General features: G+C 41.1%; 5 protein-coding genes across 6 annotated transcripts; 1 reads left to right on the top strand and 4 right to left on the bottom strand.

Moving 5' to 3' along the window:
• The first annotated feature begins 7,322 nt into the window (after positions 1-7,322).
• On the top strand, positions 7,323-11,859 carry LOC134001237 (synapse differentiation-inducing gene protein 1-like). The gene is made up of 3 exons (XM_062440804.1): positions 7,323-7,739; positions 10,682-10,819; positions 11,513-11,859. Exons 1-3 carry the CDS (start codon positions 7,323-7,325, stop codon positions 11,669-11,671), a joined length of 714 nt encoding a protein of 237 aa, XP_062296788.1. The 3' UTR covers positions 11,672-11,859.
• An 11,618-nt stretch (positions 11,860-23,477) lies between these two features.
• On the bottom strand, positions 23,478-28,732 carry vsx2 (visual system homeobox 2). The gene is made up of 5 exons (XM_062440712.1): positions 28,315-28,732; positions 27,857-27,941; positions 27,207-27,330; positions 24,246-24,426; positions 23,478-23,857 (listed from the first exon to the last, which is right to left on the bottom strand). The coding sequence occupies exons 1-5, from the start codon at positions 28,730-28,732 to the stop codon at positions 23,478-23,480; spliced, it is 1,188 nt and encodes a 395-aa protein (XP_062296696.1).
• Positions 28,733-33,112: 4,380 nt separating this feature from the next.
• lin52 (lin-52 DREAM MuvB core complex component) lies at positions 33,113-43,826 on the bottom strand. The gene is made up of 6 exons (XM_062440827.1): positions 43,798-43,826; positions 42,288-42,362; positions 42,165-42,202; positions 41,979-42,045; positions 41,699-41,782; positions 33,113-33,583 (listed from the first exon to the last, which is right to left on the bottom strand). Exons 1-6 carry the CDS (start codon positions 43,814-43,816, stop codon positions 33,528-33,530), a joined length of 339 nt encoding a protein of 112 aa, XP_062296811.1. The 5' UTR covers positions 43,817-43,826; the 3' UTR covers positions 33,113-33,527.
• An 809-nt stretch (positions 43,827-44,635) lies between these two features.
• pomt2 (protein-O-mannosyltransferase 2) lies at positions 44,636-51,344 on the bottom strand. 2 transcript variants are annotated; one of them, XM_062440195.1, is made up of 21 exons: positions 50,643-51,344; positions 50,467-50,551; positions 50,282-50,386; positions 50,059-50,167; positions 49,703-49,811; positions 48,881-49,040; positions 48,682-48,788; positions 48,492-48,574; positions 48,059-48,168; positions 47,890-47,956; positions 47,725-47,785; positions 47,525-47,603; positions 47,208-47,359; positions 47,014-47,105; positions 46,841-46,917; positions 46,681-46,752; positions 46,524-46,583; positions 46,329-46,434; positions 46,110-46,250; positions 45,910-46,021; positions 44,636-45,256 (listed from the first exon to the last, which is right to left on the bottom strand). In XM_062440195.1, exons 1-21 carry the CDS (start codon positions 50,945-50,947, stop codon positions 45,151-45,153), a joined length of 2,298 nt encoding a protein of 765 aa, XP_062296179.1. In that variant the 5' UTR covers positions 50,948-51,344; the 3' UTR covers positions 44,636-45,150. The 2 variants fall into 2 exon arrangements, with proteins under 2 accessions (XP_062296179.1, XP_062296180.1); XM_062440196.1 differs by having other exon boundaries at positions 50,699-50,814.
• A 1,688-nt stretch (positions 51,345-53,032) lies between these two features.
• On the bottom strand, positions 53,033-135,073 carry LOC134000590 (latent-transforming growth factor beta-binding protein 2-like). Its single transcript, XM_062439977.1, has 41 exons — positions 134,616-135,073; positions 131,983-132,056; positions 121,110-121,380; positions 102,759-103,024; positions 101,548-101,760; positions 98,389-98,586; positions 96,445-96,728; positions 95,142-95,244; positions 87,348-87,422; positions 83,338-83,460; positions 83,074-83,238; positions 81,268-81,597; positions 80,397-80,416; positions 80,108-80,144; positions 79,542-79,628; positions 78,551-78,676; positions 77,936-78,064; positions 77,599-77,718; positions 77,190-77,309; positions 74,689-74,808; positions 74,379-74,501; positions 74,142-74,267; positions 73,909-74,034; positions 73,616-73,741; positions 73,344-73,469; positions 72,681-72,806; positions 71,623-71,748; positions 71,262-71,381; positions 71,008-71,133; positions 69,152-69,274; positions 68,337-68,465; positions 62,283-62,411; positions 61,363-61,497; positions 60,177-60,383; positions 59,939-60,025; positions 59,410-59,538; positions 58,906-59,046; positions 58,516-58,689; positions 58,145-58,423; positions 56,977-57,126; positions 53,033-55,392 (listed from the first exon to the last, which is right to left on the bottom strand). Exons 1-41 carry the CDS (start codon positions 135,071-135,073, stop codon positions 55,217-55,219), a joined length of 6,303 nt encoding a protein of 2,100 aa, XP_062295961.1. The 3' UTR covers positions 53,033-55,216.
• Positions 135,074-144,179: the final 9,106 nt, after the last annotated feature.

Raw genomic sequence — 144,179 nt, 5'->3', positions numbered from 1 at the left:
TCAATGACCCACCATAACAAAATTAATCAGGGCGAAGTGCACCGCTAACGTCAGTTTGCAGGATAGTTAATTAGTGCACTTTGCAGCACATTAAACAGCATGTCAATCGGTCCAGTTACATGCTGGTTTGGTTAACTCTTCAAAATCTCTGGTAAGAACACTGGCCATGACTTGAAGCTAGTAGTCTGTTTACTTTGTCTCAGTGTAACACTGATAGCTTGCCAGCTAAAATCAGTCAAACAAGGCTCCAACTCACCAGACCAGCCGTTGTAGACATAAAGGAGTATTTCTGATATTTCCCCAAAGACCATGACATTATTGAAATTGACATTACTTTTGACTGCAAGGAGAGATGATTAAATGTGATTTCAGTTGGACTTCAAAACTGTGAACAGAACATTGACATATTACCACTACAGGTTGATATTCATACATCAAGCCAGGAGCAACATCAATATTTATTTAGAGTCTTGTTCATGTCCACTCAATAAGTCTATGTACAATATTCACCTCACTTATAGCCTTACTAAGAACTCCACTAATTCCTTAGGGAAATGCAGTATCAGTTTCTTTAGTAATTACTCTATTAAGCTCACCAACTGACTGCTAACTCGCTTTTTCACTGAAAACAGCAGCCTGCTGCTGGTAGAAACAATGCCATGAGAGTCACAGTGAAGTTGGGGGCCATAAAACTAAAACAATGAGCTGAAAGATGTAGAGATGCTCTGCTAAAAAGCTAACAGTTAAATGATAATTCTCTGTGGGTTCATCATTATCACAGCCTTATTAGATTGGGGAAAATGTTACTATAGTACATTACAGTGATGCACTCTCTCCAATGTGTTCTTGTTTGTGCGTGCAAGTCAGAGGTTCTGAGGTGGTGGTAGGGGGTACAGTGACAGGTGCAGACATCAGGTAACTGACATGATGCAAAGAGACAGGCCGATGAGTCACCCCGAGCTCTCGGTGAGCTCCGTTGCTTAACCTGCAGCGGCTCCTAAATGATTACCTATTTATAACTCTTCCACAGCAGTCCCACCAAAATCCAGCTTCGTCTGAGCTCTGTTTTGCTCAGAAGCATATTTAATACATACTGCTAAATCCTCTGCTGTTTAATAGGTGTTATAATAGGTTTAATGGGAACTCTTAAAGCAGGAACTCTGACATATGCAGGCTGTTCCTGTGAAACACCAGGGACAGCAGCTCTTGCAGGGTTGAGCACATTTAATTGTTAATTCTTCTTATTGGACTTATGGGACTCACTGTGAATAAAACCATATCCCTGCAAGTCACACGGCAGACTGTCATGCCCGGCTGACTCATCATCTGGTATACCGGCACACACATTTAGGATTGTCTGATTAACTGGATCAAAAGCATATTGTTCATTAACACTAATAATGTACTTCTTTCAAATCCTTTGAGGTATTATTTCTTTAATAATCTTTAATCTCCTTAGAAAAGGAGTAGCCTCAGTATCAAATTATGACTGTTTTCATTCTACAAATCAATAATGTAAACAATGTACACAGCTGTTATATTTTTCTTTTTTACAGCTATGACTTCTGGCACAGCATCTCTACATTAGAGGGAATCCATCATATTAATGATCCTGAGGCCACTTCATTATTCACAGAGAAGCAGCTCGGCTGTCCAAATAAATTATCATTGGTGTTCCATTAATGAAAGTTTTCAAATCTCACCACAGAGGATGCCATTAATCTGCACACAGTGTCTCTCTGGAGTGGAATGGTTGGCTACTGTACCACTGCCAGCGATCTGTGAAGATGAGAAACTCCCCACTGTCCTCGTTCACTTTCCTTCTGTGGGAGGAAGTCCAATTATGATTGACGTTAACTACTGCAGCTCCAGACTGGATTTCTCCCAAGTTGCACACTTTGCATTTTTTATGCACTGCTAAGGGGACGTGTGCTTACAGGTGAAGGGTAGAGATACAAAGTGCTGCTTCTTCGTGAAATTGTGGATGAAAAATTCTGACCTTTCCCCTCCTGATGGAGTGCCTGTAACTAATTCGACACATATTGCATTTGTGTGTTAGATAATTGCAAAGCCAAAAGCCTTTGCAGGTCCCTCGGGACTCCCTGCATATCCATTCTCTTTGCACTGGCACACAGACTAGGGCCAACTTCCACACACCTACTGTTAATATTCTGATTGAACATTTGTAGAAGGACCTTGAAAAGTCACATACTGTGCAACTTTCTAACACTTTAATGAAATTGCTTCTCATAATGTTGGCATTCACAGACTATTATGTTTTTCATTATGACAACCTACTGTAGGAGTCAAACTCATTTTCATTTTCTCTGGACATAAGAGGGCAATAAATCCATTTCCTTTAATGCCCTACAGACTGCCAGGCTTTGCTATCAGACCTTAACAAATAACTAAAGTAAAGTTGTGTAATACAGCTCTCAGAAATTACTTCTGTGGGAGCCTGATAGCAGCATTTTATGGTAAACAAACTGAGCTTTATAAGAGCTTTTGATGTGCTTGTCGGCTCTTAAGCTCAATTTGCTACTTTGGAAGTAGTAGCATCTGAAGGTGAACAGCAGGACCTGTTATTTATTTCCCCACCTACCTACTACCTTATTCATCACCACCTCTGATTTATATACTCTGCTCACCCGCTTCCCGTCCATAACAGGACATGACGCTGTCATCTGCTTCCTGGCCAATTCATTGTACACTGAGTCAGGTGGTGAATATGAGGCAGTATTTGGCTGCAGCTCTCTGTTTTCAGTTTGAGGTTTGCAGCATGCCTCCAAGTCTGGCAGGTCTGGAAGGAGCTCCAGCTTCTGTTCCTGCCAAATCCTTCCCATATGCCTGAACCTCCTCCTGCTCTGCACCTGAACCTGGCGCCGCAGGGATTGAAGTCTCGCTGTTTTCTGCAAAATGACCTCTCTGGCCAAATGGACGGGCTCCTCACGTAACACCTGATGTCTGCAATGAACACCAGCAGCAGAAAATAACCACAAATATAAGAATTGGTTGACTTTGATATAAAAGGGTGGGAAAGAAATAATGTTGGTTTGACTATGCTGCCTACATTCAGATTGATTTAATAGTGGATTTTAGCTCTTTTTCATCAGTCCCAAGGATTGTTTAAGGGGTCAAAGGTGCTCTATTGGCATACGCTTTCTTAAAGTGTTTTTAATCAAACAGGAAATAATGCACAGAATGGCCTTGTGGGAAAAGCTGCTTAAATCCCCCCTTCTTTGCAAAAGCTGCCTACGGCAGATCAAATTAAGTGGTTTGATACTTTCTCTGCCAATCGGATTAGGCTGATTAATTCCCAAAAGTGTTTAAATGATTAAAGCTGTTTAATGGGCCTTAGGAAAGTTCATGGTGTCAGAGTTGGCTGCGATATCAAACAGGGTGGCAAAGTCAATACAAATGGGTAACTATAGAAACATTTTCTGCCTCAGTATTGCTTTTTGTCAATTGACAGTTCATGAATACCACGCAGCTCTAATAGTCTATTTGTTTGTGAAATTACTTTGAGAGGAAAAAAACTGCTTGATGAATAGTGCATCTGCTATGTAGTGACACAGTGCCTAAATATAGAGTGGAAAATGGAGCAGAAGAAAGGGGCACAGTGAGGACCATAAATATTCACAGTCCAGCTACAGAAGGGTGGCAACAGACTGGTCCAAAGAGAAACCTCGTCTGCTTATAAACCTAATATGGCACCACTGAGCCATACTGTTTTTTCCTCTGTGCTGATATACTTTAGATCTGGATGTTTCAGGCGCTGGATGTTCTGTGCCAATTTGACGTTGATCTTCATCAGAAAATGCTACCCTGAAGTCTGCTATGAAGGCTGACAGAGAGAGGGAGGGAAAGCAAAGGGAGAGATGGGATAAATGGTTACAGGTTCTGGTCCACATCTCGCCTCGTCCTCTAATATACTCATCTCCTGAGGGAGTGGGATCCATCACAGAGACGGCAGGGCTGTTATTCCACGTTGCCTCATACATGCGAACACAAGGTGACTCTGGGAGAGACGCAGCTCACGTTTGCCCAGTCTTATAAATGCAGCCCCATGTTTCCCCCATAAAGTGCCCATCAGCACCTTAATGCATCTCACAGTGAAAGTGACAGAGCCTGGGCTTGCACATTATTAACTCCAGACATTTTTATGAGCCTGTGGAACAGAGTGCTCCTTCTGAATAAGATATGTGTCCAGTGTTCAGAGGCTGTATATCAGTCTTTTACTTTTTGGCATAGCATTACAACCTGTGATAGACAGTGGTTTTACTGTGTGTTTAAATGAGTCCAAATCACAGACTGTGTCTCTTTAAATGCTGTCATTCTGTCATGATTATTCTCCACTGAGATCAAAATAAATTAGGCTTAATTTTGTTGTGTGTAATCTGTTATGCCACACATTTGCTTGCATAGGAAATACATCTATATTAATGTTATGTAAACTGTGTTTACAATGATAAATTGTGACATGAAAGCATAAGCAGCTTAGCAGAGTGGAGTTAAAGGCACAACCAAATTGGCAGGCTCATGATAAATGCATGGGATTTGTCTAAAATATTAATCAAATATAAATGTGCAATGAATTTAATAGTGGCTTATTCCTGAGCTATATTTTTGGAGCCAGCTCATAGGAATGCACATTGTAGGGGCTGACCATTTGTTAGAGGAAAAAAAAATAGAGGTGGGAATTATGTGATGAAGGGAAATCTTAAAAATCATGTAGCAGAAGGACAGCTTTATAAAGAAAAGCAATAAAAAGCAAAAAAAAAAGTTGTTTTTGTGTTGTGTGTTTTCCACATTTAGTGTGTGTCCTTGGTGAGGAAGAATACACTTAAACTGCCTACAGTAAAACTGTGTATGTACAAATATGAGTCTGCAAAGTGAGAATGCTGCCTCATGTTGATCTAAAACAAATTTGGTGGCATCCTCAGGAGGCACTCAACCTGTCCTCTCAAAGGACTCTCTGCTTATGCAACGAGGCAAAATAGCACCACTGAAGGGGGAGGCGTAAAAACCCAGTCAGAAGCAGCCAACACCAGGATGGAGGTATGGGATGGAGGAAGACGCCCAAGCAAGGCAAGCAGATTTTGGAAATGTCAAATCCGTGATCGGCAATAGAGTTTACAGCGCGCCTCACACAGCCAATCAGTTGGCTGGAGTCAGCTCAGCCTCTGCCGGAGTTGTTTGGAGTCTGAGCTCAATGTGATACTGTGCGTAAAATCTACCTGTCAGACGCAGCGGTGGCATGGCAGGCAGAGCTCAGCGAGCAAAGTCCATTCTTACACACACACGGAATAACTTCCTTTAATCGGATGTCGTGCGTTGTACTAGGATGGCAGTTTCCCAAAACTGATAATAGGAAGTAGAAAGGTTGGTCCGTCTCCGTCCGTCTCCATCGAGTCAGTTGCACCAAGGAACGATGCTGAACAAACCTACGGAAGGATTGTCCACTACAGGTAAGATTCAATACTGATTATTTATGTTCCGCTAATAGTATCCAAGAATTTTACCCTAGATTGTCATTCTTGGGTATATGTGGCATTTCTCTACAAAACTAAATAATCAAAAAATCTGAAAATTATACTCATGGCGAAGCAATTCAAATTTGTAAATGTAGGCAATTTGTAAATGTAGGCTATTATTTCCTATTTTAATGTGAAAGGAGAATCAAATAGTGTGTTTGTGCTTGTGTGTATGAGAGAGGGAGAGAGAGAAAGAGAAAAGCAGAGGAGGAGAAAGAGTTGTACATTTTGTATCCTGTAAATAAACAGGAGAGAGAAGGTAGAGAGTCCTCATGGTAATTAATAATTGTGGAGTCCGAGTACGCACACACACACACACACACACACACACACACACACACACACACACACACACACACACACACACACACACACACACACACACACACACAAACACACACACACACACACACACACACACACACATATGCATATGATAAATGCACACTGTCTTGTGTCATATTAATTATTTGTGGATGTGGCATGTGGTTTCTGTTGTCTAATGTGGTGTATAATGGAATTCCCTGTTATCTGGGAGAGTGGCTCAGACTGAGATACATGTGAGAATGGAAACCGCAGAACACCATGTAGAAGACACTGAGCCTGTCTTATGTGTGGGATCAGATTCAGTCACTGGTCCACATTATTCAGACTGAACTGTATGCATACTGTGCCTGCACTTTGGTTCTCGAGGGTCACTGAGGCGAAAGGTCTTCTGTAGATCTACATATCTTCGGGACAGGGGGACTATTACACATGCATGATATATGATATGTCCAACACTATACTAGCTTCGCAAGCCTTTCTATATGTTAGTCTTTGTTAAATTTGTGTCAGAGGAATTTATTGAACTGTTTAGGCTGCAGTTTATAATGTGCTTGCACTATATGGCATTACATTTTAAGGTCGCTCTGCTATTTTGCCCAGCCTCCCTGTGTCTATATTTCACTCTGTGCCACTCAGTACCCTCCCAAACCACATAAATCAAGCCCTGCCACACTCATGTGACTCTGCTAATTCCAAAATTCGATGCAGCTGCTTCAGAGACTATTATGTTATTTCAACATTAGACAAGGGATAAAAGATTAATTTAATGAATAAAGTCTGTTGGCCAAGAGGGACTAACCACTGGTGCCGGATGACTAATTTGCTAAACAAAACATAATGTATTTGCTTACTCAAATCTGGACATGCTCAGATCACATCCTGTAAATGGAGGAACTGTTTTCTCCTGATAGTGTCTTTTAAATGTATTCTTAATTTAATCTTCAACTCAACTGTCCCACTCTTCAGTAACTTTGCCTGTTTGTGATGTGTGCATTTGAAAACATTAAGGAGGCGTGGGGGAGGCCAGTCCACAGACTAGGAATCAGTATGCACTGCAGGATACAGCAGCACCTGCCACACTTTTGCTGCTTTTTAATATAGGAAGCTTTGGCATGTGGAAGATATTTTTCCCTACATTTTTATGTGAATCTGGAGGTGTGAGATGCAACAGTTGAACATACAGCAGATGGTGATTTTATGGCACAGACTGAAGAGAGCTTGTGAGAGGAATGCTGATTGCTCAGCAAGATTAAATAATCCCCTAAATAAATGTGTATCCTAGAAAGCACATTATTGCTTAAACCCCATGTTGAATCTGACTGCACACAATTTTACTCTTTTAAAGGTAGTATTAATCAAGCTTTATTGTAATTGTACTGTACATGTTTTTCCAGCTGCCAGACTGCTAAATCTTTCCAGGACTCCATCCTCTGATCCACTAGACATCTGAATCCGACAATCATGGAGAGTCTCAGTGAGCTCCAGAACCCTTTGCTAGATAAAACCAGCAGACACGTGGTGCACAACGACTACCAGGGTTACCAGTGTGACTACCCAAGCCAGCCTTACCAGGACAGCCTCATCGGTTACTACTACACCGGGACTAACGGCAAGAATAAGACTCAGCAGTTCCTAGATGCCACTTCTCTTCATCTAGCGGTCGAGGCCTTCTACAGGCCGAACATCATCCTGTACAAGGATGACAGCAGCCTCCACAGCAAGGACTCAAAGAGCGAGAGCTATGAGACCACTTTCACAGAGAGTAAGGACACTGTGTTGGATGGAGTTTCCACAGAGAACCCTCTGGACAGCATACAAGGAGACAAGATCCAGACGGTGTCATACGAGGTGGAGGAGGAGCAGGGTCCTGAATATGAGGTCAGAGGTCATACCAGAGCAAAGCATGATATTTTTGAGTTTGTTGATATACTGGGTACCCAAGACCCTGCAGTATATATTTCAATTGCAGCCTGATATATGGTTATAAGTGCACAGGAGCAGAAAGTGTTGCAGTTATTTCAAATGTCTCACTCCTGCTCCAAGCTATAAGGGGATAATTACCCTAACCAACACATGTTAAACAGAAAAATCATATAAGTAAGAGCCATTTGGCAGTGTTTGACAGTGTAATTATAATATCAAGCTGCTATATGAAATTAAAGACATTTGAACATTTACTCATAACTGTCAAGGCTGTCTTTCGGTGGATTCTGAGTCATGGTGATGCTTATTATTTCATATACTGTCTAATAGACTGCTAGTGTGATTCATGCCCATTTCTCACACTGTTCTCTAAATGGTCAATTTGCTTGAGTCTTTCAAATCTATTGCGGGGTAGCTGTACACTTTTGTTTTATAATTGCATTTTAAGAATATGACACATCTGATTTTATCTATCCAGGCAATTGTTCTTTTAGGACTATAACTACGCTTTCCAAAAGAAACTATGACAGCAAAAGAGCAAAGTCCTTTCAGAAGTGGTAAAAATCTAATTTTACCCAGGGAGGGCTTGTGAAATACCCAGATCTCTGAGCTGGCAGAAGAAGAATAGTACCCTAACTGGGCTGATGATCGCGCTAGCTCTTGTCACTCGGAGGCCCAGCAGATAGATAAAGACATGGCAGCGACTGCTATTAATGCAATAAGTAATGCCGTGCTTTGAGCGTATTAGGAGGGACTCTGCTGATGCATGGCTGTCAGAGCAGGTGAGCTGGGAGCTTAAGTTATTGCATGTCAATTCAAAAGAGCAAATGAATATGATGAACAGTGCTGATATGAAAGTCGGTTTTCCAGCTAGACTATAAGACATACTGCTCAGCACCTGCATTTCTTTAATTCCCCTTCCTGTGTGTCTGTGTGTGTGTTAGTGTGTGCATGGACCTGTGTGTTCTGTGTACATGAAAACACATACACCCTGCACATTATCGGTGTATTTAGGGATAAACATGTCAGTACTGTATGTGTCAAATGTGTTTTATACAGCAACATTCAAACATTTAAAGGGCTTTTACAGTTATTGGCTTTACATGAGACCAAAAGAGCAGAGTTTCATAAAAGTCCAGGATATAGTCTGTAGCATTTTGCATTTACACAATTTTCCTTAACAATACTGCAGTACTGCTGTTTTTTCCCTTCTCCTTACTGCGACCCATATGAGTACTGAACATTTCCACAGCGGATTATCCACTCTGTAGACCCAGAAAAAAGCAAGTAGTGTTACTTAATAATAATAATTCTATGCTTAGTGTTTGTTAGCAGATGGTAGACATAAATCCCAAGAACCTGTGAATCATGCCACTGTGATTGCCCTCAACGAACAGGATGTCAGGGTCTGCGTGTGTCTGCACCTAGGTGTTGAGTCGATTGTCACCTCTAGACTCTAACGAGACCTTGGAGAGAGCTGTGACAGGGTTGTTAAAGGCACTGCACCGTGATGGAGACCCATCAGTTATACTGGCAGCCAACCAGACTGAGACTGTGTACTAAGCCGGCCAGACTCAGTGTCAGGCAGGATGTCAGTAGGACTGAATGCACCAGTCACTCAGAACTGTTATCAGGTCTTGCTACAAAGATAAAAGGAGATTACTGCTGTTTGTGCTCACCGGTTTATTCATGTGATGTCAGATTATGTGGTTATGACCAGCTGCTGTTTTGATCACACCCAGCTGTCCAGGTGGACAGTGTTCATAAACGGATAACAGGGAACTTCATAATCTTTTCTTGGCAAAGGTAGCTGTTGGGAGACAATTTGGATAGTATAGCGCTTCCGTTCTCCACTTCCCTCTTATACCTATATAACAGAAACGCTCCCAAAATAGCAAAAGATAATTACATTAGATTCTGTGGTTGGATAAATGTAGATAAGAAGGAAAAAGAAGGAATTGTGCACAACATGCTTGAAAATTAGTTTTTAGTGCACAAATATGGTTCCTTTTTACTTTGCCCGTCTCCCTGACTGTTCTTTAATTACCTCTAACATGGTTGGCTCAGTTCCTGCCTTACATATCGATTTCGATTTTGCGCCTTCTTTTTCCCTGCTTTGATTGATCCCTGCAGGCAGCAAGACTAACAAATGAAACCTGCTCCTTAAGGGAGCTATTTATTTAGAAAAACATCAACTCCGTCTCTGGGACAGCAAAGAGAGGGAAGGCCATGTCCTCTTAAAGGTCACCCATGCAGTCACATTGCTATCCTCGCTGCAGGCACGATGTGCCAATGTAGTCTGAGTGGCATTCGAATCCATCATTCATTAGCCGGTTCAGCCCCTGTGGCTCTGAGTTTGAGTGTTGAGGCACAGTGTTGTGGAGCCTGTTGAACACTCACTGACTCACAGGATGCCTGGTGTACTGAGGACAGCGACAGGAGAGATGGTGAACGTCTCTTATGCTGTAGAAGCAATTTAGCACATAAATGACACTGTCTTCTTGCTGTTTCCCCTGTCACCTCGCAATGATGGAACAATCCGTTAATCCAGTGTTATCTGTCAGGCCGCTCATGGGTGTTGACAGAGGCACCAAATCCTCTCTGGCTGGGTAAGCACGTCCTGTCCTGGGTGGTAGTGGAACAAGGGCAGATAGGCTGGCCTGTGTTGTCAAGCTGCACCACCGTGAAGATGTCCAAAATACACCTATCTACATGTCTCCCTGACTCTATTATTATTTAGGTGTCAATCTCACTCATCTGCATTCACCTTTCTCTCATTCTGAGGATAAGTCATTGGCTCACAAAATGTACTTCCACTGTAAAAAACATACACTAAGTACATTCATCCTTTCCTTTTTGTACATTTAATTAATCTTAATCAACCTACTGTCTTCCAGAGTGACAGCTCCAGTGACAGTGAGAGTGAGGACAACTTCATTGTGCTGCCCCCTCGGGACTACCTGGGCCTAGCCATCTTCTCCATGCTCTGCTGCTTCTGGCCCTTGGGCATCATTGCCTTTTACTATTCTCACAAGGTAAAAGCCCAGAAACATCAAGCCTGTCATTACCTCTGATTATACTGCATTCTACTTAAGGTCAGTGAGCACAAGCACTAAGACAAGAAGAGCTACTGCAGCCCATTTTCCACCCTGTGACCCTCCTTGCAGTTGTTTCAGATGATTGACTGTGTAAATTCAGCAGGTTCGACCCACTTATGAGTGCACTATATTCTCTTTAACAGCCCATTAACATTGATATTTTTCTCTGTATAAGCAGTAGACTGCAATCGCATTCTTCTGCTAATACACAATGACAGTATTTTGTTGTATTTGTTGTTATAGCTTCATCTCAGGTGTGTCTAATGTTAGTATCTTTCTGATCTGAGGAAAAACAAGGCTCAGGTCCTGCAGTCACAAACAAAGCACAGCATACATCTTAGTGGTTTTGCAACATCACCTAGAATAATTGCTGAGACAATTATACTGAAACAGAAAATAATGTGTCAGAAGAATGAATAAAGGCCAGTCTCATTTTTGATAGGAAACCAAAACACCCAAACAACACATTTGTCACTGTCAGAGGGATAATGACCTAATTGCCATGGTAACTAATGGTTCCCTGAGAGCATTTCTTGTTTTCTCTCTTTTAACTGTGGCTTAACACCTACTCATTCACTCTGTACTGATGAGTAACACCGCTTCATTTCACTCTCTGCTTTGTTTTGTCAGACTGGCAAGGCCATCGCTAAGGGAGACTTCTCCAGAGCAGGAATGAGCTCCAGAAGAACCCTATTCCTGGCTGCTCTTTCCATTACCGTTGGAACAGGGATGTATGTGGGGGTGGTTGTGGCCCTCATAGCCTACCTGTCCAAACCTGGACACGTATAGCACTGGGACCGGTTTGCTTGGGGGAAGGTGGTAAGAAAGAGAAGGTAAGATTGGATGAAGGGAAAAGAAGAGCTTGGACTGATCTGTTCACCTCTCCTGAAGGCCTGTTCCACTGCTGCCTGGCTGTCTGGGAAATGAAGAAGCTACACAGTATGGGCAGGAAAGACTAATCAGAAAGAGAAAAAGAAAAAAAGATGTGTGGATGGAGTATTAGTTACTTGGACTGTGTATTGATCTGGACTGAATCTTTATTTCTGGGATGCAACACTCCCACCAGAGTATTCCACCTTCAAGGGAAGAAAAGACAGTAAGAAGAATAAAAGACAGTGCTGAGAGAGATGACTACTCTTCCACAAAGACTGTGCTGTACCTATATGTTAGAAAAAAACTGAGCTCATAGCAGTAAAATAACTACCTACCTTCTGCCACATTAGACGTTTACAGCATTTTTAATTTCATCTTTACATTAGATGTATTCTCTGTCAATACTGTTGCAGATTGTGTATTGTCCACTTTGTAAATTAATGTGACCGAAAATTAACCCAGTTGGTAAACAGTGAAAGGTGGACCCATAATACAGGGTTATTGTCAGAGTGTACACAAAACTGCTGAGCAGTGGTGAAGAGGGTTATTTGTGTTTATTGTGTTATGTAAATTGAGTAAATAAATACATTTGGCATGAATAAATGAAACTTCTCCCATGTCTCTTATCGTCATATGAATTGTCTCTTGAGTATAGAGCAGGGATTTCCAACCAGGAGATAATTCTTCAGTTGTCAGGGGTACATAGGAAGCTCAACTAATTCACAAAATTAAGTTAAATTAAACTGAACTAAAGATTAGATTTATTTTTTTTTAAATCAACATATACTTGTGAAGGACGAAAATAAACAAATAGGGTTACAAATTGGTGTGATGCTAAACTTTGCTATATTTACAATAAGATGCTCATCAACCTGAGTTAGTTGCAGCACTACAAGACAACACTACTAGTTAAGTAACAGTAATGAATAATAGTTCAAATAGTTAGCTAAAACTATTAAACTACTAAAAGTAATAGATAAAAACAAATAGTTAAGTAACAGTAATGAATAATAGTTCAAATAGTTAGCTAAAAGTAATAAATAAACAGTTCAGATAGTAAGATAAAAGTGTCACAGCAGAGGTAGTACAAGCAAGTAAAATTGTTTAGTGGTAGGTCTAGAAGATTTATTTACCACTGTGCATTATGATTATATCACCTACTTACAGGCCACATGCACAGCCATTACCAACGACAAAGAATGTGGACCTTACCTGAACCCATACCTGTATCCCCAACTTTGCACTGTGCTCAGTGTTGGTAACAGACGCAGACAGAAACCAAACAAAATACTTAAAGGATGAGTATTATCATTCATTGTCCATCACAGTCTGAACAAAAAGTTATTTTCAACAGCACGCCGCTATCCTATCTCCTTCCTCTACTTTATGTCCTTTGAAGTCTGCCCTCTGACCACCTAAAAATGTCCATGTTTACATTGTTCATAGTAAATAATATCCAGTTCATAATTCATTCATTCATAGCATATTTGGAACATGAGGGTGGGGGTGGGGGGAGTGCACTTGAGCTCATCTGGGTTGGTGATACATCAGACAATAAAGGTTGTGAAACACTGTTTTAGAGAACAAGACATGGATTGTGTGGTTAGAGAAGCCTGTCAGAGCGTGTTGTCGACAAAAGCGTGATATATTGACAATTTGCTATTGCAGGCACAAGCCTCTGCTGTAACTGGCATGGCTCTTCACCGTCTTTTGGCATCACTCACTGTCTAGCCTCGAGGTGACTTTAGCTGCCAAAGTGCTGTTAGCGTCAGGAACAATGCCTGCTCTCTGAAGTCATGATGTCAGAATAAAATGAGAGCTGCACTTTATTCCCCTCCAGGACTTGGAAGAATCATCATGCTTGTCCCATTCTCTTTCCCCCCACCTGCCATCCAACCAGAAGATTTTCCTCCAGAGCCAGAGTATCTTAAACCACTCAGTGCCCCTCAGGTTCAACTTTGTAGACAGCAGGTACCACAAGCTGAGTTCAAGAAACAGAAGAGAAAAGATTCACTACTCCTTTACCATTCACTGCACAAAGGGGGCAGATGGCAAGGTAAGCAAGACTTAAAGAAAAGCTTGCACAGCCTGACCTCTCCTATATTTGTCTGTTTTTGCTTTTGTAGCTTCCCTCCAGGCAAGTCCCTAATGCATAAAATGTGGTTCGATGGGGGAGACGGGGGCGAAAGTGCTGCTCTCATCAATGGCAGCTGTATGGGGTTCTGAAGTGGGCTCACTCTGTGAGCGAGTGCAGCACTGCATGTATTTTCTCTCCCTCAATAGATAGGAAGCTTCACCCACGCCTGCTCGCTCACTCACAGCATCCATAGCTCAGACCACCAGAAGCAAACTGATTTTATTAGTCATCCACCCCCATTTGAATAAAAACTTTCCAAAAGGCAGACGCAGGTTGAATCAGAACTACTGCCAATATTGTATTACATAGGTTACTTCAGCTATAGTGTAAAGAGCACTGTATGCAGCACATTTTGTTTGAAAAGGATTATTGCATTGTACACACTGTGTTTTTGAATATAATCATCTCATCTAAAATTAACCACAAGTCTGTTTTTGTCAAGTCCGACAAAGTCATACTCCAACCTGTCACATCTAGCAAATTACGAAAAAGGAAAATGAATGGGTCTAGCACGCAAAACCAAAGTGAAAAACACATTTGTAGAGGAAAACAATGATGAATGAGCTGATACCAAATGGATAAAAAACTTGGAAGTAGTGGAAAGACAAAAAGACATTAGAGCTTAATGCTACATTAATAAGGAGCATGATGGCTCTTGAGTGTTTATGTGACTGAAAGGCATTTTCAGATTCTTATCATGCTTTGATGAAATACCTGTCACCACCCTGCTCATGGACAACAGATTCATAACAACACTATTGGTTTGCGCCACGCCTCTACAAAAGAGGATTCTTTTCACATGTTTGCAGCAGTAACGGTGAAAAAGCTGTGATTGCAGACTTTGAATCCTTTTGTTTAATGGACATGAACGAATCCTGGAAAACTATTACAGAATTTCCCTTGTGAAAAGGACCAAAAAATGAGATACACTAAAACAAGATTTACGCACCTTCTCAACTCACCGCCCAAAACCACAATGGGGGGATGTGAATGGTAAGTGTGTCCTGAAATGTGAAGCAGTTTGTTGTAAAAGTGGAAAACCTTTTGGCTCTGTATTGTGTGACAGATCTTATTTAGAAGCATGCAGTTCATTTCGGTAGATTACAGACACTTGAATGCTGTTTGAAGTTCATCCAGATTATTTTTCATGGAGGCAGATAAATTTAATGTATTTTTGATTATTTCAGGGACACTTTCTAGGTCAGCAGCAGAACCACTGATGTTTCTGTCAATGGATGGAACAAAATGTCTGGCACCCTTTGAGATTTTTACAGTTTACACACTGAAATGAATAGAAATGAGAACAGAATAGTACTAACTCAGCATTACAAAACTCTGGGAGTTTTAGATACTCGTATTCCAACACATCCAGAACTGAATCCAAAAGGTTTTTACTGCAGCCAGAGTGAGTCTGTCCAGAGTGTACCAGCCTCTTTCCTAGTGTATGCTTGGATAGGATCCAGTCCCTTACGTCCCTGCCTGTTATAGCCAGGTTCAGAAAATAGATGAAAGCATGGATTAAACTGAGCTGAATTTTTTAAGAGAAGGACTAATAACATGCAACAGCTAAACATGAGAGCTTTTGAAAATTGTATATTTCTTTAACTTGTACTTGAGTTAAGATTTAAGTCTGCTTCTCAAGAATGTGTTTCTACTTTCCTTTTGTGAAATGGAAAATACTTACATAAAGTAAATTTATAAGAAGTAATTTTTTTTAATCAAAGTAACATGAAAGAGTTTTTTGTTTTCAAGGGGTCAGAAGTGGCCATAGTTGGACTAGAGGGTGGAGCTGACCTTAATGCTAGCTGCTAATTTGCTTAGTTCAGTGCATTTGAAGTCTATAGTTAACAGTGATAATGCAAGTGGTTATTTAACAGCGGACTTCTTAGAGTGTCTTTTAGTACAACCACATGCTGAACAACACATTTTTTAGGCCACCAAAATATTACAATTAACTATCTATTCTATTGTCAAAGGTAGTCACACTGTAAAGCATACCCAGTTTTATCATTTATTTCATAGTTAATTGGGACCATAGTTTACAATATTAAAATCAGGCTGTGTTGGAAAAGACTTGAAACTAATGATTTAGATTATAAATTAATCCCAAAACTGTTTACTGAGTGAGAAGTAGGGTTATTTTACTGGACCAAAAATGGCGCCCATTCAGTCCAATAATTGCTCAGATGGCACATACAACAAAAAAGGCTTCTAGCTTCTGGGTTTGTTTCCACTCAATATATGAGTGACTTTACATTCTAATGACGTCACCGATTTTTCTTGGCTCAAGGAAAGTTTTACAAATATAAAATCTCCATGGATTAAAAATTAATGATAAACAGAGTCATAATTGACCTTGTTTGGTGGTCTATGGGAAAAATACTTTTTGGGAAAATGTTGCTACAATACCACCATTGACTACTAGCAAAATTGGCTGCAAAGCTGAGCAGCAGAGCCATATGCAGCTCGTATAATATATCCACGTTTGCAACTAATGCAGTCGCCTCTTGCCCCCATTGGAAAGAATGCAGGTTTAAGAAACTTCTGCATTGGCTTTCAGACCCAGAGCTTCCTACTTATGTGGAAGTTGCATTGAATCATTGCAATCTGCAGTTGTGTTAACCCCAATGAGAGGTATGAGTCAAGAGCTAAACAGTGTCAGTAGAACAACACCTACTTGTTTATGAGCTTTCTTTACAAAATGTTAATCAATGGTGCATGTTAGCTAACTAGCTAGTATTACTACTGAATTTAAGGCCTTTTTGCTAACATTTTCTATTACAATATTTATTTTATTTAATATTCTATATTAAATGCACAGTAGTGCTAGTTGCTGATGCAGGGGCAGTTTGGTCATAAACATAAAAGCAAAAGCAGATAATTACTGGTAACAACTTGGTTTGGTGTGAACATTAACGGATGCATAGTGAAATGGTGCTTTGAGCAACATTGGTGTGCAACATGTTTGAATGTGTGGAATTAAGATTACTAGATCTCTACAGTGCCCTCCTCATCTCTGCTGGAGGCTACAGTACATTAACCACTACAGCATAACACACTCAAATCTCTGACCAAACTGTAGGAGCTAAGTTTTTACAAGATAGAAGAATGTATGGAACACAAAAGACGATATCTCTGGTTCTGTTTTTTTTATTTTGATCATTAAATAAAAATAAAAAAAAGACTTCAGAACTCTTAAGTAACAGACCTGAGTACTTCTCCCACCCGTGCATAGCTTTAGCACAACAAATCTGTATTCCCAATAGGATTTTTATAGCTTTTTTCAGTGTGCATGAGAAAATGAAGACATCCTACAGAAACGCTTAACACAACAGATGTCAGCATCCATTTCTGAAAACCCATCTCTCTTTCTCTCTTCTCTCTCTCTCTCTCTCTCTCTCTCTCTCTCTCTCTCTCTCTCTCTCTCTCTCTCTCTCTCTCTCTCTCTCTCTCTCTCTCTCTCTCTCTCTCTCTGTGTGTCTCTTTCTTTCAAACCCCACTTTCACATCAGAGTTAAGCTCATCTTTGAAGCATTTCACACATACATGCTTATCTGCCCTGACACCTTTGTCGCACAGCAACATGCCTCTCTCTGTGGCGCCAGCATTTGCCAGGATGCACTCTGGACTGATAAGGACCTCACAGCCTCATCTTCTGGCTTCACTTATCACTCACAAGCAAAAAGGGAACACTGTCTATCTGTTCATATTTCTCTTTTCTTGATAAGTATAGACTGGACTCTTTTTTTCCAGCTCTGAGCGGTCCTCCAAACTGCAGTCATGTGCCAACAGAAACATCTATGCAGCTTTCAGATAAGACCCAGAGAGATATGATGGGTTTTAATTCCAACCTGAGTACCTGACACTTCACAGGGAGGGGTGATGTCATTTTCTGAGACAACGAATATGAAGCAGGAAAAGTAATAGAGACTGGTAAGATAATATTAAAGAAAATAGTGACTGACACAGTTTATGTCTGCCCATTATGAGTCATCCTGAATTCAAAAAGCTGCTGAAAGAAATGTAGACTGACAAAACTCCTATGCTAAAGGAGCAGGGCTGACCTGGTCGCTATGTGTGACATCATGTTTTTTAATTTATTTGCTCACTATCTCTACAGTGATTGGTTGACAGTGAAAAGTATTTTTAAAAATACATATATTTAATAAAGAAATTGATTCAATTTGAATAAATTAAATCTAATTTATCTTAAATTCTTAATTTAATTTAAATACTAATTTAAGTTTATTAATTCAATTTAAATTTAAATTGCATTTAAGTAAATAAATATAAATAATACATTCAGTTCAATTATCAAGGATGTTATATTAGAAATTCTACTTTAATGTAAATGTTAATTATAATATTAAATAAAAATGAAATCAAATGAATATAAATAGATCAGCTTTAAACATACGTAAGTAATTCTTTGTGATATCTCTTACTTCTCTCTTACTTAAGTGCAAAGATGTTTTGTAAATTACTTACTGTTATGAGTGACACAGCACTTATTTTTAAGAATTCCTCATACCTCAGCTAATTAAGCTATTTTATGCTTATATATTTTGTGAATATGGTTCCGGAAGTTGGCATCCAAAACTTCCCACAGATGGCCTGCTGAAAAAACACCAGGCGCCGAAGGCTGGAGTGGACGGCTGCTGGTGTTGTGCCACACATCATAAATCTTTCTGAGACAAGCAGTCAAGTCCAACTTCCAGAGATAACGATATCCATTAGACTAGGCAGGACTGACAGAGGGGAGTCTTGGTCTATGAGGCGGAGCTGCAGCAGCAAAGGTTATCCAGGGATACAGACCTCCCATCATCCTACTGTACTCAGTGTAACCCTTTAATCCTGACTGCGTAATATTCAAAAAGCTTTTAAGCCTAACAGCTTTTTTGTAGGGGAAAGAAAATAATATACATATGTTTTATGGGTGCTCGTACAATACCAAGACATTTAATTCTCTTTTTCATTTCACTGTTTGATTTTACAGATTTGATACTAAAGGAAATGCCAGCAGGTCAGCAGGCGAGGAAATAATATACTGTTTACTTTCCATGATGTAATTTCCTTGTTCCCTCATCTGCTGTGGTCAGACTTTAATCTTCATCATGAAATGATAGAGTAGTATTCAATAAGCCACAGACAAAACTTCAATCAGCAGCCTAAAAGACTTGGGGAGTTAAATTGGCATTATTATTACACAAATATAGCTATAATATTCTGCACAAACTCAGATTACTGATTTCTGTGAGATGGAGAAATGATGATTCATATCCAGTGAAGTGTAAAAGAGAACTCTGTGTGATCAACAAAGGATAGCTTTGGAAAAATGAACCTTGGAGATGAAATCAGCCCCCAACCAGGACACATCATTTAGCTGCAGTATCAATCCGATCTCCATTAACCCACAGCAGACAGCCTCATCACCGGCAGCACCACAAGAGTGACAAGAAATGACAAATATTGATCAAGAGATCAGATCACGTCTTCTGCACTCTTTTTTTCCCACACTGACAGATATGAATCGATTTCAAGATGTATATGATGTTTCAGCACCAAGATTTTCATATATTGACTGTATTATGGCAAATATGTGATTTTGAGCTTGTAATTTAAGTCACATGCATATCAGTTTACAAGAGCTTCTGATTTTGAATAAAGCTCAAGACCACCACCATGTGGATAAATGTTGCACTGTAACATTTACAAGCATCACAAAGAGAAGAAAGAAACAGCTCGCATAGCATTAGAAGAAACCAAATTATTAATGAATGAAGCATGATTGCATATGTGAAATGTGCATATGTGCTTCTCTCTCTTACGCCCCCCCCCCTCTCAACCCCAACCGGTCAAGGAAGATGGCCACCCACTCTAAGCCTGGTTCTGCCTGAGGTTTCTTCTCGTTAAAAGGGAGTTTTTCCTTGCCACTGTTGCCAAGTGCTTGCTCATGTGGGAATGTTGGGTCTCTTTAAATTAAACTTAAAGTATAAAGTGCTTTGAGATGACCTTTGTTGTGATGGCACATAAAAATAAAAATTGATTGATTGATCTATTTACATATAATGCATATTATGTGAAAATATGTACATGGTATGTAAATATTGTACAGCTTACAGTATATAAAAACACACACCATACGTACTACTACTCACACTATATAAATATTGATAGACACATACTATGTAACACATGAACACACATACATTTTGTGTATGTATGTTTATGCATTTATGTGTATATATTATATTGCATACAGCACATATGCATGTGCTACTACACTACATATGTGATTACAGCATGAAGTATATGTATGTGTGCATTTGTGTGCAAGTGCTTCATTCATTCACTGTATATGTGTTCCCCAGTTCTACCTGGGAGAAACCATTTTAACCAACATATTACAAGAGCAACATGCAAAGTTGAAACCCATTCTTACGTAAGAATGGGTTTCATATCAAGCTTAATGGCCAAAAAATACATTTAACACAAAAAGCTCAAATCAAGGTCTATTAACTTACCTTTTCTGGAACATATAATTGCACCGCACCATTCTTCTCTGCTGTTTTAAAAGTTAAGAATTAACTGTCAAGCTCAACAAATTACTTGGTTTTGAGCATGTTTAACAAATTTAAAACATTCATAATTTAATACCTAAACACAAATAAATGTCATTTCATTGAATTTTGCAAATGCATTTTAGATTAAGCAGCTCTGTTATATGGCAATAAATACATTTTATAACTCATTCATCACTTTTAGTTGAATTTTATCCTTTAACCTGACTATGAGGCCACTTCTTTCTTTGGTTTTTGATCTGTGTATCATTTACTCATGGTTACACACTGGTATGTGAAAAGATTTTAACAACTATTTACATTTGCACAGTAATTCCCAAAAAATATGCACACTTTAAAGATTCTCTTCATTGCATTTTTATATTTAATTAAATATCTTGAGGGATTCAGTTTAAGCACTACCAGCTCTGAAACACTGAGATATTCTTGGGTCTTAGTTGTACTAATAAATCTGTGCAGCAGAGGGCAGAACAACACCACATTTCAACACTCAACAGTCTGACTACATCTAGTGTTTCATCTCAACTCTACATGCAACTGGGGCCAAGACTCTTCCCAAAATGATCTGTAGGCACTTAATCTCACCAATGAAATCATACTGCTCATAACCCCATCGAAAGGAAATTGAATGTTAATATTGCATTAGTCAAAAATCTTTCTATAAACCTCTCCTGATCTCACTCTGCATGGATTGAGATGATCTTATGATGGTCTTCAACAAGCAGGCTGTCCATCACAAGAGATACTGTGAATTACCTCCTCATATCCAATGTAAACAGCTTGATCTTCAACAAATCTGATCTATCATAACCTTCTATTCCACTCTCAGAGGATTAAATAGCTTTGCACTTAGAGGAATAATCCTCGCTCTATATGTCTTGGCCTCAATAACTGAATTGGGATGGGGGTCTGTGGAGGTGGGGGCTGGGTCTATTGCAAAACTCACTCAGCCTCAAATGGTTATTGGGCTGCATAAGAATTCCACTTTTATAGAGGATGTGTAACATCATATTTCTTGTGATGTTTGAAAATGTGAGCCTAATTCTCATGAAATTACAGACTAAATCAAAAAAGGTTCTGACTTGTATGGGTTCACAGATACTTTTGGAAATGCTGCTCCCAGCAAATCATCATTAATTTTATGTTTCAGTGAGGTTTTGGTGTAACTGAGGGCCAAAAAAGTTTGGTTTACGTCAGGTTGAGCTCAACTCAAGTGAAAAGGAGACTGTTTTGTAGCTAACTATCAATTCTGACCCCAATATATAATAGTCAAATGACAGGATTTATACTGTGAATGTGTAATTTTTTTATATAGAAATGTGACGGCATGATTTTACAGATGTTTTCATAATGTAAAACAATTTAACAGTAAGTTCCTTTCACTAATCTCATGTCAGACTCTTTTTTTGTGTTTAAGTAGTCAAGCATCATCCCTGAATCTACACCTCAAAATACACCAGTCAATGTTACTCCCAGGCGCACAGTATCAACATTTCTATTATCCTGACACACTCAAGTCCATCTCCCAAGCCATCATTAATTATTGTGTGTATACTTATCTCTGTCAACAATGTAATTAGCAACCTTTTCCCCATCTGATGACATTATGGTTCCAATCTGAGGGCCATTCAGTGCTGAGACATGCAGCAGCATACTGATAATAGTCATCCCTTGCCCTTTGAAATCGCCCTCTGCTTAATTGGAGTAGAACTCAACTCATTAGTAAGCCCCATTAGCTAACTGAGGGTGAAGTGTAAAATGTGTTATGGATTACAGCTAATGCGCCAGCATAGATGTGTTGTAAAACTGAGTTCAAGTAGCCTGATGCAAAGTTTTATGAACACACCGGATCAGCTTGGGGGAAAAGAAGATTGCCAACGAATAAAGCTGTTAGACTTTGGCTTGAGTGTTGGTTGGTAGCAGCGTCTGTTTGTGATTTGAAATCTGCTGTGCAGTGCTGAGGTCACTCTGCTCGGGGATGCGTGCACTCTTTTCCCTGTCCCAAAAGCACTGGTCCTCTAGTTTAATCTGAAATTAAAGGCTGTCAACTGCGACGGATTACAGGGGCTAACCCAGGCATTCAGCCGGGGACTGTCTCCGAATGAGCCAAGCCAGCAGAGCAGCAAGTGACAACAAGTAGCTACTCCAACAACGAGGGCAACTTCATGCCATTTAGAAGCTACAGTAATGCCTTGTGCATGCTCTCATTGTTCAGGGGCGTACAATGTGGAAACACTGAATCTGACAATGAAATCATGTTTTTGGAGCATTGGGCTGGAAGAAAAGTAGAATGGGGGACACCAAAAAGCCACATTTAATTAAAAGGTGATTTCTATTTTATGCTTTGTGAGTTATACATATTTTCAAATGAAAACACAAACATTTTAGACTACAAGAAAACATTTTTCAAATTGTGCCTTGGTTAGAGAGGTTAATATATCAAGTATATACAGTGTGATATACAGTAAGACAACAATTACTTTCTTTCTCTTAAAAGAGAACTGTCGGTGGGATGGTTCTTATTTGAGTTTTCACCATTTAAGTAACTGTACAAGCAACATTAAAAATGAATGTCAAGAATGAAATGTAGATCTCCAGAGACTGACTGCTCATTGGTCATTGGTAGTCCTAATTAATACTGGATAAAATGTTACTCATCTGACTCTAAATATAATTATGGGATCTATATACATCATTATTAATGCTTTACTCCCACACAGTCAAATCTTCTCTACTATGCATAAGCAACAACAACTGGAAGTAAGTCAGAATAAAAAGTGCATTTGCATCGTCTGTGCAGCAGTGAACCAGCCAGATGAATTTTCTTCTAGAAGTCCAGATGCAGGCCAGTTTAGAAAAGTCAATGAGGGATGAGGTGGAAACGGTGGAACAGTGGGAACCTGCAGGACAGTGAGTGACAGTATGTTGGGTAAGTCCGCACACATGCTGAAAGCAGCCAGCTCCACTGCATTCACTCATGAGAGTCCTCAGGAACTTGATCGTCTCTATGGACTTGACGCCTCCTCTGCTGGACTCAGGGGATCGCTGGCTTTCTCCTTGGCCGCCTGTCTCTCCTGTTTGCCTTCCAGCTGTCTGTCATGAGAAACCGTCCCCAGCACTTTGGCACTGTGTTCCTGTGCCTTGGCCCTGAGTGCAGCAATGCTGTTCTCTCTCAGTTCCTCTTTAGAAATGGTGGACTTGCCCTCTGACCTCTTCTCCTCCGCCTCCGAATCTTCTGCCCGCTGAGAGCTCGGCTGCAGGGGCTCATCGCACTTTCCTGTGGGCGGGGGGACCACAGCATCCATGGACTTTTTGTGCATCCCTGCAAAGAGTTGCGGGTATTCAGATTTAGAATAGCGTCTGTTGATTGGTAAGCCATCTTGGACTGAAAACAGCAAGCAAAAAATAGTTCTGGTTTAGATTATAATGTCTGAATGGACAACATGGCAATGCATGACCAGGGTAGAGGATGAAAATACTTAATGTAATGCGAAGACTGCGCCATGTTCTCTATTTAAATATTTGTTCTTAAAAGAATCATGAGAACATCTGTCATACTTGTACTGCACATACAGTATTAGTCAGTATTGCAGTGAAAAACGCCAATGTTGTAGATATTATGTAAATAAACTTTCAAACAACCACATAGAAAATACTGATGATGTTACGATTGAATCCTGTGGTAAATGTACTGTAAACTATCAGGAGGTGATGACACATTGACAGAGTGTTAGTGAATGTATGAGGGGAAACAAATAAGACAGCAAGCTCACCGAGCAGCCAGGGGGCGCAGGACTCCATTATGCCGTCCTTGGCAGACTTGAGGATGGACTCTGGCAGGGGGATTGAATGCCTCACCATGGCACCATACAGCCCATACTCAGCCATCACAGTGCTGCGGCCCCAGCATTTCTCCCTCTTCCTCCACTTGGCTCGACGGTTCTGAAACCATACCTGTGACAGGAGGACGAGTAAAACAATTATGTCATTGTCCTCGATAATGGTGTGTAGTCCTCCAATGGAAACAAGCATTTCAGATTCTGACAGGAAGGAAAATAGGTGGATGTAAATATTTGATTGTTGGAACACAGCTCAATTTGTTCATGAGCTTAAATTCATTTCATGTTTTATGCCTTTTTTACATTTTCAATGGTTAATGTTTTCTTGGAACACACTGAGATTGTTTTTTCTTGATAACGTTTGACTGATGTGGTAGAGACAAAGTAAGGAATGAAGTCTCAATCATTTGGGAAACATTAAGATGGAACTTCTTGAGCTTGGTGGTTGTTTTGACTTCAGAGGAGTGTAGATAATGAGCAAATTAGAAGATTTATTATACTTTCAAGGGTTGAAAACAATCCAATTACATTTCTTCATGTGCAGGATGCAACTATTGGTACCACTTTCCAATAATTTCCCTTTTAAAAAGGATTTAAAAAGAAATAAATGACTAATGCTTTATTGATCTTGATATAAACCACCAATAAGAACAAATTGGGTTGCCTTGAAAAATCCACTTTGTTGGTCTTAATCCTTTCTGACTGGTAATTAAGAAGTTATAAATGTTAACCATACATTAATAAATGCTTAATAAATCGTTAACACTTGTACTTTGGTCGAAGTGGGTGATACTGTCCACAACCTGGCAACACAAAAGCTGCTCTTATGACTGGGTTATGATTGATATCTAAAGTTTTAGTAAATGATGCATTAACCATTAATACAGTTATTATAAACCTTTTATAAAGTTGGTACCAAACTCTTTCTATATCTTGTGTCATGAAATCTCAATTGCAGCATTTCAGTATAGTTATTTTAAAGTAGCACTACTTTGAAATCTCTAGTGTGATTCAAAGCAACTTAAGATAACAACTGCTCCGTTTTGATTTAGTCCATCGATTTCCCATAACCTCCCAGCTACAGGTGTGAAGGATCTCTGCCTGCTGTCAGAGCTCATCTCCAGCTACCTGTGGTGGCATTAGAGACGATCTGACACATCAAGACACTTTACTGCCAGCAACTGCTTAAAGGCCTGGAGGCTATCTGTCAGCTCAGAGAGAGGCCAAATTGATTGTATAGCACAACACAGGATTGTTAAACACTCTGCTTAGACACATGTGATGGCTCTGTGAGGAGAGGTAGGGAGAAAAAGAAAAAAAAGGCAGGAGGGGGCAAGAGAGAAGATTCAAGTTTTATATTAAATTGAAAACGATCAAAACCGTTTTCAAGCTTCTTTTTTTCCCTGGTAATTTTGATGATAACCCTTATTTCATACAAGATCCTTTTTTTTTAAATGAGAAATTGCTTCTCTGCCCCTCAAAAGAAGCCAGTGTGGAAGCTGCGAGGAGGAGCGACCCTGGGGCACGCCGAGGCTGATTGAAAAATAAGTTAATTTCAGTCCCAATCGATGGCGGGCAGGCGGGCAAATATCACGGGAAATTAAACTACCGGGACTCGGGGGAGCAGCGCTATTGACCCGTGCTAATAAATTCAATGTAGTTATTTCATTTGAACTCCCTGCGTCTCTCCAGCAGCAGCCAGCCTCCCGAGCTCGTCTGATTTAACTAATTACACTCAATGAGAAAATTGGGTGTTAATTTTATTTAGGATAGGAGCGGGGCCAGTAAGCTTATTTATTTATTTCCTTTTATTATTTATCCGCGGCAGCGCTGTTGCAGCCCGTAATGAGAACAAGATTAAAAGGCGCCCCGGCAGATGGATGGTCCAGGTCACACCGCAATCTTCTTCCGCCTTGATAGCTTGATTAGGTCGTTAGTGGCTCCTTCTCCGAGAACAAATTGTTTCACATCCAACTGCGCCTGATGAGAGATTATCTGTCCTGGCTGCTGGCGAGGATGCTGGAGGAGAGCAGTCTTTGTTGAGACAGGAGGGGAGCATCACTTAGCCTATCTCCCCTTAAACATTTTAGAACAGCAGCACAGGCAGCTGGTGGCCAACACTCAGACATTATAGTTTACACGAGGCTATTACCACTGATGGAAAAGTAAAGGATGTGCAAACTGCATGTGGCCTCTAATTGGTGCACACATTTCACAAACAATTCTAATATTCACACCAATCAGTTAGGTCTTTGATTAAAAAGCCATAATGAGCCTATTCTTCAACAAAGACTGTTTTATACGATTGGATTCATACGCTGCAATGTGCAGTGTCAGTCTACAAATGTGCCTAAAGAGATGTTCTTTGCAGTGAAATCAGGAACTTATGTTTGGCTTATTATTATATTTTCCATATAGCATCTGAGAAAGCAGCAAAAGAGTAAGAGTTGCCTCGTTAAAAAAAAATCTTATGGATACATCTTTTTTCATTAAAATATGACAATAGTCAACACATTGGCTGTTATCTTATTTATATATTTTGCGTTATTAACATTAAAATCGCAACAAGGTGAGCCTTAACACCTTAATATGTGATTTAAATTATACTTCACTTGTTAATAATAATAATAATAAAAAAGTGTGAGCCAGCATCTAATTTACATTTCGTCTTAATAAATGTACTATAAACACACTCATGTAAACTCAAATACATGGCCCCTTGTGCTAATTAAAATTGCCTGTGCCAAAATATTAAGGACTAAGACAAAGCAGGATGATCCATGTTCAAATGTCGTTAAGGATCAAAACTTTCGATTGAATAATACAGATTCAATATTATCAACCAATAATAATAATACTTTTTTAAACACACAGGGTGCTGAAGTAGAGCATTACCTGTATTCTGTCTTCAGGTAACTCTGTTTTCATGGCCAGCATTTCTCGCGCGTAAACATCCGGGTAGTGCGCTTCATTAAAGGCCTTTTCCAGCTCCTCCAGCTGATAGGAGGTAAATATGGTCCTGTGGAAATAAAATATATAAAGAAATAACGTGGATAGTGAAATCCTAAAGGAATATTTCTTTGTGGTCTGCCATTTAATATAAAATGAAAGGTAAATGTGATTTAAAGATTGGTTAGGAATAAAAACGCAGAAGGTCACATTTTAAGAAATAATCTTCAGTTTGAATAAATGAACCCTTCCTGTGCACTGGTGTAAAGCCTGAAGCAAACCTGGTCAGAACAAAGTACAACATATCACACTATCTACATCATTTTACTCATTATGGACTTGTGACAGCAGTGGAAAAAATTACAAACAGTATGTGTACAGTTTGTAGACAAATACTAATTAGCAGCTGGATTAGTTTATTATTTGTAACAATAGAAGCTACAACAACAACACCAAAAGAACCATTACAACTGTACTTTCATTGGAGTAATTGTACCTATAAATGATCAATTCATTTAATGGGAAAAAAAAGACTTGAATATGTGAGAATGTAATTTCTAACAATTAATATTATATAATCATAAATCAGCACTGACCGGTGACGTCTCTTCTTGCGTTTCTTGCTCTGACTTACTGATGACTTTGAGAGTTTTCGTTCATTTGAAGAAAAATCCTCAGAATCTGGATTTTAAAAAAAGAAAGCGTTTAGGTTATTGACACATATTTTAATTTTTACAAACTGTTCATCTCTGCTATTTTTTAGACCATTAGATTTGAATGATTTAATTTAAAATCACACAGTTTATATTACTACTATGAATAATAATAACAACATTAATGATAAGAATAATAGTAGCTACTAATAATACATATAATAATATAGTAAAACATTGTAAAAAAAATAAAAGAAAATAAAGAAAAATGAAGAAAAAAAAGAGGCAATGCATGCATAATAACCTGTACTGTAAATAGCTACTGTTAACGTGCAGCCTGTGTTGCAGCGAGGTCAGTGTTTATTATGAACAGTTGGAATCAGACAGTGGTTGCGGATCACCTGAGCTGGCAGACTGGCTGGTGTCCAGCGGCCCTGCGGACCTGCTGTGGGGCTGCAGGTGAACATCGTGTGCGTCCGCCAGCACAGTCTCCAAAAATGCAGGTTGGCTGTAAAACGACGGAATTCCACCAGGGCCGATTAATCCCATCCCGACTCCCACGCCAACGGGGCCCAGCACGGACCGAGCGGCTATCAGTTGCGCCCCGGCCGGCAAAGAGCCTAAAGGGTGTCTCGGGGCCACAGACGGCTCCTTGTTCAGCCCCAGTATCTCCTGGATGCCAAAGCCGGTGCACCTGGGCGGCGGATGGGTCGTGCTGCTCTTCGGCTGGTGGCTATTACTCCCTCCATTTGCGCCCAGAGAGGTCCTCTCCGATATATGTAAACTTTCCGACAACACGGCGCCTTGTTTCCCGGTCATGATGTCTTCGATGCTACTTGAAAGGCTTATTTCTTATTACAGCGTCTTACAGGAAGGTCCCCAGTGCATGATCCTCTGTGTAACACATAGTCCTTTAGAAAATGGTCCTTTTATCCAACAGGTCCATCCCAACAAGAGGCAGGACCCAGCAGCCAATCAGCTGCAAGGATTCAGGATTCCTGTGGATCATGGATGCATTATACGCCCTCCCGGATACATATCTGCATTTTCCTGAGGACTATATGGACAAAAGATGCAGGGATTTAGGCTACAGAAAGACAGAACGGAAGGGACGACATTTACTGTTTTCGAGCCTGCATGCAGAGAAACCAAAATTCTGAAAATGAAAACATAACGAAAACGAAGCTGGGATGCTGCAAATTTCATATTAAATATCTCTTAGTAGAAGGAGCAATACATTAAAATATTCTAAACAACACCACACCTTTTCCACAATATGTGAACTCACTGCTGCTGTGTTTGTGCGTTGGGGAGACAGGCCTAATTAAATAGTCTATTTCACACCTCTTACTTACCTTTGAAATGCTGCGGGTTTAGAAAATTACCTCAATCTCCTAGAATAAATCAGTATGTATTACATTTCGCTGAATGGTTTACACACACACACACAGCTATGATCTCTCTGCCCAACCACTGGCTCAATGGATAATTGATCTCCAGATGTTATGGGAAACTCATTACACGCAAATCAAAGGCCGTCCCCAAAAAAAGAAAAAAAGGAGAAAAAAAAACGACAGCTGGACGCTATGGACCCACTCTGCGTTTCATGGACCTGCACAGCGATAATCCCACAGCAGCAGAGGCTGCAGAGCAGATTAAATCACAGGGATATTTCCTCCGAGGAAATGGAAAATGATACAGAATGTAGACCAAAACAGTGGCACAAATAACCAAATCATATTTGACTAATTAGGTCTTTATTTATTTTAAATTCAACATAACAACAATAACAATAACAATAACAATAACAATAACAATAACAATAACAACAACAACAACAACAACAACAATAATAATAATAATAATAATAATAATAATTGTAATGATAATGATAATGATAATTATAATAATACAAATAATAATAATAATCATTCCTGATTTACTATGATAATTTTAACTGGAATTATGATTGTGGGCTATGTCTGGTAATATTGGGTTAATAATGAAGGCCTGAATAGTGTAATGAAGTGCAGAAAAAATAGGAAATATTGATGTCAAGTTTATTAAACATCCATGGTTTATTGCTGTGTTGAATATTGGTGAAATATTTGTATTTACCTTTTAAAAAACAGATGATTTTGGTCGTTTGATGAGTTAACTGCAGAGAAACTGGATTTAATGATTATTCTGGGTTATGTGTAGCTCTAGTTGAAGGTGTTCCATCCATCCATTCATTGAGAAAAGCAGACATAATGTTAACGGAATGGTTAAAATATTTAAACTTAAGACATGAAGTGAATATATTGTTTTTCCTAACTGTTTATGATATAATCTTAGTTTTTATTACTCTGGTAATGAGTACAAAATTAGGATTACATCATCACATGTGGTGCTAATGTAATCCACACAGATTGGCACAGGCTGCAATCGTTGGCCAGTTGAAACTAATCAGAGCCTATTTAGTGGAAATTCTATTAATGAAGAAATCAATGTTATTAGGATATGCTAATGACACATCAGCCTGTTGGGATCAAGTCAATTATTAACATGTAAGGGTGAGTCAGGATGACCCGTCAATTACAGACAAGTTTCTGCCCCCTCTCACTCCATCATCACTTCTGCTGCAATCTATGGAGACTTTGTCTGTTTGTTTGTTGATAGTGCAACACGTTCTCCTCTCTGTGTGTCTTTTTAATAATCCATCTCCTATGAAAATGGCTGCATGCTGATTTACATGCAGAAGAGAGGCTGCCTAAGGCTCTAGATTAAGGGAAGATTTAGTTCAGTCATTCGTGTAGATTGGGTTGCCAATCAAAGGCCGCAGCAGGATCTGACGGATGCAGATTAAAAAGCAAACAGCTGTTGGAAAATGTGCACCCACTCACCAGCCCCCCCCCCCCCCCCCCTTTACTCCTCCTGTTGTGACAGTTTTAGACTTGATGTAAAATTAGGGACAAAGTGTTGAATCTTTACAAAGTGTATATTCGTGTAGGTTTTTTTTTTTTTTGCAGGAAGATAAGAAGAGGCGAAGAAGCTCTTATGCAAGACGTCGGTGTGATCTAGTCTCTGTGGTGCTGAATCAAGCTGCCTCCTCGGTGTTAAAACAGGGCCCAGGCAACTTGATGACAGCACACATGTAGCGCCGAGTCAGGGGAAAAACTAAAGCACAGCCGGAGCCTCTGCTTTCCCAAATCACTTGCAGGGCGTGATGTGATGCGATGCCCCCCCCCCCCCCCCCCCCCCCCCCCCCCCCCCCACCACCACCCTCAACCCCCAAAACAGAGAGTTTGCAAGCCCCGCAGCTTTCTCATGGCTCCTCCACAATGGCATGTTTGGTAGCTGGCCGTCGGCATTGCTTAATTAGGCGAGGAGTTGATTAATTTGCACTAATTGACAGCTAATTTAAGGACTAGGGGCACATCAGATTGACGTTTGTCGGGACACAGAGGCTATGTGAGGTCAAGGCAACGCACTGTGGATGGATGCATGGGTTGGGTGGGTGGATAGAGAGGCTCTGATTTTTTTCACCCCCCTTCCATATGGATGACCGGCTCTGCGGGGGTTGACCCGCTCCTTGAGGAGCCAGTGTGGCTGCAGGGAGGTTGCGGGTGACTGGCAGCCACCGGTGCGTGCACCATATTGAGGATGTCAGGTCGCTTACCACGTCAACGCTCAGCAGGCTGATCAATGTTCATCAGTCAGCACCAACAAGTGTCCGCGTCCCAGCAGTGCCGATGACAGCAAGGTCACTTTGCAATTTTTAACACTTGTAAAAAGTTGAAATTAAGTAGCCTATTTTATAAGAATGTGCGTGCAGACAGTGGGCCTAAACTAAGTTACAAGTTACACCACTTTCTAATAATGCATCCTTGCTGTAATTATTTGGCGTTATTTGTGATTAATAGTGTTTGCTATATTGATCAATGATTGGTGCCAGGTTGAAATTCTTTATCCTTTCTTATTGGTAATTATGGTAATATTTTGGTGGTTACTGTTTGCAATGCATAAGTAAATACTGATTTTTTCCCACAATTAAATTTGAAGGTTGCATCTTGGACTTTGTGAAATTTTCTGGCATTTTATACTATATCAAACCGACTAATCAATTAATCGAGAAAATAATCGACAGATGAATTGATCATGAAAACAATCGCTAGTTGCAGCCCTATGGTCCAGGTGGTCAAATAACATAAACAGAACAACTTAAGGAATTCCTAATAACTTGGCAACCTAAAACTTTTTCTAACAGCTATAGGGTTTTAGCAAAGGCTCTGGCTCTATTAGTGATAAATATGCATATATATTTAAGCCAAATCTTCAACAGTATAGGCTATATTAACAGTAACGACTATTTTAAGGGAGCCATCAATCACTTTGGCAGATACGTTTCAGTAGGCTGCTATTCTCAAACTGAGCAGTAATGAAAGAACATTTTGTGGTCTCAGTCTTCCTGCCCACACTGCTCTCTCCCTGTCCCACACCGGCGCAGCACACACACACACACAGACGAAGTCACTCTTTGAGTCTTGTGAAAATTGTATAAATAATCCATATTTTTCAGGAAGGGGTGAACCAGGGTCCGTGTGAGAGGTAGGGGGTTGAAGCCACTGAGGCAATGGCGGCCTATGTCCGTGTGAATCGGAAAGACGATTAGGGGCTTATTAGCGGCCTGGAGAGAAGTGTAACTTGTTGGGAGTGAGCGGCCAGAGCCCCAGCGACATCTCCAGCTGAGAACAGTCCAAGGCATTGTCTTACCTAATTATGGCGGATGGACTTCTTTTTGTTTCCCATTCGGCATGCCTGTCTGATTCTCTTTTTGCCTGACCGCTAGCTCCGACAACGCTGAAGTGTGCTAATTAGAAAAGAAATGGTCCTAGTAATTATGTCAACTCTGATTAACGGCGATGACAATGAGCAATATTATTTTTACGCAATGTTTTGTGTAGGGGACCCTGCTTCCAATGCTCATTAAATGGAAAACATGCCCTGGTAGCCGGGAAAGCACTCTCACGTCGGAGCTCTTTACATGTGCTCAGCCGGAGAGGTGCTGCACTTTGAAGAATGGCAGAGGCATGAAGTTATTGCCCTAATTAGAAGTTGAACAGCCCCCCAAAAAAAGATATTGCATCAAAATGTTTAGCTGCTTCGGCTGCAAACTTCATCAACTGCAGGGGTCTTCAAACAACAGGCAGTACTCTCTTCATCTTAAATCTTTTTTTTTATTATACAACTTCACAAATTGCAAAAATGTAAATCATGTTTAAAATAGAAATAAGAATAAATAGGGAACATTTAATCAAGGCAAGTCTACAGTGAACTTTAGCGAAAACTAAATAATAATCTTCAGGTTTGATGAACGTAAAAGGCATCTATCTATGTAGGAGGACAGGTGCACCAAGGAGTTTGGAGCACTTGGAAGTTTTAGAAAGAAGACCGGCAGCTGTGGAGAGTGAGAGGTTTGCTCCATTTCAGCGTTGAAGTTGAATATTGAAAGTCTTTGAACATTGTTGCAAAGATCTGAACAAGTTCAGAGCATGTCGGTAAACATAAATCAGATTCACCTTGCAGTCCCAAATTTCCTGTTGCTTGCAAGAACACAAAACCAAAACATTGTTCACTTCTTGGGCCTCTCCAAGATGTTCAGGAACTTGCCTCTGGTCATTTCCCTGGCTGGAAAACAAATAAGCAAACAACAAAATCACATATTTAAGACAAATCACTGAACATTTCGATTCACCACATTCCTTCCTTTCATAAATTGGTACAAATCATAAAACTGTCAGTCTTGCACAAGATGTGTCTGCAGCTCTAACCAATCCACAACTGTTGTTTTATTAATGCAAAGCATGTATTTAATATCTGCAATGTCACACCGAGATGTAATTTATACAAACATCTGTTCATTCAGGATGTGGAAAACAACAAAATGGAGACATAACGACCAAAGTCTTGTGATTTGCTTGATTGCTGTCTCAGTGAAGTGAAGTACGAGAGCTCAGAGCTACGCATGCATGAATGTTTGTGTGTATGCAATGCACCAAGATAAGAGAGAATACTGAGAGACAAAGAGTCTGAATATATGTAGTATGAAATAACTGACAGATAAAAAAATAAAAAATAAGGAAACCATTTTCAAGGTAAAACAGCACTTTTCATTTTAGCTGTCATAAAGACTAAACAGGAAAAAAATAATCTGAGATGGGCAAATTATCCATAGATTAATGCATGCAGCAGTGAATTTATGATAATGGGTCAAAAGTATTAAGAGGACAAAGGTCAAAGGTTAGGGACAACACTCTGGTAGCCTATTGGTTAAGATGCATGCCACATAACAGCAACAAATGTGTTAGATTCTGGACCTTTGTTGTAGGGCTACAACTAATGATTATTTTCATTATCAGTTAATCTGCCAATATATATTTTTTAAATTCTTGCAGAATTATAATAATTCTTAATCTTAATCTTAATCATTTAGTCTAGGAAATGTTAAAAACAGGTTTTTTTTAAAGAAGGACAATTTCTCAGAAAGCACAAGCAATTTACTGACAATGAAATACAGCAAATCATCACATTTGAGAAGCTGGACCTACAGAATTAGTAAAAAAACAAAACAACAACAACAAAAAAACACTGAAACAATCAATCAATTAGGAAAATATTTGCTGATTAATTTTCTGTCGTTCAGCTGATCAATGAATCAACTTATTGTTGCAGCTCTACTTTGTTGAATGGTTGAATGTCATACTGTATGTCTCTCTACACTCAAGAAATACCCCAACAGACTTGCTTTGTTGCACATTATGGTTATATATACAGTATATATATGTTATATATATATATATGTTCACTTGGCAAATATTTCACAGCTCGACTACTTATCCCACACCCTACTGAATTGCCATGACATGTTTTACTAATTAAACGGTTAACCTGGGTAAAGAAAACAGCCAGGTAATTCCATGTTGGCATATTGAAGATGTCTGGGTGGAATCTAGTGAACAAGTGCCGCACACAGTCCTACAACAGAATCGTCCCCACTGAAGTCTCTTTGTGAATCCAGTCTTATCTGGGAGAGCAAACATTACTGAGGCTTTTCTGTAGAAGACAAACTCTTGTGTCACCACAGAGACTGCAGGGACTTTCCTGCAGCATCATCATAAACCCCAGAGAGGCGCCATCCAGGTACAGTAATTACTCTTTGTTAAAGATAAGAAGAGGATCAGGCTCTCAGCTCCACTAGTGTTTATGAGCTGCCAAGCTGGAATCACCTCAGTGACTTTATTCAGCGTCTAACTACTTGTACATCACAAAAATATAAGACTACAGAGCAGCAAAGTGAGGACTGATTTCGAACTAAGCAGAAAGTCATCCACCTTCATAGTGCCTGCAAGAGAAATGTGATCAGGATCTCAATTGGCTACTGTCAGCCTGTGTGCTGGTGTGAAGGCGCCCCTCCTCTCCTGGTCGCAGCGGCTAATGAAAAAGCCGGGGCAGTTCGTAATTTAGATGAGTTGCTCGGTGTGGAATGATAATGGTGAATTTGGGCGTGGGGGCCACGTCACCTTGAGGTGTCCGTCATTAGGTTAAAGATGATGCTAATTGGAATGGGATGGATTCATTTTGCACTTTGCTGTCTCTTCAGATCACCCTAAACAAAGTCATCAGGGGACCTGTGGACACGCAGACGGTGCTTCAGATTGAAATGAAGCCATCAGAATTAGGCGAGGGAAAGTAATTACATCAGGGTGACCTGAAAACCACAAGGAGGTTGATGTCACTTTCTTATTAGGAGCAGTTGTGCGAGGAAAGGTAAAGGGGAGCAGTTCATAGTTTTTGATTTTTAAGGTGTCATTCTTCCCTCTATTTTGTTATCTCTTCTCCGTCTCTTGATGAGGCCAAACTGTAAAACAGATCAGGGATGTGCCACTCCTCCTGAGACCCCCTTGCCCCGCTGAGCGTCTCATTAATTACGGTTCAGTGCAGCTTCCCCCTACCCTGATAGAAACTCATACCATTGATATCATCACATTAAAGACCCAATTAAACATACATCAGTGCTCAAATTATGATGTGTGGCTCTTCTTTTTATAAAAAAGGAAATGTGGAATGAGTAAATGTCTAAATGCTTATTGTCTGTACTGTATGTAGTAGGAACACTGACTATGAAAAAGAGCAGCAACTGGCTTGTGTCACAGTAGACATTTTAACTAGTTATAGTAGGAAAGGCAGAGGTTAACATCCACAATGGCTCCAACTGTCCCAGTAAGCCACGACAGTGTGACATTGAGCCAGAATTCACAACACCAGGACCCTGAAACTGTAGCAGCTAAATGGAATTCAGTCATCATTAATTTGATTATTTACACCTGTGCTTTTCCTTCTGTGACATGTCAAAATGTCCTCAGTGAAAAACTGCTGGTAAAAAAGGAAGATAAAGAAGTACATGTAAATGTACAAGTTTTTTTATTTAACAAAGTAGGCTATATATAAAGAAATGTGTTTTTCGTCACAAGAAATATGAAGACTAATTATCAACAGATAACACTGCAATGCTTGTAAATCTGCATGAGATATACACAAACAGATGACTATAGAACCTCAAAAACACACACGCCCACATACTTGTACACTCCCTTACACACACACACACACACATAAACACATGGGCTTTGTCATACAACAGGGCAGATCAATACTGATTAGGGGGACTTAGAGATTTGTTTAGTTGATTAGAAAGGTCAATTACTAATCTTGCACTAAGTTAATCAGCATCTTGTTAGGCCTGCCATCCATACTAAATGACACCTTATGGATTCTGCAGGCCATCTCCTTGCACTGTTGATTTGTTGCTATCTAATTACCCTTTAGCACTAACTGGTCAGTGATTCCATCAGAGTTTAACGTGGTGAAGAGGGGCACATGCAGACTCCACAGAACATTGTATTTAATCATTTAACCCAAATTCATGATTCCTTATTACTTGACTTCACTTATTATTTTAAATCATTTTATACATTTCAAATAAACAAACAAACTGAGCTCAGCCAGGTTGTCATCAGTTGATGGCAGGAGACCAGTATGGAGCAGATAACGGAGTATGTGCTGCTGCTGAAGGCTCCTGTACCCTCAGCTCCAGTAATCCTCTAGCTGTAGATTTTGGCCTGATTACTGCTGCTCAGGTGCATTGTCAAAATGAAGATTGACCTAAATCTGCAAACCGCTAAATATGCCCTGTGGCTATTTAAAATGTTGCCCTTTTTCCTAAATTAAAACACCAAGCGCCAAAAGCTATGCTGTAGGAAATCCTGTTGTGCAACTCAAATGTTTCTGCAATATCCTCCTCGCTCTGCACTGGCAAATCATTTTCATTTGGCAAATAACGAGTGGTTGGAATGTAAATGTGCAGGAAACGCTGTGGTGTAACATCTTACTTTCCCCTCATTTACGGTGAGTGATCTCGGTGTCATTGTCACAGCCCACTCCCAGCCCCCCACCATGACTCCCGTGTGTATAAAATGAGAGTAATCATCACTTTGCCCCCCCCCCACACACACACACACACACTTCTCTGCAACACCCACCCCCGCCCGCCCCTCTTGGTGGCACACTCTCAGTGAGCCGCTGGACCCGTTAGCTTAAAAGACAGATGACCACCTGGGTTAACAGGAGTCCTGGACCCCGGCCCTGACTGCCCCAATTCACTTTCATTAAGAGTTAAGAGGACTTATCTGACCCCCACTGCCCATCTCCGAGTGCTGCTCAGCTATTACGGGCTGTAAGCTTTATTTAATGGATTTAACATCCACTTTCACCGCCCTCTTCCCCGGGGACGAGGGAGACGCAGAGGAGATGAGACACACAAACACACGTACTGAAACACTTGGAGGCACACAGATTCGGCCCCCCACCCCACACTACCACCCCCAAACACCCCCGCCTTGCACCACATACACCTGACGCTCATGTTTGTGTTCAAAATTCAATTACCCACTTATTGATACTTCACAGGGATATTTAAGATGCAGACACGAGCTGTGATTTCCCAGGGGAGCCACTGGTTCCTCTTTATGTCCCAACCGAGAGGGCCCACCCCTCCTCTCTTCCTCCTCCTTCTCCAATGCATTTTCGCCTGGCTGACACACACACACACACACACACACACACACACACACACACGCACACACGCACACACGCACACGCACACACACACACACACACACACACACACATTAACACACCAAAACAAACACATCTGCACCTCCCAACCCCTGCCCCAGTCTATGCCTGTTCAAGAGGTGTCCTTATTAATAGGCAATCAGTCAAAAATCATTCATTAAAAAGCCTAAAAGGTTTTACACCCGCACTATGATTAGCTGGGAAAGAAAATCCAATGAATTCCTAATGCCTTTATGGAAATGAGGTGTCATTTCTGATCTGCTCAGGGAGGCAGCAGGCAGGCAGAACTGAGGAGCGGTGTGTGACAGTGTGTGTTTGTGTGTGTGTGTGTGTCTGTGTGTTAAGCTCTGCCTCCCTTTCCTCTAACACAGCTCTAACACTGATGCTGTTTAAGATATGGACAAGCTCTATCAGATACAGCTGCAACCTGCTACACCGTGGAGGGAGATACTTGTGTCATCCTGTTGTGAAAATGTGTTCGGAACTACTAAAGATTTTACAACAATGGACCATGACTACAAGTAGCAGGGCTATTATGAAATAGCATGCCCAATAAATTTGAAGGCTAACTCTACCAGTTTGAGAGAACTATTCATATAAGGCTCAATGTAACTGGCTTTGATCATGTTTGAAATTCTCTAGCAAAACTTCCAACAGCCCAATGAGCCTTCCACGTTTCACTTTCTGCTCGAGGAGACGCACCACAACACTGCCATTCATCGCTACTGTGGGCCTGTGGAGAAGCCGGGTAGAGGTGAAGAGATGAGCACAGCAGAGTAAAGGAGGTGATGAGGAGGAGGAAGGAGGGTAGCATCCCCTGTTCTTCATTCAGCGGCTGTCAGCACAGGCACTTCATAACCGCCCGTCCTGCGGTCAGCCCGCCCTGATGGATTGATGGAGGCACATTAGCACCAGTGGGGCCCAGTGAATGCAATCATATTCAGGAGCGGCACGCTTCTAATAGGCCGGAGATTGATCCTGAGGGTGAGGAGGAGGTGGTGAATGTGGGCCCATTAGGAGCTGTCAGGTCAGGGCAACCTTCAGTCTCACCTTCACACAGGCACACGCAACAGGGGTCAGCCTGGGTCTACGCCAGGTGGTATTGTGGCTTCGGAAGAGGGGCGCTAAACGAGAGACAACAGGTGGTCAAATACCCAGAATATACTAGATATGGAAGATTTTGTTTGTTGCAGGAATAAATGTTGCCTTTTCCATGTCTTAAAAGTTAAAAGAGACAATTTTTATTAAGTGTTTGGCTTCTTATTTGTGTCAAAAGACCAAATGAAATTTTTTATACGTTCATATCTCCAGTAACGATTACCCTGAAAATATCATCACAGTCACAATTAACCAAGCTCCTTAATGAGTGAAATTCTCTATTTTCTTTGTATTTTGTGAAATGTTCACTGTAGTTCAAGATAGAATAATGAATACGCTGCATAGACTGCAACTTGAGACAAATCATAATTATGAGCAGATTCTACTGTAAAAAACTTTCCTAATTAACAACCTATCTTAGCAAGTAGTGTTAAATGCAAGTCAGTAGCCTTGAGCGCACAAGTATGATAGAGCACCATCACCGACTCCTGCAGCCATGTTACCAGCCGTCTCAGTAGCCGAGGCCCTCCAGTGCATCCCAAAGGAACACTCAGCTTTCAATTACCTCCAATAACAGCACTTATCAGAGTCCTCAGCTCTCCCCAGAGACCTGGGGCTTGATGCCCACGCTCAGCGGCCCGAGACAGCAGCATTCATCATAGGGCGGAGTAACAGCTGGGGCCTGAGGAAGAGGCACGCGTCAAGTCCCGCTGGGACTAGACCAGGCCCAGCGTCACAAAGCCAGTGCTGGGGGTGCTTGTGGGGAGGGGAGGGGGGCATAAAGGGCGTGTTGCATCCTCCCCTCACATCCATGTTAACACATATGTGCAAGCACAGTGCACGGACAGAAATCAACACGAGCACTGCAGGTGTATTGTAGAGACGTGGGGAATGGTGTTCTTGTATTAATGTTGGGTTCCGGTCCGCTTTCTCACTGCAGTCGAGTAGGTGAGTTTTTACTGCTTGATTGTGCTCTGCCCATTAACCAGCTTCCTCTTTAATGGTCCACATGTTGAAGGGGGAGGGGCAGTAAATCCTGTCCCCTGCCCTCACTCTGCCGTGCCTCTGCGGAGTCTCGTTTACGGGTACTGAAGAGTGCACAAACATGATGAAAAAGTAGCTGAGATTTACGAGGCCTCCCCTGACGGCCAGGAAAAGGAGAAAATTAAACCAGAGAGCATTAAACAGGCACCCATTACAGGGCTGCTCCGACACCAATAATAAGCATTGTGTCCCGTCATCCTGGGGTACATGACATGATTGCAAATCCTGCAGTCCTCCACCTATGACAGCTAACATCTTTATACAAGCCAGATTACATGCTTTTGCAGGTTTAGGGAAGTCAGGAAGATTAAACACTTTTTAGAGTAAAATTAATTTGCAACTTGTGGTCTATGCAAATTGTCACACTTCTTTAGCCTTTTAATATGAATTACTGCTCTCTAAGCTTTCGTGATTCCTGCATATGGTATTCTATGTATCTATTTGCGTATTTGAACCACTGCTGCAACATGAGTTAAATGTGAGTCAACTCTCCTGCCTAAAACCTGATGATCTCTTTTGATAACAAAAAAGTTTCCACATGTGCACCTATCACATTTGATGAAAGCCTTTCCAATTTATGTTCACCTTAATTTGATTCATGAGGCCATGTTGTCTTTCTGGAAATCTACAAAGCATTGAGCTCATTACAAGCCAAAAGGGCAGGCAGGCTACAGTGCAACATTTCTACTCTTTAAACTGTACATCATAATACTTTGTCTTTATGTACAGGCAGGTTGGCTATATTTAACTGACATTAACATCCCGTTAACAGGGTGGGTCTATACCACAAGTCCTCATTGCCTGCTTTTTCACTGGAAAAATAAATACCCATTTTTCTCTTAGGAAAAATATGAGCACTTAGCTACATCTCTCTAATCCACACTCCACAAGGATTATGACAATGGAGGGGAATGGATTAAAAACTAGATTTGGTATCCATCAAATGCTTGAGCACTTGTTGTATGGGCTTCTGTTGGCATGCCCTTGTTTCTTACCTTTTTCCAATTTAATAAGATTGACCTAAATCCATTATTTTAAGACCTCAAGGTCAACTTGCTGATGTTATTTCGTAGTGCAGAGTTGATTCTGAATAGCAAAGTTCACACTTCTACATATATTATGTCTTTGGATAAATATACAAAACTATTTGCAGTCAGTCTGTTTGTGTTTTGAAATTTAAATCACACAAGAATACTGAGAAATCAACTACTGCTGGAGACACATAGAAAAAAAGCTAGAAAGAGTGTAAGCACCATCTAGTGGTGACATGAAAACGTCAATCATCAGTTTCACAGCTTGTATTTATGTATTTAAACACTTGTCACTCATATATTTAAGTATGTGTTTGATTAGAAAAGGCAGCAAATGAAAACTATTTAATATTGCAGTGCCTTTTTAATGGTCAGATCAACATGCATTACTTTGTGTGCATTGAATTAAATGGTGTGTTTTGTTCGTGGTACTCACACTCCTCTAAGCCCAGCTGGTAAGCGAGGTTCTGAAGTCCTTTCACCTTCTCCATCAGGTTGGCTGTAGTCAGACTGCCCAGCTCTACAGAGGGATAAAAAGGACTCATAATCAAAGCTTTTAGCATCATGTAACTAGTTTTAGCCAAGTCTTATACCGTTTGACAGGATTATATGTCAAGGCTGGCTACATTCACTCCAATCTTCCTGTTTAACACCAGCTGTTGCAGGTACACAGTAACTAGTTCAATATAACAGATTTCCAGTGTTTTGTACATTACCTTTCAACATTTCAATGTCCTCACTCTCTAGTTCAGCCATCCATTTGGGGGGAGAGTTGGTGATGGGCTGTGACGTAAGAAACAACATTGGCCTTATAATAAATCAGGCCAGTACATCAAAGTATGTCTAATCTATTTAGATATCCAGTTTGTAAATCAAAGTGAGCCAATTTGAATTCAACTCACATTTTTACAAGATGCAGCAAATTCTGCAACTCCAGGTACTGTGTGAGAGATTACAGGTTAATTAAGATTAAAACAACGTAAAACATACATAAATAGAAAATAATGACACAAGAGCAAACTTACATTGCTCCGGCCACAGATCTGGTGACGCTCTGTCCAGCTTCTCAAAACTCAGCAAAGAGGACTCAAAGTCATCACCTGTTGAGACACAAAAAGTAGTTTTTGCTTTTTATTTTCTACCGACAATACATTAATTCCTTTTGTGTAAATAATATAGTTGCACAGTTTTAGATAGTTAGAGTGAAAACAAAGATAAACACCAAAAGTAACTTTAAGTGCTTTGTGTAAATTATGTTCAAAACAGACTTTCCAGCTGAAGTACTGAACAGTGTCGAAGGTTGTATTTAAATCTCTAAACAACTGTGGAGGAATTAAGATGAAGGAATCCCCACTAGGGTTAGATGAATATAGCTGACAGGTATTGGCCTTTTACTAAATATAGTAAATAATTTACATCACAAGAGCTACATTGTAAAACATGAAACCTCTTTTTTCATTCATTTGATCTTTTTAGTATGATTCTGTAATCTGTTTGTTCATCAAATGATCTTATCTTGATCATGGTCCACCTTTCTGTGACTGAGTAGGTGCACATTGCTAACAAACAACATCCTGTGTTTCAGTTAATACACAGACAATTAAAGCAACTGTTATAGAAAAAACTGGAAAAAAGTTATAGTAAACCACAGCCTAACTTAACACAGCAGCCTTTCTGAGGGCCCACTGAGTCATAACTATAGTAAAATGTCTAGATTATAAATGATTTGACACTGCATAATTATGATAGTATAATGTTGGTTATTTTCTGACATAATATTGGCTATTTTTATAAAGATAACATACAACATTATGGTGACATGTTTAGGACATGGTTTAACACTATATACATTTTGTAACGTATACTGAATGTCACATACAAAATAAAGCACATAAACATGTATCATATACAAAACGTATTACATAAAAGTAAGTACAAGAATTTTTCTCTTCTTGTACTTACTTTTATGTAATACGTAATACGTAAATACGTAGATATATAAATAATAATGCAAAGTTTATACGGTGCCTGTGTATAGTTTGACATACAATTGATAGACACCTGATAATAAGACAACTTGCGGGTTTAATAATGTTGTACTATAAGAATGCTTTACTGTTAAAACGCAGAACTATGCAGTAATAACAACAACGTCACATGCAAATAACATAAGCAAGTGAATTGTAACGATGTTATAAAACATTAGACTGTAACTGTTAACCCATATCGTAACAAAGTGCAGTCTGTCTGCAACACAGAAGCAGGTTTCAGACAGTATCTCTATGTTTGTAGCTGAGCTGTGTGTGTCAAACTGCACGAAGATGTTTAGGCTGCTCGTCTGCCCTGGACTAAACAGTGAGGCTAGTGAAGGCTGTAGCCAACGGGAATACAGTGAATACAGAGCCAACATGTGTACTCCGTCGCCTTAGGATGTTCGAGTACGACAGAAAAAGAGTAGTAACCGATTTAGAGCCGTTATTAATGTCAAATGTCCAGTTTATACACGGCATAGCAGCGTAAGGAATTAGAATTTACCTCCATTTGGAGACGCCATCTTCAGTATAAACACGTGACGAACGGCAGCCAATGGCAGCAGGCGTCCTCAGAGTTGACGCGTACTGATGTAGTTCAACAGATCTGCCACCAGGCGGCCGGCTGGTTTATTCTAATAATGTAGCGTTCAGGTGTATGGAGGACAAAAACTGATGTAAGCATGCATAAATGAATGAATGAATGAATGAAGGAATGGCTTAAATGAAAGATTATTAATTGAAATGTTGAAAATAAATCAAATATATTATTTTAATTATGTTCATTTTATGACCACAATGTATTTATTTTTCATGCTGATACATTTTTGTGCTTTTATGTGGTTTTATTATACTGGTCTACATAACCAGACCCAAAAGGTATAGAGATCCTCAAATTAAAATTAATTTATGAACAGATAATCCAGATTGATTTTTATAGCCTATTTTAAAGTTTGAGGCAACTCCTTGGTTACTTTAAGGTGCCAATTGCATTGTGTCTATGATTTAATGTTTCGTTGAATTGTATAAGAATTGTATAACTTTGTACTATCTAACTTATAGTGTTATGTAGAGAGTCTGTAACTCTCCGTTACTGCCCATCTTGGCCTATACAATTTTTAATATCAGTGAAGCTTTTCTGGTTAATTAAGATTTTTCTGCAAGAGAAAATGATGAAAAAAACATATCACTGTCTTTAGAAAAAAGACAACAGGTCAGTTTCTGTGGTCCAAACTGAAAATTCATGTTGTGTTGCTACTGAAGAGGATTAAATGTTGTTTATAGGAGCATGTGAAAACACAGGCTACAAGAATAACATAGTTTATTGATCACACAGAGTCAGCAGTAGTCTTATTGTCAAAAACAAAGCCAGTACCAGACAGCACTAATGGCTAAATACAATACAAAAATACCGGGCACTAACGTCAATACAGTCTCTTATAGCCTATTATTATGTATAAAAAGGGTTTTCACTGAATTTGTTGAGCAAAGAAATGTATTATCAACACATTTCAGGATATACTTTCACTAGCTCCTTGGAGGCACTTTAGCTTATTATTGTGACATACAATATAAATCCTGAATGTGATCTGTGTTATGAGTTAAGGCAGTTTGGTGTTGATTAGTGTCTAGATCCTTCTTCTCAAAAACGTCATATTGCACTGCTTCAAGTCCATCTTATACATACATCATAAACTACAACACTTGGAAATGAGACATAAATACTTGGGCAGGTAGGGATACTATTGTAGTGTGTACAGTACCTTTGAAATATTATTTCTATCTGTAAACAATGTTCCTTATATTCAGAACATTTGCTATATATCACATCATTAGTGTCATCTTCATGCAAAGCTGGCTAGAATTCCCAGGAGTCCATCCACTTCAGGCGAGCCATGGAGCTGCCCGGCTCGTGTGCCAGAGGCCCCGTCATGCCATAGGTGAGTGGATGGAACAGGTAGAAACTAATGAAGAACAGATGCAAATAAGTTACACAAAAGCAAGCATATTTAAACTTTATATGTTACAAAGTCACCTCAAATCATTAAATGAGAATCTCATTTAACTCTTGGCAAGAAAGGGAGATGATCGATACCACTATCATGTTTAAATAATAAATATGAAGTTATAATCAGGACATGATTAGCTTAGCTTAGCACAAAAATGGAAGCGGGGGAAACAGCTAGTCTCGCTCTGTCTGCCTTTAAGCTCACTAATTAACATGTTATATCTCATTTTCTGTTAATCCTTAACAAAATAGATATAACAAGTTAATTAGTAAGCTTTAGTGGCACTCTTTTTTTTCACCTTCAGATAAAGCCAGGCAAGAAGTTTGTCCCTGCTTCCAGTCAGCTTCTAATTTAGTGTACAGACATCTTGGCAAGCAAGCCAATAAGCGTCTTATCCCAAATGAAAAACTATTATTTTCACATCACAATCACTTTCTTCAGCTATATGTCAACCCACAGCAGACAGAATAAGTGCAGGAATGTTTATTGGGGTTATTGAAAGGCATTTTGATGAGATTATTAAGGAAAAGTGGGCATAAGCAATAGATGCATAACCACAACAGACCTCATTAAATTCACACATGGGTGATATACTGTTTATGACTCACCTGTAAAGAACACTAAACAGAAGTAAAATCTGCCCGATTCTCTGCAGCCAATCACAGTAAGGTGGGCGGAGCAGCAGATCAGCACTCTTTAGCAGGATGTCTAATGTGATTCCTGTGAGAAACGAAGAGAATGCTTCAACCAACATGACCGCTTCTGTATCTTCTGTCTATATAAGAAGAAGGCATAATGTAAAGGGTACCTGTTAGCATGGTGCTGAAGAGCATGGCAGGGAAGTAGTGATGGTAGTAGAGGATACGGCCCATCGTGTAGAAAGGTGCATAGTGCAGCAGCCAGCCGAGGAGTAAGAGTCCTCCTCCTCTCATGAGAACAGAGGAGTGCTCTGAAACACAGCAAGAAAAAAATGTTGATTCATTTGATGGTAAAATCTATGAGATGAAGCCACTGTTAATAATCCTACCTCTTCTTTTCTGGTCCACTGAGACACCTCTTTGGAGGGCGATAGAGGCCACTGTCACCATGATCAGATACAATCCCAAACTGGCCAGATTCATCCACCAGACCACCTAAGAAAGAGTATTTAATCACAGTGTGCACTGACAGAACAAAACCTACAATACCACATGGACATGAAAGAAGCTAAAGACAGACTTACAGGGTTCCCCAGCAGGTAAACACGATACTCTGTTTCATTCACTCCAGAAAATCTCAGTCCCTTAACAAAAATACAACAAGAACATATGCTGAAGGTAAACTTAACTATGCATTTAATGGTTATACCATAAAACTATACTATATATCATGCATTGCACCTGATAGTTGATGGGCCAGTGCCAGGGTTTTGAGTTAATTTCATTGTCTTTGGGCTTTAAACCGCTGTTGCCCTATAAAGATACATGTTTTGTTACAACAATCACTTCAGTCAAAACATATTAATTAATTAACAGATGGATTCATTTCATGGATCCGTACTCTTATCATAACAATGTGGGACTCCAATAATATCTCCAGAAAATGGGGCTTCAGCACTGACAGGCTGATGTTGGGCACTGTCAAAACATACAAGGAGAAACAGTGTGTTGGTTAATGCTGGACATCTAAATGTGGGAAAAAAGCATAGGAGCAGAAGGAAATGTGTATCATACATTTGGGATTGATGTGATCTTCAATGTTCCACTGAGAGCTTGGAGTCTCCTTCAAGTAGGGACTACAGGTCACCTCCACCTGTTCCCAGCCCCTGAACAGAAACAAGACCCGCAGTCAGCTTCCACAGTACACACACGCACAAGAATGAATCTTTAAATCTATGACAGGTCAGAGTAGATAAGGCCATTCTTACCACTTGGGAAGAGTCTTGCCAGAGGAGTAAAGCACACAACCGGTAGCTCTGTGCAGAAAGCGGACTTTGCTGCGCAGCACCTTCACCAGGTCACCCTTCCGACCTCCACACACCTCAACCTGCCAGATGTCGTTGGTGTCTCCTGTACCGTTCTAAGAACAGGCCAAAGATTAAAAAGGTGTTTAGGGAACACAAATAATGCTATGATGCTATACAATTGTCCGGCAACTTTACACAGTGCTTCAAATAATGTGCGTTATTTAATTATTACACACCTAATTGTTTAGTGTGCAGCTTTATGTTATAAGCTTACTCACAATGCCATATCCTGTAACCTGAAAGTGTTTCTTAGTCAGAGGGGCTTCATGGAGGTGACTATGAAGGTTACGAGTTGTTCTGAAGAAACAAAGCAAAATGAACAGGACATAACATATAAAGCAACTTTGCCTTGAAAGAGACTGAATTGTTTCAAATCAGCAGCGGTTAAGAGATGCATTTTTCTTTTCACAGCTCTTACTCTTTGTGCTCCAATCGGATTATGTCACCATGACGGACCAGATCATTGGCTCCAGACTGAGCTTTATAAAGACAAATAACAGAAGATTATACATCACTTTATTTTTGATTTGATAATAAATGTTATTGGTATTCATGAAACTTTAAATCATCCACTTCTCCTCACAATTATTAACATCCTGTCTGTGAACCAGCCACAAGTTGTTGTAGTCCTTATGCAGGTAGGCGGTCACCTGTAAGCACACAGAAGAAAAAGAGTTTTTTTTCAGAGGATGTAAAATACATTATGGATATAATATTTTATTAAATTTGACAATGTTTCCATGTGGCCCAACCTGCTGCTGCTTTGCTCCCACTCCCTCTGGATATAAGTGCCAATGAGAGTGCAAATAGCCTCCGGCAATACGGAGGTTTTTTATTGTAATGGTGGAGCCATATGCCAGGTCTGAGGCAGAAAAACAAGATACAAGACACAAGTATATTTTACTGAAAATGTATTTGAGAAATCACTTAAAGTGGCAACCAGTTCCAACAATAGGCAATTATGGAACCGAGCATAAACAAGAACCGAAAGCTTTACTAAAATAAGCTAAATATTTCACTTTGATTCGTGCAGACAGAGAAATGTAAGCAAACGTTTGAACCCGCCTGGCTATCATCAATACAGAAGGAATGCTTAAATTTCTGTTTGAGCTTCTTTTCCATTAGTGTTTTAGTAAACACAGCTGCACTGCCATGTGGTTTTATTCACACGTGTTTGGGACTCACACTCAGGCATGGATGCATTATGTAGATTGTTCCCGATTAGACGAGACTGGAAGGCAGAACTGAAGAAACCGTCTCCTGGTCCACTGGTGAGAGAGAAGAGAGATCATGACTGTGCAAGCAATGCAGTAGATATTATCGCACATTATTCTGTGAGCGGATTAATCAGACTGTATCCAACAATCACACTCACCTTTTGTTCAAAACAACAAAATGGATTGCAAATATTGTAATGTAGAAAAAGAGTGGAAGCAGGATGAGTCCAGCAACCCGAGCCAGTAAGTGTTTTGCAACGTCCACCTGAAGTCAGAAGAAGATGAGAGTAACTGGATTGCTACAATTACTCAACACCATCAGTTACCAGAACGATTAAAATGAATGCTGCTGTTTACCAGTGACAGACTCAGGTCCCCCAATAGTCTCCACAGGTCTGACACTGTGTTCAGTCCCACCAGCAGGATGACAAATAGACCCACAAACTTCACCCCCAAAGCTCCAGCAAGATTTACACCAGTCAATACCAGCCACAGCCACCAGGGGACAGTAAAAGGCCTGGAAAAACAATGAGACCATTTACTGCCTAGTACACCAGCGGCCAGGGAAACGACCACAGTCAGAAGCACACCCTGACTACCTGCCAAACATTAAACACTGCAAGTAAGTAAAGTGGTTTCATGATAAGCCTTTCCTTTATGGAAAATAAAAGAACAAAAAAATTCTAATAACCCAATAAAAAAAGAAACAAATGCAGATCACAGAGCACAAAGCTAAGTCTTAAATTATCTTCTTTAGTTTGACCAAAAGTCATTGGTGTTCATTTACAATAATACTTTATTTTAAGTCCCACTTTTCAGCTTTTACAAATAGTACATAACTGTTTTAACACTATAATGTAGTCATAAGCAGGTTTTTATAAATGTACAGTATTTGTCAACGATGATAACTTCTCCTATGAGGACATATTTTATATAATTATAAACCACTGCAAAAATAAAGTGTTTGCCAATTTACAATTATATGAAATTGGGAAAAACAAATAGCCTAATTTATGAAGCCATAGCCAAGAAATGTGTGGTCGATTTACTTGAAAATGGACTTAAATTATTTCATTTACTGATGATCAATTAATTGGTTAAACTACTTACAATTTCAGCAATATAAAGCAGAGAACAAGACAGAAAACCCCCAAATAAAAGTTGTAGTGGTGACCTTACCTATGTCTCTGCTGGTTGAACTTAACCATGCTCAGCACTGCTGCCATGATGAAGAACATGAGTATGGGGTCCAACAGGATGTACTGGGAAATAGTGATGCAGCCAGTGTCTGTGAGGAGGGTGTAATCAAACACAGATTCTTATCATCATTTCAACAGAATAAATATATGCTGCATTGGCATGGATTAAATTGTTTAATTTAACATGCAAACTGATTATCTTAACACACACAACACTTATCAGTTGTCTAATTGCCATTTTGGTAAAATCAGCATATAACTACTATAAACTACTTTGCACTTAGTAATTTATCTAAATGATTCTGATCTATTTACAATGTAAGGATGATTACTTACCAAATATGAGCAGAATAGCAGTGATAAGAGCAGCAGTGTGAGACTGAGACAACTCCAGCACTATGAGGTAGGCAAAGAGGGGGAGAAAGGAGCCTAACACAGCACAGAACTGGAGGGCAGGATGAAGGAAAGACACAAGTTGTTACAGAAGCACATGGTTATATATTGAAATTATACTGTAAAGCATTTAGGGGAAGGTTTCATAGTGCGGAGAGCAGCATACCCCTCTCATCCCCCAGTAGTTGTGGTGTTCATATTTATCTCCTGGCTTTATGAAGGGGAAGGTGCCATCATAGCCAGTCATGTAACCAGCAAGACCTATCAGCATCTTGAAAAGAGCAAAGGAGGTCAGTATTCCTCAAACTAGACAGTTGAGCCTGTACAGAAAGTAACACACTGCCATCTTACTTTTCCAAGAGGAGGATGGACGTCAAAAAAGAAGGTCCTGTTGATGTAGTAGCTTCCCATCTTCCCAAAGTGTGTCTCATCCCAGCTGAAATACCAAAAAGAGCCCTCATGTGACAAATGGCACAGACAAATGGACAGAAACCACACACACACACATGCAGGAGACTTTCACTCACCACACATGAGGGGGCTCTGTTATTTTATACAGGCGTGTGGAGAAGGAGAGCCCCACCATCAAAAGGAAAGGCAGCAGCTCTCTGGGTGAGGGTTCATCACTTGTAGAGGTTCTTCCTCTGTTTGACCGGTGAGCAGACATCCCATTTGAAGCCTGGCTGTCATCCTCTGGTGGGTAGTGAGTGTTTTTGGATGGATTTGGGAAGGTCTGATTCTTTTCTGAAGTGGGACAGGTTTTCCTGTTTCGTAGTATTGAAGTGTCCTTTGCTATGTTGCACTCTTGTGTGATGCATTCTTCCTTTGCCATTAGGACATGTGTGCAGACCTCCTTCCAAACCAGAAAAGTGAGATCCAATACTTGAATAATACTATTTAATCATACAGTCATAGCCATCAAAGGCAAATATCTACAGTTGGCATGGATATTAGCAAGATTTAACACTGGCATATGCCTCAAAACTGTAACTCACAGCTGGCAAAACAGGCAACACTGGCAGTGAATGTCACACCCTCACCACTCATTACCACACATACTGTTTCTCACATGGTCGCAGAGCTGTTCAGACACTTTCATCAGTGGACATACTTATCCGAGCTTGCTACTTTCTAACCAACTGTCCACTCGTCCAATGGCGGCATCCCAAACAATAAAAGACGTAAATGAGTACCGAGATTTACCTTAGCAACACGGATAACGTGAGAGGTTACGGCTCGAATCCACGACAACACGTATGGAGCGAGGTGGTTTCTGGGAGGTGTATTCTGCTGTGTTGTTTATGTCGACAAAGGACACGCAGCTACACTCAATTTCCCAGCGTCCTCCTGGAATGGCTCCCAGATCCCTGGGAAACCAATGGGAAAAAAAACATGGATGTATTAAAAAACGGAGGCTGTTTTCTGTCTGGCCACTAGAGGGCAATATCGTTTAATAAATAATTTTAATGCCAAGTTATTGTTTTTTATGACAGTTACCGGAACATTTTGTTAACCCTTACATCCTGTTCGGGGTTTTTCCAAAATAATCTCTTTTTTTGCGGTTGGTATACATTTTTGCACAAAGAGCGTGTTGATTGGTGGTTTTAAGGATTATCATGAAACCTACCTTTCAAGTATTGTTGCATCCTTCATTTCAATGTATTAATAATTACGGCTGTTATATTCACTAGTTTAGATAGCATGAGATCATAAATATACTGTGATATTTTCTGACATAAAGTGTCAACCCTAAAGAAAACACTCTGCTCTCTGAAACATTACTGGAAGATCAATCACCTATAATTAATGACTGATTATGTATCTATGGATGCAGAATACATTTGTGGTTAACATTTGGTACAGGGATTAATTATAAGGGGGTATGACCTGCTCCATACTGTGAAGAGTCAGAGTATAAAGAGTATGTAAGGGTTAATACAGCAGGTATTGCCCAGTTGTGATTTATTTATAGGTAAGAGCAATGTTTCTTAAACTAGGACCTGGACCTCCAGGGGCCCTTGATAGGGTTCCAAGAGGTCACCAGCGAAAATGGGAATCATTTCTTTTTCACATAATGTATGATTATTTTGGTCATGGGTTTCATACACTTTTTGTAATAAAACATCTAAACGGAAAAGTCTTATCAGATGGGGGTCTGTGGCCTTATTTGTCTCCGTATAGGGGTCCCTGACATGAAAAAGTGTGAAAACTACTGGGTTAGAGGATATATATAGAGAGAATAACCACAAAGTATGTGGCTTATATGAGCTGAAAACAAACACCAACGGCATAAATGAAGTACTGTACCACAGTACAGCTTTGAAATACCACTGAAGTAATTCCATATTTTGTATATCTGAGGAAAATGTGTACCTTATTCCACTACATTTATTTTGCAGCAACAGTTATTAGTTTCAGATTTAGCTTTTACATAGGACTACAAAAAATGATCTTACTTAACAAAAAATGTTAAACATGTTCTCGATTAAACTAGCCAGCATTTTATAAATGAGTTGCAATTATCTCCAACTTGACCAGCTGCAGCATTTCAATTTTTCTTGCATGCTAGCAGTCATTATAATCCAATCATGTAATATATAATAACAACACTGCAAAGGGTCATTTTGCAGAAGCACTTTTACTTTTTATACTTTGTACATGATAAATTATTTAATTATAATGCATTTTTACTTGAATTAAGGATCTAAATACTAATACTTGCAAACACTTCTGAGAGTTACACAATGATATGCCATCCCTGTACAAACCTACAACAAATTGTTTCAACACTCTATAATCATTAGTAGTGGATGTAGACCATTAATAACTGCAACTAACAAAATGCAGCATCCTGTGAATCATTTCATTACAGCAGAGAAACGTACTACTAACTCAATATGCACATGATGTATTCAAGATGTCAAAATAAGTTCTCACAGATTCATATTTTTTACATTTTTATTTTGATGACTGATAGTGATTACAGTCAAGAGGTAAACAAAATGAATGAGCATGATATTTCCAATGACCATAGCTTTACAACAAGACTTTATCTGAAGTTTTAAATGTTCCAACTTTGACCTAAATGTTAGTTTTCTGGTCCGGTTCAGGTGATGATTAGAGCAACAGTGAAGTACAGTGGATATCAAGTGGAAACATTCGTACAATTGCAGGTTTATAGTTTATGAATGCAGGTTAAGGGCATAAGTCATTAACTTAAATTCATCCTACAACATTAAAATTCCTCTTTCGTTTCTGTGCTGCTGAGATTTCTGGAGAGAATTTTAGTCCATTAAACAAATAATGACATTATTTTCTTACACCTGAATATAAAAGATAAAAAAAGGCATGAATGGGAATTCAAATACAGAAACCAAATGAGTGGGCTGATACTATTTATGATACATTCATGACATAAGAATCCAACAAAGAGACTAAAAGAAATAATGTTCCCAATTACTAATATTTAACCGTAGGGTTGTAACACACAGAAGTTGGTGCTTGCATTTCAAAAGCATTGTCTTTGTAATGAACTTGAAGAGACAAAATGTCTGCGATCAGAACAGTGCTGCCACTTCCAAAAAATATATTTCATTGTCTGCTCCACAGGGCAGGGTATACACACAGTTCCTCTGGTACAGTGTCAGCCACTCTCCTCATACATAAAAAGTTATGCTTTAAAAAAAACATTTTTTACAGACATGTATAAATCTACAAAGCTATAATGCCAGATTTTTTCTTACATTTTATGTTTTATGTCAAACAAAATATTGGTTGTGCTATAATGCATTAAGAGAATATGTAACAAAAATAATACATAGTACTAGATCTGTACAAAATATACCAAACCTCTCCAACGAAGCCTTGTCTTTATATGCATTCAGAGATGCACACATGGGAATGGAGATCTGGGATCCAGTGGCATTGCAGTTGAATGAATAATCCTTTTTTGCCTGTGCAACATGGTACATAAAACAAATCTTTTTACTTTAAGCAGTGCCATTTGTCGGATCATTTCAACTAATTTGCCTTCTTGTAGTTTCACAGAAGTGATGCTAGAATGCAGCCTTGTGTCAGACTTCAGTAAGACTTGGTACACATGGTATTTTCAGGAGTATAAAACATGTTAATACTGTTAGAACCAGCAACTGTCAGGATCATAATTTTACTACTTCACTGCTGGTATTAAGATTGTGAAATTAATTCAAAAACTGCAATAAATGATGTCAAATAAAAGAAGGTGGGTAATACCTATTGCACCTTTTATAAAACATTATATAGTCAGATCATCATATACATCTACAGTCTTTCCAGGTCCAAGCTGAAGCTTTTAATATTATAGATTGGCTGTGTTGTCTTCCCAGTTCTTGGTGTACAGCTTGTAGTCAATCTTGAAGAACAGAAAGGTGGAAGTGGGAAAAGTCTTTGTTTGTATTTCTGTTGTCTGTCAACCCCGGCATGATCCACTGAGTCCAAGGTCAATTTACAATGATAATATTGGAGAGAGAGGTGGCAGTGATGCAAGATGCTGATTTCAGGCTGAATTCTTATGACATTCCTTCCTTTACAAAATACATGTATTTAACTCTCCACACTGTCACTGAAGTAAATTGGTCAAAAACAAGAGGAATCAAGTATGCCCTCTGAAATAGGTTGCTTGCTTAGTTTGCAGAGGCTCGTCATGTAAATGAAATAAATAACACAACAAAAGAAAAAAAAAGAAAGTGACAGAGAAAATAGAGTGGAAAATATATCTGCATATCAAATTGCCTGGGGTTACTGAATAAAATAGATCAGTCCACAAAATCCCTTTAAGGCAAATGGATATCTGGTGAAATGCTAAATCCCATGTAATTCATTCACTGCACAATTCCTGGTCCTCTTGTAAATGTAGGAGGGGACATAAGTGTGTTCTGTGCTGAATGCAAGTGTGTGCACTGTTGTATATCTGTGTGTGTGTCTGTGTTATGTAAGGAAACGAGTTTGGACGTTTCAGTGTTACTGTTGGAGGTTTAGTGCCAGGCCCTTGGGATTAAGGGCAGAGGGGTGTACGGTGATCTTTGAAGGAACAGGATGAAGCCAGCGCTCAACAGTCACTGTCTCAGTTTCCTGTCTCTTGAAGCCCAGACTCCGGGATCGCTGGGATGCATTTGTGCGGCTTGGCAGAGGCCACGAAGCCCGGCAAACAGGTGCACTTGTAGGACCCTTCTGTGTTGGTGCATTGCCCGTTCTCACACAAGGGCACCTTGTCACTGATGTCCTCACACTCGTTTATGTCTACAGGAAAAGGAGACATGAGGAGTTAGTCAGTGGGGAGATTTCACAGCTGAAACAGCTGTCTGCACCACATCTGCAGCTGCGTGGTCTTATGGGTATGAGAGGTGGGACGCTGGAATGCTAAAATGATTCATATTTCTTATTTCATTTTAACAGTTCTTTAGTCTTTCTTTCTCTTTTGTCTCTTGTAATCTCTAATTTTTGTGACTCAAACTTCAGGGATTTTTGATTTTGAGTTTCAAACTTCATTGTTTATCTTAGAAAAGGCAGCTGACAAAAAGATCTCACCTCAAGGTCTATTTAGTCTTGTGAAGCTTTCAATCACACACGTCTTCATCAGCAGATGGAGTTTGAAACATGGACGAAAAATTCTTTAAAATGCTCAGTAAAAATGAAAACTTGAACATCCACATTTCCCATGACAACTGGGCAAACTCTACCCATTGAGGAAGATCATGTAATGTGATTGAAATCGCCACAACAGCTACTAAATGGACCTTGAGGTGAAACAGCCTTGTCAGCTACATTGAATTAGTTTGAATGATCTGATTTTTCTCTGTGTTAAATAATGTTGCTTATGAGCCATAAACAAAGATGTTTTAATTAGTTCCACTAAAGTTCACATTTGGTGGTTTTCAACATGAATGATATGTTGCATAATATCTCATCTTGTATATCTTTAATCAAACATGCCGTCATGTTGCGTGTTGGCTGGATAGGCTCTGAACTTGAATTCCCAGCCACCTTGAACACTAAACTGTTCAGAATGATGGTTAAATTAACAATGTGATGGATTCTGTTTCCTTTTGGCCTTCAAGTGGTTTTTCTTTTCCCTTCCCCTTCAGTCCGGGAGGTCTGATTGTCATTTCCTAGCAGTCAATCTCAAATGGCCCTCATTCTGTTTATGTCATGTTCTGATGGGGAGATGCTAGTGTAGTGATATTTATAAAAGGAGGCACTGCATGAGTTGCACAGCTCCCACATGTTTCCACAGTATCGGAATTCACTTAGTTTCCTTGGGAAAGCGGCTGACCTTGGAGTTGATAAGCCGGTACTCAGACAGAATACTGTAATCATTGCTTTTCATTACGACAAGACAGTCTCACTTTCTTACAAAACAAACAAAGTGCACTTCAAAGATATAATATCTGATGTAATACACAGAGTGGCTAAGATTCAAGGCTTTACTCTTGGCAGCGTGCAACTAGGGAAAGTCCGACCAAAGGGTAACACACGATGGTTTTGAGGAGTACACTGCTTTCATTAGTTTCCCATAAAACATAACTTAATGCAACACTGTTTAATTCAAAGCTTCTCCTTGAGCTTGATGATATACTGCACAAAGAGTTACCTCACTGAAATTAATCCAAAACCTGGCTCCAAAAGGATTAAATCTGAGGGAAGAGTTCATCGTGGTTTGATTTCATGATTCAGCACCACATCTTGAAACAGGATTAAATGAACTGATTGATTGCCTATTGATTCTAAGAAGTCCCTGAACATTTTTGGACTTGGAACATGGAGTCTAAATGTGGGTGGTCTGTTGAGAAAGATATCCAAAATGATGAAAAGAAAAGGACCCACCTATGCAGGCCATCTTATTTAAGTTGAGCTCATAACCATCAAAGCAGTCGCAGGTGTAGCCCTCCCGCACACGAACGCAGCGGCCGTTTTCACAGCCATTCAGGATTCCACATTCCTCCGCACGGAGACCCTCAAAGCCTTCATAGCGCTCTGAATGGGAAGAGGAATATGTAAGAGGAAAATCTTTTTGACACTTTTATTAATAAAAAAGAAACTTGTTGTCCTATACAGGGAGAAAAAAGTCAGAATCAACACATCCTCATGGAAAGATGGTAACCCTCATCTCTATGCTGCATTTAATCATAATGTAAAACTGCATGCACTTTCCTCCTCCTTATGAGGACAGAAGCAGTTAAATTAGAGGAATCCATCTAAATCCATTCACTGCATTACTAACCATTATATACAGTAACAGTCCAAAGTTGGACACACCTTACCATTCGTTTGAATGAAAAAGTGCATTCAAACTTTTGACTGGTAGAGGATAATAGGGTTGGTGGTCACATTCAGTAGATGTCACTCCTTAGAGGGTGCTAGTGTCAGTGCTAACATTTTCAGAATTGGGGTCAGAGGTCACCTTCAAGGTCATTAGTAAAACAGTTGACATTGAGGTAAGAGGACTTTTTTGTGTTTCTCTCCTAGGCGTTTTACACAATGGGTTTATAATTAAACAAACATTACCATTCGAAAGCATTAGAGGAGAGCTACAGTTTGGATAGTTTTTATCTCAGCTACACAACAACAGGTGGTTGTTAGCTTCAAAAACCATACTAGTTTAGGATTCTTGTCTCATTTTCTTAAGGGTTGAATGTCACATTAATGAATGTTTAACAATAAATTAAACATTTTAAATTCTTTTAAAGATTGCCTAAGTTCTTATTTTATACCCATTTAAATAAAATGGGGACAGCCAAGCCCATTGTCACAAGTGCAAAAAAACACTATCTTTTGAAAAGAATAAGCTTAAAAGGATTAAGGTCACTCCATTCCTACCGGACACTATAGGCCATTGAAAGGAAATCAATTAAGGATACAGTTTTTGAGGGATACCAAAACCAACCCCGTTCTCCCATACTGTATATATTATACACTATTGCTCTGACCTGTGAACTTAATGGGGAAAACCCCTGACAGTGTCTCCTTGTCTAAGAAGGATGCATACACCCACCGGAGTAGGAATCCACTGGTTGTGGCTGGTGCTCCCGTGGTCGATGGATGGGGACACGGCCAGATGGCTGTCGAGGGCTGTAATCATTGTCGTTGAACAGGGGAACACTCTCAGGATTGTCATAGGGTCCTGCAGGGCTGCCATAGTTGTCCCAGTATGGAGGAACGAAAGGCTCCGCAGCATCCTCTGGCCCCTCAATACCATACTCATATCCTGGCCGCTCTCGCAAACTGTCTGAACCTCCTCTCCGAGGCAGGTTGCACATTACTGCGTAGTCCTCTGGAAGCAGCGGCACCCATAGCAGAGTTAGAGTTATACAGGTATTTTAGAAATAAAAAACAGTGTGTTTGAATTCACATTCTGTTTCTCACCAGAGTCTCTCCTGGGACAGAAGGCACACTGTCCACTCCAGGCTATGCCATACAGGCAGCAGCACTCAGTGTATGTAGTCTTACGGCCCTGGAGGGGTTCTGCACACATGTTGCCCCCCTCCAGACGCTGCCAGCAGATATCCATGTGCACATCGTGATCAGGCTCAACAGTTTCTGGTTGGAAAGACCAAGAAGATTTAACAAAGACTGACAAAACTGGGGAAAAAAACATGAATTGAGGATACAAAAAGAAAAAAAAAAAATTCAGTGGTGAATGTGTCTATATCTTTCTCCACTTTTCTTGATACTTTCTCAGTTTTTTCCTCATTGTGTGTATAGTATTTTTGTAATTGTGCAAACAGTATGATCAGATGTGTTTGTGTGTCACACCTTCTGTTGTGTTGAGGCCAATGCAGCGCCGTCGTGTGCTGTCCAGGACTAGTGGAGGACTGCAGAAACAGTTGAAAGACCCGGCAGTGTTCACACACGCTCCATCCACACAGGGATTTCCAAACTTACACTCATCATAATCTAGAAAGCACAGTGGCACACAGACATCAGAAACATTTTATTACAGAAATGTATCATATTTGTATTATGTAACACAGATTTTCAGCGACATCTGCTGGATTGCCAAACAAGCACAGAGGAATCTGGATAAATAAAGTACGAAATGAAAAGTAAAAACATCCTCTCTGTGATTGAAAGCAATCAGATTTATGGGAAATGTGGTCTTGATAAGAGAAGTCAAACCATTGGCACGAGACATACAGCAGGTGATCAATCATCGTGAATCTGGTCTCACTTGATGAAATACACATAGAGCTGCATCACAGCTCATCTGTCACATTGCATTGATGTTTTCAAATGTTAAAAACAGATGTCATTTCTTACCAACACACTCAAGCCGGATGTTGTCATAATAGAAGCCGGAGCGACAGTAGCAGGTATATGTAGAGAAGAGATTTGAACACTGCCCGTTCTTGCAAATGTCTGATCCAAACATTTCACACTCATTTGCATCTGAGGAGAGGGCGAGAGATTCAAACCTTGCTGTTACATAAGTGCTGAAATGGTGAGTAACAACTGTCAAAACACTGTTTTTTGAAAATATTAGCACCCTGCTCCAAATGCCTTTCACCTCTCTCGTAAGAAGCTGTCAGGACACACTATGATTACAGTAATTAGTCAGGCATGCAGGCAGGTATCCCATTAAGGCTTGGCTAGCTGCAGAGAAACCCTCGTAAAAGCGGTGAAGGATTATGTCTGTCTATCTGGCTTTAAAAGTGGCTGCAGGTGAAAATAAAACAGGAGCTGACGTTGCACCTTTTTGTGCCAATGTAAAGTTTTGCGTGAAAGGAAGCTGTAAAAGCTTTTCAATAAAGGATATCAATAAAATGACGAAACGTATTCACGAAAGTACCTATGTAAGGCCGCTGTTCTCCAAGTGTAGAGGAACGAGGCTGGGGTAATAATCCACTGCCATGAGGGCACAACTGGTTATAATCATCTGGAAAATAAAAAGTATCTTTATTAGTGAACAAGAAGATGCAACAGGACTAAAAACTAAATACAGATGACGTATTATTAACATGTAATGAATAATCTTGAACCACTTTATTTAGATTGTGTCAATAAAGAGCATCTGCCTCTTGTTGTACCTCTTCCTGGGACAGGACAGGCATGGATCTCACAGTTGTCCCCCCAGCCTGCCCCCACTGTACAGCAGCACTCCTGCTTTGTAGTGTTGCGTGACAAGACGTTGTCACAGAAGTTGGCATCATTCAAGTTATAGTAACACTCCTTCCTCTCCTCAGCTGAAGGAGCTGAAGGACGGACAGGAACATCAGGCTGTGGGTCAGTATCAGCTGTAGATAAACAAAAAGACACCATTTAGTTAGGTCAGAGGGGTCAGAAGTTATGTTACTACAGTAAAAGGTTTATCTGCCAGTACATATAATCACAGTAGACCACAGCACTTCAGTATTATCGCACAGGAACATCGTTAAGTGGCCTCTGCTCCTCATCCGTCAGAGTGTGTCCGTATGCCTCCCAGCAGGTAATGCATTACCCTTGCCTGCCACTGCTGAGCCTGCTCATTTGTCCAAAGGCATGGGTTCAGGCATTTCACCCTTAAGCTGCAGGCTTAGCCAAATGGAAACACTGGCATGTGAGTCAACACACAATTCACTCTCACATGATTGATTAACACACGTCAAAAGCAAACAGCGGAATGTGGCAAAAAGGTACACAGAGGCATAGCTGGGGTTTAGTGCCCAGGCAGAAGAAAAAACATCCCTGCTGAGGGCGCGCCGCTTAATAATGTAAATAAGCCCCAATTCCTGTACACATACGCTTATCAAGCTGGAGATGTGATGGTGTTTCCATGACTCAAAGGGCTTTTTCCTTAATTCTGAAATTGCAATACATTGCATATCTGTAACCTCTGCACTTAAGATGATGTTAGCATGGAAAAGAGCAATGGTGCACTAATTGGCAATAGCTACACCTTGTCCTTGTTTGTCTTGGTGGGAAATAGGGTTACAGTAACATGGCCCTCTGGGAATTTGCCTGGCTCTACTAGAGGAGAAACTACATCATTGTCCGAGGAATTAGGTTAATACAATTTTTTGTAGGCAATCCACCCAACTATAACCCTAGGCAATAAAACAAATAGCAAGAGCCAGGTCAAAAGATATTATAAGAGTAAGTCATGTCCACCTCGTCCCTCTTGGTGTTTGGATAATGAGAGACGGCTCATTAAATCAGGGAAAACTCTGTCTCCCAACGATGGGATGGAGAATTAAGTCCTGTGAGTCACTGTGAGTGCTAGTCCTGTTCTATTACCCAGGGAGCGGCACTGGCTGGTGATGGGATCAAATTCCTCATTGTCGTTGGGGCAGATGCACAGGAAGCTGCCATCGAAGTTCTCACACAGGGCCTCACCGCACAGCGCCAAGCTCATCTCGCACTCGTTCACGTCTGAGAAAGACAGGACGGCGTGAGGTCAATAAAGGATCAGGCATGTACGGACAGGCATGTGATCAACACGGTCGTGGCAAGGTTACACAAAATCATTCTTATCATCCTGTTACTGAAAGAGTAATTCACTTTCAATTGCAAAGAAAGAGTAATGCAGAAATTCATAATGGTTACATGCATTTCTTTATAAAGTAATGTATGTAGTCCATTTGTGCAATCATTCATTTCCTATGAGGAGGAGACACTCTTTTCAAATGGTTGATATCGGATTTTGGAACAAATCTCATCTCACCATATATAAAATGGTGAAAACTGTTTAAATGTGCTCAATAAAAGTCTCACAGATTTAAACTGAAGGATTAGTCTGGCGATATTCGATATCAAAACCATCAAAGCGTTATTCCATTTTTCAATACTCTGCACTCAACCCCAAGCCCAAGAAATAAATATTTAAAAATGTGTCACAAATATATACTTTTCGTTTTAAAAACATGAAGTTATTCCCTAAAGCAGCTCGGTGCTGTAGGTTATAGTAAATGTAAATTACTACATTGGTTGGGAACTATTTTATTTTCAGCTGTGGATTACCACACATTTAGAGAATATTGCTAGCTACAGGACAGTGTATGTAATAAATAAACTCCTACTTTTTTGTCTTTTCATGGGATTTGTTAATAATAAGAAAAAAAAGATATATGTATATATATATATATATCACAGCCTTTAAGTGGTAGTACATAGTGTGGTTATCAATCATGAATATTTATTGCAGTGCAGTTACACACCAACACATCTGCTCATGTCTCCGGGTGGGTTGGTGTAGCCTTGGTCACACTGGCAACGGAATGAGCCATCTGTGTTCTCGCAGAAGCCATGGTTCCCACAGATGGTTTCATTGACACATTCATCAATATCTGCAAGACCAGAGAGAAGAGCGCAACATTAATATTTATACTTTAGTACAACAGCGTTTCAAACTCTCTCGGTAAACACGGTGCCACTTTTTCAAATTGCACACCACCACCATTCTGACCTCACAATAACAACAGAAATCACTGTCATCATAACATGTCAAATATTCTGTACAGATTAGACAATTCATTAAGAGGGTTTTCAAACTTTGTGGGTTTTCAGTTAATTCAGGGAGACACAGTTGTGACACTTAGTTCACTGGGATGGTGATAAGTTTATTGCCTTTGTGGGAGCTCAACATTTAACCAGACACTTCACACGCAGTAAGAGGATAGAAGAGAGATTTTATAGCAGCTTTTTGGCAGAAATTTCTTTCCATCCTAATCGATTTATCTGTTTAAACCCAATTTTAAGTGTTACATTGAACAAATTCTGAATATATGACTTGATTTGAGGCCCAAAAGCGTCATTAGGAATAAAATCTGGCAGGAGGCAGCCCACAGTAGTTCCTTGTTTGCAAGGCAATAAATCATGAAACAGCTTCAATAAAACCAGAGGACAGATCACGCTATATGTCAGTACATATGGAGAGGGAGAGATTGTTAACATTGAACCATGTACCAACAATGATGATTCTCAACTACTCACTGTTTAGACAACATTTTTTAGAAATTTCTTACATTTCTTGGCATATGGAATATGCCAAGAAATACTGATACTGCTAGATGGCAAGGCTGATTATAATTGTTTAAAAAACAATCAGAGGGTTTTAAATGATCACACTTTAGTCATGTGAATTTGTTCCCTTGTCAGTTTAAAGGTATATGATGCATGATTTGTTGTTTAGTGTTTGTAAACACGGCATTCAAAAAAGGCCCTTCTTCCCCAGGTTGACCATAGTGAGCTGAGAGGAGAGCTAAAGAAAGAGAGTGAGAGAAAGACAGCAGCAGAGGTCAAGGGAGCTAGACAGTGAATGAAGAGAGCGAGCAGCGCTGGCGAGAACTAAGCCGTGAATCAGATAAATAAAACATTATTTTGTCATAGTTTCAGTGTTTACATTTTGCCTCATGCCTACACCTCTTTACAACCCTACACTGCTGGATTTTGTATGAATTCAGAGCTTCATCTTGTCCACTGTTTCCTCTCTGCTCTGCATGTGGGTAGCTCAGCCACGCCTTTGGTCAAACAGACACACGGAGCTGCAGCTCTTTATACATCCATGACACAGAGACAGAGAGCAGAGCAGAAGAAAGAGACGGAAACAGCAATGTAGCTGGTCGCTACGCTATGAGTCCTGCCCTCACACCCATTGCTCATAGATTGAGGCCCAGAAGCAAACATGGGTTTGAGAAGGATTATTTTTGCACCTAATGTCTCTGGTCATTATACACCTATCTGTGTTACCAAGCCTGGTGACATACACCAATTATCTGTTATTCAATTCTGATTAACTGTACATTTTGGTAAATGATTATTAAATCTAAAGAGCAAAGACACCCATAAAAAAGCCAACCTTGGTCTAGTCTGTCAACCGTTGGTAAGAATTGTGTTCAACAACTTATCCTGTGACAATACTTTTCAGTTTAGAAATGTTTTAAAAAGCATCAAAATCTAGTATTTACTAACAAGTATTCATCCAGACGTGTAGTTTTCTGCAAGTCATTAAGTTCAGAACATTATGACAGACAGCTCTGTTATTTGATATTTATAGAGTGCTTATGAAATTAGTCGACACACCATTAAATCTCTTGATGCATCAGTGTGATTTTTGTTGACTTTTTAGTTTCGTAACCACCCTCCATGATCATCCCAAAGTTTCCATGACTAATGGTAACTAGGTTTAGAGAAACAGGAAGGGCTATTTCAAACACAGAAAATAATGCTGACAATAAAATTACAACAACTTCAATATTTACATGACTTTTTGAGTGATTACAATAAACAGCCTTGTTCTGTATTTGTAAATATAATTTTGGACATATCTGATTCAGTTGGGACATAAGATGTCAAGTTCAGTGGCACCTCAGAGGTTTCAAACAAATTGATTTATAGAGTGAAAAGCACATGTCATTCACATGTTGTCTAAACAAGTTTTATTTTGCCTCTGAGCACTCATAAAGGCTGTGGGCCAGAGAAACCACAACCAATCTGATTTGAACAGAGTGCTTGGCCAGGGCTCCGTCTCCCCCACTCCAACACAGACAACTGCTTTCTCAGGGTTGCTGAGGGACTAGTCCTCTGTCAGGGTTCCTGTCCTGACTTGGCTACTTCTCTTCTCTAACATGCCTCTGGGGTCAGAGTCAGGGTCTCCCACAAGCTAATAAAACTGCAGAGACAAAACTGCCTTTGTCATTTTGTACAACCTTTCACAAGGAATGCCGTAAAGGACCTAAATTACTTGAATAGACTTGTGGGCCTAAATGGCTGTGAGATGAAGGAGAATGGATGAACGCATACTGAAAACCGCCAACCTAGTAGATTTGCATTTTGCAGCTGAGGATTCGTTTGCCAAATTGTTGCAGTAAGAGGCTGCACATAATTGAAAACTACATTTTTGAAAATAATATTCCCACAGATCAATCACGAATATCCTCAGAGTAAAGGTTTAGCGTATTGTACATTAGAGTTTGAGGAACGTTTCCTCAAGTGTGAATAGTGTAGTTTGGAATGTTGGAATGACAGCGGCAGCCAGCTGGGAGGTCAGGAGAGGAAAGGCAATGAAAGCTCTCCGCTAATACATGAAATAATCAGTGTCTGCATGCCGCTTTTCATTCATGTGTAACATGGAACAAAATCCGTTGCAAACCACATGTTGTGTTGAGATGCAATCAAAGTTCATCTCAAGGAAGAATGAGAGCACTGAGAGCAAAACGTTTTTAATGACTTTTGTTTTTCTGTGTAGTGCTTGTATGGCAGGTTTACTTGACCATCCATTTTGATCCGTCTGCATTCAGGGAGAGTCAGTGTGCTAATTACAGCATTAATGGCTAATGGGAAAAAATGAATAACACAAAATGAGATAACTCCAATGTCCAACTAGTCTCACACAAGCAGAACGTGGGGTTGCCTTTCTTACTCTTTCCATGTAATAATCAGTTACGTCAGGACACATGCAGCGCTGTAAATTGGCCGGAGGGAAGAACTGAGGCAGGGGAAAGGGTGAGGAGTTCAGTTTAGATGGAAGTTGCTAAGGATAAGGAGTGACCCGGAAAAACAGGCACCTACCCTAATAGTCTGACCCAGGAGAACAGGCTTCCTGGATAAGTGTGGGTCTCTTTGCTTTGTGTTAATCTGGAGCACATGGTGGCAGGCAACAATAATATAAGAATCAGTGACTGTTGGCTCACACTCCACAGCCCACACTTCTCCCATATTCCCTGGGCAACCCCTTGTCTGATTGGACCCATATGCAGAGCTGATTTCACACACGAATGGGTAAGGATGAGGTGAGGTATTTGTTTTTGGGGAAGCATGTTTGCGCAATTGATCTATCATTACATCTACAACCTGTCTTGGGTTAACTACAATGAAGGTTAAACTGTCAGATAATGAGCGTGCATCAAGGGGAAAAAAGATCTTACATCTGCACTAGAACATGAGCAATCGCACACACATGGTAAAGTCTTTACATTTCTATAAGTGTACTGGGGTGGGAGGTTGGCATGAGTGTGACCGCAGAAAATTTCCGCCCTCGGGCAAGCCTTATTAATGGCAAGGCTCAATTGAATTTATGAGCATGATGGTGAATTAAAGCATAAAAACAATGATACACCTAGTACTCATACACACATGCTGCCCTCCTAGTACAGTTTGCAGCTGACATATTTCTACGGAAAAAGCCTATTATTCCCTTTGTATTATGGTCTCTCAAATCTAAATGAGCACAGCAAGCGGAGCCAAAGACAACCGCTGCCCCTTCGAAGGCCGGTGAGTAAAAATAAAACAACGCCCCTCGCCGAACCTGCAAATTACAGTGTCTGGCCTCTTCTTAAATATTTGATGATTTTTACAAGCAGACAAAAATGCCCCGGAGTAATTGAGCTCCCTCCCTGACTTTTATTGGGGTGACGGCAGCATCTCCCACAACTTCCCATCATGAGGTGAAACAAGCCACTATTGTGTGGTGTGTTGGGCTTCTGAGGGTAAGAAGGGCTCGGTTCTCGATCTGGACCTGTGAGTCAGTGCTGAGCTGTGTGAATGTTTGTTGTGGGGTCTAGTGAAAACACGAACAGCTGGCGTTAAAACATAGCAACGGGAAGAATGATGGTCAGACATGGTCATAACTGGGCAACCGTACAGACGAGTTTAGTTTGTTTTGTGGCACCAGAGGGGACATTGGGAGGCTTTTTAAAATCAATTCCCACCAAACTATTCCATAATTCTCTACAAAGCATGTCGGGTCAGGAAATGTTTAACTTACAGCATATGACATGGAAGTTGAAGTCCTTGGCTGCTAAGGAGTATATGTTTACATTTCACGCCAATGAGCGCTATACTGATTTGAACCTGCAGTATATGAGCTGTTTAGCGGTATGTTGATACTGACACTAAAGGAGAAGAGGTAAGCAGCTGGTTTTAATCTGCTCTTATCACACTACAGACCTCCGCACTCTTCAGCTGGTGCCAGACAGACAACTTCATAAAGTGCAGTGAGGAGGCAGCCACACATAGTTGGGATCAAGATGATGAAGGGGGTGGAGGTCTGATCTGTCACTGATCAGTGCCGCAGCACTGTATTCTCCCCTGATCTCCATCTGTTAATAGTCCAATAAAAACTCTGGGTCATGAGAATATGTAAGGCCATGCTGCACTCCGAGTACATCTCTATAACTGTTACAGTTCCCAATTATTTCCCTCTAACACAAACACATAGGCAAGGATGCACAAAAACCTACAGTTAACCACACGTGCGCAGACACACAGTCACCCACAAACACTCGCAGCCTCCATCTGCAGTCCAATACATCATTCCATTCTGATGCTCTCAGCTTTCCCCTCCTCGCCTGTCACTCTCCGGTGACTGTTTGGATCCCATCTTAATACAACGAAAATATTTGGCGGTTTGGCCCTTTTTTATAATCTCTCATAGACCTCATAAACCCGACTTGTTGTTTTATGGTGCTATGAGAGCAACAAAGACAAGCAACAACACGCTACAAAATCAAGAGTGCTAAACTCAAATCATTGTGCAACAAACCACATTAATATCACAAACCCAAGGTATCTCTTACTGCCAGTAAATACATAAGGCTCCACGTATTCTGGATGTCATGGAGATGTGTCTGTTATTGTTGGCCAGCTGTGGGCCCAGATGTAGCAAATGTACAAACACAGCCAGCCAAACCAGGTGACCGAGCTCCTCCATAGGGGGACAAGGAGGTAAGGGACCATGTAAGCTGGCCTCACAATCCTATCCCCTGTCCAAAGAGGAACGGCGGTGATCAGGTTCCACCTTCTCTCTGCCAGATGCACTCTATTAGCTCCATTGTCAGTAGGATGAGATTATTATGAGCTACTGGCTTCACACACTGCCTCCAGTGACAGTGCACTCCTCTTTCTAAAGTGCCCCAATTTCAGGGGCCACTTCTCTTCATCTCTCCCATGGCCTCTTGTGCGGGAAGATCTCGAGTACCCGATAGCTTTTGTTTCCCATCAGCCCCTTTGTGTCTGTGTGCCAAATAGATATCATTATCTGTGCTTGAAAAGGAGAGACCTGAAGAGTATGTAGAGTGGTGAGTGGATCTGAGGCTGCCTTATCTTAAAGTCAACTCAAAGTTAATTGTAAATGGACTGACAGAATTCTCCAGATACATACTGTATGTACTCCATCCAATATTTTGCTTCAGCCAAAAAGGCTCAAAATCTTCCACTTTTTCTTTAACACAGTTGTTTGCTATCTTTTAACTATATGCGGTTTGACCACTCACCACAGTCTGTGGTGTCTTCTCCCTCGTGACCAGGCTGGCAGTCTTTGAAGCATCGGTAGGAGCCGATGGTGTTCTCACAGCGCCAGGTACCACACACTGAGCTTCCAAACTCCTTGCACTCATTCTGGTCTGTGCAAAGAGACAGAGAGACAGATGTTGGTTAGTAACTGACAAACAGAGGCACAAACGCAACCACATGTGCAATCAGACACTAACACGGACGCATGCGCCCCCACACGCACACACATACACCCACCCACACACACAAACTTATTCCCTCCTCAGCTCCTTTGCTTTCAGTGTAATGGCTGTGTAGTAGGAGTTGGCCAGAAGGCCTGTGGTGTAGCTGTCCTCAGTAAACGCAGCAGGCAACAAGAATGGCCAAGAAAAATATTATCACAGCAACTAAAGAACTTGTGAAGGAGCTAAAGGGAGACGTTCCAGAGGGAGAAACACCTCCTGCTCACAATGGGGTCATTCATACTTCCCTCGGGTAAGAGGGAGTGCAGGGCTGCAGCCATGTCATCCAGGCACCCCTCCGTCCCCAGACCATAGAGGAAAGCTGTAAGCCTTGCTTGGGCACTCTCATTGAAACTCAGTCCCCACCAACTATAGACAATCAATCATAGCCAACTGTGTTAAACTGGGTATGCTTAATTCTAAATGTAGCATGACGATCAAACAGCTAATGCTGACATGTTGGTTCACTCAGAGAGTAGAAACCTCGGGATAGAGTCTGGGGTCAATAATCACTATTAAAGAGGCAACATCACACATCACTATCACTATTACAAGTGAGTTTTATTGTGTCTTACCTTCACAGTCAGCCGTGTCAGCATTGAACTTGAAGCCGGCTTCACACAAGCACAAGAAAGAGCCATCAGTGTTGAGACACTGGCCCCGGATGCACACGTTGTCTTTGCTGCACTCATCCTCATCTAAGGCAGAGAAAAATTGGGAAAAAAATTAAGAGAGATAATTAGAGGAAGGATGTGTCAAGATTTGTTATATATTGATTATCATTAAATATCTCTGTATATTCTCTGTCTTTATTAAATCCATGGGGAACACCACTCCTTTTCATAAGTATCCCAAAAAGAATGTGTAATCAAGCGCTTGTCTGAACACAAGACGCATTGGCCATTTGGAGTACTTAACGGTATACTGGCAAACAGGAAACATAAGGGAAAAAAACACATCTACCTCAGCTTCTACAAATAATCCCTGTGACTCAGTTAAAATTTATAATGAATGCTACATGCTTGATTAGTTGTAGATTGGTGGATAATTGCAGCATTACAACATAAGTTGTAAGACACTGGGAACAGGGGTAAAAGTGAGGGCAGGAAAGTGCATAAAACTCATTGCAGGGGAAAAATCTGTCTTCCTTTTCCAACGTTTGATAATGAATTGAATCTCTCAGAGACGACAAGGTAAACACCCATTTGCAGAGATAGGGCGAAAAAAAAAACAATAATCCAGACTATACGTAAACACATAAATATGCAGTGGCTGGATTGCTTTGGAGAAAATTCAAGGACTTCAAAGCTCGTACTGAAAGGCACAGCTAGGCTATGGCACAACATTTTGATTTGGATTAAATTTAGATGTATTTCAGTTTGCTGTCAGTCCTTTATTATGCATGTTCTATTCTTTCTGGAATGCCAGCCTGCTCAAGGCATCGTTTTGGCCTCACCTGACAAAACCCATCTTTCATTCTCATAAACTCACATAGCCTCATCCTCCCTTCACCTCTCCTTGCAGGCCCATGTTAGAGGGGTCTGGCTTTCATTGTGTCAGCACTGTACACACAATGGCAGACTGCAAAAAAATATACGACAACTGCTGATTTATAGGATAATCAGGGCAAAGTATTTGTTGTGGCGGGCAGCCAAAGTACCTGATGCAGGCTGGGCAGTTTGCTCAGTGTGCCGTGAATGATATCTGGCACCCGAGCCTCCAAGCCTCTATGGAAGTATGTATGTCCCCATGCAAGGACTAACTCTAGTCCTTTTAGTCAATCCCCTCGCCAATTGCAGGACCGTGCCAGCATTTTGCAAGAGACTGAACAGCTACCTGCTTCACATCACCATAGTAGTACTCATTGCCAGGCATACTGTCATTTACTTAACTTCACCTCTACTTGGAGGACACACCAGAAATAACACTGATCCAATTCGGACATCCTAGCCAAAGCTATTTCATGTATTTTGACAGCAAATGTTTCATTTTGTTGAAAAGAGAAGCTTGTCTTCCTTAGCTGATGATCAGGCTACATTTTTCCCCCCATCACTATGACCAGTGGGTCATTGGGTGCGGCTGGAATAACATCAAACTGATGTCCGAGCTGAGAACGAGTGAGCTGAGACAGTTGATGAGGCCATGGCCAATTACACTGAATGGCTGGCCTCAGCACCCATGAGGCAGGTATGCAGGGACGGTATGGTGAGGACACTGTCTGTCAGCCAGCCTCCTCTGAATAAAGAAATTTGTGCAAGCCAGCAATGTTTCTGTAAAACGTCCTGGGCAATCTGGGCTAATAAAAAAAAACATTATTACCAACTTTCTCCAATTATGGCTGTGCCTCACCCAGTTACACACATCCTATAAAATCATCAGAAAAATTGCCTCCCTTTGCGATTAATATTCTTGCTGTACTGTGTTACTGCACCTTGGCATCCAGTCCTCCCTTCGATGGTGGTATATCCATCAGGACAGATGCATGTGTAAGAGCCCTCTGTGTTCAGACAGTCTCCTTCTCCACAGATCCCCATGACAGTTAAACATTCATTGATATCTGTCACACATCAAAGCACAAATATACACACACAGCTGTGTCAAGATGCCAACATGAGGTAAGCCACGAAAATAATTTAATCGCCAATGGTATCAAATGACCTGCAGTGCATATGCAAGTGTGCATACCTCTGCAGGACGTCCCATCCACCAGCTCGTGACCAGCAGGGCATTCGCAACTATAGGAGCCGATGGTGTTGGTGCACTGGCCTCCCAGACACAGGCTTGTGTCCTCACATTCGTTCACATCTGCATTGACACACATATACAGACGTCATCATTATAAAACATTCACACCAGCTGTAAATCAGCGTGTCTCACTCCCAGTTTGCCCAAGTTTTTGTCATCTGAGTGAAGAGCTTCCAGACCACAGTGAACATGTCAGTATCATCTGCAACAGCAAGTAATGACATAGTGTAGTAGGTCATACATCGCTGGAACAGATGGCTGTGAAAATGATCGCCATCGTACCGTCCATCGAACCACCCACCTTCACATGAGAGCCCGTTGGGTGCAGCTGTAAATCCTGGGTCACAAGCCATGCAGGAGAAGGAGCCCTCTGTGTTGGTGCAAACGCCCGTGGGGCACGCACCTGGGGTCTGGCATTCATTGATATCTGAGAGACAAAAGAAGAAAAAGGTTTGATATGTATAAGTTGAGAGTCCACTTTTTGTGAGTCGACTGTCTTATCTGTTAAAATTATTTATGGCTGAATGGGACTCAGCCTAACTTATTGCCTAACATACAGTAAGCAAAGCTCTCTTTATTAGATCGCACTGACAGTGTTTTATTAAAAAGGGTGGAAAGATAAGAATGCGGGACGGTCATCCAATCCAAAACAGCAAGCTATTACAGGTGGTGTATAATTACTGTATCTACAAACAGTCACTGGCTCGCTGTTATGTGATCATTGGAAATTCCTCTGCTGCGGTACAGATTGTATTTCTTAAGGAGAAAATAGTGTGGGCCATTGTTAAGTGATTGAGACGGCTCTGTTATGCCTTTGGGTGAACAGAGCGAGTTCAACAGGGCGAGCTCGCTGCAGTGCGTGGAAGGCAGGGGAGTGGCTGACTTCATTTCAAATTAAGCCCTTAATATTTTCCATGGCATCAGAGAGACATCCATTAAAATCCTATCAGAGGCAGACTTGGACTTCAGCTTGTTTTGTAAAACTTTTTCCAAGCACAAAGACACATATCAGTGGGGGATCTTCCTCTCAGGCTAGATCCACACTTCCATTCAAAAACATGCCACAGTATATGCAACTAACTGAAGCCATGTTTGAATCCATTTAAATAATCATTCCTTTTCCCCTTCCCATGAAGTCATGACAGATCTAACCTCCCTGGATTCGTCAAAGCAGCCGTTTTACTGCATTGATCTCATAAATCATGTCACAAGAAATTACTGAGTACTATAAAGATTTTCTGTAATCATATTCTGGGTCTAATGTATACTTTTTTTACTGAGGTTCAAATCCGGTCTAGTGTTTACTATAGTGAGAGCTCAAACTATCCTAGACAGGTAAGTAAATAGAGGTAGATTTACCCTCACAGCCTTGACCGTCCTCGGACAGTTGGAAGCCAGCATCGCAGCTCCTGCAGGTGTAAGATCCTGCGGTGTTCAAGCACAGCTGGCCCAGGCACACGTTAGCCACCAAGCACTCATCCACATCTGGATACAAATACATGGAAACATCATAACACAGATTACCATCTCTGGCTTCAAATAAATAGAGCCCGCCAGTTGTAATCAGTTAGATCAGTAATCACTGGAGCTAGGAATTACAAATGTCGCCACCTTCATCTTTCTAGCTGAGCTATCTGCAGAACATTTGCCTGACATCATCATGTTCTATTTGAGGGTCAGTGTCTCATTTTGTTGAGCAGGGATCAGACGTGCGGTGCCAGAGGCGAAGGGGTCCAGGATCCAGCCATGATGTGATGTCTAGGAGGTGTATTTTGGGATTTTGAGCTCAGATGATGGGACTCTGGCTTGGAGCTGTCACACCTGATGCTGTTTACATACAACCTAAGCCAGCTGGGAACATGGGGAACATTCTCCTGGCACAGTCACTCTGAAACGCGACTCTGTTAGGTTTGGAGGCAAGGCCCGGCACGTTTGGATGAAAGAGGATACTACACTCACCTGTGCGAAAGAAGACAAATATAACAAACCACATTCCTGCACAAATACGACCAAAAGTCTCACCGTCACACTGTTGTCCATCCTCAGAGACTCTGAAACCGGGCTGACAGACAATACATGTGAAGGAACCCTCTGTGTTTGTACATGTTCCCTGGCGGCATGTAGTGGGCAGCAGACACTCATCAATATCTGGTGTGAAACAGCACAGACTATTAGACATTTATTTCAGGACAGGCAATGACAGCCAAGAACCAATATTCTCAACAGCATCAATATAAGATACATACAAATGTTACGCAGGGGTTCATTTAGATTTAGCTGGTGAATAAACTAACCTTCACAGAGCTCTCCATCATATGAAATTTTGTAACCTGAAGGGCAATTCTCACAGGTGTAAGAGCCTTCAGAGTTTAGACAGATCCCGTTGGCACAGGTCGTCAGAGACTGGCACTCATCGATGTCTGGGTGGAACACATTGACATAGGCATGTTTGGACATCACTATAAAACTGACACATTTCTGCTGTAAAGCAAATCCAAAGAGTTTTAACTCTGTCTTAAAAAAATACTCCAATGAGATGAGACTAAGGTTTTTTACTGTATAAGGAGCACAGCTGGAGATTGATTACCTTCACACCTCTTCCAGTCTGCGGACACTCTGTAGCCAGCTTTACACCTGGTGCAGGTGTAGGATCCCTCTGTGTTGGCACACACCCCACCTTGACACAAGTCTTCTTGGGCACACTCATTCACATCTGGAGACAAAAAGACTCTAATTCACCACAACTGGGAAGAAAAGTCGCTAATTACCAGTGTTTGTCGACAATTGCAGCTCAGTCTAAATCAATAGCGGATTTCATACCTTCACATCTCAGTCCATCAACAGATGGTCCAAACCCAGGCCTGCAGTTCTGGCAAGTGTGGGATCCTGCTGTGTTGATGCAAATTCCCACGGGGCACACATTACCAGTTGCGCACTCGTTGACATCTAACAAAAAGAAATAATTTGCAGACATTATGCTGCTGTCAAGAGCTCCATGAGCTGAGTAGTATACAGTGATGAGTTACACCCAATAGCTCTAGATAATCCTTTGCAGACCTTCGCAGGCTTTACTGTCTGAGGTGACTTGGTAACCATGGCTACAGGTGCATTTGTGGGTGCCGTCCAGATTGACACAGCGTCCATGGAGGCAGACTCCAGGGAGCACGCACTCATCCACATCTGGAAAGAAGGTAGAGGGGAAGAAAAGGGAGCCTCAGAAAATAAAAAGACAACTGCTAACTCTTTGTAGCCTGTTTATAAACCTCCAATGGCTCTGCAAGGCTTCTGTAAAAGTACTGTGGAGAAATAGTTATAGGGCTATTACTTTGAGACATTAATAATGTCTTATCTTTTGACTGACAGTTACCTTGGCATGTGTTGTCCAGTGTGAGTTTGTATCCTTGGAAACAGTTGCACCTATAGGAGCCCTCAGTGTTGACACACCTACCACGACCGCACACAGTTTGGTTCAAGCACTCATTTACATCTGGGAACAGATGGGGTCAGGACAGGACACAACATGCACAGTGTGAGTATGTGATTTTAGGTTTAATCTTGCCAAAATTGCAAGGGTTAAAACACAAAAAAAAAACACATTTTCTCACTGAAAGCTAGCTATACAGATAGTTTTGGTTTTGTTTGTCAAGGTTTTGAGATATTGGCCCGTAAGATTTTCAGACAAACACAATTCACTATAAGATCCCTGTGGGAAAATTTGCCATTGCTATAAAGAAGTGTATACAAAATAAAGGTTGCAGTGCAGCAGTAAAGGGGAAACGATTACAGCATAATTAGCGTGCAAAATAACAGCAGTCATTAAATTGCATCAGTGCACAGACCCAAACCTCATTCATGAAGGCCTTTTATTGTTTGGGGCAGTAGCTGTCTTTTCCACTTCATGAGTCAGAACAGTTGACCCAGGAATTATACTCGTGGAAAACTTCATGCAAAAACATTATTTTATAGTGGAATTTATCAAGTGTTAACAAGAAGGTAAAGGTGTGTGGAGAGAAGGCAGTCTGATGATGTGAGAGTAAGAGACAATAAAAAATAGCAGAAGGAGGAGGAAGGGAAAACGAGTAGAGGAAGGGAAAGTAAGGAGGTGGAGAGAGGACGTTACTGTGAGGTGATGGACACAGCCAAAATACAGTGAAAATACTGCGAGAGAGTCACAGGCTAGGTTTTGTTTGGCCATCCACGGGTACTGCCAAACGTCTGTCAGTGTGGCCCAATACTTTGTTTCTGCAATCATCCGGCATCTCTCAGGCCTCCGCGATAAGCCCTGACAAGGGAATGGAGCTGTTTTCTCTATCACGCCAGCAATTAGGCTTATCCACGATTCAGCCAATTGGGCCCAAACTACTGTGCTGCTGTCAATTGACTGAAGAAAATACTGGAAACCATGCGCTCATGTTGCCTGTTTATGTGACTCCCACATTGCCAGACGTGTACTGTAGGCCTGTTAGCAGTCTGTGTGGACGTTCAGAGTGAAAATATTTACCTAATGTTATCCCTCATTTACAAGGTTCCTCTCAGTTACTATTTATACACCACAGATTTATACAGACTGAACAATATTAGTGGGCTGACAAACAGAAACTAGCTAAAGTGGTGTTTTCTCTGGAAGCAAGGAAAGCATGAGACTTTAAACACGGGCACACATGCCAGTGATTTTCTTCCATCAGACATCAGGCTCCCTGAAAAATGACTTTTAAAGAAGAACCAGCAGCTTTTAAAGTACATTTCCATATTTTCCTTAATTCAGTCTCTTTGCTTTTCACATTTCTGGAATACTGAAGCCAGAAGCTTGGGTTTCTAAACAAATTAGAGGGGTGCAAGGTCATAGAGAGGGGATGTGGTAAGTAACACCAGTCAGGCTGTTATGTAACTGGGCCACTTTCTGGTTGGGAGCTGCTAGCGTGTTAGCTTAAACAAAATACACACCGAATGTAGTTTGTTGGCCATGTGTGTATTCAAATCTAATAATCCGCAGTACGCGTTTTACAGTGGATCACAGACAACAGTATGGGTGAATGAGAGAATTTGTTTGTGTGTTGAGACCTCTTCGAAGTGGGGAATTGACCCTTTGACCTTCTCATACATCTCCTGTGACTGCTGGGCCCTCTAACCTAGCCCAGCAGTGGTAATAAAGCCTCGTTGGCCTCCGCTGGGCCCAACAGTACAGTGGCCAGAGCTCTCCAACAATAACATGCTGTTTGTTCAAGGCTGTGGCCAAGAGAAAATATTTGGACTCTACCAAATTGAAGTATTATCAACAATCTTTTTACGGGGGCCAGTGATATCGAAAGATCAGCAATAACACGGCAAACGTGTTTAAACAATATTGGGAATATGCAGAGGCTGCTGGGTGGAGGAGTTGATATTTCATACATCGAGACGCTGAATGGACAGAGAGGGAGGATAACTGAGCCCGGCCCGTGCTATATAGCCATCATCACTGTGGTTTTGGGCTGTCGTTTGGGCCCACAGTGGACATAAAACATCAAATGTAAAGTCTTTTGAAGCAAAAATACATTTTATTTTTTATAATTTTTGTACACATCAGCAGCCGGCATGTCCCTTTGAACAAGAAGCTGCAATTCAGTGAAACCAATTCAGCTTGAACTATTTGGTGAACTGTGCTTCACAGGCTGTCAGCAGATCATTAACGGCACGGCTTGTTGCCATGTTGCCTTGGTTATTTCGGTGATGCCAACTGGGAGCAGCAGCTTTGCCTACGTAAATGTTACCTAATACAGTTTCTACATCGTTAGAGGGGAACCCAGCTTATTTCCATGCAGTGGCTGGAAACACCCTTAGGAGTTTGGGAAAGTGGTGGCAGCACTATGTGTGTGGGGGTTGCCTTACCCACGCATCTTTCACTGACTGGCCTGAACCCTGGGCTACAGGCCTGGCACTGGAAGGAGCCAATAGTGTTGACGCAGACACCGTCGGGACAGGAACTAGGATCGCTGCACTCATCTACATCTGCACAGCGAGAAGAGGGGACAGAAAATAATATATAAATAATTTGAATCAGCTGTTATCAAAACAATGCGCACATCCATGGAGGAGGGGGGTGCAAGGTCACAAATGCTAATATATACAAACTGAAGTGGACATAGTTTTCTTCCTAGCTCAGACGAGAGGAAAATCCAACGGGCTAAATCAACTCATGGCAGCAAACAAATAGGTCTGGCTAGCATATTGCTGTTATGTTAATTTGAGTTGTGTGTGTGTGTATGCTTCAAAGGCTGTGTGTATGCATGCATGTCACCTTCGCACTGGCCTCTCCAAGACTTGGCGTAGCCACTGTTGCATTCACAGGTGTAAGATCCTTCTGTGTTGATGCATTCGCCATTCTGGCACTTGTTGGCCATACTGCACTCATTAATGTCTGCCCGTTTGAATGAAAACCAAGGAAAATGGAAAAGAAAGTGACTATTGTGTTCCACAGCAATAATTAGGGCAGGATGCTTTTTAAATGAACAGCGTTGACAGACAAGAACCTGCTGTCCTCTAACAGAGCGCTAAAGAAAGCTAACCACAGCTTGTAGTGTCTTTCATCCATTAGGAACATTATATTTACTGCGGTCATGTGTGCTATGTCTTACCTTGACAGAACTTCCTGTTCTGAGTGATCACCTGGCTGTAGCCGCTGTGGCATTGACAGGTGTAGGAGCCATAGCTGTTAATACAGCTGCCCTTCCCTTCACATGGGTCATCCTGACACTCATTCACATCTGCAAAGGGAGACAGAGAAAAAAACAGAAGACAAAGAAGGAGATGAGTTTTAATGCAACATTATATTGCAGTTCTATTTCATCAGCAGAGACTGTTCACTTTCCAAGCCTTGACTTGGGAGCTCCTTTACTGTACAAGCATTCCTCAGTGATGGGCCTCAGCCCAGCCGAGTGCAGCGTGGCCAAGGCCTTCTCCGTGAGGTAAGGGATCACAGCACCGTGGCAGCTCTTTGGATGGCCTGTACGCTATTGTCAGGCATCACAGAACAGGTCAACATAAACAAACGGATCCCTTTCATTTTGGCTCGCTTCATTTCTCAAGGCTTCTGTGCCGTGTAATGTTTGGTGTTGAAGACTTGCTTGCACTGAGATGATGATAGACGAAGCCGCCAAGGCCTTTGGTGTCAGCATGTGTGTGTTTGTGTGTTCCCGCTTCTCTTTGAGTGTCCTACCATTACCTCTGTATTACTAGTCCTCTTTGCTTACCAATGCAGTTGGTCTGTAGTGCACTGAGCTTGAATCCAGGATCGCAGTGGCAGGTGTAGCCAGTTTGCACAGGAATACATTTCCCATGACCGCATATGGTGGGGGTAATTGCACACTTGTCAACACCTTAAAAAAGACCATAGAAAAACCAGAGATGTGCACAGTCAATACTCAGAAAACAGACAATATTGTTAACCTACGGTTACGCAACATCACAGACACTGCAAAAAAAGAGAAGAAACTGCATTCCACTAACACATGTTACTCTCCATGGGAACCGTCTTGCTGTTTTATAGGTGGGGTCTTGGATGAGAGGACAGGTTTTACAGCACTGTAGCGTTCTAACAGGTGGTATGGATGGCTTACAAAGAGGTCGGCGAGAAACAGGTCATGCACGGTAGAGCCTAACATTACTGTTGTTCTTGTCTTTTTCCGTCCAAATGGACTGTGCTAAAACAGAGACATGAAACTGGGCCCCTATGTCTGACTGAGGAGGAAAAAAGGGACTATGGTTCTCTCTATAGGATTACTAAAAATTATCCTCACTTCCTCCATATCTCTATCACTCTTTCTTTCACTCTGCCTGCCACCCAAACACACTTTTTTCTGCTCTTCCTACATTTTTCATAAATCTGGCTTCTGTCCACTCAGGATAGCCTTCCCCTTCCAAGAGGCACACTTTTTCTTGGTTTTGTGCCCTCTCACCCTCTGTGCAGCACGACATCTTCAAGCCAACTTGGCTTTGAGAAAAGGGGTCAAATAAAAGCACAATACAAGCTCCTCGGGGTAAACTCTGGGTAAGCCTACAAAAATGTATTATAAGATGCGCCTGTGTCTGCCAGGAGTTGACTGAGAGCAGAAAAAATGAGAGTTTTATGCTGCTGTTGTGCTCTTACACATGGAAGTCATATAGCTCCCCACCCAACTGTCATTTGGGGTTTTAGATATATATTCAGTGAGATGGGACAAACCCATTTTTAATGTGTCTTACCTGTGCCTGTGGCTGTAGCTGCACCTGTGTTGGTTGTTTCCCTTGAATCTGGCCTCAGGTTGTTGCTGGTGGAGTCTGGAGAAGTTTCTGTTAAGGGGAATAAGGGCAGTTATGAGGTAGTGGGTTAGTACGAACAGAGACAACCACTGATGCACAGAATAAGTTCTCTTTCTCTACAACCTAAGCCATACACTGCTTCTTTTCCCAACCACTATTGCCTTGGCTATCACTCACTGAGCAGTTGTATAAAAAATGATCTACACTCTTCTCCAGGCTAAAAACAGCACACGACTGGACTCAAGTAAACCTTCACACTTTATTGTCAGTGTTTTCACTGGCGCAAGGGCAGAGCCGGCACAAGGACTGAAACTGCCACCGCTGTGCAGGAGTGAGCAATTTATATAAAATACATCACGTCTGTGCCTGACTGAAACTACAGCAAATCACTGTTAGCCCTTGAGCTTGTAGATGCTAAATCAAATCACAAGAAAGCAGATAAACGAGTCATTGCTCTTGTTAATGCTGAACAGGTAGTATCACAAGAATAAAGCCAAAAGAACAAATACCTGGATATTTCAATGGTGAGTCAGTCACAACAGCTGGCTAGAAAACAAGGAAATATCACTTGTTAAAAAAAGATTTTGGTCATAGCACTGCACGCTCATTTTCATAAAGTAAATGTCTGCATTTGTCTTCATATTCAGAGCTAATTGGTTATGTGCATCCACCAAAATGTGGTCTAAATAAGTTATGTAATCATAACAAACCCTCCAGCTGAGACAGCTAGAGCATATCGTGCTAAGATAAACATTTCAAAAGTATGTGCCAAGTGTTTGACAGGGAGAGAGAACTTACCGGACTCAGAATTTCCACATCTGCCACAAAACAAAAAAGAAGAGGGAAAGTTTATCAGTAGCAAATGCTGACATTCAGTTCATATTAACAAGAGCCATTACTGACTACACAAAACCAACATACACAACAACCTGTGATCTCATTAGGCACTTGACTTGCAGCTTTGGAGGTCTTTATTTCCAATAAAACAAAGCTTAGGGCATATTTATCTTCTGAGCCAGGCAGAAAAGGCTGCATCTAAAAGGTAGTGCAGACTATTGGCCAAGGAAAAATGCAAAGAAAGGCGAGGAAATAGATATCTCCGATAATGAAGACAAAAATCTATAAATATTTACAGAATTGTCTTCTCATATAAATCAAAATGTCACAGCTGTGCCAATAAAGTATCTCACAAGCATTGAATCACGGAGATACATTTTCAGAAAATCCCGGAGATTTAGATGTATGGCCAGTGTGGATTACTTGTGTGTATTGCTTTGATACTCAGAGGGGTTTCACTTTGATGGATGGGGGACATGAATACTACTCCGAATACGTTCTGTTCTGGATCCAGCATTTATTTATGGAGATCAAAACATCCTGTTGATGTTTGGATTCTCACAAAATCCTAATCTGTTTACATCCTGTACAAAAGAAATCCCGTTGGGTAATAATTCTGCTGCATTGCATAGTTCATGCCAGGGGTTTGTGGTAAAAATATTTAAGTGGTTAAGTGAATGCCATGTTTGGATGACTCTGAGGCCTAAGTGCATAATATGTAAGGGACATTCAAAAGAAACAACTATTCATCACTTTGCCATTCAAAGTAAACATTTACCAACCTTAAAGTCAACTTGGCAGAGATGTGAGGTACCAAACATTTTATTCTCACCTTCTGGTTGTCTAGGTGTCTCTTCGGCTGTTTGGACGGTATGATGGGGCTGCTGTGGAGTGAGAGGGTACTGGGGTGCTTGCGGGGTCTCTGGATCCTCAGGGTATTGTGGTACTTGTGGAGTTTGTGGGTAGCTTGGATACTGTGGCCTGCTGGGCAGCTGCAGTGAGGGCTGGGAGGATGGAGGCTGAGGATAGGTGGGGCTCTGTTCCTCCCGAAACACTCCTGTGTTCTGCAGATCACCATGTTCCAGCTGTCTGAGAGAAATCTGCACATCAGAGCGCGAGTAGGTATATCCATGACCAGCTGGACAGATCTCCTTGAAATGGTCTGCATTGTAGGAAACACACAGCAACAAACAATAAACCACAGAAACATCACTTCTGTATCCTGCTTTTGGACTCCTAAAGCTAACACGAAACACTGTCAGAGCGTAGTTGCGATATTCCTGCACAGGAATGATGATTGATATTTCTGTCTGATGTTACCATAAGCCACCCGTGTAATACTGTTATGTTGAGCATGCTGTGATTTACTGTATGCTGTGAATGACAAGGTCGGATTTCGGTTATTATTACTGCAGACCTAGCTAGCTGGTGGGCCAGTGACAGCTGTCACAGAGGACTACCAGCAAGGAGATTTGGAAAGGTTGGGGGATATCTACACACTCAAACAAATGAGACATGCCAGATAGGGAAGTAGAGGATCATGTAATACCAAATGACCTTTGAACTCTTTGGTGTAAAGGTATGCGAGTGAGAGGCTAATGGAGGATTGGCTCGCTAGATAAAGGGAGGGAGACTGCACCTCTTTGTGCCTGAGCCTAGCAAACCTCAGCGATGGTGAATCCATTACAAGTGAGAAGCTCTGTGTCCCCTACCTGACCTGAAACCAGCAACTCTACGCCAAAAGAGTCTGGAATAGAGATATGAGTAATGACAGATATGTGGTTGCTGTAAATGCTTGTGTAAATGCAGGAAATGTGGATATGATAGGCTACTGAATGATGAATTTAAAGTGGGGGGAAATGAGGCTATATATGATCAGGAGCCACATCAGAGGAACTGGAGTAAATATGGAATGAAAGTCAGCAAGCTCCTGTTACTGAGTCACAAGTAATGGGCCTGGCTGCTTTGTTCAGAACACAACTCTAACAGCTTGTCAGGACGTACAAAAGCCAGGGTCCGAGGAATCAGAGGCTGTGTATCTGTGTACTGTGTCAGTCCTGGCTGAGCAGCACCATGGAGGTCTGTGTCTGTGATATCTGATCTATGACAATCCCCATGAATCATTGGCCAGTACAGACACTCCATAAAACCAGCCTGTTTCTCTCAGAGACTTTGAAGATTAGATCGGTATGAAAAAAAAAACTTACTTCCCATGTTTCACTTGGCCAAGCTATTTATTTCTGCTGTGAAGCTTTGCCGGTCTATTAGTGGGGTTTCTCTCTGAGGGTTGGAGTGATAACACAAGACTGACTCCCACTATTATGTAGCCTCCAAAATATGAAAACTGTTATGTGTTTGGTCCTTTTCCACTTCAAACACATTTGGTTATTTTGAACTGCTTTACACGCCTGGCAGACAGCAGAATATGACTGAGTGGTAAATACTGTTGCCTGTGCTTACACTACTATTGCAAGCCCTTGCGTAAGATTACATGTGACATTTCATATATGCAAAAGCGTATAACCCTGCAAAATGTTTTTCAGAGTAATGTACAGTTCAACCAGAAACTGACTTTAAGTTTTCAGATCAAGGACAAGCCTTGAATTTAAACTCTGTGTGCAGTTTTTGGTGGTTATACCTGATCCTGGCAAAGGGCAACGATCACACCCAGCACCCCAGGCTTTGCCCACTCGGCTGCAGCAGCAGATCTGCTTGGTGATATGCTGAGAAAGTGGCAGAGAGCATGTGCCTGCTGACAGTGATCTGTAGCAAAACGCCCTCTGGTCTGACACCGCCTTGTCCGCTGGAAAGAAAGTTGATACATCCATCACATGAACCAATGCATAGCAAAATGGTCTCAACCTTAGATTATGTGATATGATTGACAATGAGCAGTACTTACAGACACAGTGGCTCCTGGCAGGGTCTAACATGTAGCCAGGTTTACACGTGCACCTGTAGCTTCCTTTGGTGTTGAGACATTCAGCATTCTTACAGAGCCCAGGCAACAGGCATTCGTTGATGTCTGTGAAATATGCAGCACGTCAGTCATGTAATATCTAGTACATTCAGATTATGGAAATACGATGAAGTCATGTTTTAACCCCTGACATGAGTTTTTTGAACTCCCCATGAACCCCAATGACTAAACTTGATACAAGTATCAATATCGGATTAAGGGTTCTCAGCGATTTCAAGCCTGCAGACCGGCAATGATGTAAGGCTTCAGAAATAATTTACACCTTGAAAGGTGACAAAATATTGCAATCGATCATGCAGTCAAATCCACCAGCTGCCGGGAGGCAATGAAACATGGAAACTTTTAGGTTGCACAATTGTGTGAAACCAAGGAGGAGTGATGACACAAGGGAAACACGTGCAAACCAGAATGCACTCAAAACTGTGAGATACAGTACCATAAACTCTCAAAGCTGCAGTAACTTTGACTTCGAGAGCTGCACAGTCAGGAACACACTGAGAAAATAGCAGAATGTTTTATATTATCATCCTTCCTCAGCATCTTTCCTTTATGGTATCTAATAAGGTCACAGCATCTTTAGCTTACGTCAATGAGCAAAAGTCATAAAGAGGGGTTTTTTCCCGCCCTGTCTGGTCTAAACAGTGAGCTGGAGTGATACGGGGGCCAGTGGAGTGTTTGCTTATTGCTCCAACAGCTCCCGAGTCACTAAGCCAAATGGAGGCAAGCAAGCCAGTTAATGTGCCAGGCAGGAGCATAGGGGGACATATTTCAGGCGCTTAGTCATGCGATCACACTGGGACCAGGCAAAGTTTGTTGTTCTACCGTGTTAAACAAAGAGTACATCATTAGGTCTTTTCCTATTGCTTTGATGACTGGAACCCGACAGGCTGCCACCACAGATTTTCCCAATTCTAATTAATCTGCTCTTGTTTTGTTGTTTTGCTTCCTGCTGGAAAAAGTGAGCTTATAAGGGATTGAGGCTGATACATTTTGTGGACTGAAGTAAATCCAGGGAATGCCTCAATGTTTCATTTGTTATGCATTTGTTTCTTCTTTTGTATCTCAGCTGCTCTATGTTTCTCCTTCAAATTATATGTCACTCTTACACATAAAGGTAGAATTAAAGGATAAAGTGACTGAAGCTGGCCTTATAAACCCAAAGCCTCCAGCCTTTATGCCATTACAGTTTAAACAAGCCTGCTTCTCTGTTAGCAAAAGCTACCTGTCACTGCAATCTGTCTGGATGAACCAGGATAAAGCACATACTGTGAAGACAATGAAGCAGATTGTAGATGTCATGCCTGCTTCTGCTGATATGAACACCTTAAGACCTAAAAACAACAATATTCAGTATGCAGGTGTAGTGGGGGCTTGGTTTAGTTTAAGCAGCATGCTTTCTGGTCAGATTTCAGGTCAGCGTTGGGCTCAGCCTTCATCACATGGGGTCTTTAATCCCTGGTTTGGTTGAGTCCCAGATTAGTGCTATTGTTACAGTCTGCTGGTGGGTTGACTGGGATTGAAACTGACTTCCATGACAACCTGTCATGACCAGCACTAATCTCAACATCATTTTTAAATTTGTGCTTGGTTGCTCTCATTGACATATTGTGGTAAGAGCCCAGAATCCATCAGCAGCTTTTATCATGGAAGTTTTTATTGCTTCATGACATTTATTGATAACTGTTATACATCAAAAAAGTTTCACAACTCTGGCCTAAGTGACAACCAGTTTGCTGTGACCTTATGGGACCTTGCCCGCTCTTAACTTTTGGGAAAAACAAGATTCACATAAACACCTGCAGAATTATTTATGAGCACTGTAAAGAAATTGGCAGCATTACACTCTTTATTATGTATTGGCTGTTATGGCCAAAGGGAGTACTGTGTAACTACTTTGGAAGTCTCAAACAAGACATAACTTATGAGACCAGAAAAATGCATCCATTTAGAAACTGTGAATAGGGAAGGCGCATTCCCACAATCTGCCAAAGCAGTTTTTAGTGGGGAAACTAAGCGTTCAGTGGCAACTTTCGATAGCATAACCAGATATATTGAGGTGTCTCAACTTGTTGGCCAAATAATGATAAATGTTAAATGTATAAGTGTTTTTAAATTGTTTGTAGTTTTTATTAAGCTGATTCAAAATGTTATGCAAGACTTCCATCATCTCATCTTTGAAGTGGTGTATGAGTAATCTGACCTGCTCCCAGCAGCAGTTTCCCACCCACAACAGAGACCGCACATGCATCTATGTGGGCTTTTCATCTAACAAGCACAGCTACACAAATGGCCAATTCAAACGACCTAGTTTTTGAGAAGCAGTTTCTCAGAAGATAATGAACCCTCTCTGAAGCGTGTGGCTCAGATGGAGCATCTTATCGTATCATAGTGTGAATCTATGCCCACGAGGGTCAGCGTAAGGCAGAGCAGTAAATCATGCCTGTTGCCGAATGTGAGACAAGCTCTGCTCTGTTCCAGTAAAATACACCACAAGCAGCACAGACTAGAAGCTCCAGTTTGGGAAGCTGGACACCATCCTGATAATAATACTCAAAAAATCCCAGAAAAAGCAGGTTTTTTGCCTTTTTTTGGCAATTGTTCCGAGACCTGAAATTAGAAATAATTTTTGGGAATGGAGCAGCCACTGAACGGGACAGAGACTTTAAAGGCGCTCCAGTAAATATTGTGGGTAACTGTCAGCTTTGCTTTTTTGGAACTCAAGAAATGAGAAACTGAAAGGGGGGAACATCTTGAAACAATCATATAAGAAAAGCATGAATAATAGAAAGCTAAATTTCCACACTTGTTGGCTGGTTGACACGCTATTGGAAGATAAGTACGTCCTTGTCCACACGTCTTTGTTATATTAAAATATGTTTCCCCAGCTCATTCATTACCTGAGAACATCAATAGGTTTATAGCGCCGTGTAGATCAGAAAAAATGTTGAACTTGCTGAACTACTGGATGAGGCCTGTTACAGATGTAGTCAAAGCTGACCACTGTTGTTGTTACACTCCATAGGCTTCAGTAATCATTGGCCTTTGGATTATGACACCATCAATCAAGTTACTGGGTATCAAGAGGACCCATAAATCCCAGCTACAATTGACAGAGTTTAAACAAGTAGGCTGTAAGTAAAGCTACATTTTGTTATTCAATGTCCCAGCATCTGCTGTCTGTGCTTTGTTGTGTTCACAGATTAAGCAGCACATTTTTGTTATATCTTTGAGCCAAGGTTATTTTGTTCATGTCGATTAATTCTGGTGTTGTATACTAACAGCACTAACAAATGTAAATGGTCTGGATTCTCTAGTTGATGACTGTGTACAGAGTTGACACTGTGGGTGGTTACTGCTTCATGAACTGGCAGCAAGCTGACATCTACCCACCTCTGGGATTTTGTGATAGAAGAAAACACAGTGTATGTTCAGGAATGACCTGAGTTTGTTTTAATATACAGATGGATGGTGAACTGGCAGTCATACAGCTTTTCTCCTGCTGGTACATTTATGGAGGCTGAGCAACAAACAAGTCTGCAACCTGAAAAACACTTAGAGCGTCTCTTTTACTGTAATCACAGCCTGCCGTACTATTCTCCACTTAGAACCCCAAAGACCAATTAAGACAACAGTCCCATGTTCTTATTGGCTGCTGAACTCTGACCTTGGAGCAAGGCTAATTGTAGTCTTGACCTGGTTCCCATAGGAGCCAGACGTACAGCAAGTAATGCTTTTATAGAAGTCCTCAGGGGTTCAGGTATGCATGAAAACATATGGGTAGTAACTATTTATTTCACATCTATGCCATTATATTTAATAAAACTCAGTAATGTTATGTTTTTGTGATGGATACTCTACCTATTAAAATATGCAGAGGGTTAAATCATATACATTTATACTGTAAGCATCCTTCAACGTATTTTATAGCTTACCTTGACAGTGTGTCAGATTCATCCTTTTGTAACCTTTGGAACATTCCACTTGGCCATTTGCAATCACTGCGTAGGCTGCAAACAGAAAGAGAAAGCAGAGCTTTAGAGGAGCAAAATGATCTTACAGCATAGTGCCTCTCTGTCAAAAAGCATTGCATTCATCACAGATCTCCCTCTGTGATGAAGAAGAAGGAGCTCGGCATTAGGAGGGGACCATATAACTTACAGATGTGAGCATCTTGGCAAGAGGAAAAATGAGGGGACCACAGCTGGGACCCCGTTGGGACTCCAGAGTGAGTGTATGGAAATGGATCCCCATCAACTACATTTATAAGACAGCACTGCCATCCAGCAGAATGTAACGATAACACTCAACGTCATTTATAATCATATTACCTATAATTCTCCTCAATCCCCAGGGACAGATGAAGGAAGTGCTTATGTCATAAATATGTTGAGGAAGCCTACATGACAGTCTTGACCTTTATCATCAGCCACAGTGCAAATCCACTTAAACAAGAGACTAATGTTTTAACTGTGCACGGCACGCTAGGAATGACGATTAATGTACAGCGCACAGGAAAGTGATTGGTCCAAAACTTATTTTTACTTGTTTTGCCAAAGCAATAAAAATCATATGGAGTCTGCTTCAGGTGTATACATTAGAGGTTCACAGAAGTGCTGCAGTAAATAACACAGTATGTCTGTAAATGCCCCAGTGCAGCCATACGTTCAGTGACAGAGGCTTGAAAACATGGTGTCATTACTCATTCGGCACCCAGTCAAGCCCCAGCATGCTCCATTAAATGTACAGGGAGGTCAATGTGACTATCATGCGGCAAAGGGAAAGTCTCTGTTCATCTTAAAGAGCATCTGTGTGTATCTGTGTTTGACAGAGCGAGGGAGAAAAAAAGCTCTATAGGTCTGTTCATCTGTTTATGCTGAACAGAAACAGGGTGATTATTAGTTACAGATATTTCCATCACATAAACTGTGATGAAGAGTTCTGCCTCATATAATGTTGAAAGGAGGAGATCCAAATTGTGATTTTGGGGGGAATGTTTGCATTTAGGTAAAGACATATTAGCATGGTGGAACTGTTTCTCACAGTTACAGTCAATCCAGATGACCAATCTCAGAGAAATTAAAGCAATGATGGCAGAACTTCTTTGATCTTTCTTCTTGGTCATGATAGAAATGATTCTGTTTTGTACTCTTCCCACATAAATACAGAGGGAATAAGGCATTCATATCATAGCCCAATATGTTACACATCTTTATACTACAATATTAGAAAACTGAAAGTTGCATTACCATCCAATTTCCACTCATAGGAAACAGGAACAAATGAGAGTGTCGACTAACAAATAACTTTGGATTTATATCATTACCAGAAAAAATACGATTTAACAGCGTTGCTGCCACAGCGACAATGGGTTGAAAACAGAGGTGACACATGCAAGAAACTACAGTCACAGCTTCCTTGCCAGCAAAGAAATCACAGCTCTCCCCTTTGCAAAGTGGTCTTGGAAAGGAAGATTGGTTGCACTGTTTGGGACCAGGACTCCAACAGACTCTGACAAGAGTTTTGATCTATTGATTGACAAAAAGCTCTGGTATGGAATGACTGTGGACAAATGGGAAGATTTTCTGAAGTTTGTCATTCCTTTTGGACTCAAATCTTTATCTGTCTTCTTCAGTCATCTATTACAATAGCCATTGAAAGTGATAGTAAACAATGAACCACCAGCGTTTGTTTCAGAAGCTTAATACATTTTCTTTTTTTCAACATGTTGGTAATTGGAAAGAATTAGATGTATGATGCTCCAAACTGAGTGACCAAATAAAAAACGTTGATGGCTTTTGATTGGTCAAGGTACCAACACAGCAATCCTGTAAATGTATCAAGTTAATACATAACCCAGCAATCAGTCATGAGTTTGTGTCATTTTCCCAGGAGTGACTGGAATGTGTGCCACATGGAAGCTTTCTGGGAACATAAGTCCTGGAAGCTGAGTTATGTTTTGGTCATGCTGTGACCCAGTGGAACAGGCATGGTCGATGTACCTGAGGGTTGACAGAGCAGAAGTGGGTCAACATTAAGGGGGCGACGGGAAAAGGGGGAAACTGTGTCAATGTGACGCTCCTGTTCCTGTCTGCTCACCTCCTCATCTTCCTCCACACCCTCCTAATCCCCCTCAAAAGTTTCTGAGTAATGAGCTGTTGTGGTAGGACGGTGGGCACACCCTCCTGCAGCGATGGGATCAGGGAAAGTCTGGCCTGAGTGACAGCAGGGCGCACATGCCAAGGGAAGCCCAGTGGGGGAGGTCCGGGAGTCTCAATAAAGCTTATTAGCAGGGAGGAGAGGACCTCTGCAGTCTGTAACAACTTCAACATGAATCTGAGACACAGCTCATTTCAAAACTGCTTGTCTAGTGATGTAAAGCTGGCATGTTTCCGGACGTACCATACTCATTTACAGTGTACATTCATAAAACTTTATTTGCACATAGGATGTAATTTGAACATTTCCTTGTGTGCATCTTAGACCTAGAAATGCTTGTTATCAGAGTTTAGTTAAGTAACTCTTTATTGTTCCCTGGGGGCAACATGTTTGCAGCAAAGCTTAAAAACCAGCTGCTGAAAGTCAGCATACAGAGGTTGATAAGAGCCCTCCAAAAGCCTTATGTTTGTTACATTTACTGTACAATGCAGAGAGTGTCGTCTGTTTGAATTAGTAATCAATTTTGTAGTTTTGAAGCAAAGTTTGATAAATCCCCCTGTAGCTGAGTCTTTGTTTACTGGACCAGCTAATCTGAACATTTACATCAAGAAATGATGATTATCACCAGGACTTTAAATGAGTGACAACTTGGCCATGTGGTTTTTACTGTCACACAAAAGCTCAGAACTTCTGTATTCTAATTATTCTCAGATAATTTAATGATGCGTCTGTTCTCATGCTGGCTTCTAAAGACATTTGTACAGAAAACATTTGTGTAGAGTTACACAGGCACTGGCTTGCAAGAGTGAGCTCAAGCTGCGCATCATTAGTGTCACCCTTGGTTACAAAGAGTGTAGACCAGACTGGTCTGTATCCACTGAGGGTACAGACAGAAACTTCCATTTGTTGTCTATCCATTTAGCCCTGTTCAACAAAAGACTTGGTCACCCCTCACTAATTTATTGTCCATCTCCATTCAATTGTTTTGTGCATTCCACTGGCGACTATTCAATAATATTTGCTTGAATTCCCTGACCTGTAAAGTGTAATTCAAATTCATTGGAGCTTCTTGATTGATGGTGCTCTTCTAAATGAAATCTGAATAAATCTATCTCCAATGTGAAAGTGAAGTTAGCTTATGTGAAATGAAAGTCAAGACAGAAGGAGGCAGGAGGCTGAGAAACAGGAGAGTTATAGTCAACTGTACAGAAATGTTTGATTGGTAATTTGGTGCAATCATTCTATGGACCACCCAGCCCGGGAGCTCCTCTTCTAAGAGAAGTCTATTGAGAGGTCTGGACCATCAATCACATGGGCTCGGAGCCCTTCACCAGTATCCACAAGGACCTCTCTGAGAGGCAACCTCAGTGTTGGGCTTCTAGCCTTAACTGGCTGGAAAACCTGAGAATACATTGGAGACAGGAGAGAAGACAGACTGATGCCATCCACAGGACGGGAAAAGGAGACAGTCTTCCATTCCATTTCATTGGAGGCCACTCTGTAGGAAAGTAACCAATACCCAAGCCAAGACCTCCTCAGGACCCTTTCCAGAAATGTATTTCCTGACATGCCTCCATGGGACAAACTGGTGCCACACAGAGAAAACCAGAGCTCTTTAATCACTGCAGTGGATTTCAGGTCTTTTGAGTCTCTAAGATGGCAAAGCCATATCTCCTTGGCCTTAAAGCCAATGCTTGATTGGAGCAAACAGCTTAAAAGGAAGTCATTTACTTTCAAACCAGAGTGGCTCCTTAGCATGTGCATCATTTGCCATTCAGGCACGCTCCATATCGCAGGCCCTGTAAATAATGTGTCCCTGCTTGTGTAGCTAAAGTTAATCAGATAGGACACCAGACACATATCAACATCCTTCTACTGATACAGATGCAAAATCAATCTTTGTGTTTTTGCTCAATCATGAACAATCTCGGCACATTTTACCAACAGCACCAACACATGGCAGATGTGAAGCAACAGCAAACAAGCTTTGATGAGGAGATTATTTCATTTTTCTGCAACATTAAATCTTTACTCAAAACATATTTTTCATTGTTTCTATTCACGAAAGTATGCGTTTTACATCTCTGTTTGTAGTTTGACAATTTTACTTAACGCCCTCCTCCAAGATGCTGATGGCAGTGTAACCCGCATCAAACACACATTTAAAACAGACCCACATTCTTCTATAATCTCCAATTCACTGTGGAATATTAACCACCTGGGCAGGATCCAAAAGAAGGCATGCCACGGAACATTCCCAATAAAAATGTGCTTAACTTAGCTTGTATCCAATTAAAAAATGCAACACAAATTTCATAACCATATGCCTCCAACTGAGGTTTATTTCTTGTAGTGGTAAGGCCTCCTCGGCCCTGATTAGCCACACTGCTGCCCAGCTAATAGATTCCATCATTCTAGTCGTGAACGGATAACACTAAGTCAACATCAATGAATCAAATGTTGTCAAAATGATGTGACATCTCTATCTAATCAGCACAAGAAACTCCTGTGGAGCTGTTCCAATGCATCTGTTTTCCTGCTGCCTATTTCTGAGGCAAAGCCATTGCATCTCTGGTTTTTGTTGGTCATTAACAAGTGTTCATGTTTGATCAGTGCTAATAAAAAGCAATAAGCGCAGGCCTTGGCCCCTTGATGAATGTCAGATCAAATGTCTTTGGAATAGATGGGAGATTTGTAAGGGATGAGTTCATGTGGGAAGATCTGGAAGTCGTGGAGCTCTGTGGGCCCCCCTGCTTCTTTGCCTCATCTGACTTTATTGATCTAAACCTCATGAAGAATAGTGTCCTCATTACACAGAGACAGAGAGTGTAGGGGAGGGAGCGAAACAGGCAGACAACTCCCACAGATAGAGAAAAGAGGTGGAATAGAGGGCGGGGCAGTGACATCATGATGACCTTGTTGACCCAGGGAGGTAGAGTTAGAGGAAGCCAAAGCTCCTGTGGGTGTGGTGCTTACATGCCCTAGGGACTTCTGATCTGGCTCCCTGGGAAGCCTCCCAGCATCTCAGACAGGGAGAGTCAGAAAGAGGGAAGCTGCCCAGCAATGACAGATGGGGAGACAAACGGTTTATGGAATTCCATTAGCTGTGAAACGCACAGTGAGGAGGGGCTGCCAAGACAATTATACAGTCATGCCAACACTATAGTATGGGTCAGACTCGGGCCATAGCAAAAGGCCTTCAGCTGGCTAAGAGAACCTGAGATTACTGAAAGAAATGTATCCCAAAGTCATCCCAACCATTGCACAAACAACACTATCCTGATTCTTTCTGCTTTTCAAGGATTATATTCCTGTCAGTAACTCAGCGGATTCAGTTTCTACAGTGTGCTTATGGGACTTGCATACACAAAAAGGCCTTTCCCACCTATTCAAAATACAATTTTACGACAAACTAGTTCAGAAATCCAATGCAAGTTGTTTTCCACTCCACCTCATCATCAGAACCAGAGTGAAGCAGTTGACTTCAGCCTGTTCTGGTTGATCTGGATCTCATTACAGGGCAGGAATCCTCAGCATGTGACTTATAAAGGCATTGACTCCTATGGGGCTTCGGCTCCCACTGAGATGAGGCAAGCTGGCATTCATGCCTCCATAACGTCAGCTTCCTTCACATATACATACACATACAAACACATAAATATTCTCCACCCCTATTGCCACAACAGTGACATAAAGTCCTTAGTGTATAATAACAAATAATACCCGGCTATATAATGTCGTCACAGAGACACACTGCAACAACAGGACTTATTATGAGTTTGTTATTTGAAAAGTCCTGTGCTGCTTATCCGTTAATACAGTATCATTCACTTTATCATGCTAGGCTGATACAAATATACTGACAGTGCCTGACTGGGCCTAAAATGGGATAATAAAGAGATATTTTAAGTAAATCAAGACTTCTAAAATATCCTGTCTGCAACAGAAGTAGCTATTAAACTGTGGTCATATTGGCATCCTCAGTAGATGCTATAAAATAAATAAAGTAGCGATGCTTGCTCTCAATCAACAATGCTTTTTGTAACCAGCTATAAACTGACCAATGGTAGTGTTACAACCCCAAACACAAACTGGGCTTTCATGACATCATTATCACATACTCAACAAGAGACACAGGAGACTCTTATAAATCTATATGCCTTTTACCCACATTGCAAGCCGATGACTGACCCATTCACAATGAAATAAAAGAAACAGCATAATTTTTCAGGGGCCATAGTCTCCAGGTTGCATATCATTCCTGTCAAACACGTAAGACAGCGAACATCTACGCCAATGAGAGAGGAATGTAGATTCAAGATGTAGCCAAGTGTCTAAAATGAGAACAATAACACTCTAGAGGAATTCAAAGCATTTCTCTTATTAAAGCTCCCTCCAAGACTTCTGGGACATAGTACATGACTTCATTTTGACTTCATTTTTCCTCTCTTTCATTCTCTATCCATTCTCCCCTGGCTGCGTGTGACCTGGGACCCAGGCTTACAGTATGCTGCCCCCCAAAACAACCATTAAGATGAGCGAACAGAGCATCCACTCTATTTCTCCCATGAACTTCAAAGAAAAGAGAAGAGTAAAACATCTGGGAGCCAAAAGAGATCGTGCTGGGGATTTAGGAAGAGCAGGAATCTGGCATACCGAGGGAGAAAGAGAGCAGGAGAAAAAGGAATAGATCAGCAACTATGATAGATGGTGGAGAGAGAGAGAGGGATGATGTCTGCTTCCGATTAAGATCTGATGACATTAAACAGCCAATTGACATCTGCGGGTAAGGCCATAGTAAAATTAAGAGCAACAGGAAACGAATGACAGCAAAGAATCCGCACGTGCCCCCATAGCTGCATATTAAGTCCTTCTGGGCCAGTGCAGGGACATAATCAAACAGCACTGTCAGGCCCAAGTCAGAGTCTCCATCCACAGTGTGGGATGTCACTACCCACCCAGCCTGCGGGGTTTGGTTGGGAAGCTGTTGAACTGCTGCTGTTCATTTCCTTACTGTTCCAAGGCAACGCTGGCTCACTCTGCCATGAAGGGTGGGTGGTACTTCTACCAGGCTCTCATCTTCATGCTAAATGTGTTTTCATTTGTTTCCCAATTTTGGTTTAATGGAAGCGAAAACGGCTTCATTTTACAACTCGCACAGTGCATAGTCAAATCACACAGCCGCCTCAGAGGAGTTCAAGAATCTAATCAAACTGCTGTGCGTTGATCGTCATCAGTCATCAGTATTGTTTAGGTCTGTGATAAATGCTGTAAATATCCACCAAGCATAAACAACTGCTGCTGGCGAATATAACAGCCATCACTAACTAAACATTCTTAATATACAGTACTCAGAATTCTAAACTTTACCTAGAAAAGAAAGCAGAGCCCAGCTGCGTCTTGCTGTTTTGAACAAATGTGCATGACAAGACAAGAATACCAAGAGATCAACATACCAATAGCACAACACAAAAGAATGCCAACAGAATTAGACCAGATTAGAAATAGATTAGATTTAAGTATGCACAAAAAAATGCTCTGATCTGATGGCTTTAGTCCAGAGGGCTTACCTGGTTTGGTTGGACACTTTTGGCACTTGTTAAGACCCCAGGAGGCGCCCACACTTCCACAGCAATCATCCTGTTTGGTTAGGCCTGGCAGAGGCTTGCCACACTACAACAACAACACATATCTGTGTTACATTTAAGAAATGAGTTTTGAGAATGAATGTTACATGTTTGTGCTTGTATGTGTACAAATGCCTGTGCACTGGCAAGTTCAAAATGTGTGTGTTTGTGTCAGACTGTGCGTGTGTACCTATTTGCAAGGACAGAGTGAACTAGACACATCTGAGACTAGTTAGTTGGAGAAGGACATAAAAACTGAGTTTCAGGAACAACTATGAACCTCCTGGCATGCCTCATTAAGGCACTTGGCTAATTGTGAGAGATGTCTATCAGACTTTACTTATTGGATTTTTGGCCAGTAGAGATTTATGAAACTCAAGAGGCAACAGAGAGGACATTCTTGTTCAGAACACCAAACTGGTATACTGGCAAGAGAAAAGGGAAAACTGCAGGCTAAAGCTTTTGTATGCTCCTTGTCTGTGGCAGTTCTATTTGGGTTCTGAAAAATTACTGACTGGAAGGTTTCATTTCAAGCTCTCCATGAAATCAGAGTAGACAAAATGGGAACTATAGTCTAGCACATGCAAACTTATTCAAAAAATAATGCGAAAACAGCTCTACGTCGATCATTGTGTTGTTTTAACTGCAGACCTAAAGGATATGAATCAAACATGACACCTTATCACAGCCAAGCAAACAAATGGGGTTCTGAGCCCATTTCTCAAGCCTAAGATTAAAATTAAGATTAGCAAAGCTCCCACACTTCCACTTAAGTCTTTCCTCTTACTCACTTCTTTTTGCCTGAAATACATGTCTGTTGTGACATACATACTTTATCCTCACCAGGTAAAGGGCAGTAAATCTGCATTATGTGCCATACTGTACTGTACAACACAGACAACAAACTCTTCCCATATGAGATACATGAGGACGGAGCACATGGGCTGGATTTCAAACTTAACCTTTGTCCTCTGAACTCATAACATGCATATGTTGGGGAAATGGTGGAACATGAGATGACCAGTGTGGTCAGACCTCATAAATCCTAAACATGACATAAATCATAGCCACAGGGCCACTTCCTGTTTGGGACAGCCGCTATCAGAGAAGGTGATATGAACATAATGATACCTGTGGTGGTAAAACAACACTTTCTCTCACTGGTTTCAACACCCACAATGGACCATGATACTCCAGGTGGCTTAGATTAGTTAATAATGACTGTTTTAATGACTTAACACAATACCTGTCCGTCGACTGTTTCCTGAAAGCATCTTCCCACATGTCCATTCTGACGGTTGTGTGGTCGGGCATGGCCATGGCCGTTGCCATTGTTGTGTATGTGTCTGCTACTATGATCATTGGTGGGTTCATGTCCATTCCCAGGTTGGGAGCGCTGCTGGACAGAGTGAGCCCCTTCTGTTGTGGTCGATCTCTGCCCAGGCTGGACGCGGGCTACTTGATGGACCTGGACCTCAGCCTCTGGAGGGTGCTGAATGTGGACGTTCACCAAGGATGGATGGAGAGACGCTGGTGGAATGGCGATACACAGTTTATATAATACAGATGCTTTATTATTTAATTTTTTATTACTTAAGTAGAGGCATCTTGAGCGAAGGGATGAAAGGTGCATGCACATGCTGCAGTTTAACAGCTAATGAGCGAACATCCTGCACAAACTTGTTCAAGACACATTTCATCATCGAGTTATGAGATCTTCATGGGGAATTCCCGGCAGCGAAGACACTATTAAGATACTACAAAACAACAACACAAACAGTTTTGGATACTATGGTTTAAATCAAATCATCTTAAAGACCAAAAACAGATTTGCTGAGAAGCTGAGAAGATGTTGCAATGTGCAGAATGAGCTCTTTTGTCCTTCTGACAGAGGGGAAGCATCTATCTTCAGGGAGTGCCAGGGCTGTTTCCCAGAATCCTGACCCACTGTCATGAATCATAGTCTCACAGACAGACAGCAGGGAGAGTCCAAGGAGAAGAAATAAACCCTATCAAGAGTTTTGGGCCTTAAATTGCCTCTGTGCATATATAAAACATACGGACAAGAAGGATAATTTCTTTGCTGTGACATGAAAATATGGACCTATTGACTCACGTCATTTAATTATGAGTATTCATGTAATTTAATTCCAAATGGATGATGGATCAACTTTTAAATTATCTAAGACAGACCTTCTGCTTTTACTTAGTGTTAGACAGGGTGAAATGCTGAACGAGACTTAAGGAGGAAATTAAAAAATGATACCAGGAGAAATGGAAAGTGAGCAAATCTTTCTCTTTTATATTTCTTCTTACAACTTCATGATGTTGCCTTGTCCTGTTTTTAATATCCACTTCTGTCTGATAAAAGCAGCATTGTGCGAACAATTTGAGGACTTCCACTGAGTCATCCATTACTTATTCTGCTCAAAATAGAGTCTTACCTCCACTGCTGGCCCGCAAAGACAAGAGCACTACAAAGTAAACAGTGCCGAAAATCGAAGAGTAACCTTGGGCGCATATAAAGAAGAACTGTGATCATACGGAGAAGTGGAGCATTTTGCAAGGAATAAAGATCTCATCACATCAGTATTTAAAACAGTGAAATTTACTGGCAAAATCAATCAATCACTGGAATTGATTTAGAAGTAAATATTTTGCATCAAAGTTCAGTTTTGGCAAACTAGCGGCATTGACAAGTAGAAAGCTGTTTGGACAGTGCTGACCGTTGGTGGAAGGAAGAGCCAAGACTCCAAAATGTAAGAGGCTACGATCGCTTTATAGCTGTGTTCACTAGTATACACAAGTACAAACAGCTCTACATTAAAGGAATGGTTCAAAAACAGTTAAACAGTTATGAGACAGGAATCAAGTTCACATCAGACAAGCTTACTTGCTGACAATTAGGTCACCATGAGAGCTTTTTCTCCCTCTTCAACATGTACAATCCCCAGAGCAAAATGCCAGAGGAAATAAACGGCACATTACAGTGAAAATAAAAAGAAACTTGGGGAGCTGTTGTGACTGATTCGCTGTTAATGCTAACTTGCCAGCTACAGTAGTTCGCCAACTGGCTCCAAAAGTAGTAGATGAATTTTGCTGTACCACTCACTGGTGTAACTAGGCCTAAAAAGAGGTCAGTAGGAGGACAAAGACTGCCCTCCTATGGGCTACAGCATTGTTTGCTTACCTTGTTGATTGGACAGTGGTAGAGTGTACATGGACTGGGATGGAGATTTTGGCCCTGAGTGACTGATGCCGTGAGACGGTGGTCTGGCAGGAGGCGGGGCTGGCAGGTGGCAAAACTTCCCTGTTGAGTTTGACGGACACCAGCACACATCCCTGCCGACGCATCGTCCTCCATTAAGACAGGGGATCTGACAGAAGACTGCAGAGAAGAAGGTGAACGGGAGTGGTGGGTGTGTCAAAGGTAAAGAGAAAAAGATGGAGAGTTTATTGCAAGTGAGAGATTAGTGAGCGTAAGCAACAAGCCACATTTAATTGCACAGATTTATGCATCCTCATACACAGGGATCCATAGCAATAATAAGAAACAGAAGGGGTAGTCCTAATAGGAAGGGCATGTGCTGAGGCTTCATGTGGACAAGCTTTATTTGCAACAGTTAGCAATGGTCCTGCTGTTCTGTATTCTGGCTATACTAGACACCTCATTCCACATGATGTTGATAAAGTTTTAACTTTTTCCTGAGGGCAGAGCCATGGCACTGCCCCATTTGATGCACCTCCTTCACTGGTATGTTTTTCCTCACATCAGTAATTACATACTCGTGTACAAAGTGATGAGTTATGATTCATCCCTTAATAATTCTGAGAAAATAACAAGTACATGGAGCACTTGCTAAACTGGAAGCAGGACAAAAAAAAAAAAAAAGTATGTTGCACTAAATTTCAAAATAGTGCAACTGGGCTTATTCTTGTGAGTACACTGAATCCCAAAAAATGCTCACTCTAAAGGTTGATTTATAGTTTGCAATTTACCATGCTGTGAGAGAGAAGAGGAAAGGCCGGCATTGGCCAGATGGTGTTTGACAGTACTGCTTTCACAGCCCTTTCATTGGCCTTACCTTTTGGCATAAGGGATGGGTGCCAACCCAGCACCCTACATACCTGAGCCTGCTCCCATCTACAGAATTGCTCTGACCTGACCTCTCCTAACTCAAAACATCAAAGACTATCAAATGAAAAAATCTATCTCACCGTGACGAATAAGAAAAGAACCATTCTGGGGCAAAAAGGATGAAAAAGCGAAGCGCTGCACTTTTTAATTTAGGTCGTACAACACATCACGAATATGAGGACTGCTTTACAAGACAGTTGGAGATACGGTTGGCTGATATACTATGAGATGAAAGAGGAGGCGAGAGATGGAAACGTGCTGTGTGCCGCATCCTCTCTGTGTCATTGAGACAGACAGTAACCCACTAACATGGTGCAAACAGTGAACAGAGAGGCACTGGACAGTCTCAATTTCATGTAGAGAATGAGCCTCTTGTCACAAAGCATTAACAACAGTGCAGGCTGGACGAAGAAAGGGAGGGATGAAAGAAAAAAAGAGAAATAACAGATAGGGAAAGAAAGGGATTAGGAGAGGAGAATATTAACAGAATAGATTAAAAACACAATTGAGGTGGAAATAGAGACAAAGAGGTAATTAGCAATGAAAAATAGACGTGGAAGGAGAAGTCCAGTATGAGTGTCCAAACACACAGGCAGATCTCCTGTGATTAGACATACTGGCTAAATTATCAGCTCAAGGAGGCTGTTAAATCCTTTCAATGTGGGATGCAGGTCTGCAATGGTCTGTGTCAAGCCAGTCCCACTCCAGCATGGGGCAGGAACTATTGTTAGACAATAACCTACTGTCGACTCAAACCGCACTCCCTGTCTGTTTATCTGTCTGTCCATTTAACAAGCTTTAACAACCTAAAAGACATATGCACACACACTTCTCACTCAATAAACAGATTTCTAGTCAATCTAATATTAGGCTTTAAAGTAAGTTCTGTACACAGGGTGCGTATCAAGGGAGCCTGTTATAATTATCTAGCCAGATTTTACGGCACCGTGTTGGGAACATAACAACAGCATGAGATAACGTGTTTGCTGTCCACTTGACATTCCTCGACGAGCACGCACAACCCATGCAATAACAGGATGCGAGCCTAAATGGAAAGCATCACTTTTTAAAACACTCTTCAACACGTGCTTCTACAAAATGATGGGAGATTTCAAAAGAATAAAAATGGGGCATGAAAACAAGCTGCTGCTCAGTAAGAAGTGGAGGTGCCAGGAATGTAATCTTGTGAAAGGCCTCCGCCAGGACGCTGAAGTGTTTGGAATATCTATACCACGTTCCAAAACCCCATTAATGGACACATAAATCTGCAACATCAGCCTGTTTATATATTCATAAGTCAGATAGGTCCTCCCACAAAGAGCTTAGTGCACTTAGGTGAAGGTTGATTGCTTGTATGTCTGCTTCAGTTTGTATTTATGTGACTTCTAACTGGAGAGGACTTGTATGTATATGTGTGTGGTATGTGCACCCTTCACCTCTAATCCACAAGTAGTAATTAGCCTGAGCCTTAGCTGGAACTTTGCAATGATGAGAAAAGTAAGAAACATGCAAGGCTACGACCCTCCCCTTGGCATTGACCACCCCCTCCCTTCCCATGGACACTCCTGTGTGAATTTGGAGCAAAGCCTCCTGGATAAATGGCAGGTTTAATGTAATCCCTATAAAATCCTGTTCATGCTGCTACTCTTTCTCTCTTTCTGCCTCTCCCTCTGCTCTTTCATTCATTCCTGCTCTCCCAGGGAGCACGTTAAATAGTTAACGGCGGGGCCAATCGCGAGGTGTAAACCGCAAAGAGATGGGGCTAAGTGTTGGGAGCGTGGGACAACCAGCTCCACGTGTGTGTGTGTGTGTGTATGCATGCGAGTGGAGATTAGCCCCTTTTACAGAGCCCGCTTTTAATCTGCTCTACCCCTTTCTCTTTTGGGTTCCCTTGGTCTCCTTCTCTTTGATAGTGAGATTTTTTTTTAGTGTTGCTCTCAGCTTTAATCTCCACCACTTTGCCTCCTTTCTGAGTTTGGTATTCAGGACAGACAGCATGCCACTGAGAACCCATTTTGTCAAGCTCACCACATAAAAAAAGAATGAGAAACTAGAATGGACACACAAGGAAAGTGTGTGATAATCAGAAAATAAGCAAGAGAGACAGTGAGAGTGAGAAGACGAGAGAAATGAAGAGACGAGAAGGAGCAGAGAAAAACTGGCGGACAAGGAGTGTCACTGTTAATCAGAGGGCCTGGAGTCGACACTCACAGAGTCGGAAGCCCTGGTTCTGTGGCGGCTGCTGCTGCTGCTGCTGCTGTTGCTGTTGCTGCTGTTGCTGGTGTTGCAAGTTCTCGCTGTAGACCGTGGTGATGTCTCCTTTCTCACAGCTGTTGTAGCAGCGGCCGCCAGTGCACACCCGACGGCACATCATGGGAGTGAAGACGATCTTAATCCGGTCCAGGTTGGCAGTGAGGTTGGCCCCTGGGAAACACACACAGACCTGGTTTAGAAGGAGCAGCAGCAGAGGTAGAGTGGAGACGAGCTGCATCTTTTCTCCTTCAGCTTTACTGTGACACACTCCCCGTCTGGGCAAAGGGAGGTTTATAAGTGTGCAAGGGTGTGTGCTGACAGCGGGCCAGTGGCACGCTACAGCTCAACAAGTGATGCGCCACAGGCCAGCAAATGGGGGAGAGAATACTATTAGGTATCAGGCTGGCTTCCAAGCCCTTTATCTTTGGGAGAAGGTGTTTCGGATGTGTGTATGCGTGAAAGAGACAAAGAGAGCGTGAGTGCAAGTGAACGTTGTGTAATGGTGGGAAGCAGTTCAACAGCCGTTGCCCGGGTACACAGCTAAAAAACAAAAAAGCTTGAACAGCAGACAGCTGTGTCTACTGGATAGTGGATCATGGCAGATGAAGATGAAGTAGTAAAAGGGGGGTGAAAATACTAGATCCCCATTTCATTTTGTTGTAGGTAGAGGCGCCAGGGTTCAGTGCCTGTCATGTCAGAGAGGTGACAGTGCAGATTCACAAAGATATCAAAGCATGTAACTGCGCAAACACACAAGAACACACACGCTGCTCATAGTCCTCTCCAACAGATGAATGTTTGTGGCCCAGCGACACACACACAAACACACATATGCATGTTCACACAATGCATGCAGCTTTGATATAAAATGTTTGTCTGTATGGTGTGACGCAGACCACAAATGGGGTGGGGTGGTTGGACAGTGGGAGAAGGGAAGTGCAGCCTGGGATGCTGCCAATTTTTTTCCTTGCGGCTTATGTTCCATTTAGCAATGACACCACAGGATGTGTATGTATGTATTATAGCCTCACCAGAATGGCTTGTGTTTGTTTTGATGTGGCTAGGGAGAGCAGAAATGTTAAGTATACTATGCATGTAAAGTTCGTAGAGATCTAAGTTTTTATGAAATTCATTTCAGAACGTGTAATAGACACAAATACGTTTTTTACCTGCTGGTGATAATGCATTGTTGAACTGTCCATGTAGCTGGCTGTCACTGGCTGGCCTGTGAGTCTTAAAGGAGTGCACGTTGCTATGCCCATTTCTGTGTCCATGCCAGTTCCTGTGCTCAGGTCCAGGGCCATTAGCAAAGCCATTGCCATTGGGCAGAGCATTGGAGGTGATAGGTCCAGAGGATGATGGATAACGTTTCACAGTGCGGGAGGTCCCAGTCTGCTGAGGGGAGGAGTCAGGGGGTCCCCGTCTCACTTGGGTCCTGTCAATCACATCATCACAAGACCATAAACACATGACCTCAGACAAAAGCTTATGTCCTGTACATATATACACTCACACAGATACACCCATCAGCAATGTATGCGCATCAGCGTGAAATCCATTAAAGCATGGTTAGTGTGTGCAACAGAAAATAATATTCCTGAGAGACAAACATGCTGTCTTAGGTCATAGTTTTGCTTAATTGATTTTATAGACACAATGATTTGGAAATAATTTTGTTTTAATTAAATTAATAATACCATATCATTCTTTAAGCACAGGGTTTCTCAACTAACATCTGCTGTAAGTCAGAGAGCCATAACCTTCACTAATTAATGAAAGACTCTGTTTGACATTAAAGACATTTCGTAACAGATGATTATTCATCACTGATTAACAAAAAATAAAGAATCAGGCAACCAAAGGGAATAAGATTAACAAGTCCCAGTTTGTGTGTGAGTGTCTGCGTGTGGCTGGTGTGTTTGCCTCAGAAAATGTCTGTGATTAACCACATTAGAGCTTTCTATCAGGACTATAAAACCTCTCCATCACCCATTGTGTCTGCTTGACTAGATTATGAACTCCCTGTTCTGTCTGACTTTGGCCAACCAGGGAGCAACATCCTGAGGGTTGCACCGGGCTGGAGGAAGTATTAAAACTAGGGTCGAAGAACACAGCTCGAACGGGGCACGTTTTTCACCGGTGAGCATTTAATTTGGGTCAATTACTGAGGCCTGTGTTGCGCGACCTGGAAGCTGAGCTCATGTGAGCGACCTGGGGGAGGCGCGTGCCTCTCAGACAGACAGGCAGACAAGCCTACCTGGGCTCTGGGGGTCTTGGAAAGCTTGGGGAGTTCTGGGATTCAGCCCTGCGAAAAACATCTGGATCCAACTGATCTGCTCTGACAGACAGTCAGCAGAGCAAGACAAAGATGAACTAGGCCGGAAAGATCAGAGGCACACTTCTACAACACACACCTGTGGCCCTGTAAGGTAATTGAAGCTGTAATCAAACCCTAAATGAGGATATAAACCATGCATTAAATGATTTCAAGCCACACACCATGTTTTTACACACTAAGCTAGACACACAACAATAATGAGGCAAATAAACACACGTGGGCATTCTAAAATGCATAAGTGTACACACACTTCAATACACACGCACGCCCCATCCCAGCTGTGCTAGATGTAGCACAAGCCTATGCATGTCTCCTTTTACACAGAGTCCAAACTGCATTCCTGTTGCCAAGGGGAACAGGACACTATATGAGAAGGGGAAAAGGGAGACAAACATTTGATAATGGTCTCTCACGTAATCTTTTTGAAAGACAACAGTCAACAGCACCTATAGCTGACAGCTGCTGACCTAGATCCAGAATCTCCAGGGCGGGTCCCGGAGATGGGATGTGACACCAGGAAACGAGAGGCGCTTGTGTCAAGGTGGTAAAGATGGACAAGAGGTGGCTAACTCAGCTATACCGTCCACTCCTAATCATGATGGGGTTTTTCCAGCGTTAACAATGACACCTGGCCTGCAAGCATCCTGTCTCACTTCCTGGGCTTAGCCAGATGTTGCTCTTTCTGTTTCTCACTTTCAATGGCAAAGTGACTTCCTCACAGCATGAGCTCATCACTGCCCTCTCTGCCTGTAGATCAGGGGGCGGTGAGGGCAAGCACGACTCCCTCTGCACGTTTGATGTCATCATTAGGAACTTCAAGGCCCCAGCGATCCAAGGAGGAACAATTCCCCCGCCTTGTTCTGGGTGACTTGAAAGCAATTTTGAAGACCTCTGCCAAGACTGCATGCAACATGGTTTGAACAAACAGATGGAAAAATGTTTTGGGTATCAAATGTTGACCATACAGTTTTAATTAAAATCACTGATGGTGCTAGTAAGAGAGCTGCTGAATGAGCATATGGTGCAAAGACAGAAACAAGGCAACCTGTTAAAAATGACAGGAAAAAATATATTGAATATTGAAATATATTGAATTTTAAAAACTGCTCATCAGTATTTTTATATTACTAATGCATGTATAACATGCCTATTATCACTCCCTGTGTTTTATGACCTAACTCTGCATTTCCCCTCGACTCAGTATGGCTCATAGTTTTGGTTTTATGTTGCATATCTTTAATCATTTGATTTTATAGATGCATATAGCTCTTTTTTTCCAGAAAAACAAACTTTGATAAACCCACTGAATAATACCTGACTACTGTACCAAACAGCAGAAATATTTAGCAACTTTGGTGTCAAGATCAGAGCAGCTGCCACGTTTGACCCCCAGACTTTATTGAAAACCAAAACCAGAATTAAAAAGAACTGGATATTGGACTTACAATGGCCAGGTGGACACAACTCCAAATGAGTCTCAAATGATTATATGATTATATAGGGTTTAAAGTAAGGAATATTCACACCACCCTCATGTTTATATGTTAGGTACACAGCCGGAGCCAGGAAGCGGCTGGCATAGATTAGCATTAAGCATTAAGCACACTAATTTACATGTCTTGTTTCTTTAGAATACACAAACAGAAATGTAATATCTACAATTTGTGGTTTTTCGCGCTGCAACTATTTCTTCACAAACAACGGCTTATGTATCCTCCTATCAGCTGTAGCACTGCTTGCCTGGCAATCACACTGCAACAACAGGATTCAAGACTCCAAGAAACAGTCACAACAGATAACTCCTGCAAAAACCAAACAACCAAAATATGTCTAATTTGTGAGCTTTAGATATAGTGGAAGGAGTGTTTTTGAACATAGAGAGCCAGACTAGCTGTTTACTCTGCTTCCATACTTTATGGTTTGTTTTTTTTTAGTTCAGAGCATGTGCTCAATAATTATATTCAAACAGAAACAATCAATTCTTATGTGCTGATAAATCTCAGTCCAAATACTTGATCAAAGCTTCAGTTTATGGCTGATAGCGAAGGAGGCCTCCAACTAAGACATAAAGCCATTGGCACTGTCCACTTTTTCTCAACAGTCCTTCATTCATGTATGGAAAGCAATTAGAGCTAAACCTCATCACATTTAAGGAAATTACTAATCACAGTGATAGCCAAGAATCAACACTGTGCATGAAACAACACTGTAAAGCTTCCAATCTGTTGCAAAACTGTTATTTGGCACTATTAGTGCTTATCTTTGAACTCATTGAGGCATTACAGCATGTGAATATTAATTCTGATGAAGGCATGACAGGCAGCATATATGGCAGTTCCAGCTCCACCTATTGACCCAGATGAGCTGGAGAGGAGGCAGTTTTTGGAGTACAAACAGCACACAGTGAAGCACTGTGAAAACACAAGCCAGGTCCAAGAACTGGAGGACAGTCAAAAACCATGTGATCTCTGAGCTTGTGCTGATGCTGTACATAAACCATGTTGTTAATAGTGCCCAGTGAATTACACTGCCAAGCAAAATGCTAGGTGCGCTTTGAAGTTTTGATGAGAGTGTGTCGAGGGGAAAGGGGGTGTTTTGTGGTGGAATTCAGTTAGGTGGCTTTGTTGAGGTGCCAGAAAATCCCATACTCGGTACTTGGAAAACATAATTTCCCATCATCCTAGCGGTTCTGCTGGGAAAGAGGAGACTCTTGGATAGATTGGGAAATTCTGGATTCTCTGATGATCCTGGTCACCTAAAATATTTACACACACACACACACACACACACACACACACACACACACACACACACACACACACACACACACACACAAGGTTGCGCAACTATCCTTGTAAGGACATTGCTTTGACTTCAATTCACTGCAGACAGCCTCACCTAAACCCTAACCCAAACCTTTAATAATTCCCATAACCAATTCATGCCCAACGCTAACCTAACCTCAATTCACCCTTGCCCTTAACCTTAACCTGGCCTTTAAAAATAACATTTGCCTCATTAGGACTGGGCTTTGGTCCCCATGAAGACTACTGGTCCCAACAAGGTTGGTATTTACATTGGAAACTGTCCTCAAGAGGTAACAAAAACGTGCGAGCACGCAAGCACACACACACACAGTGAACCAGATCCTCGGGAATTGTTTACATCTTAAACAATCTCCTTAGCCCACTCTGCATGACAAGACCGGAACAGTGTTTATGTGAAACATGGCACAGTAACGTATGGACCACAGCTGATTCATTCAACAGCTCAGTGTGGGTGCTTTCACCATCTTCTGTTTCCATATAAAATAAAGCTTATTTGTCAGGTACAACTAATGTATTTTCAACAGAGAACCTAGTTTTTCTGGGCTTACAGTAGGATGCCAAGTAGGTTGGAAAGAAGTCTTGGATTGTGATATTAAATGTTTTTTACCAGCCTTCTCAGCACTTGACACTCAGCACAAGTCTACCTTGGCAAAGCTCATTTTTCATTTTGATTTGTTTGTGAATACCAAAGTCTGAACCCACATCTAATGGCTTGGATTGTTGGCTTATGGCAGCTAATGCAGAAAATAGACTCATATGAAGGGCTTGTCTGGATGTTGGATGGAGCCATTTGGCTTTGAGCAGACTGTCTAAACAAGACAGTCTGACAGCAGGCAGAAGTGTCTGGCATGAGAATCCCAATCTGGGTCACATCGCATCAGATAGCTCCCAGCTTTGTCACTTCGCCCTGTCACAGTTCTCTTTGTGTTGGACTGGGTATGACCTCCAGAGCGACGAGTGGCAATTCTCTGGCACCATCAGTGGGTTTACAACCAATCAACACAAGACTCGCTCTATCCTGCAAAGGAAAATCGGGTCATTATTCTTTTTATTTAAACAAAATGTTTAATGGTTCCATTTACCTCTTTCCAAGAGGGAGCCTTGGCCAAAACCCCTTATTACATAAGAGCTGCACATAATTAGGGCAATTTGAAGGCTACTTGGTAAATGGGAAAGTAAATGACGGTCATCAAAGACCAAGTGTAAATCAAAGTTTACACACATTCATCTCATTCAGAGGAAGCGTTAAAGGCTATTGTTCATTTCAAAGCTTGCGCTCGTATAGGCAGATCATCAGTCTAACTGGAAGGAACAGCAGAAATTTAAGAAATTGTGCAAACAGCAGCTAAAACAATGCGAACTTTGTCCTGCTCAACCACTGCAAACACTGTTGGCAACAAAGGAGGAGAAGATTTATGATTGTATTGGGGACAGGCAGTCACAGAAGGAGCACTGAGATCTTTACAGAGCAGTATGTGAGGGGTGCAAACAGTTTTTGGATGCAACAAAGCATATTGGCTTTATTCCAAAGCTTTAAAGTGTTTCAAGTGTCAAAGTAACAGATTTAGATTCAGATGCTCTGCAATAAAAGAATATACCCAGAGCTCAAACACTATATTTTTCATAGGAGGCACCATATTGAAATGGACAGAGATCATGTGTATTTCTGTTCTTGATTTTAGGTTTAAGAATGTCAAGAGAGAGATGTTTTTCAGAAAAAGGCTTTACAACAGATGGTGCTCCGTTTCACAGACTAAAGCTTGCAGACAAGGAAGGAGAGCACAGACTGCTGAAACTGGTCCCAGGAGGTGTTATTCAAGAACATTAGCAAAGACATACACACTTGACTCTTGTTCATGTTTTGCTATTCAAAGCCCAACAGTGTTATGAATCTCTGTGACGTCCAAAACATTAACTACGATGTAGCAAGGAAAAGAGAAAACATTCTAGATTAGCAGACAAGATGCTATCGTAGGTTGACTGGGATTCCTGTTGCCAAGTATGACATGTTTGGTTCAGGATTTGATTTAGCAATCTGATATATTTATATCTGATATTTGATAAGAAATTAATTACTAATTGGATATTTAAGTCTATTTTGTTCTTACTTTGAGAAGATGAGGTTGCTTTCCCATATTTGATCTAGAACTCCAAGCCCACAGGCGAAGAGGGAGGAAGGTTGAATTCAGAATTTGGTCTGTCTTAACAGTCTTGGTGTATTTTTGGAGGTCAAAGAAGCCTCTGTGGGCTGAGTAAGAGTTATTCCTTTCTTACCCATCCAGTCAGTGCACCAAGCCATCTGTACCACCAGTGGTCAAATCCCTCTGTGGTCACATATCTCATTCCTCATGCTTTATGCAGAACGCCCTCATCCATTCATCATTCACCACTGAGGTCAATAAAATCCTGAGGTCTGATCCTTAGCATGCACCAATAAATATCATATCCAATCCCAAGGGCATTTTCATTACACTGTTGTTGTGTGTTCCTCATGGCAACATGGTCATGTAAAAGCATGGTGGTACAGTTTGTGTTCATTGGAAGTTCAAAAATAACTCAACACCAACCTCTATCACAGTAAAGTCTGACCTTAAATTACAGCTTTTTGTGAATGTTTAATTTCTGGTAGTCATTTTTTAAACCTCCAGAGTCTTGGCTATATTCAAAACTTGTTTTGTAAACTTGTTTTTTGCACTTGTGAAGCTTGCATGTCAACGTTGCATAATTATTGATGTTGTTTTAAAGGAATAGTTAAATGTTCTGGGAAACACATCTATTAGCTTTCTTTCTGGGACTTAAATGAGAAAGTTAATATTAATGTCTATGCAGTAAATATGAAGCAGCGGGTACTGACTTGGTCGGACAACAACACGTCAATCAAACTCATTCTTGCTGTAGCATAATAGCGCCCTTAACTTAGCATTAAGACTTGTAACAGTTGGAAGCAGCTATTCTGGCTTAGTCCAAAGTTAACAAAATCAACCTTCAAGCACCAAGTTTAACACATTATGTGTGTTTATTCATACAAAAACTAAATTTCATAAACGATAAGTTGTGAATAGTCAAAACAGAGAGAATAATTTAAAAAAGAATGCTCCTTGGAAATTACAGTCAAAGTTGTCAGCAGTGCCAGTGGTCCATTATGTGCCGTACTAAACTAGAAATAACAGAAAAACACCAGCGCAGAAACATGTGCAAGACCGATAAGCTTCTTTCTCCTGAAACAAAGACAAGTTCTTCTCAAATATGTGGCCGCATAAGGCTAAACATCAGTGAGCAATTAAGGCTCAGTCTTTCTTTGATAACATCTCTAGTCATTATGACTTGGATAATTGTGGGTCCTGGCAGAATATTTCCCCTTGTGAAAATCTGGGTGTGTCTGAGGGCTTATCGCACCAGCCATGGAGGCTGGATTAAATCATGCTCTCTCTGTCTGGACGGCCTTCCAGGAATCCCGCTAGTAGCAGCCAGAGCCTGGGTGAAATGAATTACAGTGGGGTTGGATTGATTCAGAAAGATTTTTTTTCTCCCCTTAGGGGATGAGGCTTATATTAGAGCAACAACTGGGCCTAGAACAGAATGGAACGCAGCAAAGGTTCTTGAGAAATTTATTTAGCGAAGACTGTTATTTGGATCAGCCAAAGTGCTACACAGACAAATGAAGAGATTAAGTTCCACTTAATTTTATAGGTATGATTTCCCCCACTGCCTGCATGAAAATAGATTTTCTGTAAATTTGACCTCATTGAGGTTTTCAGACATTACATGATCAAAACATATGACTGCTCCTGTCTACTCGATCACAGGCCAAAAGCTGTGAAATAAACAGTTTTCTTTTCATCTCCAGGGGGCAATTGCAGTGCCAACCTGTCTGTTTTCACCTTTTGCATTTATATAGTGGGTTTTGCAAGCTACAAGAAGTCCAGAGGGGCCTGATTCGGGATGGAAGTAAAGCAGTGTGGTTGCTGTGGTTCAGGGGCCAGAATCAAAATGCCTGGAGACATGGTGAGCTGAGAAGCCATTCAATACTCTCCAGTTTATTGTAGTTGTTCTGATCATTCACTTAGTAAAATGCCACAAGACAGGTCAGCAGGAAGAGACATTACAAAGTGCTGACTGAGGCTATGCCTATGCTGGTTAGTGTCATATGTCAGACTGCTCTGACAACAAGCCAAAGAGGTTTCCAATAAGTGAGGTGATTGAGGGAGCTTTTGAATAGGCCTGTAACATTGGTTTGAAAAGCAATACAAACTTTATCGCAAGTTTGCAGAAAACATGAAAGAAAAATGCAGAATGAAGAAGGCCAACACAAAGTTAGGTTTGAGTTGGGTTCGTCACGTAACAGATATCTAGACATAAAGATATAAGAAATTCAAATTTGCAGGTTTGAGCTGTTAGATGTGTCCATTTGCTGGTTTTGGAGCTGGAAGTTTAGGTCTACTGCATCACTTGGGCCCACAGGAACCATCCATCCTGACATCTGAATGGATTAACTGGTCCCTTTCACAGATATACTGCTAATTTATGCTTTCAACAACATGCCACATATCTGGGAGATGAACCTGATTGATGCTGTCTCCATCTGCCTCAGCTCCGGAGCTGGAGGCCGGGGTGCATTCTGGGGTAGGCGCCCCTCTTCCTATAACTGCACTACAGTATTTGTCCCTCTGACAGCTGCATCTGCACAGGCCTGCTTGATGAGTAGGATTTGGCTGAAGATGCTGGGCCCGCTGGCAGTGCGACACAGAGAGCATGATTCGGACAAGGCTTTGGAGGGTTGGGATGGAGAGAGAGAGAGAGAGAAAGACATATCTGTCCCACGCTGAGTGCTGCGCTCTCTATGGTCCTTTGTTCCCTCTGGCCTAGCAGGAAGCCAAACACTCATGGGACTCGTTTGGCTCTGTATTTGTAGAAAGAAACACACCAACTCTTCCTGGCCTGGCTCAGTCAATATTGTTGCGTGTTAAGCTTCCTCAAATTCAAAAAATCTACAGCACATTTAGTCTGTCTTCCACACACATGTTACAGCATATGTTGAATCAATCTTTGTTCATTTTCTACGATCATATCTTACACAATATTAAACATTTCCTTCCTTTTTCCAGCCTGAGGAGGGTTCACCTGAGGACAGTGTGGCCTCCACAGCTGAGTCTGCACTCTGCCATGTTGACAATAAATCCACAGTAGCAGAGGTACACAATGTCCCCCCCAACACGACAAAACTATAGAAGAGGATGTCCAGCCATGTTCCGGAAAGCCCTTTCCCATTCATTTCACAAGTGAAAATGCTCACAAGGGACCAAGGTCAGGGCAAAGGTCAAGTTTGTAGCACCAGCACGCAAGACAAACACGCCTGCAATCCACAAGCAGACAGCCAGTTAACCTGACCCTGTTCAAGTTCATTCCCACTCTACCCACACAGGGATACAAATCACAACTCTAGACACATGGTCATATGCTTGATTTAGAGGAAAGATAGAGCCTATTCAGAAGAGAGCAGCACATGCAACCTTTGGGAATTGACTCTATGTAAACATGGACATCATGACAGCTCCTAAAAAATGAAGCCGCAACATCTCGATTGCCCCCTGGTGGCTGGCTGCAGCATAGATCCTGCCCCTCAACGTTAGCAGATGGGACATGAGCCAAGTATTATCATTTTCACATCACACTGATGGCTGTTCAAGCTCTCATTTTTCTGATAATTTTTATTTTATTATTTGACAATATTAAAATGGAGCGTGTCATGACTGACAGCAGTGACAGATGCTCTCAAACCTCCATTAGGCAGTGGGTCAGCTGAGAGGGTGTGTCCCGCGAACCGTCACCCAGTCGCCCAACTCTAATACGCAGAATCTTGCTCCAAATTATGTCACACAAGCAAGATGGCAGCTCCCAAAAAGAAGATATTCTGCCGTCACTTTTGCATTGTGGTAGGAAGTGGAGTCTCGTGGTTTTACTTCATATACAGTCAATGGAATTACTCTGCGTGTCACCCTTCCTCTCTACTTTAGCTCGACTCCCCGTCTGCAGGCCTCCTCTGTTTTGGCAGCAGTCAAAAAGGGAGACTAAAGGATGATTCTGGACACATCTTCTCTGAGTAACAAAGCAGACTGCCAGCTGGTACAGTAGGAAAACTTTCCCAAGCTGAATGTTTAGATATATATTTTCGTCTTAAGACCACATATAACTTATCAAAGTCTAAGGCATCAAGAGTATTATGAGATAGAAAGCTACTGGTGGATTTGGGCTACTCTTTTGAGTTATGAGAAACTTCTTTAAGCGAATTTCCACTCCTGCCTTTCAATGTTAATGATTATTCAATCTCTGCATTTCTGTTACACTTGATACCTTAAATTCTTGTGATCTTTACTACCAAGAGCACTGCTGGTGACAATAAAACAATATTTCCATACAGGTGCTGAGGTCACCTACAGGGTTTTGACAGTGGCCCCCGTCAATGCTGGTGGTGTGGTTTGTCTGGAGTGGGAGTAAAAGCAAACAGTGATCCATGACTAACATGGAGAACTCCCACTATGACCACAGTTTCCTCTGAGGAATGGCTGTATGGCCATGTGCAAAGCCTCGAGTCAACAAGCCACACAACCACCGAGCTGATTAGTCACCAGGCAAACGGTGGGTCAGATATTAGCGTAACAGTTCATGCGGAGAAAGTATGTATCATCTTCTTAAGAGTCTTCATGGACTGGGTGACTGGGTGTTTTTGCTTTTCTCCCACATCTCAATATGTTACTGGGTATGACCACATTTGTCATTGCTGAAGCAAATTGCACTTTGCTAATTTGTAAAATTACTGTTTTAAGCAACGCCTAAACACTGATGCATTGAAATATAATTTAAAACATTTCAAATCAATAACCAATGGTGAAATGAGAGTACACCGATCCAAATCTTCTGATACTGATTCAAATACCTCAGTACCTATTCCAAACCAGTAGTCTCTTTTACCCAAATTTAAAATCTATAAGCCAGGGGTTACTGTCATACTTAAAACTGAATCAGCAGTCAGCTTGAATGAATGTAACTGATCTTAAAAGAAACAGTTTTTAATATAGATCAATATGGTCCATATCACTTAATGGAATTAGTATCTGTGTATAAAATCAGAGCATTCCTAGTGCTTAATTATATTTACATTGGGAAGGTAAATATAATTAATCTCTAGTGAGAATGGCAATTTATCAACATACTTACTCAAGTGTTATATCATTTTGTATCAGACATATTATGTTCTAAAATATCCTTTCATATTGTGTCCTAATATATCGAATCGTATTGTATATCATGTTATTGTGTGTGTCAATATGATTATATCTTATCAAATGGAATCAAATGGCATTGTATTGAGATCACCTAATCACATAATCAAGGCCCAATCACATAATCACCTCACTTGCAGGGGGGTTATTTTCCCATTTTTTGTGACAGATTGGTATGTTCACTGTATGCCTATGAGGCACATTGAACTTTTTTTGTTAATAAACTTGTTTGGTTTCATCTAAAGACAGTTGGTTCAAGAACCTATAATAAAAACTGGTTTGAGATTTATTGACATAACGGTAGCTTTATGCAATCTCTGCAATATTGTTGCCTCTGTCCTTTGAGGGCAAAATGATTTAGATGCTGAAGATTGCAATGTGTTTAAAAAATGCAAGGGGCTTGATTGTTTCAGCTACTGTTGAGATGGTGAAATACAATCTGGGAAAGTCAGTTTGAGTAATGGATCCATGATTTTGAAGGCTTATCAAAAGTCAGAACATTTCACAGCAGTTTACAACTTTGGAAAGTTGTCAGAACGGCAGTAATGTTATTCTCCATCTCAAGGATTACAAAGGTAAACTTTAGAGGTAACCTATTCACTTGGCTGGATTCTTTGTGGTTGGCAATTGAGACACATGCTATGCCTTTATTAGACAGTGATAGTAAAAATCTCCCAGTTGGACTTCGAAGCTATAGGGGTACTCTGCAAAGTGCACCTTTTTGACTGATGATCCTATGCTGTGGCTACACACTAGGCTTTGTTTTTTCACACAGAAAATGTAGATACTTAATATCATCACCTCTTCCTAGTTATGCCATCACAGTGAGGGGCTTGTATGACTGATGCATTTTCATCACATCACAAAGTTGGTGAAGCAATGAGGAGTACCATGTCTATACTTTAACAGAGGCTCAATAACATCTTTAACTGCAAACCCAAGACTAGACTGTTTTCCATAACAATACTTGATCATCATAATGTGTAGATGAGCCAAGTTTATTTTTTATTTTTTCTGGCATAGACACCTTTATTAGCACGGGAGAGAGGGTGGAGTGTGACATGCAGCAAAGGTCCTCCGGGCGGGATTCGAACCAGGGTCCACTGCGTATATGGCATGCGCTCTTAACTACTCAACCACCTGTGTGTATATGAGCCAAGTTAACTATCTATGCATCACATGTCAGCTCCAGTTCAGAAACCATGATAACTTGAAACTGAATGCAGTATCACTGTACAACTCTGTTGTCCAGGTAGGGGATGTCTGCCTTTTTTAGTTTGATTATGTAACAGAGACCACAGAGTGATGAACTTTGGGGGTATGACCTGCACACTGTGCACACATCCTGCTCTGCCCTGCTCTGTTTCCTGCAGAGGACTGATGTCAGAGAACTGTGGGGGTGTGGAGCTGATATGAAGGACTCATAGGAGGTGGTGAATACGTCCTCTATGTGTTATCACTGTTCCAGCTCAGCCAGGAGTGTTCACCACTGGCCCTGACCTTCATACTGGGAGCTGACAAACTAGCTGTGATCTACAGGATCTCATGCTGACAGGGACAAGCCTTTCAGTACTGCTGAGCACAGTGCTCACAGGAAACGCTGGGTTACAGTGAAATGCATTTGTTCCACAACAAAACCAGTACATGTCAGAAGAGGAAACAGTTATTTGTTTGCCAGCTGCATATAGGATGTACCTATTTTAAATTTTACAGTTTTAATCCTACAGAAGCAGCAGATGAGTCATTTGGGACACAGTTGGAAGGGTCAGAGGAGATGTAGATGATTGGAGACAGGAATACAAGAAGAGGGAGTAGGTACAAATTTGTGTTCCCATGTCCCAGAACCCACTCATATGTTTTGTCCATCCCACCAACACTTTAACTCTAGGCTGTCATTCTTAAATGTGCTGGATTCATTCAGTGAGACTATTCATGATTCATATTCTTTAAAATAACATTTCAGAGGGCAGCTGTACCCGAACAGGGCATTCGATTTTGAGAGAAATTCCATCTGAGCTTAAGTTTTTCTGGATCGGCAGATTTGTCACCATGGATGTGGCCAACATAAAAGGAGAAAGCAATGGAGAAAGGATAAAATATTCTTGGCACAAGGTCAATTTAGTAACTGTTTTGGGGCTTTCTGTCATATTACAGCAGACAGAGTTTGCCCGGTTGCCATGGTATTGTAAAAGCTCGAATTTCATTTTAGTACTTTAAGGACTTCCCATCCAAGTTGAGACAGAAAATTCATTCTTGACTTTGGAACAGCAGTTGAAAAAACAGTCTTACCCCAAAATAATAATCATAAAAGGAAAATTTAGACTATAAAAGAGTATTTCTGAGTGCTGCTGGCCTGGGCAGGGACAGGGTACCTTCAAAGCCTTTTAATATTTCACTTGTGAAATGGACATTTTCCATTTTGTCTTGAGTTGTTTCTACATTTTGCTGAATTCATGAGGAAATTAAAACCCTAAAGAATATGTTTTTAATTCTTTCAATATACTGTTGGGTAAATGCCAAAAAAGAATATTGAAAGTCTGGTGGAGAACTAGCTGTGTTAACTTATTGTAGATATATTGGTATTGTACTTGTGAACCTATAAGAAATGCTGCAGTAAAGAAATTGCAATGATATGTTTTAGGTAGAGCTACAATGATTAGTTGACTAATCAATTAGTTGACTGACAGAAAATTGACCAGCCTACTACTGGCAACCACTTTGATAATTGGTTTATCACTTTGAGTCAATTTTTACGAAAAATACAAACAATAACCCAATTTCAGCTTCTCAAATGTGAATAAGTCTTTTATGATAGTAAACTGAATATCTTTGGGTTATGGACTGTTGGTTTGGACAAAACAAGATGTCGCACCCTGAGCTTGGGAAATCATAATTTTTCATTATTTTCTGACATTTTTTAAACCAGCAAACTAATTGATCATGAAAATAATCATTAGCTGTAGCCCTAGTTTGACGTAATGTAGAAACACTGTTGCTATAACATTGACTGTTCACTAGTGAGCACTGATACATACACTGTCCAAGTCACTGACAGTGTATTAAAAAACACATAACAAATAAAAATGTGTTATATGTTTATGTAAATAATATTACTATCAGCCAGATTTGTTTCAATTCCAAAACATTGATCAATTTCAAGCAAAATCAGTTTTGGAACAAAAAAAACAGAATTGGTTGTACTGTTCATATCATGACATGATATGTTTAAAAATCAACTATTGATAACCACATGTCAAGGTGTAAGAGAGTGAACAGATTGTTTTGCTGGTAACATGTAGACACAATGGAAATACTGAAATTTCCCTAATCCAGCATTGAGTCAATAGTTTAGTAAAAAACACTTAACCTCTAACAGTAACCAAACTACAAAATCTCTTTTGATTGCTCACAGCCTAATCAAAAAAGCCTGCTCCTAGTCACAAAGTGTTTAGGTGCTGGTCTTCTGAAAATTGAGTTAAGCATCATCTTCACTGATACAGACAAACCTCTTAAAGTCAACCGCAGACACTACTTTCTCTGTCTGCCGCCTACTGATGTGCACGCAGCAGGGTTTCATAACTGTAAACCAGAACTGACTGGACAGTGAGACACGAGGCCAAGTAGCAGGTCTGGACATCAGAAAGTTTAACAGATTCTGGACAACAATCTGGACTTTAAACCACTGCTGTCACCTTACCTTGTCCCACTAGACAGATCACTTTCTCTCTCTGATTGCTGCTGTCTCTTATTATCATTCTTTGGTGTTCCCCCACTGCTTGTCTGTTTCATTCCTTCTCCACACTATTTCTTGTTTTTGGCGCCTCTTGACAGGCTGGGTCAGTAACAGGGTGCTGCTGACATAACAAGCCAAATCTGCTCCAAGACAGACATATATAGTACCTCACACCTTCTCTAGTAGGGAGAAATGAAAGGAGACTAGCTGGGTGCTATATGGTGACATTTGCTCTCTGTGAATATAAGTAGCAGAAAGACCAACATGATCTGTCTGAACCCCAGTGTCTGTCCTCCCTACTCCTCTTCTTACTCACTCTTAATTGAGCCCAGTTGGCACTGGTGTCTGTCTCTCTATCTCACTCTCACTCCGTGACCTCACATTGCTCGTGCTTTCTTGGCTTTGGAATCAGTGGAACCTCAGCCTGATATATGATACCAAGACTTGCATCCAGCACTTCTCCAGGGGGAGCACTGTTCCACCCCTAAAAGATCATTCTGGGCCAAGACAATGCAGACCATTTGCTGCTCGTTCACAAGGGCTGAGCTTTAATGTGCATTACACAAGCACTCAATACCTTCCTGTAAGTACCAATGAAACCGATTCAAGTATTCTAACAATTCTTTGACTAATGTTTTAATGAAATCATTTTACAATTTTGGCAAAAGGTTTCTTCCTGTCCTGCAAGTTTCAGAGAAATCTGTACACTCCATTACACCAACTAATAATTGGATTAGCTGGAGCTCCATCCTTGGAAATTTTCACTACAGTAGAGGGAAATGGCTCATCTCGAGCTTAATAGCACTTCTTGTTAACAGTTAGTCAGCTTCAGCAGAAGCATGAAAGGTTAACACAGTCACTGTAAGGGCATATGTGACTCAGGAACACTGTCTGCCTCTTACAATTTTAACCTGCAGTCTTGTCTCTTTCAATTTGTCCCAGATATGTGACTCAGGACACAAAAATGTCCTGTGATTCAAGAACAAAGAAAACATATGCATAGCAACTGTGCAGTCTTCAGAGGTCTTGTATTGATTAGAAGATTTACTATGACTCCAAGATAATCGTTTTGGGAAGGAGGATGTATAAAAAGTCTTTTATGAACCATCTGTCAAAACATTTAGTAGAATTTCATTTAGCTACCACAAACATGTGGATGGGTAAGCCAGCGTAATTCCATAACACCAGCAAAAGTACAAAATGACACAAGACCCTCTCAATTAGCATGAGGAGCACCATAAATGTCAGTTGTAATTGAGAATGTTTAAGTGGTTTGGTGGAGAGAAATTAACCAGATGACAAACTGGCTAAAAAGTAAATGATGACCTCAGTGCCCAAACAAATTATGGCACTTAAACTGACTGTGAGAGGATTAGAAAAGCACTGGGCCTTAGTCCAAAATGGAGAGCAATTTGACAAGATACATCTGAAACTGTAAGCAATCCTTCAAAATATTCCCGGAAACAATTACCCCCTTTCCACATCCTTGATCAAGAATATACTTCTAGCCATGGCAAAATAATTAATCAACCCAAAAAGTTATTTCCAACAAGACTGGAATAAAAACATTCAGGCATTAAAGCCAAACAACTATTAGACCTGTCTGATTAGCAGTCTTTGGAGAATTTGCTGAATGTACTGAAAAGAAGCCTTCATCTGAGCAATTATTAGTTGGATACATTATGGTCACAGTTATTCCAGTAAATCAAAGAACAAACTGAAACACTCAAAGCCTAAAGAAAATATAATAATCCAAGCCTATTTTCATCGCAAATAGCATGGGTTAATACCTCTGCCTGTTAAATCATGCAATGATTTTTCTACATTTTGTAGATTTACCTTAATACCTTTTCAAGCAAGGCAGCAAATACTTACTTGCTTAACGTAGTATTTGTTTTACTTAGAGAGTATTAAAGATTTAACATATGAACCCACTCATCTGGTCTGATTTATTGCAACGATAAACACAACCAGCGTTGAACAGGAGCATAATGAACTACTGTTTGTTCAAGAGCGTTTAATAATCTCTAAAAGCGCAGTGTATCAATTTGTTTTCTGTGAGCCTGCCTGTATGACAGTAATGGTAGCTTAAACAAATATGTGGCTGTGACAAACCACAGTAGACAGTATAGTCAGACATAGGCTATGTTTACCTTTGTTCTGATTTGCGAATAATATATTTTAATGCAAAAAATTGTGAGAATGTCAACACTTCATTATTAAATAATATACACAGAAATGAAGAATGTGCTACATGGCATAAGACTAAAGTCTGTGGTTGGACAGCAGGAGTGACATTGTGGATTAGGAGACATAAACCAAATCCTGCTCATATTAAAGTTACCATCACATTATTTCCATGAGTTTTATGGGCACAAAACCAAAGCAGAATCTCTTATTCTGTAATGCTAATTCTGAGTGCTAAATGATAAAGGCATCAAACCAGCTTTTAAAACAGCAAATTAATTCAATGTAAAATCCGGTTTTCAATGGAATCATTGGTGGATTTTGCTAGCTTATTATTATTATGGTGATCTTTTAGCATGTGTTTTTCCCATTGGTGTATGTATGTGTTGTGTGCAATGTTATGGGATATGTCATTGTGGCTGTCAAGGCATTTATGGCGCAGTTGCTGAGTCCAAGACAAATTTCCCTAAGCGGGACAATAAAGTATATTGTATTGTATTGTATCGTAGCTTGGGCACACAATTACATCACATGTCATACACAAATCTTCCATGTCAAGTTAAACTGGCATGCAAATTTGCACTGCTGACTAAAGGTAAACCATACTGACCTTTGAAGGAGAGCCCGAGAGTCCAAAATGAGGGAAGGTATTGTGGCTTATTAGCAGTCCTACACTGTATAACACTAACTGCTAAAGTGCCCTATAATAGAAGTATGGTTTGTAGTTATGAGACTGGAGTCCAGTACACATTTTGAATAAACTGTATAACCTTGTCCCATTGGCGGTCTAGCTAACGAGCTTGCTAACTGGCAGTTGATGCTAGTATCTAACAGTTAGCAAGATAGCTAGCTAGGACCATACTGACAAATTGCTAGAAGGGGGTAACACAGAAAATACAAAAAAGCTTGGTAACTAATAATGTTATGTTTGTTTTACTATCTGTCAAAATAATAATATTAATATAATAATAATAATTCTGGTAACTTGTGGCTTGACAGCCAGCATATAGTAGTTCAGCAACTAGCCCTGACTGGGCCATTAGTCAGTAAAACTTTATCTCAAAATGTAATTTGTTTGATCCTTCCTTATTAGGCAAAGCAGTGAGGCTTCCTGGCTATAATAAGAGGTAAGGAGGCACAGCTGCATCACTTACACAGTGTGAGCAGGCTGTCTGGTTGTAGCAGGTCGTGGGGTCTGGACCTTGGTGGTATCGATGGCTTGCCTTTCTGAGGGCCGTCTCCGCGGTTGGTCTCTCTGGAAAGGGTTGATCCCGGGTTGAACACGCCTCAGGCCACCTCTGTCGCGGATGTACACCTGCTCTGGGGCCACCTCCTCACAGCGGGGCCCCTGGAAGCCTGAGCGACACACACAGGTCTGTGGCCGGCTGCAGGAGCCACGGTTCTGGCAGGGGGGCTGGCAGTCAGCTGAAGAGAGAGCACAGATGGAGTTCAAGTTTTCAGCAGGTCATGTTAGAACATGTGCCCCTCTTGTATAAAGGAGCAGTAGCAGAAATGGCTTTCCCTGATCTCAACACCGGGGCTCACTTTAAATTGATTCAATCAAGGGGCCATTAGTTTCACTTCTCAGCCCTTTTCGTCCCTTTTATACAGTGCAGAGCCTAGAGGGGCTGTCATGTTCAATTTCTCTTGAGTCTTTAACTGCCCTGTTTAGTCTAAATGTATATGATCACTTACATTAAATCCTTATCCAATTGCTCGCTAAGGTAAAGTCTATACACAAGGTTCATGACTCGGTTTAGGGAATTTCTATACAGAGTGATTTCCTAAAAATACCTTTCATTGGCGATGGAGAATCCAGCGTGCCTTCACTGTAACACAGGCAGCTTAAAAAGGTAATAAAACTAAGAGGTCATAAAAAAAAAGAGCGAATAGGAAAAACTGGAAAGTTCAACTGTAAATAGCTGACACTTCATCAAAGAAATGGCCTGCAGAGCTATATCTTTTATTTGAAAAACAAACTAAATCTAAAGGGGCTTAACTGTACTTAAAAGATAAATGTGTGCATAATATTTATCAATAGTCTGCGAGTACACAGTGCTGAGGTCATTGCATGGTCATGGAAAAATAATTTGTGTCATTCTACCAGCCCACCCCCACATCCTCCCATCACCTTCCTGCTACTTCAAGTACTGAAAGACCTGTGGCATGCAATTCAAAGTAAACAAGTCCTCGATCTTGTGACACAAATGTATGTAGTAGAGACACTTGAGGATTTATGACATTGTCCTCAAACAGTAAATCAGGCCACTGGTCTGTGGTGGCTAAAGCAAACAGCGGCACTCTGTCAACAGGGCTATGGAATGCTATTGACACAGATGCTGTGGACACTAACAGATCGCAGGCAGGAACGCTGCCACAGCTCTTGGCACTGAGGAGTGCTGGTAGTCGAAAGGGCCCCACTGGGTGCGAACAGCGCTCTACCTGCTGCACACTTCCTGTTATTGCAATATTGCTCAGACTCCGGGCCCACTTTATGTTTCTTTTAGTCTTGAATGAAAGCACACTGGACCCAAAAAATGCTGTTCCTGATGACATGAGCTCAAAACATGACAGCGCTGTATAACAACTGTAACTTCAGACTTTATTTCCATGGATATATTCCCAGAAAGGACTCCTGAGTTGTCTCAGATCATGATGCATGTTTATCAAAAGACCACTGCATAAAGTACTGTCAGGCTGTGGTATGATGAGAAAAAATAACAAATTGGGGATTAAATATCACACAATTACCACTCTCTTGTGCTTCATGGTGAAGCAAATTTTATTTAGACCAAACTAATTCACTCAAGCATTTTGTTTTAACTACTCTGAGGAAAATGAAGCCACTTTTTTGATGAAGCGTACACATTTAGAGAAAAGTGGTTGTGGATTTGTATAACTTGGTATGTGATCTGAATTTTCCATCATGGAATAAAACAGGAATTGCCTGAGCTCTGTTTGGCAAGGAGTTAAATACATCATCGAACTAAAGTACGGGCTGGCGGGGTGCCACCGTCTTGTCCGGAGTCTGTTTAACCTCAAGTTTGGGGATGAAGCGGCGGATCAAAAAGGCCACAGATTCCAGTGACATTGTGCTGTAGGAGGGCAGATCTCGGTAATGTGTGAAACTGCATTCTTAAAATAAACTGTCTGAACTGAAATGAGAAACAGCGTGGGCCAGAAAAACAAGCCAATAAATGGAGGTTCACGGTTGGCTTATGTTGGGATATGTGTTCAATCGTGTGACGTGTGTCCCCTTTTTCAGCTGTGAGGCACCAAATCGACACCAGACAAACATGTCGCCTGTACTGACAATAGAGTGGACAGGTCAGTGACTCTGGGCCTGACATGTGCCCCACATGAAGCCTCTTGCGTGGCCGTGGCATACAGTGTCACTGCCTGTCTGTGTTGTCTCAGGGCCCTGCCTCTGGGCTGTTGAACACATTGTCACAGTAATTGCTGTCGTGCAGATTTGTCTTGCACATCATTAAAACTAATTGCCTCACATTCCATCCATTTCACAAATATGCGCAGCAATTATTACTTTGCGAGAGTAATAATAAAATGAGAATCCATCGGAAATAAAAGAGGAGAAATGGCAAACATTCCTGGCATTGCCACTTCAGCCTTAATTATGACTGAGACAGACTGGCCAAGTTTTGGGAGGTTGTGTCCAGATCCAGTCATCTGAAAAGAGAAGACTATTAAGACTGTTGTTGGCAGCTTCGGACCTTCCAAACAAACATGCTGATCCAGTCGAATCAGTAATAAAACACATTATTAATATAGAACCAGCGTTTTCTTTGGGCTAAGTTACAACGTCCCCAAACTTCATATTTAAGTAAGTCTGAAGTCTGTATATGTCTTTTACCTCCAGGCCTCTCAAACTTTAGCTACATAATGATACTCATCGGGAAAGTTTAAGGATGCCTGACTTACATCTCTAAAGAAATGCCTGACAGCTGAAGTTAATGCAAGTATTCATCCTTCTACACATAATATTCTGTTAGGGGTCAAACAAACAGTTTTCTAATAAAATAAACCATAAAACTAAGTTATTTGTATTGTCTAAGTTCTTGGTTGGATTTGAGGTGATCACACTGAAATCCTGTATGTATATTAAAGCAACCCAGGGGTCTTTATTGAGGTAAGTATTGTTTATAATGTCTCTAGTGGGTTACAGTTACCTATTATAAGGGTAGTATTACATATGCGTGTATATCTAGGGAAAATTACCATTCTTATTCCCCCTCCACTGGACTCTCATTTCCAACTTAGTGCCTGTTTCCAGCCCATTACAATCCACATGAGATTCGCCTTCCCCTCTCTCTGACTCAACGTAATACAGCACATCAAAACTTTATAGTCCTTTCATTCAGCAAGGGGCAATTTGAAACCAGTATCTGGCATAACTCAAACATGTAGAGGAATCTCCTCACTTTACACAGGTCAACAGTGCTACCAGGGGTAACCTGACATTTTTGAAAATAATATTGATACTGAAAGCATCGTGATAATCTTAGGAAGGACTTTCTACAGGCTGAGCGCATTATGCGCCATTATGAGATTTAGAGGCTGGGAGCTGCCCTGGAGATTAGAATTTAGTGGAATATGACAAAAGGCTTGACTAAAGACCCTTTCAAACCTGTAACTGAGAGACAGGAAGTTAGGAAATAAGAATGACAGATAAAATGTAATTGGAAATGACATTATGGTTGCAGCAACTTACCTCTGATTAGCTATTGCAGCTTGGCCATTGCTGAATACAGTACTTTGCACAAAACTGCACAGACAACTATAAAACTCTTGTGACGGAATATGTAGTCTGGTGAACCTCCTGTGATGACAGCAGGGGCCTCTCTATCGGAGTCACCACAAAACCTGACAGATCTCATGAAATAGGTCAAGTGTTGTAAGATAGATTGTGGGAGGCAGCAGTGAGAGACAAGCTTCAAAATGTGCCTCTCATCCGAACACACTACCCACTGAAGAAGTAAGAATTGGTCTATTGAGCAGTTAATACAATTGCGTCTCAATGCTAATCATTTCAAGTGAGTGTTAATCTCTTTCCAACATGTGATTTCCACATGGTTGCCAGTGCAATTGCTATCAATTCAGGCTTGCCAAAAGCTTACTTTGCTGTCTACACCCAAACTGCTGTTACCGTAACTCTGCTGCTTTCATTAAACGTTCAGAATTAAACTCTTCTCTATTGGTCTAATCAGAAACAGAAGGGAGGGAGCCTGACATTGTTTGACTGATCCTTTATTTTCTCCCTGTGGTGAATCTTGCATGGGTAATATTTCACCAAATGAAGGTGCCTCTGTCATAGATGCACATTTTTCAATCATAGTAAGGGTTTTTTTCCCAGTCCAATACAGTAGTTGGAGCTTTTAGTTCTCCAAACCCACCAGCCCTGTGGGCGGATTTTGTTAACTTACATCTGACCCATGACACTGTGTACATTACTTTTAGCCACGCTATATCGTGCCTCCACCGCATGCCTTAAACTCCCTCACTGAGCTTCTAATGATCCACATGCCGGGACACTCTGTGGCGGATATCTAGATCTGGGGGCGTGTGCCCGAAACTTGTAAAGCTGACTCTGTGAGACGTGGTGCACACCAACAAGCCACAAACCCCATCCTCCTGAGGGATCACATCCCAACAACTTCCATATGGTCTTTACGCAGGAGGGTGCTATGATATATGGTTGGTGAGGGCTGCCCTAACAACACTGTGGCCTCAGAGAGCGTGTGTCTGACTTAAAGAGATGGGAACTTGCTGTTAATGTTGCTCTGTAAGTGTCAATCAAGCCCAGTGTCGCTAGTTTCTTTTTAGGCTAAATGCTGAGTGATGTGTGACGACACACAGGCCCTTAAAAAAAGTATCACTAAAAATACACTCCAGCCTCTCACAGTCTTTTGTTCTACTTCTCTCTCCATTATTTCTGTATTATCAATAGCTTATGACTAAAGATGTACAAATAAACAAAAAAGTAAATCTACAGGAAGACCTCTAGGGCCAGACACTGAGTAGTACCTCATTTTCACAAAACTTTCATCTATGGTAGCAATTAGAAAAACATGTGGTGCATGAGGCCAAAACAGGACCCAATTGCAACCTACAAACAGACACACCAGCTGGAGTGGAGAAAGCAGCACTCCTGGTTTGGGGAGACCAAGTGAGAGCAAGCTGTCCAGTGTCTCAGTTAATGATGGGTTTTGGGAAAATTGGATGTGTATTAATTATAGGATCTGTCTAATGGGCTATAACTCTCCACAGGTCTGCCAGGGGAGTGTTATACCCCTGAACTGTGAACTATGCAACCCCCACAGATCTGCACTCAACATATAAAGCTGAGGAGGGCTTTTGTGGCTGTCTGCGTAGCAGTATTTTCAACCTCAGCTCAACGATGTTACCACTAAGACCAGCATTTTAAAAACCTCCTCCTGTTCTTGTAAAACAGAGAACTCTGGTTCTCATCGGTGTTGAGTCTTTTTTTTAAGCTTTGGGAAAATAAAGTTGCTTTCTTTTTCACTTTTAGTAATGTGAATGCTGCACAACTGGCAAATGTATAATTTGATTAGTGAGATATAACTCTTGCTCATCATTAAATTCATCTGCATCATATAAACTGAGAATTAAAACAACAACATTGTTTTTAGCTGATCAGTAGTATACAACTTACAACTCTGCAGCTCCCTGTGTGACATTACAGATTAAAAATTCCACATTTTCCACAGGATATTGACTCATATGCACAGTAACTCTACTGAAAAACAAAAGCACTGAGCAATGCTATTCAGCAGGAAAGTCCTGGTCCTGCATCATGTGCTCGACTCTGACTCATGACCTTTAATTGAATGTCATACACTACACTACATACACTACTCTGAAGTGTACATGCCATGACAAACCTTTACTAGTGCAGTTCAAGTATTTGTTATGCACAATAAATCTCTTTTCTCTGCACAAAAAACACACACGCATCTGACTTAAGAGCAAATAACATATTGCTATGTGTAACCGGCCAACTTCTTGAAGTACATCATGAGTTTGTGTGTGAATGCAGAAGGCAAATATCTGACAGTGAGATCAGTGCTGATATATTTGGATATTCTGTCATGCTTTAGGGAGGTTAACAACGGGCAAACTGACACGGCTTGTATCTATTAGGTGGTGATGGTGAACCTACATTTTTGGGTGCTGTTTTGGAGGTTAGAAAGTGTTCACACGTGGACTGAATGTCCTTGATACTTTATCAGCTGCTTAACACGTGGAAACAAAAGACAAGCATTAAATGCATTTCACACATGAAATTTACAAATCTAAAGAGCAATTGTGATAAATGGTTCAACAAAATTGTAGCAATTGTTGAATTTTTCATTAAATAATTCACATAAAACCCACAGTTTGATGGGTTGACCATCCATAAAAATCTAATTTCCTCTTTTGGACTTTAAATGAGCCTTCACTTAATTCAACCAACAAATGTTTTAAGTGTAGAATGAGGTAACCATAAAAAAGTTGAGCAGCTGAGTCAAGCCTTTAACACGACTGACATGACTCAGTGTATCCACACAGGAGGGCTTTAATCCTGTTCAAATGGCACTTGGGACCTGACTGAATTACTGCAGAGAAACATGCTACATGCTATATTTTTTGTTTGGAAAGAGAGGGAGAGCTACCTTGTGAAAGGGGGAGGTAAGCATAAAGACAGAGGGAGAGAGAGACTTTCTGCATGAGGAGTTATTTTAGGGTTGGGATGGGGCCCTGAGCGGCACAGCAGGCCAAAGAAAGCTGGAAGGCAATCAAAAAGAAACTCCTTTCTACCGTGTTTCACTCTGTCAATCACCAACTGCTTAAGAGACTGAAAACAACTTTATTCCTCTACATGAAGGATGCACCTTTCATCTGCAGTCTCTAAGACAGCAGCAGGTTTAAATCAAGGGCCATGTGTGCGCTTTTCTTTCTTTTCTTTTCTTTTTTTTTTTTGGGGGGGGGGGGGGGGGGGGGGGGGTCATTCTCTCAGTCTTGGCTGTACTTGCAGCATGCTATATACATCACGTGCTTTCACCAAAATATTGTGATGTATAGTGTGGTGAAATTAATTCTGCTGCGGAATCTCAAAGGCTGCACTTAAGGGAGCGCCATGAGCTTGAGTAAAATGTAAAGCCAGTTTCTGTCTGGGCTGCAGGGACTCATTCCCCAGCTCCCCTGTCTGAAGTATTCTTTATTGTCTTATACATTCACTGTGTGTGTGGCAGCCCAGGCTACTAATCCAATTCTTAAAATAGCCAGAGCAAAATAAGATGACTCTTATGTATAATGACCCTGCCAGTATGAGTTAGCCATGTTAGCATGAACCTCAGCCTGTCAGTCTATCAATGCGGTCAGTCCACCACTTTGGTTCAGATGGAAATATTTCAACAATTATTGCATTGACTACCATGAAATTTGGAACAGATATTAATGTGCTTTGAGGATGAAGTCTAATGACAATGGTGATCCCTTGACTTTTCCTCTGGCACCACCAGCAGGTCAAAACCTTTCACTTATCCTGTGAAATATTTAAAAATCTATAGTATTAGGTTTGTCCCCAACCTGGGTTTTTTGGCCTCCACTAGAGGTCACCAAAGAGGTCACAAAGCCCTCTTCATTGTAAGGGTTTTTTTTGTTTTTTTGTATACAACCCTGCCGCAACAAAGAGTTAATTTACCTCAATATAACCTGTCAGTCTATCCAAGAATATATTAACAGCCCAAATGAGAGAAAGTCCCATTCAAAAGCACATTTTTAAAAAATTATTTTCTATACTTACGTTGGATTTAAACTAAAGTTGGATCTGACTTTAATTGTTAGTGGGGGTTTCTTTGAGAAATGCTGTGAACCAAAACTTGAAAACAGTAATTCTACACTGATGTACAAGATCTAATTGAGGGTTACAGTATTTATCCTAAAACATGCCAGAAATTCAACTTTCATTTAAGTCCACAGGTAGGTAACTCACTGTTTTGTAAACAGATTTCTGTGGCATTTCCCAATTCAAACAAACAGCAGAGATTTTACTGAATCAACAATCTGTGTCTTTTTTGGGAATTACTATTTAGGCAGGTGTGTAACATTCCCACAATTTAATGGTGTTGGTAGATTTTGAGATCACGTTAAGAATTTGTTGGTGAAATATTGCTTTAAATCAGTATGAAAAACAGTGGGAAATTTCTCGACAGAGATTTGCATTAAGGCTCACGACATTTCAGCCAGCGAGTTTTTGAGTCACTTTTTGTGTCATGGCAGTTTTAACAGTACTGCAGCTGACGGACGGTCTCGTTTTATTACTCAGTTGGGACTACTGCTGGGTCGTGACTGGGCGGCAACATGGTCTCCGTCATCTTAGCAATAATACTTCTGATGAGCAGATGTGAATCTCAGCACAGTGGGGAACACTATAAATGCTGATACAGAAACAACATGCTACATTTATCTCAACGGGAGCTTCAATCCTGCTTGCAAGTAAACAGGTAGAACTACAGCCAAGCTTACACCTGGCCTCACTTTACCAGCCGCCAAAACAATACACACACACACCTTTGGTTCTTGTCCACCGTTAATAAAATCAAAATTATTTAGGTAAACCTCAGTCATAAAAACCTATAAATGTTTATCTCTAATTACAGTGGTTACCTACTTGATTGGAAAATAAATAACCATAACCAGCAGTGGAAATGTAATGTTCTGTTCTGCGTAATGGATCAAAGTGTTCTATCACAACAATGGCTATTTTCAGCACCTGGACTTTGCTTTAATACACAAATAAGTCTGCTAACCATCCATCCTGAAGCCAAAACAGAGACAACAAACCTGCCAGGACATGGGCAGGCTTTAGTCTTCAGAGAGCCAGACAACAATCTACAACCAGACCAACTGAGACCCAGATTTAGACCTTTTTATAAACACATTTCTAAAGGAATGTAGGCGCACTCCCTGGTCGACTAGTGATCCAATTCCTGTCACATATTTTTTTACGAGCCAACAAAGTATAGGTTGGGTGGTACAGTTGCCCGGATCACCCTCCCCGTGCTATCGATTGCTAATTACCACCAGGTTGCTTTAAAATTATGTCACACTTGTTTTGTTTATTGAACAAGCAACACCTCTGTTTTTAGGGGAATACATATTCCAATAATCTTTTTTCATCTTACTACTACTACCTACTTTATTTTAAGGTTTTATGAGCCATTTAATTGTCATTTAACATCCCTTATGTTGACTGACTTGTCTTTTGTTTGTGTGACTAAATCAGGATATTTATAAATAATTTACACACAAAACCTGTCACAATTTGCTCAAACCAATTCAAGAAGGAGGCCATAATTCAAGACACCCAATCCAATCTCACGGGTCAAGCCTGCAGCTGACACTTTTTTCTGTAATATTAGACATTACTTCAATCCCTTCAGTGAGACTTTCCTAGACACAGCTCAGCCACGATATGTTTTTACTTATGCTCCCAGCCGACAGGTTTGTTCCTTTTCTTTCCCCCACTGGGAACATGTTTTCTCATGCTGCCATCTCCTAATAAAGCGGCCGTGGGTCTCATGCGAGGACAGAGTAAAGATAGCCTGAGCCTGTTTTCTCCATGGAGGTCTTCTACGTGGGGGCTTCCAGTCCCCACTCCAGTCTGGGGCCTTTGTGTTGGCACCTTGCCGGCCATGGGGCTTCACTCAGCTGATGATAGCATAGCCTCCAGTCAGACCTGGGTGAGGGCCAAGCTGTAAGAGGGTCCAGATGCTTGGACAGACCCCTGGCCTGCTGAGATGCACTGCCTTATTTAACATAGGCGCGTTAGACTGGACCTGTTACTTTCTGGCAGATTAAAAGTATTTACTCTTTTAATTTGGGTAACTACAGCTCAACGTTAAATGTAATTTACACCTCGGTAAGTGTGCCTTTAGCCGGGACTTGAGAAAAAAATGGAGGGAGGCTTTGCGGTGGGCAAGGGGGAAGGAGATCTAATTAGGAGGCTGCTGGGGCCAATCAGCATGTTGTGTAATCGACTGGCTAAAATTGTGAGTGAACTGTGCATGCATGTGTGTGTAAGAAAGAGATATAGAAAGAGAGAAAACAGTAAACAAGTTTTTTAAAAAGTAGATAGATAGATAGATAGATAGATAGATAGATAGATAGATAGATAGATAGATAGATAGATAGATAGATAGATAGATAGATCGATAGATCGATAGATCGATAGATCGATAGATAGATGCCAGCTGCAGTGTATTTTTTTAACTTTACTTGTAAAATTTAAAGATAACTGTGACTAAAAAAGCAAAAAATTCCAACCTGTTATTTGTGCCTCCAAGAAACAATGGTGGGAATAAACCTCAATTGAAACATGACATGCAAAGGGTACATCTGGTGTAAGTTGTATTGTAAGTTCTATTTTGAGCTTTTTTTTAACAAGAGCAAGCCTTACGTGACAAGCTTCAGACAGAAATAACAAAAAGTAACAAACTTTAAGTTGTGGCACAATTATTCATTCACAGCTGATGTCATCTACTCCACTTTTAATTATCCAGCAGTTCAGATATCCATTACTGCCCTGGTAAAATAAAAGAAGAAGCTGTTCCATCCATAATTAAGGGGATTGAGTCAAAAAGAGAGCCAAGTGCTTAGAGCTGGTAATTTCCATGCAAGGATCTTACATTAAAAGAAAAGGCAAACACCACATGATGAACATGAACATGGGGGCAATAACACCCTAGGAAAACTTTCATAGGGCAATTCTACTTGACAGGACAGCTATTAGTAGCCATTTACTATGTTATTTTTCAGTCTGTCTGCATACTGTTGTAAAGCCTCGCGGTCTGGGTAGTTTACTGGTGGAGAAAGCTCTAATATAGATAATGCACGCTCTTTATAAACATTTAGGAGCTGAGTTTGCGAACAATTAAGTTTTAGTAGATGAATGAAATGGTAGTTTTCACATTTATTCAGGTTTTATATATTAAATGTTTTACTTACGTTTTATGCAGCGATTGGTTCCTGGTGCCACAGCCCAGCCAGAGCAGCACTGCTGACCTCCACACACATTAGGCCTGAACAAAGGAAGACAGCCCAAAAAAACAGGGTGAATTAAACACTGATCATACTGTTTCAGACATACGTTAATGAAGAGGGCCTCCTCATAATCCATATAGCAATAACAATGATGTGAAAAGCCTCACACCTTTGCATGACAAAAGGATCTGATCTCTAAAGCTGTTATAGCTTCAGATCATTCTGATGTGGTTGGCCTATTGATATGAACACCTTTGAGATTCCACTTTAATTGCATTTTATTCAATAAGAATGTCAAGGCATGTCATGAAACTTTATCTGTTATGCGAGAGTCCAAAGTGAAAACAAATACAGTTATCTGAGCCATGAAGGGATTATGCGAGACACATGGGACATGAAAAGCACCCTGCATCTTCTATAAATCACTGAGCAAATGAGAGATGACAAGTTTTAAACAGTCATAACTGGATTCTTTGCACTCTTTAATCCGCACTTGCAGCAGAGGCCAATTTCTTGCAGAGAGATAGATGAAAAGGCACCAGACCGCATGAGCAACTTCAGGGCAACAGTCAATGCGCTGGCATGGATCTGTGCCCCATCATCTTTTCACAAGATATTACAGTAAGTGGATGTCTGACTCGTGGTGATTCGAGGAGATAACAGGGATTGACTCACTGACCTCAGTCGGATTGCTCTCATTAGATACTGCGAGTGAGATGTCACAGAGATAACATGCAGTTGTTTGGGCCCTTGATCTGGCGGGCTTAGCTCTGACATGAATCACACACATCAGATCAGACTCTTGCCAAAGACATCAGTCACCACATTCAAATTCCATCAAGGGACACATGTATGTAATGGAGAATTTTATCCAGCATAATTAGTACGCCCCAGGTTAAAATACAGATAAGACCATGTTCACACCTTGTTATATTTCTATTTGAACCCCGAACATGAGGAGGTGGGGTATTATTTTATCGCTGAGCTATCTGGATCACTCAAACGTCTGACAGGTGCACTGAAAACAGAAAGGGGAGTCATACTGAGTCAACTCAAATGTAAAGGAGCGTTAAATGAACCTAGTGCTGCCAGTGCCGCAGGGTACCGTAAATGACTAAGCTGAGTGGGAATTCCAAGAGGAAATGTGTCATGAAAATACTCTAATAAGCAGCAGATGATTCTTTTGAAACTAATGAATCAACCTGTTTAAATCACTGCTCATACTACCATAAGGTAATGTTGCTGCAGATTTATGTAACACCACATTTATGCTTCTTTAAAACTCAAAGAACCCTATTCATTCAACACTGGAGTATGCTTTTTTGGCAGTGTCAAGCAAGGCATTGGGCCCACGCTGCAATAAAGCATGTTGGATCTAATACTACAGTGCAAGCAGCTATTTTCTTTATGTGCTGCTTTAAATAGACAGCAACTCAATTCAAGCATGCATCACTGCAACTGTCTGAGTGACGGATATGTTCAGGGCATAAGTCCTTTTCCTCTTTTTCATAGTTAAGGCTTAAGGCAGGTGAGTACACATTATATGCATGCCTACAGATGGCAAACCAATTGCTTGAATCCTCCAATTGCTTGTAAAGAGTCCCCTATAAATTGACCATATAAATAATATATTTCCTAAAAGTAAGAGGGACACACAAAAGAGATATTTCATTTATATTTCAGTGTCTGCAACCCAAGCCATTGAAATCCCCCCTGATTATTATGTAAACACCCTCCCCTCCAGTGTGTATCATGCTTTGTCCCTATGGAATAAACAGGACTGGATGCACAAGGGTTCATTTAACAAAAAGAAAAGAGCTCTAATATGGAAACAACCCATCGTCCTGTTCAGAGATTAACAGAGACAAAAAAAGGGATTTGCAGCATTGACAGAGGGCCATCAGAGAAACAGGTGTTTCTGATCACTAAGAGAATTTGCAAATGTTCACCAGGCAAGTCTCCAGTTAAGCCACTACAATACATGGCCACAGGCAACAGTGTGGATCTCCCAAACTGGGGCACACATGCTGAAGTGGCATGTAGTCAGTTCTCCTGCTGCAATTTAAATATAGCCTAATGTAATGTGTAGTAATGAGAGGAAATGGTCATAATGAAGAGCTGCATGAGTTTCAAATCAGTTCAAAAGGAGTTCACCTATTCACATTTGCTGCTCAGATGCTTCAATTATCAGCATTGTAATCAACAGTGTTTAACCTCAGCTATTAATTCATGTCCTGCATTGACCCTAATGTCAAAACACATATATTGGAAATATGCAAAGGCACATTTATTTGGAGTACAGTACTTTCACATATTGGGTCACATGCACATTATCCAAGTAACTTGTGTTGATATGGAGAAACAGTTTACAGCCACTTTCTGTGGGTTAAGTTACATCATCTTGGTTTGCCTTGCAGGAAGAAAGTTCCTGCTAAAGTGGGCCACCACCACTTTACAGTAAACCACATGGACTGGAGTACAGTAAAATAGGTCACACAAATTCCTGAAAGTGCTGCTCATACAGTGAAGCTAAATTGCTTGGACAGTTTGATAAAGCAAAGTAAAACATGCTTGTAGCACTTGGCTGTCACTCTTACCCAACAAGTCGTCTTGTGCTGGCCAAGCTGGGCTTGATGCTCTGCCTGCGGTTCACTCTGGTTCTGTGCTGTGGGGAGTTCTGGCTGACCGGGTGTCTGGCGGTGCGCTGCGCACCAGAAGCGAGGTCTTCCCGGGAGCTACCTGCAACCTGAGCCGGTCCTGCTTTGGATGTATGCTTGCCATCGCCTTGGGATGATGTGCCCCTGGGAAGGCGGACAACAGTTCTAGACTGGATGGACCCAGGAGAGCTTTGATTAGATGGTCTGGAGGATGCATCGTCTCCTGGTCCCCTTGGCGAACGACCTTGACTCCTCACCCGGGACTGCTGCTGGTCCCAGACCGACCGTCCTGCGCCCGCACCCTCTTTTTCCCCACCTGTTGCGTCCTTGTGACTATCACCAAGTCGCAGCAGTGCAATAGTCAGAACCATTAAAACAGCAAATCCCGCTCGGTCCATTTTGGGCATTTCAGTTTTTCAGAGTTTTGAAACTACCGCGTAAAAGGGCAGAACGCGTTACAGTCTTATCGAGAGCCACTAAAATATTACAAATTTAAAAAAAAAAAAAAAAAAAACTTCCACTACTAGGCTACACGAGTTCAGCAAGATGGTATCCTCTCCCAAGAAGGAAAGCCTGGATACCTCCTCATAATGCCCAGGTAAGACTATGCAGAATGTCCTCAGGTTAAAAAATCAGCACCTAACTAAAGTCCAACAGTTAGAAAGCCTGTGAGCTTTTCTTCTTCCAGCGCTAAAATGTTTTATATTAAACAAACATTATTCCATCTGTTTTAGTTTATGTTAAACAAGAAAATAGGCGCAAAGAGAGCAGCGCATTGGCTCCAAGGGCTGCTGAAGCTGAACTCCTACTCCAAGTGAGAGGACTCGAGTTTGAATCGTGCTCCCATAGATATCACCACCTCCTTGGATCTGAAGTCACCGGGAATTTTTGTAGGGATTGCATGCGCTCCGCAAGAAGAAACTCCCCCTTGTCGGCTGTATTGCTGCTTCCACTCGCTGCACCGCTCGGTCCATGTGCCCACACGCACTTTCACTGCCAAGTTACATCATATTACAGTGAGTCTTTTTCCTTTGAACAGGACGATGGGAATTATCATGAGTGCAGCTGCCTTAATCGTTACCTTCAATTTAAATTTGAATAGACAGGCTACTACAATATCATCAAAATTAAGAAACTACTTCCAGATGTTTCTCTTAAAGACTGCACTGCACTGATTGTTGGATTATTTAAGCCAATACAGTGTTTTGCAAATTATTTCATTTAACTGCACAACGCAGCACAACGTGAAGCACTCTCAGTGCGTTAAATTAAATGTAGTATGCTGCTGTTAAACTTTCATGGAATACAACATTTAAGTGTAAAGTGGGCTTAAAATGTGCTATGATCTTCGAACAGAAGGAAAAGATATGGGAAGCGCACAGTTCAAACTCAATCTGACACCTCAGAAAGCTGGTCAGGTTATGTAACAGATCCCATTCATCTCCCCCCTCTCATCCATGCTGCATCATCACTTTCCCTCTGACTGTCTGGAAACAACACATTTCTCTTCTCCCATAAGATCTTAAAGAGAGTTGGCTCCCTCCTCTCATTCAACCCACAAAGATGCATGTCTGTCTCTCACATGAGTGGTCCCTGAGCACCATTACCACTCACAGGACTGCCATCCAAAACACACAGCAGCCGAGAGGAAGACTAGTAGCCTTCCCATTCATTCTCTTTCCCACCATAGCAGATATATACAAACCTCTGAAAAGTGAGGTTTATAAAAGGCTGCTGTATGAACCACAAGTGTCCTTCCTTCTCTTTTCTGTTGAATCTCCAAGGAAACATATCATGTCTGTGTTGAGACTGGGGCTGCGCGCCACAGCTGATTACAGCTCGTCTTGCAACCCATGAGAAATCTAATTAGGCTGCATTTGTCTTATGACTGTCCAGCAGTCTCACCCCACCCCCAGGCGTGTTGCCTGCCCCGTGTCTCTGGCCCCTTTGAAACTGATCATGGCCAGCTGACCTCCAGCATCCTCAAGGGTGACCAGGGCATGCACAGACAAATCTATGAGGGGCTATGTGCCCTGTCACCATGCAGAGAGAAGTGAGAGGTTTGGCTGTAGCTCAAGTGTTGCTACACTATAGCCTCAATCAGTGTCTTAATCTATTTCTGTATCATGTTATAACCCCACACTGCTTGTGTGGAAAGAATTTGTGGAGCAGCTCTACTTGTTATGAAAGTGGGCCTTACGATGGCCCAATTTGATACAATTTGCAGCATCTGGAGGAACTCTACAATAAATACCAGGAGGATGTCTCTGGCTATGACCGACACTTCTACACAAAGAGTCCTTTGAAAAGTCTGGCATGACAACCAAGCCACTCCTATCATTTTTCAAACACAGAGCAGAAACATAACTGCATTACACTGCACTGTTTCTTAGAAAAGCACAGGGTAGTAGTAACAATAACAAGATTCAAGTCTTGTAATTACACTGATGCAAACAAGCTGTATGTATATGCATGCTTTATCAGGAAAGCTGGTGGATTGGACTTGTCTCCAGACCACTTAGTGGTTTTAATTGTGCCACTTTCTGAGTGTTTTTCAGAGTATGACTGTGTGGATTTTGGAGTGACTGAACACACATGATGCCTGTTAATCGAGTCTATCAGCGGGAACTAAGTTTTATGTTTACCTGTCAGCATCACCGTCACATTTGCATCCATTTAGTTGAGAGTAAGTTCCTCATCACCGCTGAGTGAGTGGAGGGTCAGAGTTCAAGTGAGCCATTAGAAAGCCAAACAGTATCAGCGCACCCAGAATACGGGGCTCTCATTTTAAGCAAGCATCAACAGAGTATACTTAGCCTCAACTCCTGAATTTTAAGTGATCCATGTGAATCGGTCTCTGTGATGACTTTCAATGGAGAGCACCAACAAGGAACGTCAATCTGTTCGTTAGCTACCTTTTGCCATTTGTATCAAAGCTCTCAGCTCTCCTTCCTCTTGCCCAGCAGCTAACATAATACTGACATTGTTCAGACTGGGCAGCATGAAGGACCTGGGGGAAAACGTGGAAAAAGAAAGTTCATTTGCCAGTGAATGTCTCCATAAAAAGCCAAAATATATGCTTTATTAATGTAGTTGTTGTTTTTGTACATTGGACATGACAGCTTTTCATCAGAACAAATGTTACAGAAGACCTCCATCATGCTTCACAACAGATTGAGCAGCGTACATTAAACAGGCATTCACACAACAAGAGGAAACAGTTGAGGATAGAGCAGGATAAATGTAATGTGCTTAGGCCAAGGACTACAGGGTCTTTCCCAGCTTGTATGAATGAAGTGCTGTCATCTGGGTAATAGAAGTAGGTCACATGGGCGTTATTTAAGACAGGCACTTCCACTTTCCACCTTTCATGATATTCATACTTCTTTATACGGGTGTTGCGAGTGCTGACTTGAAAAAACGAAGAATTGTATGTGTGTTTGTGCTTGAAAGCCAAACATGCGAACCTTACACGGCCTTGTTATACTTTACTGTATACAAAGGGAAATTCTTTCAACTCCATGATAGATTTTAGCAAAAGTCAAACGATCCAGAAACCTGTTGAAGTAAGACAGACTTTAGCACCATTGGCGCTGTTTCTCATGCATGTCATAGCGCTGGCAACACGTCCACCTTGTATTACTTCATGGCTGAATGATCGGCTCATTCATTTATGGGTGTGAGTTGTTAAGTTAACTAAGGCTTTAAGCCCCCTGCTCATACAGGAGATGTCAGCGGGCAAAGAAATCTGCAAGGAAACTGTTCAAAAGATCAGATTAAGTACTTCCTTTTTTTTGTACAAATTACCCTTTGGGCCTCTTCTTGAAAAGCGTCGCTAAAAGACTAGGAGTTTTGACTTTGTTTCAGAAATCGTTATACATCATATATTATAGTAAAGTCTATGATATGGATGGGCTCCCAGCATTAGAATATGCAACCTGGTGCCAACTCCATCATATTCTCCATCATATGACCTCTGACATCAAGCCTGATGTCAGAGGTCATTCTGGAGAAAAAGAAAAGGACTAAATCAATCTTTCTATTTTCGTTTTTTGTTGATTTACTGCATGAGTGATATTATCAGCATGTCTCTGTAAGCATTAACAGTACAGTTGAACAGATAGTTTTCTTCCTGAGTTGACGGGGGCTTAATGTTTTATGGGCAGAGCTTAGAAGCTTCTTTGTCTTGTTCCTGATGTTTAGGGTTAGTGGGAGATCAGAGAACAGATTTGTGTGCTTTTGCTAGTGTAATAAACCATGTAGTAAATAGGGGCAAGGCAACCACTCCAGTCATCCATTGGCACATGAACCTGGATGGAGCCGGTGTCCTGAATAGCCCTACTCCCTGATTATTACAGGGGACTCTGGCTTCTGAGGTAGGAATTTTACAAAAAGGTAGACAGACAAGCAGATGCTCTCTCCCTGCTTCCATCTAGGGGCTAAATATGCAAAGAGTAAAACATTTGTCTCATCGGTTTGTTTCGTCAGGGTTGATTAGCTGACAGAACAATCTCAGCTATTTGAAATGTGATCAGTAAAGCTTCCTTTCGCAATCTCCATGACAAGAAATCTGCCCTTTTCTTTTCCCCCAGTTGACTGAAAGTGAAATCTGTTGGACCAAGGGAATTAGTTCAGACTGTTGCTCTCTAAAACATACACCAAACTCACAGAGAAAAGAAGATTCCTTTGGATTTATCACATTTATTTACAGTTCTAGTTTATCACATAAATTTGTTTTATCGATGGCAGCCTTGGTGGGCTGTTAAAATATGCACTGGATAATGTTTTTACTCTGGTCAGTTTGAAAATGAACCGCTCAATTTTGTAAACTTTCTCTAAATTCTCCACTTAAGCCTTGAATTTTGTGGTGTAGTCCTTCTGTCTCTTGAAAGTTGATTTAAAAGTGTCTCCTGTGAACAACACACATATTGATGTCACACCACTGCATGATAAATGCCACTGGAGCTGATTCAAAGGTTGGATCATGCTGGCAGCATGGTCAAATAATTAGGTCAACTAAGAGCATGTCATAACTATCCAGGAAACATACATTTCCATAGATGTGGGGCCTTCTATCCATTAACCAGATGTAACTTAAAACGTTCAGATTCACATGAAATCAATCGCAGCTTAAATCAATACTAGCAAGAAAGTCTAAATAAGTGTGGGATAGAGATGGTGCCATGTGCGACATGCATTCTTGTAAGGTCTGAGTATCTAGTCATCATGTTTTCTCTGGCTCTTGGAAGAAATTCACAAAGAAAGGTTGGAGGGAGGGGTTAATGTGTGTGATAGATCATCCTGGCTTTTCACCCGTAGCTTTCTTCCTCTTTCTCCCCATTTTTTTCTTCCCTCCCTTTCAATTTTCCTGGCCCCTCACCCTCAGCTCAGCGTGCTCCTCTAGCCTCTGGCCGAGCCCCATGGATTCCCCTCCTTCTGGTCCTCCTGGCTGTGACCTGGCCACAGGGCTCACTGGACTGGCTCAGCTGCTATTTGTCCTGGAGGGGTGATAGATTACAGAGTGCCTCACAGCTCCAGTCCCCGTCCGCGTTGTTTCACGGTGTCTCCACCAACCGACCATGGAAAATCAAGGTCAAGCATTTTCCACATTAGCAGCTTTAGCAGGAGGATAGAAATGGATACTGAATCTGCAATTACCCTATATCCTCTCCCCAACCCCACCCCACCACAGGAGGAAAAAAATGGCTCAACACACTTATCTCCCAGCAGCATTCACTAACTGATGGCTCTATTCAACACAGTTTCATAACAGACAACATGAATGATGCACAAGCAATATTAGATGGGATATTTTAGAAATTGGAGCAAAGGTGAGACAAGCACCAGTGAGTTCATGCCAACTGTCTGGCACCAAACTTCCAAGGACTTTCCAGTAGTTAACCATCTAAATCCTGCGTGGGCAATTTTCAGACATGCAACTAGAACAGTAAAGAGCAAAAGGATTAACTGAGTATGAATTGTCTCTCGTGTGTCATATTGTAAAGAAAGTATGCCCAGTCTTTCGTTTGAGAAGTTACTAGATAAATTTCCTCTTTTTATAGATATGGTGTTTGTTTCTTTTTTAACCAGGACCTTAAAAAAATACTTTTTACAGTCACAAAGGAAGAAGTCACTCAACTCCTTTACAGTACCTGCTGGGTCACATCTTTTTCAACACATTTTCAACACAACAAACAGACAATAAAACAAAAAGGCATTTCACTGCATATTTGTTGTTAAAAGTAAATATCTCTATGTCAAATGCCCCTGAAATATTAGTGTATATGCAACATTGTCTTTTATAAATTACTCTTTTGAAAGTTTTGAATCCTTTTACTTCTTCAGGGCCCACAGAATTATTTTAAAGTTTCTAGAGCAAAGCAGGAACAGCAACTGTGATCTTCTGACACTGAAAAACTGTTTATTTCAATCCTAAGTCCCCCACTCAAAATTGCATGCAGGATAAAGGGAAGGTTTACAAAAATGTTAATTGTTTTGATATTACACTGCAGCCTGTTGAGCAATGCAGGTTATAGGTCTGTTTACCTTTAGTGCTGTGGATGGATGATGCTTAGACTCCCATTAAGTGGTTGACTCACTGATGACACGTGCCTTCCAGCCTCTGACAGCACATCACTTTGGTATGGTTGCATACTACAGGCCAAACTAATTGCTAGTTGTGTTTTCAAGCAGCGTTCTTCCCATATGTAGCGTTCAGCTTCATGCAATGTTCATGTTTGATGACTGCTGGTCCTGCTGGACGGGCCTCATGCTTGGTTAGCTGTGAGCAGAGAGTCATGTGCTCTCTCTTCAGCAACAGTTAGGTGAATGAAAAATCTTCTTCGCTGCCCCCAATTAACAGTGAAGGTCGAGCGCCAGAAAGTTATGATGCGATTTAACCCCCCACATGAGGTCAATTTGACCTGAATAGCTTCCTATTAAGCATGATAAATTTGTTATTTTTCAATCCATTAAACCTTTTCCCCATAGTCCATTTAGTCAGAACAAACCACTGGCCTGCCATAACCTACGTTCTGTTTACTGCGAGACAGCTTCTAGGAAAAAAGGGGATGACACAACAATTAGCCAAGATAACTTCAAAGTGTTTTCTGCCACAGGCTTTCACTAATTATCAGTTACCACTGTGGGGTGGGGATCCCTCCAGTGCATGGGTCAATAGGGTAACATCAACAGCAGCACTTAACAAAGACTGAACTTCAGTCTAGCATGTTCGGTGGCCATCAATGAGACCTTGTTTTAACCATGGGATCCGTGGAGGGGACTGAGGGGAAGAAAAGGCGTGTGAGGCTCAGGGAGGAAGCCTCTCTGACTGCGCTGACCTGTCTGTTAGAGCCCCCCGGGCAAACACACACCAAGGCCTCTGACAGATGTTTGAAAAAGCTGCCCCATTCATCATGGCATGTTAGTGGAATCTCTTTGAACTGCATCAGAAGAGACGGACGGACGGACGGACGGACGGACGGTTGGACGGATAGATAGATAGATAGATAGATAGATAGATAGATAGATAGATAGATAGATAGATAGATAGATAGATAGATAGATAGATAGATAGGTAGGTAGGTAGGTAGGTAGGTAGGTAGCTAGGTAGGTAGGTAGATAGATAGATAGATAGATAGATAGATAGATAGATAGATAGATAGATAGATAGATAGATAGATAGATAGATAGATAGATAGATAGACAGATAGATAGATAGATAGATAGATAGATAGATAGATAGATAGATAGATAGATAGATAGATAGATAGATAGATAGATAGATAGATACATACATGTTTGTAGGCCTTAGTTCCCAGTTGTCTCTGTCAATGACGAGCTCATAAATCACACTCCTGAGGGAGCTCTTGGGTTGGACGTGTTGTTGTGCAATACTGTCTACAAGCCCACAACACCACCACCCCCATTTCAGTTTCATCCAGTGTTCTCATATACACACACACACACACTCACACACACACATACACAAACAACGGAGTGTGAAGTCATGGCATGGTTACTGGGTCTCAATGAGTCCATGAGGAACTGCCCTTTCCTCCCAATCTCCCATGCCGCAGCAGCAGGGTTTAAATCACCCTGTGGCAAAGATGACAAGACGAAAACGACAAAACCATAAACAGAACAGACGCTGAGCCAATAAAACTGCTCTCCCCGTCAGCTCGCAAAATCTAAAGTAGCAACTTATTTAGGAATTTATTTTGTGTACTATCTTTTGTTGAACATTCCAGTTCACTGTAATGTAAAAGTATTCATATGACTCTACTCCAGCCTGCCGGTACAGCTGAGTTTTATACTCAAGCGCTCCGTAGGGAGCAGGAAGAGGCCCCGTGTGTCCAGAGCCCCGTCTCCTAAGCAGCACTAAGCACTCAGCAGGCTTCAAGGGCGAATGTTCATTAGGGAGCCAAGTTTTAATAAGCCCGCAGACAGACATGCTGCTAAACAACCTCAAGTGCCAGAAGAGGTGAGTTTTCTTATCTTGCTGATCCTCATGACTTCACATGGCAACATGAGCACTGCATTGACATGACCTAACAGTCACCTACTGCACAGAATTTAGTGTCAGGTCAAGGGAAAAAGTAAGTAGTCATATTTCAGTTGCATATTTCAACCTTTTTTTTCATTTCATATATTTTTTCTCATCAGTGGAGGTCAGTATCAGTAAGATAAAAGTCTTGCATTTAAAAATTTACTTGGGTAAAAGTGCAATCACCAAAATGTAATTAAATTATCAATAAAAAAGTAAATATTATATCACTGAATTATGAAGCAGAATTGTAATGTTGTGACTGAAGGAAGCTAATTTTAACCAACTGAGAGTTAGATGAGGGGATCAATACCATTCAATCGTCTCACCTAACTGCAAGAAAATGAAAGTGAAGAAATCATAATTCACAAAATATTTGACTATTCCTTTAATCTACAAAATAACTAGTAACTACGGCTACTGAAGTTGCTATTTACTGTCAACCCTTAGAGTAAGTACAGCAATGTACATTAAATGTCATGTTAATGTACACAGTTATATCCCAGGATTTTCTCTCGTATGTTCGTGCCAAATGGGTGACTATATCATAGCTTTCAACCTGCTGCAGGAGCAGTGTTTTTATTTAACAAATTATACCCTACAATAAAGATAAGAGCATGTTTTCCACCGTGGGAGCGTTTGTTTTCTGTGACTAATGTTAAGACACCCATAATATATATACTGTAATGAAACATGAAAATACCATAGCATATAAGGGTTGTACTTTATCATTCTTTCATTATGGATTGATTGTATAATAACTGATTCAATGTTTATTTCTCCAATCTCAAAGGGCTCTCCGTGCAGAGTGAGTACTCCTCTCTCCATGCTTAATATTGGCGCAGTCCCAAACAGTGTTTATCTAAGGAAGAGGTAAATTATTAAAGGCATAAAAACAGGTTGACAGCTGAATAGAAAAATACATGATGACAGACTCAACAAATATCAAGAGCTGGTAA

Source organism: Scomber scombrus, chromosome 19, assembly GCF_963691925.1.
Source record: "Scomber scombrus chromosome 19, fScoSco1.1, whole genome shotgun sequence".
In the NCBI taxonomy this organism is placed as follows: Eukaryota; Metazoa; Chordata; class Actinopteri; order Scombriformes; family Scombridae; genus Scomber; species Scomber scombrus.
Note: the sequence above shows the minus strand (reverse complement) of the source record. Positions and strands in the feature narration are given on the sequence as shown.

Coding starts and splice junctions, on each gene's coding strand:
- LOC134001237 (XM_062440804.1), top strand. CDS start 7,323: ATGGAGAGTCTCAGTGAGCTCCAGAACCCTTTGCTAGATAAAACCAGC. Junction 7,740..10,681: donor AGCAGGGTCCTGAATATGAG/GTCAGAGGTCAT, acceptor ACTGTCTTCCAG/AGTGACAGCTCCAGTGACAG. Junction 10,820..11,512: donor CCTTTTACTATTCTCACAAG/GTAAAAGCCCAG, acceptor TTGTTTTGTCAG/ACTGGCAAGGCCATCGCTAA.
- vsx2 (XM_062440712.1), bottom strand. CDS start 28,732: ATGACCGGGAAACAAGGCGCCGTGTTGTCGGAAAGTTTACATATATCG. Junction 27,942..28,314: donor CAGCCAGTCTGCCAGCTCAG/GTGATCCGCAAC, acceptor TTTAAAATCCAG/ATTCTGAGGATTTTTCTTCA. Junction 27,331..27,856: donor CGCAAGAAGAGACGTCACCG/GTCAGTGCTGAT, acceptor TTATTTCCACAG/GACCATATTTACCTCCTATC.
- lin52 (XM_062440827.1), bottom strand. Junction 42,203..42,287: donor AGATCTGTGGCCGGAGCAAT/GTAAGTTTGCTC, acceptor TCTCTCACACAG/TACCTGGAGTTGCAGAATTT. Junction 33,584..41,698: donor CCAGCTGGGCTTAGAGGAGT/GTGAGTACCACG, acceptor TTTGTTTTCCAG/CCAGGGAAATGACCAGAGGC.
- pomt2 (XM_062440195.1), bottom strand. CDS start 50,947: ATGGCAAAGGAAGAATGCATCACACAAGAGTGCAACATAGCAAAGGAC. Junction 47,957..48,058: donor TGGGAGCAAAGCAGCAGCAG/GTTGGGCCACAT, acceptor GTGTGCTTACAG/GTGACCGCCTACCTGCATAA. Junction 46,022..46,109: donor CTTCAGCACCATGCTAACAG/GTACCCTTTACA, acceptor CGTTTCTCACAG/GAATCACATTAGACATCCTG.
- LOC134000590 (XM_062439977.1), bottom strand. CDS start 135,073: ATGGACCGAGCGGGATTTGCTGTTTTAATGGTTCTGACTATTGCACTG. Junction 101,761..102,758: donor CAATGCATTATCACCAGCAG/GTAAAAAACGTA, acceptor TGTGTTTCCCAG/GGGCCAACCTCACTGCCAAC. Junction 77,719..77,935: donor GAACAGGAAGTTCTGTCAAG/GTAAGACATAGC, acceptor TCAAACGGGCAG/ACATTAATGAGTGCAGTATG.